We start from the raw sequence: 144179 nt of genomic DNA on the forward strand, positions 1-144179 counted from the left end.
TTGTGACTTAATTGGCTCGGTATAGCTAATGACGGCTCGCGTTCATATGACAGGTGAAATAAAATTTAAGGATAGTATTGATTGACAATACGTAAGCGTGGTGTGTACATGTTGAACCCATCGCTAGTTAAGAGCGCTATTAGCAACGTCACTCGGTATAGCGTCGCCACATCGACGAAGTCACACTTCGATGACGAGCTTTAATTGCTTTAGGATGGAATTCTTCGATGGACTAGCGAATGGAGGTACGGGCGATACAGCGGCATTAAATGGACTTTATCGTCTCTTCACTGGATTAATGTCGAATTAGCGTGCCGATCGACCAACAGACCCGTATCTCAGCGAATTAGACACGTTAATTTCGATCTGTTTACTTGGTTGACTAATCGCAACCAAGCTTCCTTCGACGGTGCACTCTGCTTGACACGTAATGCTTCCGGAGAAAAATGTAGGTTTCGTTGAAATTTAAATCATGCAATAATAATTTCTATTGTATTATTTACACGGATCTGAAAATTAATTTCGTTACTAATCTGGCATATTTTCCGAATTTTACCAAGATTCGCTAAACGTAAGAGTGTTAGAAAAGTAATTTATGTTATAGAATTTAACTGTTTTCATTTTCATTTGATTAAATTATTTTAACATTAATTTGTTAAAGTTGTTCCGTTTTCCAATCTAATCTTACAGTAGAAATAAAAGGCCATTCTCCTGCTTGGAACTTGGAATTCTATGAAATAAGACAGTCGCAGCGAATAAAAGTTTTATTACTATTTTTGTATAAAGTATCACAACTTTTTAACTTGAAATTATTTATTGTATCGCTGTATTGAAAATATTTAAAATTGTTCAATGCCACTTAAGACTGCGAGATTTGCACTGAAGTATCGTTGTTATCTTTAGAAGAGACAATGCTTCTCTTAATACAAGGGAATCTTCTATTTCGTGTCACTAGGAACGGCCCTGAAGACACGTCGATTTCGATGAAACTTTGGAAAATGGCGGTTCTTAGAAAACATTTGACACGTATTTAATTTGACGCGTCATCGTATATACCGGAAGGGTAAAAGTTCAAGTTGAAATAGAATTTTCGCGAATATCTTGGAAACTAGAAGAAGATAGAAAAATGGTTTAAATGGGAAAAAGTTTGCGCATTTTAATAACGAACACACTTGCGAAGACAGATTTCAAATGTCACCATTTTGTTTAAATAATATATGAAAAAATATCACTTTTTTGTTAATACGTAGCTAATATCCATCGATAATAATTGTTCCTAATGATGTCCTCGACAACATATTTCTAGACCATCAGAATCAAAGCTGTAATCAATTCCCTGTACGTTTTTTTTTAATTTCTGTTGAAAGTTTTGTCAATGCCGTTTTCGTAGGTCCAGAAAATATGTCCAATCGATAAGATGACTCTCTAACTGTAGCTACAGCATTTCTCCGCACAACTGTTTCTCCCTTGCTCCATAGATGGTAGAGATGTCAAGCAACAAGTGATCGCTTGGGGCTCTTCAGTGGTGCTAATCGCTAACTAAATTGCATGCAGTTTTTAAATATTTATTACTCACAAGACAATATCAATATGTTGCACGAAATTTTAAATAATCAAAAATTAACAGTATCTTTCAAATTACAGTAATTTAGTTGAATTCATAGCTCAAATAATTTCAAACTTAAAATAGTTTAATGAAGGGAACAAATATTGTCCAATTAAATATGTACAAAAATTTTCTAACAGCTAACTAAATTGCATATGGATTTTAAATATTTATTACTCACAAGGCAACATCAATATGTTGCACGAAATTTTAAATAATCAAAAATCAACTGTATCTTTAAAATTACAATAATTTAATTGAATTCATAGTTCAAATAATTTCAAACTTGAAATAGTTCGATGAAGGGAACAAGTATTGTTCAATTAAATATATAAAAAAATTTACTGACAGCCAAATAAATTGCATGCGTATTTTAAATATTTATTACTCACAAGGCAACATCAATATGTTGCACGATATTTCATATAATCAAAAATTGACAGTATCTATCGAATTACAATGATTTGGTTAAATTCATAGTTCAAATAATTTCAAACCTAGAATAGTTCAATGAAGGGAACAAATATTGTCCAATTAAATATATTACTTAAGATTTGATACAATACTTAATACAATATGTCAAAGTTTCTGTAATTATTTCATTTGTTCTAATCAGTCCATGCAAATCACCATTCCACTCGATGCTCTAAATCTGCAAGAAAAATGTACAATTTAAATAAAAGTCTGCGATTAATGAGTTACAAAATTGGATGTGTCGCTTCTCATCTCCTAGTGCAAATTTTCTGGAGGCGCGTGCTAATGCTATTAAAGTTTATCAGTGTGGGTGCAAGCGGAATTAAACGCTAAAGTATTCAGCTGAGCAAACTAAACGATCGTAGTAGATATCATTTGTAAACGAAATGTAAAAAATGAGCTTGAACATAAAGCACAATCGTTGCGGAATCTGCATATTTAAAATGTTATGCTCGGAATTCGACGGGAATCTTATTCATTCGCTCCATTACACCCTCCTCCCTTATTTATTCATAATTTTATGGGAATTATAATTGAAACGAATATTTCAGCGAAATGAGAACGCTGCTGTTTTTTAACGGGTGAATTTTCTTTTTTCTTTCTCTCAATCTCTTCACTTTTTAATTAGACTATAATAAAGTTTAATTTCTACCTACTATTTTAACATTTTCGTAAATCAATCGTCAAACATGAGAATTGTTAGTTATCTTTTGTACTGACAATGGATGATGACCAATCCGAAAATTCAAAAAATTCTGAAACTTTGAGAATACGTTAAGCATATGTAAACATGTATTATGCAATATATATTTATATATTTGTTACTCCCATGAATTCACTTTAACGGGTAATCTCTAAATATTCGAATATTTTTTATTTTATTGTTATGATTCGCAAACTGTACAAGATAGAAAAAACGTTTACAAACTAAAGTTATCGATCATGTAGTATATGATTGATTAATTGTTTAAACAATTGGAATAAGTTACAAACAAATAGTCGATATCTTTTTTTTTACTTTTTCATTAGATTTGAACGAATATTTTAACCAAAGGTGCCAAACTACACCTTTCGACATTCTTATTTAACACTATTTTTACCGAAGAAGGGGTTAAAGAACATTTTGTAATAATTCTTAATAAAAATTATTTTCTGCGTTCTCATATTTTCTGTGTACAGTAATTTCTCCCTAATTCGCGCTCAGATTGCGCACAAAAATGGACAATTTGGGAAGAGGATATACGATTATTCGAGCCATGCAGCTCGTTTTTACTAAAATTCGGTAAATAAAGCAAAATATCGGTAAAAATAGTGTTAAACTTTTTTCTTAATTTTCTTCAATATTCTCGAAGCTGTCATATTTAATAATTAACAACCCTCAATTTCCCAATTAATTAGTACACCGAAATATCGGTAAAAATAGTGTTGAACTTCTTTCTTAATTTTCTTCAATATTCTCGAAGCTGTTATATTTAATAATTAACAACCCTCTCAATTTCCCAATTAATTAGTACACCGAAATATCGGTAAAAATAGTGTTGAACTTCTTTCTTAATTTTCTTCAATATTCTCGAAGCTGTTATATTTAATAATTAACAACCCTCAATTTCCCAATTAATTAGTACACCGTCGTTTTCGATGTGGCACAATAGGCGTGGAGTGTCACCGCGATAGCTTCATTACCGAAAGTTTCATTCACGCGCATATGCTTGTGTTTTCATATTAAACGGTCCTGGTCGCTGTACTGCAAATAGTTAAATTACGAATTCATCATGCATAACGTAATCCAGAAACTGTGTGCTATTGAAATTTAAGGTAGGACTATTATTGAAACGCGAACAACGAGCGTGTCACGGTGACCGAAGGAATATTTGATTGGTCGTGACCTTTTCGAGATCACTTTGCAAAAAATTTGAGCGCGAAGTACGTTCGATCACGTCCGAGAATGAGACCAACGAATTCAATTTGATACAAAAACATTAAGCGCACAAGTTATTATTTTGGCTGAAACTGCATTTTTTAGTTAATTGGAAACGAAAGCGAAAGCGCGAATATATTCTTTCGATTTGAATCAATCTTCTCGCAAGAGTTTTGTACATTTGTTCAGCTTACAAAATGAACAAAAGCTTTCATTCACAGAATATCGTACGATTGTTTTAAACATTTGAGGACGATCGCCGTAATTTTAATATCGGATTGATTCAGGATTTAAGACGATACGATAGTTCCAGGATAATGTTTGTAATATTAAAAGAAAAAATTACATGAAATAACTATGTAGTTACGTTCGAAGAAAAAGATCGTAGTCAGCATACAAAAATTACCAAAAGATAAATGAATTAGTAATAAAAACGAGCAAAAATTTCCAGCCTCGTTGCAATCATAACAGGGACGTTTGCTTTTTGAAATCTTACCTATTTATAGACACATAAATAGGAGCCAGAAAAATACTTGTTAGTATCTGTGGTCACGAGCGAATTACCATAAACAAGCACCGTGAATAACGGCTATAATGAAACGGAGCAAATATCTCATGTTTTAGGAAAAAACCTTGTAGTATTTGTGTGAAGTTACATTATTACAAACACGTGTTTGCATACATCTGCATAGAGGGAACCGCGCGAGAAAAAGGACAGAGTGCGCTGGAAAAGTTGACGAATCGATGTTCTCGAACAAAACCGCGTGGTCAAATTATTCCATGAAGCATAATGGTCAAAAATGATCCGCGATGCCAAAAAGCAGCGAATAGCAAAACGGTGTTTCGTTGAAATTATTTATCGTTATTGAACGAAGTTTGCAGAATGAATACCGTGGACCGACAAACGCGTACGAAACGACGAGAAAGAAATTTGATTTTAACCATTCTTTTCCGAAAGCAACGCTCACTCTGTGTGCACAGCTTTTGAATTTATCGAAGGTTCGAGTGAAATCGTTGCATTAGAAACGTGGTTTTTAAAAGGAAGAAATCTGACTGGTCAAAGTTATTGGCTGTGAGCCTGGCTGTATTCGAATATAGCGTCGAAGATGTAAGGAATTGTTGAAAAACTGTTTTTGGTTATAAAAGAATGTTTTTGAATGTCTTTTGTAAGAATTATATTGATTTCCTTATTCTTGGTCTATTTATTTATGTAATTTTAGTTATTAATCACTCAATTATTATGCTTTATATTTCTATGTAAGTACGTAGAAAATTAATTTCAGTAGATTTTTGTCTACATTATAATTAATATTAATATAATAAATACTATTAATATTAATTATAATGATATTAATTAGTAGACAAAAAATATATATATATTAATATAATAATTAGTATCGCATTGTTATGTCAACATGTACTTGCATTATAAAAACATCAAGATCTGCGGTAATTCTATTTATCCATCTATTATAAATATTTCGTGATTGTGTCTATTGTAATAGGTTTCGTTAAAATTCTTGCAATTAAATTATTCTTTTTGTGTGTGTCCGGTATTTATAGTGTGAATATTATTTTTTTGATTGAAATGGAAATAATTCATTTTAATTATTTGTACGAGTTTATGTTATATAAATTTATGTATAATGATCTCATTTCTCAAAATGATATAAAAATGTAATGTAGGTCATGATCACTGATGCTGTAATATAATATGTTTGGAAAGTCAGTCAATATGAAAAGACTAAATATTTGAGGTAAATATGGGACGAGGCTGTTTTATTAAAATATTTTCCGAAGTCTGTTTTGATACTGACGTTCAAAATTATTCAGATTTTGTATTTATGTATACCACCCTTCATTGACTTTTTATATACAGTCAATACTCTCAATCGTTTATATATTATTTGTATAGTTAGGGAACGCGTTCTGAAACTAAATGAAAAACTTAATAGTGAGTATAAAACGTACCGATACTGATAAAATGCAAGCAAGTAAAATGTGCAAAGTATTTCATGACGAATTGCTTTTTATCTGTAATGTGCTATATTTACATATTTATCTCGTGGGACATTCTTTATTTAGTCTTTATCTTAGTCTTTGAAAAATTAATTGTGCAAAGCATTGTGGCAGCTATATATCCAAATTGATAAAAAAAAATTGAATTGCAGCGATCTAATTATAATTCATTATTAATGATCGTAAAATGTAAAAAAATACAAATAATTAATTAATATCTGCATTTTCGCAATAAGTTTTTAATCTGTCCCTAATACACCCTTGCACTTTGCAAATTAAAAGCGGAGACTTAAATGATTATAAGCAAGTTTGGTGGAAATAATTAAATACGTTATTAATTAATTTATACGTTACAATAGAAATCGTTCGAAAAATTTACAAAATATTCTGTTATAGATTCTACGAGTAATTACGATCTAAGCATTTGATTCATCGCACACGTTTTTCGATTTTATTTCAATTAATACAAATTCAATAACAATACGTTGAAGTATACATCTGAAAATTGCGACATTTTGACCAATATTCACTCAGTTAGAATCACGTGCACTTAGATTGTGGGTACAGTTAAGCAACCAAACCATTCTCTGATAATTATATTTCAATTAATTATAACGAAGGAATTATATATATATTCCATCTTCGATATCTGAATAATCATCGTTATAAACATTTCCATTTTAAATACACTGATATGATGCAAAATAGAACGACGGTGAAGAGAAAGCATTAATAGGGGTATTAATAAAGATTAAATGAAAATCATCGTTTCTTTATTAGTCTAAATTTTCAATAGTTTTGTGGTAAAGAATAGTCTCATTAAGCAATTTTTAGCAGTCTCTGAACGTTCGAAATCATTATTATTAAAATACGATTTGTTACAATGAAATAAACAAGTTTCCGTTTGATTTAAATATTTCATGTGATCTCAAACATTCTACCTCCCTAATTGGAAATTTTGTTCTGATAATCAACTTCCCACGAAAATGAAATCACTATTTTCATTCGTTTACCAGCTGTAGGATACCCAATTACTGTACCTCTCGTATTCACGATTTTTTTGCCCGTAAACGAACAACCGCGGTTAACCACATTCGAACAAATGAGGTTGCTAAAATTTTGTTTACAATGGACACAACTAACTTAATATACCTTGTCTTACAAATTGAAAATTATTTCCTCTGCAAACAAACCGATACGATCTGCTGCATTCAAGTGGGTGCCGCCAATAACATTTTCTTCAAGATCAATACCTTTGTCCTCTGCGTAACAAATTAAAAATATTATTTTATAAATTAATAAACAATAAGTCCAATAAATACTGTTCGTATCATTGTCTCGGAAAGTTGTTTTTTAAGAATTTATTTATGTACTTTACGATTTGAGAAGTTGTTTCTCGAAATGGACAGCTTGTACTGAAAGTAATTTTCTTTGTGATTAGTGTGGACAAAATTTTCATTCGTATAGCAAGTTTTAAGAAATTTCAAACACAATATTCTTCTCCAAAAATATTACTATCGAATAAATTTTGTTTGCAATCGGTATACTCAAATAAGCCATAACGAAGGGTTTGAGATACTCTACTTCAACTCGTTGAGTTTGTGGACTAAATAAACAGGCATAGTGAAATTATTTTTCTGTACAATCGGTTGAACGAAATTTTCATTTGTTTTTCAAGTTTAAAGAGATCTTAGGCATCCTACGATAGAGATTGAGAATAGTGTTTGCGTAAGAAGACAGGTACAATTAAATTAATTTTCTTTGTGATTAACATAAACCTTTTGTTCGTTTAAAATAGTTTCAGCTTTCCTATTCTGCGAACTGAGTATTTTCTCTAAACAAACATCTATAAACAAATCGATTATTTTTAAATCAATACAGCCAGATTATGATTCGTTAAATGATTCGAAAAAGATTATGATTCGTCGAATGATCGTTATTTTAATAAGTACGAAGACGTCGGAGTTAACCTAACTCAAAAGTCAAAGGTTAAAGTGAAAAATCGTCAAAATAAATCGACAAGCTTCGTGAATTTAGAATTTTCTTCTACAGAAAGAGTAAAATCAATTTGGTTTCGCAACGAATACAGTGAAATTAACATGTTGGAAGATATTATTTGGAAGATATATTATGGAAGATATTCAACAAATTTGAAAGGCCTTGTGTCGAGTTGATTCTCTGACTTGTGAAAAGTCGAAAATTCGAGAGAAAAAATACACTAACTCGTAAGTCAAAAAGTGGAGAAAGAAATCATCTTCAAACGATCACATCTTTAATAAAGATTTAGTTTAAAGTCACGAGCTTAAAATACTGTCATAAACAAACGGTAAAATCAATTTGAATTGTTATTAATAACATTAAATATTATCAATATCTAAAATAATAATGGTTAAATAATATAAATTAATATAAAATAATTTTGTAAGGGTGTTAACAAAAAAGCATTTGATTCAGTATTTTGTCAATAATGAGCATAAACTTCTGCGAGCATAAGATTTCGAAGCTACCAGAAAGATGTCAAAAAGTTATCGAACATTACATCGTTAAACAATATTTACATATTGATTTATAATTCATATAAAATCTAGCTCCTAGATCGAGAACCAAACAAAGAGATTGTTTAGTGAATTTTAACGAATCTAATCTTGCTCGAAGAGATTCAAATGTTGTCGTTCTAACAAAACAGTGAAGTCAATTTCACTCGAAATCAGTACAGTAAACTTGTCACTCGTTTAATAAGTTCGCAGATATCCCAGCTCGAATGTCACAAATTTAACCATTCGAGTCCCAAGCAGCGCGATCCCGCTGTTTGGATTTTGTGTCGAAAAGTCCCAGGGCATTTGTACGCTATGGACAATCGACAGTGCACTCTCGCAAACTGTCGAAGCAGCGCGCTCAACTTTACTAATGCACGTACATCGCACAGCTGCTTTTTTTTAAATGTAAATAATACAACTGACACATTTTGAATTTCATTGTTATGTTCTCAATAATTTTCATTGAACAAAACTGAAATATCTCTAAACTAATGGTACGCATATTAAGACAAACGTTATCGCGCTGTTCTGCATTTTTCGACCATGTGTTTTCAAAGAAAAGAAATTGTCAAATTATCTTATCGCGTCTTGTTTCGCGAGTTTCGAATTCAGTTCAGGAAAACAATAAGATCAATTTGACTTGTAATCGATACAGTAAGGTTACCATTCGCTTGGCAATTCGTAAGATCGTCTAAGCGAGAAGTCAAAAAGTTAGAAATCATCCTGAAATTATCTTACGTCAGATAAGATTTAGAAGAACCGAGAGATGCTTTGCATTTTACGAGTTTCAAATAATCTCGTAAGGAGAAAGTGAACTCGATTTAATCTTCAATTAACACCTAATCTATCCGGTTGTTCGAAACTGATTTCGTTTTGTAAATAGCACGGTGTCGAAAAAGACGCACGATTTGGTATCTTCACAATAAAAACAGGATTTCTACAAGCATAAGATCTTGAAGCTACCAGAAGGCTATTAGAAATTTATAGAACGACACATCTCGTCGGATATAATATTTCCTCTAAATATTAAAAGATTCTCTTTCATTCTCCCGCGAAAGAACGACATTACTTTCCGTATCACCTAATCGCTCCTAACTGGAAGACCGAAGACAGAATTTGTCGAAACAGTTGCATCGTCGGCGCGTTCGACGCGCCCTGTTGTACATCGAATTCGAATTTATTTTCGGGAAGCAGCGAAAAAACGATTCGGTCCGCAAACAATACGGTGTTAGATCACCATTCGCTTAGCATGCTGTAAGATAGGCGAGCCCAGAAGTCGGGGGTTAAACGAAGGAAATCGGCCTTTGAAGCTCCGCGAACTCTTCGGCGGTAAGCCGCGTCGAGCGGCGTCGAGGCGAGTCGGCACGGCCGGCTATAAAAGCCCTCTCGCACCGAGCCGTCGACGTCACACGTCGTTAGTACTCTGCACGGTGAGGAACTCCGGCGTGCCCACCTGTTATCCCAGGACGAGACCGCTCGATTATCATCCACCACGCAGGAGAAATCATAATCGACGAGCCCTTGAGCGAGCACCGCGACCGATTATCCCGCACCTGGAGCACCGGAAGTTGCGTTGTTACGATCGGCTCTCGGCGAGGGAAGTTCGACCCCGATCCGTCGTCAGGACTCCGCCGTTCCCCGCCACCTTCTTTGCGTTGTTTCTTTTTCCGGCGAGGAATTTTTTCTGTGAAGAAGACAGTTCGACTTCGCCCGGTGTATCAACCTCGGCCACCTCCCGATTCGAAAGGTAGGTGATCCAACGACGTTTCTTGTCCGTTTTCGATGTGGCTGGCCTCGGCAGGGGATAAATCGGCGAGATCGGGCGATAAACGGTGTTAAAGTTAATCGCTCCCGGGTCGTCATCAATTTTGTCAGGGCTCGATATTTCTGTTTCATGGCATAGCGCTCGCCTGGCTCGGCGGCTGTTAAGCAATCACTGGTTTCTAGATTCTCTTTACGGGATCACTTTCGTTTTCGGCGACGATTATCAGCAATTACGTTTCTGCGGGTGTATTTGTTTCCTCGCACGCCAGCGTTGTGATCGATTCGAGTCGTTGTGCTCGCTGCTGGTGATACAACTTTCTCGTGGCTGTTCGTTCGTTTTATTTTCACACTTCGATATTCTGTTCTGATCTCGGGACCTTCTGCTAACGAGAGACACAGTGTCCTCCGGTGACGAACGTGCTTTTGTTTTACAAGTACTTTCGAGCTTGAGAGCCCGCGTAGCATACGTTTGTGATGTATCTATGATATTCGGACGGGTACTCCGATGTGTATAACGAGTAAAATTCGTCGCGCGATTACTTGCGCGATAGAGCGTGCAACTGTGAAAGACCGATATGCGAGGAAACGTTGAGAATAGATGCGTGAATTTCAAGTGTTTTACTTTGTAATTCAATTACTATTCCGTTATATTTCGCTTGAAACTGGTTACAATTTCCGAGCACATTTGTCGATAGAAAATTAAAAAGATACTAATCGATTCGGCCAAGGGACGAACGTTTGAAAAATCCTACGACAAGAATTTTTGGAGTCCGAAAATTGCACAGTAATCGACGAAATGGGTTCGATTAACAATTAAATAGGACATCGAACTATGTTTTTCGTTCGTTTTGACGGAAATATATCGTAGGCGGAACAAATGGGTCGATCAAGAGGTCGCTGGATTTTTTTTTGGCTATTTTATTTACAATGTCAATCTGCATTGCGAACTCGTTCTAGACATTCAATTTACTTTTGCAGTTCGAATATGACGGAAAAGAGAGGAACAGTAACAATTAATATCCGATAAACATGTACGTGTATTTCAGCTAGAGAGAAATTCTTTGAAGCACGTTTCTCGTGTAAATGTCGAAAGGATCGTTAACGCTGTACAATTTTCGAATTTCTTAACAATTTGTACATTTTCTGACTCTCTGGCTTTGCTCTTGCTAAACAAAGTTAGGCATTCGTGACGATTATAATTTCATGCCTAGCCTGAAACAAAACATTAATACCATTTTTAAAAAAATCAATAATACTTTTAGCTATATTTTTATAATATTTTATGGAGAATGTAAATTGTAATATACAGTTAGAAGTTAATAATTTGTGTATATATATAATAGAAGTTAAATATTGTGTATATATATATATATATATATATATATATATATATATATATATATATATATATTTCAATTTTATAAATTGTGTATATTTATTTCAAAGTATAATAGAACCAGACAAGATAATATAAATTAACTATTGCAATAATTTTCGAGTTAGGTGAGGGATAATAGCGCTAATTGGAAGAACCTTTTAGAATGCTATTAAATTTTCTTAATTTCTCTATTACCCTTTCGTCTATTTAACGGTCGAGATACGGCAAGTTTTAACGTTTCCGGAATAGTGCCAGGGACAGCTGAAATTTTACCATTTTAAGGCGGATATTGGGGAACGAGATTAGGCGAACGGCCGGTCGTTTTATTTATCTATAGCTTTCCTTGATCGACCAAGGTGGTTTCAAGTGGAAGATGTACCTATACGCTGCACGAATGATTCGTGCCCGCGGGGCTCGTCGTTTGTCATTCGAGCGGCCAAAATCGTAGCAACATTGAGTGCATGTAATTAGTGTACTTTGAACTTCGAGCGTTTACGGTGTTAGGTCAGTGTGCACGGAAAGTTAATTTCGCGACCTCCCAACTCCGTTTATAACTGAAAATTGTGACATAAGATAGACACTTAATCGACTTCGCTAAACTAAGATAATTATATTAACTGGTTTATTCGAACCCAAAAGCGTTGTATTGTCAAATTTTGAAAGATCTGTAGAGAAAACTGTAGAAAATAGAGATAGTCGTTGGAGTGCGTATTTTTCGACGCGTTCGAAGTAATTGTTAAACATTATTGAATACAAGATACATGTACAAGATACAGTGAAGAAGCAGAAATCGGACTAGAAGATAGCGTAAAGTTGCGACTGGACTTGCGGACGTTTATGCAAATATCCATTTTCATTTAGAGCTTGACGAGAATGAAATACGGTGCAGAAATATCTGTCATCGACGAAAAAAATTCCTCCTGGTAAAAACAAAATTAACAGGATTTCTACCGTTTTGGGAATTTCCATACCTCATAAATGCATAAAGATCCGCAGTCTGGTTATGATCAATGATTCATCAGAATCAAGCAAAGACAATTCGCTCGAAGGAGTTGGAATCGTGGAATTTCACGTTGATCCGTAGATACCTCCATCTTTATCTGCAATTACAAAGTTAATCTTGTAAGTGAACTTTCCAAAGCCCTCGAGCTTTCATATAGCAAAGGAACGGTAATAAACGACACGACACTTTCGAAGACACGGAATTGAATCTGACGACATTATTACTTGCGATTTCATTTCTTATATGTGTATCTATACATATATATACATTTATTTATTTCTTATACTTTCATATAGCAATGGAACGGTAATAAACGACACGACACTTTCGAAAACACGGAATTGAATCTGACGGCATTATTACTTGCGATTTCATTTCTTATATGTGTATCTATACATATATATACATTTATTTATTTCTAATACTTTCATATAGCAATGGAACGGTAATAAACGACACGACACTTTCGAAGACACGGAATTGAATCTGACGACATTATTACTTACGATTTCATTTCTTATATGTGTATCTATACATATATATATATACATTTATTTATTTCTTATACATTCGATTAGATAAGTTTATATATATTAATTACGTAAACGCTGTCACGTTACTTTTCTATCGGCTTGTTGAAACTTATCTAATCGAATAAAACCGTTTAGCTTGAAGTACCTTCAAGTGTCGTTGAAGTACCGAGCTGCAACAGTATAAAATATAATGATGCAACAACTTCAAAATAGCGAAAGCGGGATTCTATTTAATTCCTACTTCTTAAAATTTGTTTATTCAACACGAGTAAGAAGTTCGTATTCTCATCTTTGCTTTCAAGAATGCATTTATTCAGCCCAAACTATAAAGTGACCGTTTCATTTTTTACCGTGAAAGTGTGCAATACAGAAATTTGCATGATTAAAAGCAATAGAACAATTTCGTGCAACTTCCGACAAGATAACAACCATATGATGCAGAAGTCGCTTGACTATCATTCTTTTGAAGTAATCGATAAAGAGTATAAGATTCCGGAATTTCGTACACAATGTCGTAAACGTCGAACTTTCCTGTTTATACAAGCACTTCAAGCATTTATCAATCGTGCAGAAGCTGCACGATTATGCTAGTACCAGAGCAATCGATAACAGCGCGAATTGTCTAACTTTTCCTGTTGATAAATATTTCTCAGTTCGTTAACGAATGGAATTTGTTCACCGAACCGCAATTAACACTCGAGTTTATGGATCACTATTGTAATTCCTTGTAAAATGATGAGTTATGCTCGAAATATGAAATTTTATGCGCTCGCCCGAGTGAGGAACTATGCCCTTTGAACCTATGCCCTTTCACTTTTGGTAATTTACCGCTACTTTCTGATCCCATTGACGAGTGACTCACCGAATGATTTTGCGTCTAGTGCCATAGAATAGAAACTATGGGGCCCCCGAACGACACGTCACGTGTGTATACTCGGCAAAATTATTTGATTTCCCGTTTTAGTATCTTACTTCAGCAGGCTTTACACTCCCATGCCCGCTAATTAACGCGAGAGGTTAACGATCAACCGTGCGGAGTCTTCGCGTGATATCGCGTTGCGTGCTTAAAAGAAAGAAATCTTAGTGCACCGTGAATAATAAATTAAGCCAACTTAGGCTCGTCACATTAAGTTGCTTCTACACCGGATTCTAATTTCGAGAAAGGCGGCGACAACTGTCGTTTCTCATCTCACTCTCTCTCTCTTTCTCTCTCTCTTGCGCGTGCTCTCTCTCTCTCTCTCTCTCTCTCTCTCTCTCTTTCTCCCCCTCTCTGCCCTGTTATCGCGCTTCTAGATTGCCAATTATAAGATTGGATTCTCCACTCGTGTCGGCACGATGCACGCCAATTATTTCCTCGTCTTTTTTTAAACAAATAATCGATGACACGTGGTTTCCCTGTACTTTCTAGAATAGCACTATCGTGCGAACCGGTATTGTGACGTGTGTTTTGTGAAACTTTCAAGCTCCAACACCGTTCGCGAATACTCGAATACTTTTTAGCAAGTTCCCGCAACGTTTCGTGTTCAGCTCGACTGTCTCAATTTCTCTCCAAATTCGCCAACAATTTCTGAAAAATTTTGCCCTGTTCATCGATCCTCAAAAAATTTGCCTGCTTTATGCATTTATGCTGTTGTACTCGGGTTTGTGAAACGCAAGAAAATACGCATATTAACGAGACATAATTGTGTTTTACAAAATTAATAATTAACGGAATTAAAATGAATTCCTCTTTTCTCCAGATATCTCCATGGAGCGATTAATTATTATAATTATAATTCTTCATAAAAATTCGTTCGACACGTGAATAAATTCCATTCTACTTATAAACGAGGAAGAATACGAAGTTTTTGCTTGATCTTAAAACGGTTGAGTTTGCAACCGGATGAAAGGATGAAGGTTAATTATAATGAAACTGAATCGTGTAATCTGTTCGTAAACTCTATGAGTTGCTGGCTTTATCTGATTTTGACACAACTCGGGTAAGAGTGCAGCACTAAAACAATAAAGATTTCGTATGCGCGTAAGGAATCGACTTGCGGAAATACACGGCGTGATTCATGATTTTTAATAAGATAAGCAATTATGCGGTTACGTGTGCCCGATTCGTTAAGTAAAATGAATTTGTTGAGATCCATGGGAATCGGTGGAGCTGTAAGAGAAAAGTTGCGTAAAATGTTGGCTCGAACTATTCCCGTTTCATTCGCGTGACGGTTCTAACAGTATGAATGTTTTATGCGAAACTGAAACGTCGAGCAAAGTGTGTTGCTCTCAGGCATCAACAGAAAACAGTGCTTTTACAATTTTACTCTTAATGGAAAACAAACATTTTCCCGAAGAAAACGAATCAAAAAATGATACGGTTGCAAAATGAAAATTAAACACGTTCTCGTATCGTTTCCTTTACATGTGTTTCGTTGTAAAACATTTATGCATCTTCGCGGAAGATATTATTATAATAGTAAACATAATTTTGCATTGCATCATTATTTTTCAATCGGAATTAATAAAATAATGTAAATAAAATATCTTCGCAAGATGCTGTTTGTTAAATACACAGAGATTCGAATATTTTTTGAAGTGTTCGATTAGAAAATTATTATGCTAATTAATCAGTATGAGAATGTGAATCAAATTCTTGGATGTAACTTATAATGTTCAAATGGCTTTCGATTCAGCTGAATCTTTAAAAACGACGAGTTAATTAATTTCTGCCGAGAAGTTCACAAAACGTAATAATAAGATCGTCCATATAAAAACAGCTTGAAACACTAAATAGAGAAATTCAATCGCTACTTCGTATCTGCTCCAGCAGATGATGATTTCTAAAAGGCGTTATTAAGAGATCCGCGATCTAATAATATCGAAGGAGAATCCTCGAGGCGTTAAATCACGTTTAGTGTACTATTTGCGGAAGAATTAAAAACATCATTACGCGCGGAGTTATCAACGTTCGGTTCGCGCAATATTGCGTGAAGATGTAACATCGGTTTGATAGCGTGCAATCGAAACAATGATGATTCAGTAAAGTAAACCGGCCGATCTCGCGAGTCACGTTTATCGTAAATAGATCTTTCCTTCCTCTCGGCGATTGGATAGAGGCCCAATGGGACCCGTGGACTTGCCCGCGTGCCCTTATGGACATCGAGTACAATTGGATTGTCCTGTATTGTTCCGCAAAATCGTCCGTACCGCAATCGTACATCTGATTCGAAGGCGTTGGCGGCTTTGCACCTTCGATACCGGTCTCTTTTTTATGCCCGCCATCTTGATTCTTCTCGCCGCCTTGCATGCAAATGTCGCGGGGAAATCTGCGGTAGAAAATCGAATAACGCAAGTGTTCGTCTGTCAGAAAACGTGAAAAAGGAACGCAATTTATTATTTATCAGACTGGAAAAATAATTTCGATCACGATCCATTAACAGCGAACACGATTTTAATTTTTCGCCACGAAATCGCTGGCTGGTTTGATTCGTTGTGCAGATGCGTCCTGAGAATTAGATTAAAAAGAATATAAAGAGAGAAACAAAATTTTTTTTTAATTTAAAACTTGTTTAAATTTAGTCTTTTCTGCTAAATTTTACAAAATGTTTATTACGATCGTTATTGCTATAACGAATCTTATCTTCTCTACTATTATATTATGAAACAAGTTGTTCTAATTTTGTGTGTCTTTTGTGAATCTCGCGCGGGGCAGATAACATTCTATTAATAGAATATATCGAACTTTGTTTCTTAATTACTATACTGCGCATTTTAGGCGTTCATGACAAAAAAATGTGTTGATCAAATACGAAATAGACGAAATATTTTCAAAAATATAGAAATATTAATGCATTATTTTTAACTTATTCAAATTTCTAAGAAACGAGTTAAAATAGCTTGTAATTAGTGCAGACATTTTTATATTACATAAAAATTCAAACGTTAAGATAGAAAAGTTTCGTGTGAAGAGAGAGAGAGAGAGAGAGAGAGAGAGAGAGAGAGAGAGAGAGAAAGAGTAGCATCCGATATTTGATGTGGTCTGTGCCCATCATAAACAGAAAGTTGAAGGGGAAGCATGGAAGGATTTACAAGTATCACGTTTTGTGATTCCACGAAGCGTACACGGGGTCTTATGGGGATCTTAATACGTCATAAAGAGGAAGTTATTCGCTACTGTTTCAAAAGTTCACCAAATCCCCCGTATCTTCGAGCATATAAATCGAATATTGCTCGATCGGACCCTCACGTATGACACATCTGGTTTGTCTCTCTTAATACTTTGTTGATCGCTGTCACGTATTTATACACGCGAATCTCCTTGATCAATTAGATTACTTCGTACCAAGTCTTCCTAATTGGAGGTCCACGATCGGAATTAATTATTAGTCATAATTATCTACTATCCTCTTTAGACTTCTGGATTTTATGCATTTGTAGCGTTTTTGATCCTGTTGTGTTTGAAGAAAACGTTTTCAGGAAAAATGTTCGAGGAAATATAATAACAAAGAAATCGAAGAAATATAAAATTTATAATAGAGTAAAGCAGTTTTTGTATTAAACTGTGATATTGTGTTGCATTCCAATTGTACTCAATTAACAACATGACAAACTGTATTATTTCATACTGTTTTGTTACATTGAATGAAATAGAAGAGTTATTTCTAATAAATCACTGTAACGATCTTTGCGATCATAAATAATAGAATCTCTTCTATTTCAATATTGCACGTATTAATTTCCTTTAACGAATTTGAATGCAACTAGCACCGACCAAAAATTAGTAGTATATCCCATGATCATCACAGAGAAGTGAACAAGTTTCCGAGTGATTAAAAGCGTTCCTCCGTGTTTTTAATTAATTTAACAGGATAACGTGCAAATTAACTGTGTCAGACATCCATCAAAAAAGTATTTCGCTCTCCCAATATGGAATACTGGATTTAACAGCTGCGGAGTGATTAACAGTTCACTGCTTCAAACCTAATTAGTACCTGGTTGAGGTCTACAAAGGGAACCAGACCAATTTTGTGTGAAACGAACCGTTAAAATGTTAATAAGGAAAGGAGGAACTTTAATTGCCAGCCCCTCTTGCTTTTTCACTTGTTGAATGATAATTATGAAAATTATATGAAAATTATTATTTTAGACACTCATGAAAATAATTTGATTATAACACTTAATATCAAATATTTATAGCAATCATTGTTACAATACTTTTCTTCAAGCAGAAGAAAATCTGCTGAAGCAGTTTTCTCTTATGTACCTTCGGTCCACTCTACGTATCTTAATTGACAGCGATCATCAGTAATTAATGGACTAAATGATTTGTTCAATGAATCATTTTCATTGGAAAATTAATGTAATTTTAGAGACTTGTATAAACGTTGGTAAATAACGAAGAGTAAATTGTAAAAAGTAAGTTGTAAAACTGACGGGAATCAGAAGAAGAAGAAGAGGCACGTGACGTATATAAAACTCGCAATTTAATTAATACGATCCGCGGCGGGAGTAGTTATTTCCGGCTTAACTAAATAAAAGGAGTCGTCGACGGCAGTGGCGCGTAATTCGAATACGGCACCGAATTCCAAGAGCACCCGTCAAGCAGTCGACAAGTGCTGTAACTCCAAATGTAATCGGAAGCCTGACTCTTATTTTCCATCAAGTTTACTTCCGCCTGGTCGAAATTGAAGAATTTTTCGAGCTCGCGATAAATACCTCGGGAAACTCGGGGTTTCCTTGGACAGCATGCCACCCGAGGACGATATATACGTCTCACGGAGCAGATTACTAAACTGATCTCAGTTTCGTACGGAATCTCTTCTCATGAAACTTGATTCAGTTTTCGAAGCGTTAAACTCGACACTAAATCGGGCGCCGCTCGCCGTTTTCGATTCTTCTATTTGTCCAAAATCAGATATATATGCCAATAAATTTTCTAAAATAAGAAACGAATCGATTGAAAATTTATTAACAAATAATTACTACTTATCCGTAGACAAGGAAACTTCGATCTGAAAATCTTTAACCCTCGAACTAACCCCGGCTACACCATAAAATTCTTAAATTGTCCGCAAACGTGTATATAAAAACTAAAACATCGAGGTTATATGTTATTACATAACCTATAAATATGTTTTATGGGTAAATCAACGTTTTATGTATCAAACGTCTAAATAAATACTAAAACATTGAGATGCAGACAAATTAAAAATTATATACATATAAAATACTGGTGTTCTTGGATTCTTTTAAAATTTTAATCGTTTTATATTTCACACACTCGTGTTTGTTATAAATACACAACGTTCGTAGTCTGGTCATATGTATATAATAAAACGGTGCATGATTTTTATAAATAAGGTAGCTGAATAAGTAAAGTCAAATGAGAATAAATATTTGGAACATTAATATCCACCTTATATATTGCACTATAAATATAAATATAACGTGTTAAAACATTTAGAATATAGATTTGCTCCAATTAGAAATAAAATGAATGAAAATAGAGTGGATCTCGGAATAGGAAAGTGAAGGTTAAACCGTCTAGCAATAAAAAAAACCCTTTTCGAAGTAGAGTATGACACATAGTTCTTCTGCAATACATTTCCGTTATGATCATTATAGAAAGCGAATAATTGTCGTAATAAAATATAAACATTTACGAACAGTCACACACTTGGGCTAGTGTTGAAATAATTTATAGAACCGAATTCTCGACACCTGTTTTAGCTGTTCTTGTCACGAATCCTATCTTCTAGGGGATGATATTGATTTCCATTCGCACGATAATCCCTTGTCCTCCATTTCGTACGAAAGACACCGTGTTTCATCCACAACGATAAGGTTACCGTAAAAGTTATCTCGATCGTTCCTTCGAAAATTAATATTGGGTTGGCAACCAAGTAATTGCCGATTTGTTCGATGAAATAAAAAATTCTTTTTTACTTGGAACGAAGTTTAATCTGTAATGTATTTTCCATTTTGTTCGATGACCTTTTGCCATCTCTCTGACAACTTGAAAATTCCACGCTCGTAGAAAGTCTGATCCTTTTCGGCCAAAAACTGAGGTAAGTGAGATTTTACGGCGTCATCGTCATTAAAAGTTGTATCACGAAGGGAGTTGTCCAGGGATCGAGATAAGTGGTAATCCGATGGCGCGAGATCAGGGCTATATGCTGGGTGTAACAACAATTCCCAAGCAATATCCATCAATTTTTGCCGAGTGGACAAAGACGTGTGCGGCCTAGCATTGTCCTGCTGGAAAATGACACCTTCACGATTGACCAATTCTGGTCGCTTTTACTTGACCGCTGCATTCAATTTGTCCAGTTGCTAACATTCACGGATAATAAAAAATAACATAATAATAATAATAATAATTTTGTAATATAACATTTAATATCATAAATATTATGATAGATATCATAAATTAGATATCATAAAAATGGGAGTGAGAGACATCTATAACTGAAGTCGGCAATTACTTAGTTGCCAACCCAATATTATTACATTCTTTCTAATATCAATTTTTCTCGACGCCGAAAATACACCAATAAAATTGTTTCGCACAAATTACTTTACGCCCGCCGCAGCTTTGTTTTTAGAAAAGAAAGAGAACAGAAATATTGGAATGCTCGAAATCGACGACGAAAGAGTTCTGGATTTCTTTATCTATCTTAAAAGAACCGTTTCCTTTGTGTCAGAGTGACAAATTTACAGAGATATTTCCGGCACGATGAAAAACATTCTGGACAACTGTTTCTGACAAACTACCACCACGCAACCCCACTTCTCAGAATTTTTCACAGATTACTGTTACTATACACAGCAGATACTCTCAGGTATAAATCCGCTGTCAACATGTGTACGAACGGTTTTAAAACTTTTCTGTGCTCAAGATCTTTCGCATTTTACACTTTAAAAACACAAATCAATGTAAGAGTTATAACGATGACTAGAAAAAAAAAATGAATATTCATAATAATTTATGAATTCTCCAACGTGGTGATTTGAATATAGTAAGAAAAAATATAATAAAATGCATAGTATTGGTATCTCCCCCAGTGACTGTAGCTTGACTATGCATCGACCATTTTCAATGAAGTTTTTCTATATGCATATAAATTACCGAGATCTACATGCATTTTTTAAATATTCGTTCCAGGTACAGAGAAAAAAGTTAAAAAACGAGAGCTTTTTTTGGCATGCCAAGTAATATCAGAATTAAAAATAGAAATATTTCAGTCATCGTTAGACCGCGGATTTTTATGCAAAATAAAAACGTTGTGCGTCACTCGTAAGATACAGAAGCCGAATAAATCATCCTTTCTCTCGTTAATGATTTTAATAGTTAGAAAATGACATTTTTGGTATTCCTATAGATCATTTTTATTTTTTCACCGTTTAAAATGTCACGTAGTCAATTTTGTAATAAACGCATAAAATCCGCAGTCTAATCATTGCACAATATATACAACTAGATCCTTTAACAGTTAAAAAAAAAAATCCAGTCACTTAGCGTAGTTTCAAAAGAAAAAGAACAGTTACTGCGTTTTAAAAGGTGTTCGAATCCCCTTTTGCCAGGGATTGCAGTAAACTTGTGCCAGGACAACCGATCACCTTCGAAAGAGTTGAATATCTTTGTCATTACGAAATGTAGGTGAAAGTTTGCCAGCGTCGGCGTTAATCCGATTTCTTTCGAAACGAAATCCCAACCCGGATCGCCGGTAATCGGGAACCCGTCGAAACTTTGGAAGCGCGGAACGCAGCCGATCGATTTTCCATTGGGCCGCGCGCGCGGGTAACGCTTCTCGAGATCTCGCCTCGTCCGCGTGCAGAAGTATCGGCGATTGTTCTGCCCCGACAATGGTGCCGTTGACGGCTCGCTTTAACAAAATTATCGCGAGCCGCGTAGTAGTCGCGAACGGGATTAACTTCGACTCGGTAATGTTGCGGGTCAACGAGCGGCTCGTGAAATTCCCACGGATCGGCCGCGGACCCATCGATCGGCACCCGTGAAAACTCTCGTCGGTGTCCCCCGGCGCGCGCCCATAAATAAATCATGAGTCGAATGATTAATACACCCGGCTGCTGCCATGCCGCCCGCTCCTTTTCAAGAACAAGGAACTCCACCCTCGCTGTTTTCCTTCAGCCTGTTGCTGCTCGGCATTTCACCGTAACGACGGGACTCGCTTATGTAGCAATCTACCGCGATCCACGGAGTTCCAGGGAAAGCGATCATAGTATTCTACCATCTGATTTTTCAACGAATGTCGGATTTACCAAAAATTATTGAAAATCGTTTTTAAACGTTAGAATTTTTGCTAGCCTTTTGTCGTCTGTTTTCGATACGTGAATAATTCATTTTGTTCTTCTATTCCAGGGGTGTCAAACTCAAAAGCTAACTTGGGCCAAATAAACAATGCTTAACTTTAGGTGGGATGCAAAAAAAAGTGCAGTAAATATGAAAGCTCACAGAATGAAAATATATTGACAAAAATTATTTCATTAGTACAAAGTACAGTTCCTTTCTACTCTGTCTGTATTTTACTTACTTATAATTTATTTTTCAAAAATATCTACGAAGGATTATGGAATTAGAATATATTCACAAAAATTATTCTCACAAAAACAATGGAGCATTAATTTCGTATTTCGTTAGTGCTTTATCATGTTTTGTGTTCGTCATGTTTTATACAAACTTTAGTTAGTACATAGTGTAGATGGAACTTGCTAATCAATTTCGACTAGATGAAAGAATAATGGAAAGTTTTGCAACCTCTTTTTTGACATAAATACAGATTTGTAGATTGACAATTTTTAGTGCAACAACATAGTAAAAATCCATTTTTCCGGGACAATATCTATCAAAACCCAATAGTTCAGTGAAATGAAGTATTTCAGTTGATTGGAAAAATAACTATCTATTTTTCGCTGAATCATTTTCTTGTTGCTCTATTTTTGAGCTTCGCTAAAGTTAAAACAAAAAAGTTACGCCTGACGGCTTGTAAACCACAATGTGTGTGCGCACAATGCGCTGCTACGAATCGTATAACCGACGCATGAATGATTCCATATGCAAAAAGGAATTGAAAGCACAGACATTTTGCGGGCCAGCTACAAATTCCGGGAAAATTCAATTCGAAGACAGAACCGTAAAAATATTTCGGAAACGTTATTTGCTCAATTGTTCGAATATTGAATAGATTCGCAGCCTAACAAAAGATCGCGCAGTGATTTGAACAGGAAACGTTTCATGACCAAAATTCTTAGATTGAAAAAAAGTTCGTTTCAGTATAAACTGAGAACTCTTCGAAGCTCCAAATTAAAAACTTTATTTGTTTCAGATAATTCCGTGCTGCAATACGGTGTTCTAAATATAGAATCATAAATTTAAACGCTTTACACACGGTTTTGAATTCAAAATTATATTATAATTTTAATTATTTTTTATTAATAATTATATATAAATGAGTGATTCCTGAGACCATTTGAAATAACTTTTTTCTTAGCGCAAATGCAATCCGTGGCTTCGTTTGCGAGTTATTAACGAAAAACAGTGACCAATGAGAGGCGAGCTAGGCTGGCGCGAGGTGCCGGTGCGCCGAGGCGCTGGTGTCTCGCGCCAGCCGAGCTCGCCTCTCATTGGTCATTGTTTTTCGTTAATAACTCTTAAACAAAGCCGCGGATTGCATTTGCGCTAAGGACAAAGTTACTTCAAATGATCTCAGGAACCTTTCATTTCCTGGAAGTAACATAATTTCGGGACACTCTGTATATTAGTTGGTGCACTTGAAGTATTGAATCTAGTTTCAAACATTTTTACAATCCATATACAAATAGCGTCAAATTTATAACAATTCAAACTTTGGAAAAGTTCTAACCTGTTGCTAAAAACAGAATATCAAGTTTAGACACAACTTTTGCAACCTTCGTGTGTGAAATAATTTTCGTAAATAAACGAGCATTCGAGCGGTGAACGCGCCCGTCATTACGCTCGTATCAAATTTCAACAGATCATTATTTTGCAGACATTTCCAATGATCTAGCAAAAAATGTTTTGAACAAAAGTTGGTCAATATTCACGTTTCTACGAATCAGAATATAAAAACTTGCAGAAAGAAATTTTCTCCATAGAAAATGCTGGTCAACTCGATTTTTTATAAATGGTAATATTTATTTTTGGCTTCATAATATTCTAGCTGGTGTCAACACGAATTCACGGACCTATTACACCAGGGGTGTCAAACTCAAAAGCTAACTTGTGCCAAATAAACAATGCTTAACTTTAGGTGGGCCGCAAAATATATTTTTATTTTAACTAGTACATTGTAATAAACACATATATAAAGTTAAATTATTGTTTACGTCCTGATACTTGACATCAAAAATGTTCATCTCGGGCCGCGAGTTTGACACCCCTGTATTACACTATACATATAACCATAACCGTTGAAGCAACGCTAAAATCATTTTGATCGCAGAAAGCGAATTCCCAGACCATTGTGGATCGTGACGAACTGCACATTTTAATATTTCCCCGCATTGACTAGAATTTGAATATCATGCATGGAAACGAGACGGCCGTGAAATAGTTTCGACGCAACGTGGACGAACGATTCAAAATTTCGAATAAAAATCGCGGGGCACGGCGATATTTGAAAATTCCATGCATTGTTGGTTTCAACGGCCTCTTTAAAATCGTTAAGTAGATTAAACACGAGAATTTCGGTCTATATTAATGGAACGTTTCGCGCGCCAGCCTCCTCTTCCTTGATACAGATATTTTCTGTCTTGTTCAGCGACACTCTAAAATCGACTGGTGCCGCACACAGAACCGCAGTGGTTTAATGAGAACGAATCAACAGGCGGCCGGGGCAGATAGGGTCGTAAAAACAGAATGAAGAGAATACTACGGCTGTCGCGCTCCTACAAATGTCATTTAATAACTGCGCTTTCTCGCTTTATTGGCTCGAGAGAATAACCGCCGGGAAAAATTCAGTGGGGCAAGAGACATCCAAAAGCGGTAAAACACATTTCCCAATTGAAATCGTGTATTTATGTTCAACTTTTTGATGGTGCACGATAAGGCATTATACAGGGTGTCCCAGGTTTTAATGTTCAAACTTTGTCAGTACATTCTATGGCACAAAGTAAGAAAATCAATGTATTTAATTCTTTAAAGCATAAATATTTTCATCTGCGTATTTGTGTGTTTGTGTATGTGTAATTCCATAATTGCAAATCAATTTTCAAACTAACTTTCGCATGATTATCGAAAGAAAATTAACGTCCCTTGTGGTAGGAGCTCTTGCGAATGCTTAGAAAATGAATCATAATGTCGAATCGAATGAAGTTTATGCGGTTTAGAATTGTACAGGGTGTCCTACAGGTTTTAATGTTCAAACTTTGTCAGTACATTCTATGGCACAAAGTAAGAAAAAAATGTTACGTGAACACAGATCATATAGAGCTTTATTAAGAAGTTATAACAAAAATTCAGAATAGGAATAGTAATCGACTAAAGAAGAAATAAAAAATAAAAAAAAATCTTCGATCGATGTCAATCATGTATTGTCAACAACGATTATTAATACATTTCGAAATGTATTAATAAACACAGCTAACATAAACGCACGGCATCTGCTGATCTATTCAAGCGAATGCTCGCAGTAACAGCGAGTTGATTACTATTCCTATTCTGAATTTTTCTTATAATTTCTTAATAAAGCTCTATATGGCCTATGTTTACATAACATTTTCTTCTTACTTTGTGCCATAGAATACGCTAACAAAGTTTGAACATTAAAACCTGGAACACCCTGTATATGTGTGTTTAGGAACATCGAATAAATAATAAAAGTCATCTTATTAAATAACAATCAGTTAAATATACATTCAGATGTGTGAAATCAACTTATCGTCGTTAACAACTAATTTACATGTAATGTAAATTAATCGATAACTAATTGAGAACAACTTAACATCAATTTAAAACGTTAAATTAACAACCAATCAAAAACAAATTTTTAGGCTTTATAATTAGATATTATCTTATTAACATAAGACATGTAATAAAATTATTTTTTTAATAGCTCTTATAAATAACAATATAAGTTAGATAATACAAATATTACATATAGGAGAATAAATATTCAATGTATAATGTAAATAAATTTTGATAACATGTATTTCCAATACCGTGAATCATTTTCGTAAGAAACTTCTGTAACATGCAGTGACGTCAATAATTATAGAAATCCCTGTAACTACTCCGATAGCAACTAATTTCGTTTGCATATTAAAATTAACACTTTATCCTACACAACAAGGTAATAAATCATCAAAATTAATACTGTCAAAACGAAATTTAGCAGAATTCAAATACACGCCTAGTACTTTATCTCCATCAGCAAATAGTTAATTGAAGAAAATAACGCTGTAAATGACAATTTTATATTTCAATCAATTCGCTGCGGGCATCTTGATTGCGTGTGTTTTCTTCATAATTTTAAGGACGTTTATGCGACGTTTTACCGTTTTTCCGGGAGTTCGCATTTAGGACGCAGTTTGCTAAAATTGATTTTTAAGATATAGTTATCCGAACTGTGACTTGTGACATCGAAACGTGTCAGACAGCAAGATTGTAACGCGTCCATTAGTCGGCTATTCCGAAATTAGACGTAACAAATAGAGCTGAAATAATTCGTGTTGCTCGGCAGCGGACGGACTTGGACGAGGAACGTTGTCGAACCGCCACATTATTATCCTGGATAATCGAATAGATTAGCCGTGTTACGATCGACTAACTAGTTCCCTTGATAGACCGAGGGGATTAATCTCGCGCGAACGACTGCGACGCTCCGCGTCGGTGTCGCAGAATTTATCATCGGCATAAATCATGCGAGAAATGAACTCCGCGCGTACTCGAAGAATTGAATGGAGGCACAGACGGCCTCGATAAGAACGCGTAAAATTAGAAGCAATTACGCGACCGTTGATTGAGACGCATCACATTATCACGGCGGCCGGCGCCGAGGAGCTTCAATCGCTATCGCGAGCTCATTGTGGAAGCTCGGCCACCGATACATCGGATTGTTCAATAATAGTTGCATATAATAGTTGTTATATATATATATATATTATATTATATTATATTATATTATATTATATATATATTATATTATATTATATTATATTATATATATATTATATTATATTATATTATATTATATTATATTATATATATATATATATATTATATTATATTATATTATATATATATATATATTATATTATATTATATTATATTATATATATATATATTATATTATATTATATTATATATATATATATATTATATTATATTATATTATATTATATTTTATATATATATATATATATATATATATCAATAATAGTTGTTATCGCGTCCTTGCTTGATTACCATTTTCCTGGCCACCCCGTTACGTTCTCGTCCGGTTCTTGCTGAAATTTTCCCATTCATCGTGCCAGACCATTTCTTCTCTACGCCTCAACCTTAACCTTAACCTACTCCCTGTCCGTCCGCGTTTTCCATACTGCCCTCCAACTACCTTATCACTCCTCGTTCACTAATACATCTTTCCCCGTTATCGCCGGTCTCGTACCTTTTGTCCCTCTTTCTCTATCATTCGCGCGATTTACGCTCGAGGGACAATATCGGATAAACGCTTTGTGCATCGTATTCGTGTTAAACAGCGACACGAATCGTTTAGCTGTCACCAATGTTTTCATGAATTAGACGATCGGAAGAAATTTTTGTTTGTTAACATTGTTAATGGCCGCTCGTACAACATGCGTGTGATGCTTTAATAATTATGTAGGTGATTGCTTTAATAATTATCACACAAAGGAAATTGTTAAATTTGTTGTATTAAATGTGTTGTTATTTTTGTTATTTTCGTTTTATGTGTATGATCGCACATGTTGAATTATTTCATGAATTCACATAAATATATATATAAATATATATATATAAAAATATAAATATATATTTATATAAAAATAAAATATATAAATATATATAAAAATATATATAGAGAGAGAGAGAAATAAATATATATAAAAATAAATAAATATATATATAAATATTTCCGGCACCTGGCGACGTTTGACTATATAAACGTGCGGACATTAAAGTGTTAACGAGGATGACAGAATGTCTCTTGGATTCAATTATAAAAGGCAAATTTTGTTTTTTATTAAGAAATGTGTTACTGTCTAAAGTAATAAAACTATTGCACGAAATAGCCAAAACTGAAAAGAATTTCGAGTTTCGGTGTACCAAAGTGACCATTCCGATTAGAAACATAGCGATCTCTCGGATTGTCCAGCATAATCTCAAGAAAATTAACATCAAGCATACGACAATTAATGTTACGATTCCTCCATTCACACGATTCCTCTTGGAGCTAACAATTCTTATCGCTTTCTGTTTTTCGGGTGCCTAGGCTACGTCAGCCACTGCAATCTCCCTATTTTATCTGCAGAGCTGGGTAATATTTATAGAGGAAATATTTGAAATACTATTTTATGTGTAATAGACTCTTCACAATTCAAATAAAATATTGTTTCGAATTTGGCAGAAAATTATTTCAATAAATACAATACTGCGAAGTGTGAAATCGATATTTTATTTTGATAATGTAGAACGTAAAATAGAGTTAACTTAAAGTTGAAGCATGATAATAAATATTTTACTTTCTTAATTTGAAACATAAACTCGAGTATCTTTTATTTTAATAACATGAAACATAAGATAGAGTACTTCTCACAGTTCTTAACCTGAAAATAAATTGTAAAAATGATCAACGTAACGTAAAACGAGATAACGTAAAATATTGTAGTATTTGTAAATGAAATTTGTTGGCTTTTTTAAATACAGTCATTCGCATGCAACAAAATGCATCTTTTATGTACGTTTATAATGCAGAGGAAAAGTAATGTACTTCGTTCGTTTTAGAACAAATTAATTATATTTTAAACTATGAATTAGTAAAATAAAAATGTTTGTGTGTTTTTCAAATAAAATACTATTTGAAATATTATCCTATATATATCAAACATATATAGATAGATAGATAAACAGACCTGCGTAAAATAATATTTCAAATGGCAAATAGTAAAGAGATATTTTATTTTAAAATATGCATGTATTTTTAAGAATATAATATTTTGTTCGTTGGTAGATAATATTATATATAATATATTTATATATATATATATTATAATATAATATATATAATATTATAATATTAATATTATATATAAATAATATATATATATTAATAATATTATAATAATATTATAATAATATATATATATATATATATATATATATATATATATATATATATAATATTATAATATTATATTATATATATTATTTTTAAATATGCATGTATTTTTATAAGAATATAATATCTTGTTCGTTGGTAGATAATATTATATATATATAATATTATCTATCAACGAACAAAATATTATATTCTTAAAAATACATGCATATTTAAAAATAAAATATCTCTTTACTATTTGCCATTTGAAATACTATTTTACCCAGGTCTGTTTATCTGTTGAGACTTGAGACCCTAATCCCAGCTGCCCTCTTCTGTATCTGTTTGTACCTCTCCTCTCTCTTCGTAACACCTCGTTCTCGTCAGACGATTTCTTCCTACGTTTTAGTTTCTCCTCGAACCGAGTAGCCCTTCTGCCAACCATTGTCATCACCTTGTTCCTCCTCATTCCTTCCACCCTCGTCGCATACCCTAGCGTCCTTCAATCTAAAGCCATTGTCCATCTGAAAAATTGCACTTACATGCTTGTCAACTCCTACCACCGCTTCACTTCGTCGCCCACGCTGCGAACACCGCGCATTCTCTGATCTTCTTCGCATTGTCTCGCTTCCGAAGATACACGACATTTCGGTCGACACCTCCGCGCCACTTGTTTGCCACGAATTACCAAAGCTTGCTAGAAGTGGATCCTATCACATATTCTATATCCTTGTCGTATTATCTTTCCATTCGATAGTTATCGGCATCTAGAACGACACAGAGGTGTTTTTTACGATCTATCGGTTATAAAATATAAAAAGTCGATTCTTCCATTATTGCATTATTGCATATTGGCTTAGTTAGCGAGGATATTATTTCTGAAGAAAGCTTGAGAAATAAATATTTTCCAGTTTATGTTGTTCCAAATGAAAATTGATTTCGTGGAAAACAATATGCATATATATATATATATATTGCATTGTTATTGCTAACATGAAAAGGGTAAATCAAAGTCAATTGTTTTGACTGTGCACATCAATAATGAAGAGGTATTCGTTCGATTGAATAGAAGTAAGTATATTAAAAACGTTCTTCTTTTTTTAAATTTTTCGTACAATTATGTTATCTCCACTTTTGGACGTTCTTATTACGTATGACTTTCTTTAGGAAATCGATCACGTGTGTCCAGATTCAGAGAAACATAAGATACGATATTTTTCATGTCAATATTATATAAAACGGAAAACAGTGTATTCTTGCGAAAAATGTGACTGTCCAATCTGCTTAGAGTATGTACAGTCCTCGCGCGATAAAGAGGCACTTCTACGTTTACATTCCCCCTCTTACTAGCTGCCCCACTGCCGCAGCTATCGACCGCTATTGGTCGAAAACGGTGACGAAGATCGACGGCGATTAATATCGACCGATAGCTGCGACAGTGGGACAGCTAGTAAGAGGGGGAATGTAAACACAAAAGTGCCTTCTTGTCGCGCGAGGACTATATATAGATTGTGCTATGATAGCGTATAAAACGCTGTAACGTTATAAAACACAACGGTGCTATGACAGATTTAATTCTTTTAATTCTAATTTTTAATTTTTGCTCCTAAGTCAGTTATATTCATTTTCATGGATTTCTATTTTTATTATGTATTGCACGTTTGCTTGCTTATGTTTATACTCCAGCCTATCATTGATGAAATTAGTAAAAGAAGATAACTCGACCACTGTTAGCGGCTTCGCAAGCTGCTAACGAGAATAAATCGATCTCACTGATAGCCAATATTCGCACTGATTGAATACTATACTATTATCGCAAAGGACTCGGAGCGGCAAACTCGTAAGTTGTGCAGGAAGGCAATACAAATGACTAAGTAATTGCTAACGGTAACATCTCGAATTTCAGCACAACAAATCGTACGGTATCTCGAGCAGAAAATGATTGAATTTTCACACGAGGCCTTTTCTACGTATGTGTGCGTTCAATTTTACAGCGTATAACATTCCGAGAATTGTGCTCGATCTTCTTAGAATTAGCTCCGAAACAGGACAGTTCTGTATTTGCAAATGAAGATAACAGTAGAGATTGTCGTCACCGTTCGTTGATCTCGAAAAATACCCCTCACGAATGCCGGTGGGCGGCAAGGAATTGTGGCAGCCATTTTACTGCATACCGCATACCGCGATCCTATTCGTTTATGTCCGTGGAGGACACCGAGCAAGCTGTGCTTTACGAGACGGCTCACCGACAGAAAGAAAAAAAAACCCGAAAAAAGAACATTAACGCTTCGCGCACGCGACAAGGTTACACACCGTCGAGGTTCAAGGTTCGCCGAGATTCATTCCAACAGTGTTGGAAAAGCGGTAATTAATTTCCTTGTCAAGGGGTGAAAAAAAAGATGGTCCTCTCTTTCGCTATAAATTTCACTTCCGTGGCAATCGCGGTGGGGATTGCGAGAAGTGCTGCATCACCGAGATAATGATTCACGCGCAATCTTATCGAGGGCTAAGAGAGGCATCTAATGATTCCAGTTGACAATTAAAGCGCGGTCGATTGCCATGCAAGGCTCCGATTGGAACGCCTCCGAGCCGCTGGAATTTCCTTACATGCAGGAAACGGTCTGAAAATTCCGGGTTTTTTTTAAGAGTTTGCAACGATTTAGAGAATTATTGCAAAATCATGCGACCTTTATTGCGCAATCAGAAACGGCAACGTTTGCCATTTCGTTGCTTCGACCGGTCGCTATCTTATCGCTTTCTTTGAAAAATGCCGTCGAATGCTTCCACAGTCGCCTCGCGCATTCCTGATGCATCGCGATGAGGGTCCGCATAGTTCGAATAAGTGATTCTATGCAGTCGCAGCTTTCTGCACAGTGATGAGATGACGGTAAACTCTTTCCAGTTGCGTGAAAATCTTTCGGACAATTTCTCGAAAATAAAGACTTGACTAGTACAGGAAACTTCCTAGGTGAGTTTGTGAAGAATAATAATTGGATGTTATAGTGTTCCGTCTTTTAACAATTGAAATGATTCGTTCGGAAAGATATCTGCTGAAACATGGTGTCGAAGCCTGTTTTTTTTTTAACAGACTGCGGATTTTTGTGTAAAATAAAAATTGTCTACAGTGTCTGCAAGATACAGGAACTATACATGGGTATTTATTTATTTTTTTAAATAATTTTAATTAATTGGTAATAGTATAGCAACGTTTTTAGATCGTTTAAATGTTTTCTTGTAAATACATAAAATCTATAGTCTAGTTTTGTACAGAAATAAACCTGGACTCGTCTCAAAACTGCAAGATTTTACTTTTGTTTTCCATCGTTCATTTTCTTGCAAAATGTTTTTACATAATATACGTGGGAAGAAACCGAAGGCACGTCTTTTACTAAAAGAAAACTTTTACTAAATCTTTTACTAAATAAAAAACTACTGGAGCTATCGTAAAATAGAAATTTCAATCTTCAAATCTTCGATAGATTCAAATACGAAGAAATGTTTCTAATCACTAGACTGCGAATTTTTATGCGATACAAAAATTGTCTGCGTCGGTTGCAAGAAATAGAAACTAAATAAAAAGTTCGTCCTCTTTTTAATAATTGCATTAGATCGAAAATAATATAATGTCATTTTAAAAATTCATTTAATCTCTCTACTATTTTAATTCGAAACTACTCATTTTTACTATAAGTGCATAAAATCCGCCATGTACTTGCAGCATTCTCGAGAAGAAATTCGAGAAGAAAATCTAGCTTGCGAAGATTCTTGCTTGCGAAGTTATGACAGTTTAAGTATCGACTACTTTTTGGAATGTCTATAGTTTCTCGTCTGGGACATTTCTGTTGCAAAGGATCTGCAACTTGCCATTTATGGTTATCTCCGTGTTCCACGTGGCCAGACGCTTCTGGCGGCTTACAAAATGCCAGAACATTGTTTAGTACACACGACCCTCTTCCGGGGTGGCGGCGTAAAATCTGCTTTCTCCTCGCGGTGTTTGCAGTGTCAAATGAGTCCGGACAGCATTAAACATGAAGATAAAGGCTTATTGGTTGTTCCAGTGTAACTGGGAAAATCTAGCTGGCACCGCGTTCGGGTGTTCAACTTCCTCCAGGTAGCACGGTTACAATTGCCAAGCATCGTGAATCTGTTTTCTAAGAAACTTCTGCCATTTAAGTTCGCAGACGCGCAGCCCTGTCCGTTTGATGGATTCGGAACCATTCGCCATGTCAGAACTTCGCAGATAGGGTCTAATTGGCGCTGAATCTTTGGTTAATCCGCATCGCCAAGTTCTGGGCATTGTGAGCCGAAGCTTTTCACCGATCCCTCGATGAGAGTTCAATTTTTTGCGAAATCCTGGCGAATGCTAACTCGTCTCGGGCCGTGACAATGTTGGCAGAACAGAGTGCCATATAAAATTCTCTCTCTGTCTCTCTCTCTCTCTCTCTCTCTCTCTCTGATCGCGTATCATTTGCTTTTTACTTGCATTTTTTATTGACTCTCAAGTGCACAACCTATTTAATTGATATTCCTGCATGACTTAAAGGTAAAGGGCCTAGCTGATTAAGATGGTCAAAATTGCTCTTAGAGATTTTTATTAACTGTTTCACCGTTGGATAGCTGACCAAGAGAAACTCATCCGTGCAAAATTTCAACCCTGTAACTTGTCCTTGAGGGTAGTTACAGGTAACTGCTTCGGTGACTATTTAAAATTTTGAAAAAAAATGTGGCCTTTCTTGAATATTAATTCGCATATTATAGAATTTTTTCAGATTTTTTGATTGTAAGTTGTGATTATCAAAAATGGCTAACCAAAAAAGAATCGGAAAATTAAAGATTTCTCGAAAACAAAAATATGTGCTCTTTTTACACAGAGCTGTACAACTGACTTCCATTTACTGATCTAGTAAAAGAGAACTTCAAATGCGAAAGTTCACATCTAATCCTTTGCCGTACTTCGACGAATCCGACTCGCGATGTAAACTTCTAATAAGAACCTGTAATGCATGGATGTTATTCCGTTCTTTTACGTCGGAATAAATTTCAATTGTCTTGTCACCAATACATAAGTATTCAACTGGAATGTAGGCTCAGAATAAATATAAATTTTTCTTTTTCACCAATACATAAGTATTCAACTGTGTGAATGTAGACTCAGAATAAATATAAATTTTTCTTTTTTATCTAAGAAATTATTACAATTCGAAAAAGCTCTGTCTTGTGCGAGAAGAATGGTATGTCAAGGGGCCTTGGATTTCATTTGAATGAATTGCAAGGAAATGGATAACGATTTAGTAAACTCGTACAAGATTAAACATTTTATAAACTATGATTCGATCTTAAATTCTTTGTAGACTTCCTGGAAACTGTTTCAACCATGTTTGTTACACGTTCTCTGATCTATTCCCGGTACACCACCTCAAGATTTCCTCCACGATTATTAAAGCAATAAACCGACTCGTAACACTGAAAAAGTTTAATAGACTTCCGTGCCCTTTTTTACATGCCGCGCTTATCTTCGGAGTTACATGCTGATAAAACATCCAGCGCGTAAAGCTAGCAACTGCCATCCTGACATGCAAACTTTTCGCGGCCACGAAAAGCAACTGGAAAATCGTGACAGGTCATTTTTTCTCGTCCCCCTAGCTCGATTTCAGTGGGTAAAGAAAGTGTTCGGATACCATTTAAAACGGTGTAACTTTTTTAAAACTGAACCGAACGGCATCGATTTTTGGCGAAGTTAGCGGGACTCGTTTACCTTGCAATGACCTAAATGCTTTTTTTTTAAATTTTGCTATTATTCGAAACGACAAAAAGTAAAAAACTCGCAACTTCCAAGTTTTTTATCCGACTCTGTGTAGAGACTCGTAGATCTACTCTGAGATTTTGTAGATCTCAGTTACTTATGTATATGCATACTGAAAATTTGATCAGAATCAATTAAAGGTGGCGAAAATCGCAATTTTCCACGATCGTCGACCAAAACCCGAGGCAAATGTCCCGATTTTGACATCTTTCAACGCCTGCAGCTTGTCTCTGCGTCAACCGATTTCGATCAAATTTTCAGCACGCATCGGCTAAGAAGTTGGTAAAACGAGAGGTTTTCATTTTGTTTCGTCATCTCAGGTAATACCAAAGTTAAGAAGAGAAAGTATTTCAATCATTGTATACTAAACTAATGCCTCTAACATTTCCAAAGAATTCAAATCGTTTTAGTCGAGTTCTAAAAAACACGCATTACTCAAATTTTTATTCAAATGCTATAGGGTCAGATAAGAAACTTGGAAAATTGTGAGTTTCTCATTTTTTATGTCATTCCAAGCAATAGTAGAAGTTTTAAAAACAAGCATTTGGATCATTGTACAGTTAACTAAGTTCTTCTAACATCTCCAAAAAATCCAAATCGCTTTAGTCCAGTTCTAAAAAAGACAGTTCCACCGTCGCAAAAGGTGACCGAACACTTTTCTCGCCCGCTGTGCGTTATCCGCGGATCAGACCGAAGAACGGAGCTCCGTACATTGTGCGCGCCTATGAATCTGCGAGCTGTGAGCTGCCAATTCGCATTAGAAATTGCATCTTCGAAAAGGGCATCTCCTGGCTCTGTCGCGATGATAGTCCGAGGAAGATGAACTCGGTTACGGCAACGCGTGGTTACGTCGCCCCGACGTTATTCTTAAGGTTTCGTCATCATTGTATACTAAACTAATGCCTCTAACATTTCCAAAAAATTCAAATCGTTTTAGTCGAATTCTAAAAAACACGCATCACTCAAATTTTTATTCAAATGCTATAGGGTCAGATAAGAAACATGGAAAATTGTGAGGTTCTCATTTTTTATGTCATTCCAAGTAATAGCAGAAGTTTTAAAAAAAAGCATTTGGATCTTCAAAAAATCCAAATCGCTTTAGTCCAGTTCTAAAAAACAGTTCCACCGTCGCAAAAGGTGACCGAACACTTTTCTCGCCCGCTGTGCGTTATCCGCGGATCAGACCGAAGAACGGAGCTCCGTATCTCGCGAGGAAATCGCGCGTACATTGTGCGCGCCTATGAATCTGCGAGCTGCGAGCTGCCAATTCGCATTAGAAATTGCATCTTCGAAAAGTGGCCTTGCCTGGCTTTGTCGCGATGATAGTCCGAGGGAGATGTACTCGGTTACGGCGACGCGTGGTTACGTCGCCCCGACGTTATTCTTAAGGTTTCGTCGCCGGAAATATAACGGAGGACGAAGTGGTGGTAGACAGGTGGCAGAGCGGATATCGATTCGCGGGCTGTTCCTTGATGCACGGAAAACTTGTTTCCACGCCCGTGAAAATTTCGAAACCGGCGCAACGGTGCACGCACGAGCGATATGAGCGTATAAGCACGTGACGCGAAAGCATGCGGGTCATGTAAGAGCAACAATTTCGAGGGACGACGGGGGGTCACGCCGCGGAAGCATTTCTTCGATGCGCGTGTGCAACCGGCGACAGGGGAAAAGCTGATGAGCACGTTCTCTGTTTGTCAATTATAGTGGCGAGACCACGTTATTCCACGGAATCAGATAACACTAATGGAAACTGTAGTCCTGCCGTATACGTCCGCGGAACCAGCGCTGTGTTTTTCTCCCCTTTATTTTTTCGACCGGCGTGCTTCTACACGTGGAAACGGGAAACAAGCGGATCGATGTAATTGAATGATGAAATATTAGATCCGCGCCCCCGCCGGAGTTTCGTCGTTTCACTAGAGACCCGTTGGAACGACTTTATCTGTAATGCGATGGACGGGGATACTGTTTTAACCCCTTAACGACCATGACCGTGTAATGCCACTACGCTTTATTGAATTCGATATTATGTTGCATTGTCTGTGCACGTACAGTTGCTCCCGTTAATATTCGAACGCGATACTATTTCCTTATCGTTCGCGGGGTGCGTGATTCAGGTATTACAACACTTATTGTGGAAAACAATTCGTCGTTACTTACCGATTTAAAATACACAAATCATTTTGTTTTAGCAATAACATTTAATTAGTACGATACGTTTACGATCGAAAGTTGTCACATTTTTCATGTCCCACTAATATTTGGACCTTTTGTACGAAAGTAAATATTTCGTTGTTGTCTTCGGTTGTGTTTCTGGGCACAATTATCCTTGTACTCGTCGATTGATACATATTAAATATTTTTATTCTTTCGTTATGTTTATTGTTTAATAAAAAATGATGAAAATATTGGACGAACCTTTTTGTACACCTGTTGAGTTCCACTGATCAGGTAGTTCATATATTTGCGCGAGTACTGATTAAGATAAGTGTGCGTTTAACATTTGGACTCCCGGAGGAGTAAAAATCGTCTATTTCAAAAATTTTTGTCATACTACGATTGCAATTATAAAGACGTTTTTATTGAAAATTATTCGATCGCTCGATTCCTTTATTTTCATATTATAATAAAATTTTACTGATATTAAAATTTTCGAATTTTGCAAGTTTTGTAGAACGTTTTCACAACTTCACTAGGCCCGATAATTAAATGTTGCAGTGTTCAATTGTTCCAGTGTAAGATATGTATTTTCTGTACATTGCAAGTGGATTGTAGGACATTGTGTAACACATTCATAAATCATTTTTTGAAGATTAGAGTTGAAGGAATGTTAAAGATGAAGAGATTTGCTACTACAAAAAACTTCATTAGTGTTTATCGATCTTGCAATTTCATTGTGCCTTACAAAATCGGTATTCTAATTATATAATTTTACATAAGGTAGTATATCGAACTATCTGAGAGAGGTTAATCAGACTAACATTATCAGGGATTTGCCTTTATCTTCAAAAGGGCACAGATAATTGAGTTGGCTTGTGCAACAATACGATCTCAAAGCGCATCTTGCTCACGGCATTAGCTATTGTCAATCGCTAACACAGTTTATAGATAATTCAAAATGTACGTAGTTTGTCTAACATCTAAGCTGACGCATACTCGGCTTTAAAATATTCGGCAGCAGCTTCGCGCAGCATTCCCACCATAAACATTCCTAAATTCTTGCGGGTGGCCTTGATGTGTACCCTTAAGAAATCCCAGAATGCCCCTCGTTCTTAAACTTCAAAGGACCCGCCTGCTAAAAGCGTATTTGGTTTTTGTTCACTTTGTTAATACACTTCAAAAATCTGTTGCGCGCAGGAATCACTCGAAATATGTACTCTGCAATCTTCGGTTTCATCAGTCATGTTTAGTAAAACTGTTTTCAGATTACACAAGAACAATGAAAAATCTTTTTCATACTGAAAAAAGGCCCGAAAAATTCTGCATTTTTTCAATATTGTAAATCGTATTCATTAAACGTGTGATCATTGATCTACGCGTACTATTCTGATCGCAGAAAAGCAAAATGAAAATCTTGCACGTGCTAAAAAGAAGCTCCCAAACATTTCTCATTCTTCAGTTTTATTTTTATAAATTACCCTGAATGAAATTCTCGTCATTTTCTGTTCCGTATTTAATTTGAACTTCGACTGCACGGAAACAATTGAAAATCTTTTATGTTCTGATAAACATTCCTCGTTCTTCAGCCGTACAAATTGTTCTGAATAAAATACTAGCCATTTTCTGTTCCAGTTTTTATTTTAGTTTCAATCGCGCAGAAGCAAAGGAAAATCTTTTATATCCCAAAGATTCTACGTTCTCCAATTTTATAAATCATTTTCTCTGTGTTCATCGTTTCTTTGATTATTCTAACGGCTTCCAGAAGTTTTCGTCTTCCGATGTATTCGAGGATTCAAATAGGATAAAGCTTGTATTAGGTCTACCGGAAAGTTCTGTCCGATAGTGTTACTTCAAGTTTCAATCCATATGCACATGTTGATTCGAGACATATACGACTCTCTCTTTATCATTGCATTTACACACATGTACTCTCCCAAATAAACTGAAACAAATATGTCTCGTGTCATTATTAAGCGAGACGCGATCGTGAAAACATGGCTACCGATGATAATGCCAGACCACATGCTGCTTTGGCGACTCGTCGGAAAATCGCAGAGCTAGGCTGGCAAATTCTGTTGCATCCACCATACTCCCCAGACCTAGCACCCTCCGATTATCACTTGTTTCTCTCTTTGCAAAACCTTTTACAGGAAAAAAAATTCAAAACCGAAACTGATGTCAACCAAGCACTGGTCGAGTTCTTCGCCTCTAAAAATAAATCATTTTTTAAAAATGGCATTTACAAGTTGCCATCGCGCTGGCAAGAAGTCAATAAGTAACGATGGAAAGTATATTCTACAGTAAATATTATTAAATGTATGAAAATCGTGTTATATTTCAAGTCAAAAACGGACAGAACTTTCCGGTAGACTTAATATAATCTATTCCTTGATTAAAATGCAATTAAGCTCGTCTTCGATGTGCAAAGAATTCTCCTATGGACACGTAATCTTTGAAATAGGATTAAACATTTTCGGCCGGCGTGAAATGAGGGTGCGTTGAATGAATTTTCATAAGTCTGGCAATTTGCATCGGATACAAGGCCAGGCAAGATGGAAGAAGTGGTTGTATAAACTTTCTCAGGAGAATCGCTTCGCCACTGTTTTGAGTACTTTTGTTCCAACATTGCCATGACTCAGTGTACCGTTACAAATGTTGTCTAAATATTTAATCGTTATTTTATTATATTCTTCGCGAGAAATTCTTTTTAAATGCAGATAGTTAGAATACCAGCTGTGAATTTGCTGTGCTGGTTCATTAACTTAAAGTAGCACAATAATATAATAACAATTCTATTTCAATTTATGCTTTTACGTTAAATATTTTACTGACACGCAGCCTCTACTATTACATTTCGAGTTCACAATCATAAAAACTAAACCAGTATGCAGTTAAGCTATATGATTAAAAGAAGAGAATTAAAAAAAGAAATCAAATAAAGTTTTTTATTTCTCTATATTGTTTTAACTTGTACTTATTTTTCTTTTATTTCTGAATAAATAGTCATGTATTTGTTGCTACTCCATTCTTCTAACTTGCGCTATATTCACAAAAAAATGAAAATATAAATATATAAAACGAAACAAAAGGAGCACAGTATTAACTAAATTTTTAATAATGTTAATGGCACGTGTCTGTAGCACTCGCAACGTTTAGGAAGCTAGATGAAAGTTGCAGGATGCACTTACAGGTGCGCGAAAGTTTCACAGTTTTTCGTCACGCACTTTTTATGGCCCAGGAACGGGAGTAAATAATTGAATTGCACCGCAGTCGTATAGTTACGACCGGGACAGATGCACCAGTAATTCTTTAACCACTTGGCTGCGTCCATCTATTTTTGAGATCGATTTCGTATGCGTTTTTTTATCGATCGCACTGCACGCAGTTTCTTTTAGCAAGTTGTTTTAGAACTGTTCTAAAATGTGCGAAATTTATAAATGAGCCGTTTATTTCGAAAGTGGCATAAGTCACTTTGTTTTCAAGTCGACATATTTAAGGGTTTGCGTTTTAACACGTTTCAAAATATGGATGCTAACTTTCGAGAAGATTTACTTGTATTTGTTATCTCAGGATACTGATATTTTTCTCGGTATAAATAATTTCGTATAAACATTAAAAAATCACCACTTTTCATTACGGTAAAGTGACTTATGCCACTTTCATAATAAACGGCTCAAATATGTTTCGCAAACATTTTAATCTAAATCATTGGAGAAGTATTTTTGTTGTAAGATGTGAAATTGACATTTCCTTATATGAGACGTCAGACTCGGAAGTCGACGCTTTGACTTATTTTCGTCAGGAAATTCCTCCCACAAATCGTGAGTTCTTTTGTCGAACTGGTTTCTTTTGTCGATACGTCCTAACTGCATTCGAGACAAGTTTATGCAACGATATTTCTGCCTCCGATAGGATCAGAAAAGGAAATGTTTTCAAGGTATCATATTTTGATATTTGCCATTTTATTGTTTCAAAAAATTCGTCCGTTCTCGTGGAATATCTCGTTATAATAGCTTTTCCACAATTGATTTTAGTATTTACAAGAGTTACTTTTAGAAGTAACATTAGATCCTTCTTCAGGAAAATAAATCACGGAAAGGTTTTCAACTCCGTTGTCGAGTATTTATAGTAGAAATATATCATCTATCTGAGTACGCGGTACACACTTGTAACAATGAACACAATTTTTATCGATACGATCGAGCCTATCATTTTCATAATTTCAAAAGTATAACGTTTCTAATTGTAAAAATAAGTATTCCCATTAGAACAGATGCGACGAATTCAATAATTGATGATACAGGAACAAATCATTTTTCATTTCTCGTATATTTAAAAATCGTCCACATAAATATTGTTAAAATGCGTTCGTTTTTTTTCATAAAAAATAAAATATTGATTTTTTGCAAATTTCTCTCGATTTCAGCCAAATTCGTATAAGTCCAATATGAATAGTAGCTGGTAGCCAACGTCCAGAATGGTTCGGAGTACTAAAGGGTTAATAATATGTAACAATAGACTTACCGGAAAAAACGTTCCCGGCACTTCTTCGCATTACTGTAATCAGCCCGATGGAACTAAATAATATATTCGGTGTCCCAGTTCTGTTTCGTCTGATCAAACAACTTCTGATAGGGGCGTTATTAGCCGGTTCAGCGACGATACACTGGACACAAAGTGAAACTGTTGGAAGCAGCCTAGCGCGTGGGCAATAACTAATCCGCCCCCATTCGAAAATCTAGCAAGGTCACCGGGTCGGTTGCGCATGCAGCGCGGAAGACGAAAAAATGCCGGGAAACGAGGTAGATTATGCCCCGAAGCTGCAACGTAGTCGGAACGGGCGCGTTTCGAACGAACGAACAACATTTACAGGCGTGACTAAACCGAGTTTGCAGGGCGACGCGATAAATCAAGCTTCCAAATTGTGTTTTACATGCAGTATCGTAATTTCGCCGTTCTTTTTACTCCGGGGATCCTCGCGCGCGAGCTCGGCGCGCGCTCTCTATTCATTTGAATTTCAATGAGAAAGTAAATAACGAAGACGAGCTAGCGAAACGATCGAGCGGGAGACGAGAAAAATGTATATATATATATATATATAAAAAAATGTATATATATATATATATATATATATATATATATATATATAGAGAGAGAGAGAGAGAGAGAGAGAAAGAGGGAGAGTGGAGAAGAGAGAAAAATAAAGGAAAAAATGTAGGTGGAAGATGCGAAAACTGTTTAATGTCCCGTAGTGTCGGGAACAGTAGCCGGCCGTTTCTCTCGGTAAATTAAATTCAGTCACGTGCGAGGGCGAGCCCACTGTCGGCTACTACTCCGAAATTAAATCGCGAGATTGCGTGTCGCAGCTTCGAAATTATGAATGGGGGATCTTTTCGGCGCGACGCGACGTGCTCTCCGTTGTCACGCGTCAATGAGCCCCTCCGTGTAAACGAGCGTGAGATTGGATCGTCGATACTAATTACCGACTGCGGATTTTCTGTGTTCGTTCGTTCGTACGTGGCAGAATCAGCTGGACAAATACGAAACACGGTACGGGGGTTAGGAGAATTTAAGGGTACCGCCACCCTCCGGCAACAATTTTTCGGCCACGCAGAATGATACGAAGACGCGATACATCAAATCTTCTTCGACATAATGGAGCAAGAATGGAAAATTTCATTTTCTTTTATAAGATTAGCATTATTGAGATAACGTTATATAATAACGTATGTACATATATAAAAGTAACATGTGTAGATTCAAAATGATCACAAAATTCGGGAATTAAGAATTGAAAGCAACGTAATATTATTAACTGTTGTCATTTTTTAACCGTGCTGAATCGAATGAAATCTGTGTAAAAAGGAAATTGAATTTATTTCCCCTAGACCGTGTTAAACGAAAACCGTGTAAAAACGGAATTGGGTCTGCACTGAAAAATAATGGACAGACAAAATAATCCGTGGAAATAAGTGTTTGGTCGATGAGAAACTATGTGTATGGGAAAAATATATTCGATCGTATTGCAATTAATACGATGAAGAAATAAACGATAATTTATATAAAATTCACATTTCTCAATATTTAGTCTTGGTATGATTTCTATCAGATTTCCGTACTTTGTTGCAGCAATTTCATGCCACGATCTCTTAATTGCTTTCATTTCTGTTTCCAGGTTTTCTTTTGGCGTAGTAATTTCTTCCACGCTGCCCATTTTTCTAACGAACTTAAATCACGGCTGTTCGCTCACCACTTCCATTATCTTGATCTTTCAAATAATTTAAAATCTAACACGTTCGTGTGAAAAATGATGAATTGAATGACAAACGATGGAGTATCAAATGCCTCTTATTTCTGTATCTTCTTACCTAAAAACTCTCTTACACAAGTCAAGCAAAAATAAACGCAATACTGAAACAGTAGTTCCAATTTAATACGATGCTCGTGTCAGAAAATGATGAGATTATTACGACTTCTTTTGTGGGAATAAACTTTCTTGGAATGCCTTTAACCCTTCGAGGACGAATGTCGACCTATTTGACGACATCAAAACTGTACATCTTATACCAGAAGTTGTGCAAACGTATAATTTGATTATGTACATAAAAAAAACATTACAGGATGTATCGTTGATTTTTCGCAATTTTTAAGTTTCATGCATGCTAGTTCTGCGAGGAAAATATACAAATTCTCGTCCACAAAGGGTTAAACTATGAGAAAACACTTTTCGAAGTTGCATTTGTTTATTTGTTTAATAGACAGCGTACAATCATGACATACATTCGAAACTTATCTCAATCATGCGAATAATGAATCACATACTTAAATAATAACCTTATTGGTGAACCTTAAAATAACCTTCTTTCATGAGAAAGATTGTATATTATTAATAAAAAATGTCGTAAATAGTCTATTGACTAAAAGAATCATTATGCTAAAAATGGAATCAATTGTTCACTATCGTAAGAGTACACACGTTTCTTTTTCATTTTAAAATTGTGCACATGCATAAATGCAAAAACATCTGCAGTCCGGTCGTGAATGAAATGACTGCAGTATTTTTGAAAGCATAATTTTAAAGTATCGTACTTTTAATTTATGCAGGCGAAGAAAAATCGTTTTTGTGAGCTTGTTACATGAGGTAACTTGTCGCTTTAATTTCTCGAAATTAACGCGGACGATTTTTATATTGCACACAGACTACGCAGTAAAATTAATTAAAAACTAAGCACGAATTACAAAAATTAGTAGATATTTAAATACAATTTTATTTCAACTCCATTTAAATCCTTAATCAAGGAAATAAAGCTGCAGTTTCTTGAAGTCTGTCCATTCAATTTAAAATTTGCATACAAATTTTCAACCTAGCAATGGCGGTCTGTAATGATGGAACAGAAAATTTAAATGGCACACGCCAAGGAATTTTTGTAAGGTACAGAGGAGTTAATGCTGATAGGAGTGTCGGAAGAACAAGAAAAAAAAAGAAAGTTACTAAGAGTAGGTGCAGACGGTAGGTAGCAAAGTGAAATAAGAAAGAAGAAAAGAAGTGGAAAGGAACAAAAGAAGTAAAGAAGGGAGCAGAAGTAATAGAGAAAGGTAGAAGAATGAGCAGGTTGAGCCTGTTTCTGTTCGTCGTGGATAAAAGTGCGAACAAAATGACAGAGCAGTATAATATATATATATAGTATATATAATATATATATATATATATATATATATATATATATATATATATATATATATATATATATAGTAGTATATATAATAGTAGTATATATAATAGTATATATATAATATATATAGTAGTATATATAATAGTATATATATAATATATATAGTAGTATATATAATATATATATAGTATAATAAATATAATATAATATAATAATATAGTATAATAAATAATAATGGAAAGGCTATACAAAATCAATAAAATGGAATTTTTAAAGTTGTTTCAAAAAGGCTTCGGAATTCTTTAGTGAAAACGCAATAAATTGAACAGAAAATAATTTATCAAATACATTACAAGTTCGCAATTTGTGAAGGAAATCTTTGACAAAGTCTCAACGTCGTTGCAGTTTCGCGGACAGCGAACGTTGCCAAAGTAAAAGAATGTTACAGAGCAAAAAAAAAAGGCGATAATGAGCATGCGTACAACATTGGGTACCAAACGGTACAATATTGTGCCATTATTTGCCAACGCGAACGTCTACGTCTCGTTCGCTTGTTAACGAGGCAACATTTGAATAAGTTGACCGTTTTTCTGAACAGTGCACTAGATTGAGCAATCTCCTTCATCTTTTTCTGATTTGCATTTCTAGACGTTCAAAGCTTTTCGTTCGGCACGTTATTTCGCGACACTTCGTTTTCTACATCGCTATTATTATCGAATCACGGAGTTCTCTGTGAATTCCCATTTGAAACAACGTTTATTGACACTATTTCTGCCGAAGGTATCGAAACATATATTTTTTTAATAATTCCTACTTAACTCTACTTTTACCATAAGGGTTGTGTAGGACATCTTTTAATCATTTTTAATAGAAGTTATTTCCCTTGTTCTATATTTTCCATGCAATCACTTCTCGACGTTTTTTTATTAATTAATCAAATTGATTCGGTAAATTATATATCATAAAATATCGATAAAAATAATATTAATCCGCGGACCAATTTTCACAACTATACAATCGACGATACTTACGACTACTTTATCAGCTCCTCGAAACATATTTTTGAAAATACTTCTATTAGAACTATTAGTCTTTATGCTGTACAATTTATTTTATCTAATCGCTAAAAGTGATTTATAATCGTCATTATAAACGACGATCTAAACGGTCTGTTAATACGAAAGTATTCCTATAATTAAAAACGGTACGTCATGAATACCATGAACGTATATAGGCCGCTTGAAAAGGATAATTTACGTATGAAAATGGCAAGTTTTAATGATAGACTTTTTATCGAATCTTGTAATATCTTGTAATATTTTTTTACACATCGAATTAATTCCACGTGAATTCCATCAAATGATTCCATCAAATTCGTTACAGCAAGCCGAAGTGTTGATACAAATCTAAAAAGAAATCCAATTTTACTTGAAACATTTGTAAACGAAAAATTCATTCAGCAATCTCCATCAATCAAAACTTTCTATGAAACTGTTCTGAATGCAATTTCAATGAACGATACTTTAAATCGCCGGAGGAGATGCGAACACGAATAATTTCAATAATTACATCTCGACTAGTACGACCATAATATCGTTAGGGCGATGTCAATATATTAATTTTGATACTTGCCAATGTTCTCCGGTTCGTCCTGCTTATTATTTCGAAAATTACAATCGGCAAACGCATGCGAACGCATTTCATTAGCGCAACCAAAGCAAATTGGGGCTGTTAGCGACACGTCGAATGCATTTGAATTTTATTTGATTACGTAGATGCGTTTGATGGCAATTAATCGCCTGATCCTTGCGCTACGACGACTACTACTCGCACAACGGCCGATATCTTCTTATTACAAATGCATCGATCACGGTACAATTGGTAAACAGTGATTGGAATTTCTAATTTCGTCAATACGTGATCGAATCGTGTTGTGCGTTTAAATAAGCCATTAACAATTCCGTTCACCGTGCACCACGCGATTTGTCAAGGACTCGAAATCATCGTTAGAAGCTTTATTTCTACGAACAATTAATTGTTTCGTACGCAAACTTCTTAGCTGATGTTCAAAAGCATTCTTTTCATGATTCCTGCCATTATTTAATCTGTTACATTTTGGTATTTCTGTAAAAAACGAAATTCGCTCCTTTCTTTTTTATTTTATTTGATTCTTAATTTTAATTTTGCCGCTTAATCTGTGCCACGTTTCACAATATTTATGTGAAATGTTAAAATCGCGTTTTTCATTTGATTCGATTTTTTTATTTCAATTTTATTTGCTTCTCGATGTTATTCTTACTTCGATGTTAGCATTGAATTTATGTTGCATATTAGTATTTCTGTAAGAAGTTAAATTCACGATTCCAGTATTATTATCGTATAACTAGTGTTCCTTGTTGGCACAGTTCTGTCGACCGAAATTAGAAAATGCGCGATAGATTCAGTTCTAGAAAAGCAAGGTAGCATGTTCGTGGAACGACGTAATTGTTTCTTTAAGGCGAAGACGTTCAATTAGAAGTTACTTCTTGGGACCCGAATGGCATTGTTACCGTCCGGAACGAAGCGCGCGTTGACAAGGATTTAAATAAAAGAATCGCGACTTTAATCTATATCGGATTAAGTAAGAAGAACCGTTTCGGCGGACGGTGTTCTCTTCGTTCTCGTAGAAGCTAATAAGAGCATGCGAAAGCCCGTATTTTCCCGCACGGAGTTCCGACGATTAAACGTTATATCGCGCCGTTGCGTTGGCGGGACGGGAAAAAGAGCGAAAAGGGCGGTCGGGAAACGGACTAAATTAATTTTCATTTAGCAACCGAGACAGCGTTTTGCGTACGGAAATTAAATATTTGTCGGAAACTGTACGGGAACCGGTCTTCATTTCGTGAGATATACGGAAACGGTGCGCGATCCCATAGCGGTTACCAAATTCCATTCCAATAGTACCAAAGTAAATTGAGAGTTATTAATATTTGTTATGCAATCAACGGTTTTCGAACGATTTAAAATGATCCCTTTCATGCTACGCTTTTATTTGGAAAATTATTCCTTTCACTGCTACTTCTTTTTTTATTCGCCATTGTTATTCAAGCTTTTACAGTCCGCTTTTATTTCATATCTTGTTACAACATCGTGTAATTCGAATATGTGCCCATTCGACCGAAAAATACTACGATTATTTTTCATGCACCATAAAATTGCAACGTTTGCGGATGCAACGTAACTCTATAAAATAAATAAATATTGCTTTGCTATTGAGTCTCGATCCAATGCAAACAGAATGTCGCGCGTAGCTCGTCACAGAAAAGGCTTTAGCGACTCCATTTTAGGTGTACAAATTAATTCATGGTTCATCATCCTTTTGCATACTTATTGTTAGTAAAATATGATTTAATCTCGAAAATAATTTCAATCACACTTCGCGTGTATATATTCTACTTTATAGGTACTATAAAATAAGATAGAGGTGTTCATCGAGTCTAGCGAATCTGATGATACCCCGTTTTAGGTGCGGACGGCTTACAATTTTCGAGATACAGTGACTCGCATTAATGTTCGGACACGATATCATTCGAAAAATTATTGCTCCTTTTTATTGTTTATGATAGTATTATTGAATCAATTGTTTTCTCATATATTAATTTTTTAATTATGAGTTCGATCGTGTTCAGTGATCGCTTTGATCGCATTTTCAAAAATGATATATCTTACATTAATAACAAAATAAATATTGGCTGCTATTGGAGAAATAATATGTCAAGATAACACGTGCATTCAAGGAATATTCATTAATATGCTTAGGTATATAATGAACGTTTTAATAATTATGCATGTAGTCATTATAATTCAATTCATAATGATGTAAAAGAAAATATTATATATTGTATAATCTATTGTATAATACATTATATAATATATTGTACAAAACATTGTATAATGTATTTTATAATATATATATAATATATTATTTTAATATAATAATATATAATATATTACATTATAATATAATATTTTAATATAATAATATATAATATATTACATTATAATATAATATTTTCATATAATATAATATATAATATATTATATTATAATCTTATTATGTATTATATAATATTGAATAGAATATTGATAAAAATGATTATCGGTGAAATCAGAACGTCAACAAAATCTGGTGTTACTGACAACGGATGTCTCGGTACAGTAGTAACATCGATGAAAACAGAATTCCAATAAAAGCATATTACAAGTGAAAAATCAGGTGAAACGGATTCAATTAATTGTATGGATCATGAATTACGCCTAATAGTTTCGAAATCCTACACTGCTCTCATCGAGAAATTTAAAAATAATGGAAAACGTCAACGAAAAAGATTTACTACGAAAACGTGCGAAACGAGGATAATAACTTGAAAGGCTCTAATGCGAAACCTGTGTAATACAGCGTTTACGATGAGACGCGGGTGTAAGTAAAGACACCGGAACAAATTTGTTTGATGGCGGAGGATAGCGACCGAAATGCGGCCATAAATTCGCCGGCCGGCCGGCCGGCCATTTCGCCTCGGTTTGTATTTTAATTTATCCGGCAACCGGTCTTATTACTCCGTTCTCCCTTATCTGTACCGCCGTTTTTTCGTCGCCGGCTCGGTCTAGGGACCCGTAACGACTCCAAATGAACGTTTACGCTTCCCTTTCCGGTCACTCGAAACGAGCACCCCGTGTTCGCTCCCTCGGCGCGGATAGATCCGAGACGACTGGTATTAGGAATCGGTGCCGAGAAATCATTTCGCGTCGCTGGCTCTGTTTGTCGCAATCATTGAATATTAGCGGAGAATACGAAGCCCCGGGATCAAGGTGATGAAGCCGGGAAGTCCCGCTTCTTCTTATATCCGGCGCTCTTGCGTCACTTTATCACTTTTTTGCACCGTTCCTTACGCTCTCATTACGTGCAATCCTGTTGAAATATCTCGAGCATGCGAATCTTTTGCGAATCACATTGCCGGGTTAGTCGCGTACCTCTTTACTCGGATCACGCAAATTCTTGATTTTGCATTTAGATTGTTTGTTTGCTAAGAAAAAATTCTATTACGTTGCTGTATCTATGCTATTTTGTACAGCAAAAAAGCCACTGAATTTATCGTGAACGATTTTTCTGATGTTTGTATTATTTATTGATAAATAAAAATGAATAATATAAATGTGAGTAATAATATAATATATATAATATAATATATATAATATAAATATAATAATATATATAATATAAATATAATAATATATATAATATAAATATAATAATATATATAATATAAATATAATATATATATATATATATAAAAAGAACTCGACTGTAGAAGAAAATTTTCAGTCGAGAAATTCGATCAAGAACTTGAATTCAAGGTCAGTCATTTTAAAACATGTAAATCGGGCGAACCTTTCCTTGCAGAGGAACGTTTATTTTTAGTAAATCAGAAAAATTAGTTACCTTTTCATCAATAATTATCTCTATAATTCTCTAGTAGGTTTCAATTCCTCGTATTTTTTTTTCGATAAACGCGTTAGAGAAATTTAATTCATTAAAAAAATTTTATTCGACGGTCGTACAAAAAGCCATTGAACTTTTCACGACCAATTTTAATTTAAGGGATCAGCATTTTTTATTAACATACGCAGTTACTTTGAAGCATTCGAAAAAAACCTGCGGAGTTCACTAATTTTAGCCGTTGTTTGACTAACCAATGATTATTACTTCTCATTTTTTCTGCAGTCATACTGCTGCGTGTCTCCTCGTTACACGAGATCTCGTTGAATCTGTAGCGAAAAAGCACATATAGCATTGTTTGGTGAAACAAGCCTCGTTATCAATTATATCACAGAGGTACGAAGTAATTAATTTTTGCGAATCGCTCGTATACATGTATATTTCCTTCATTCATTTATTAAATTTGAATACGACCAGGGTATTGATTAATTCGTACGCAGAAATTAGTTCGACCTCCTTTCGAACGTATTCATTCCATGAAATGTTCCCGATGATAATTAATTGAAGAGATTTTCGTATCGATCGTACCGCACAAAGCTGAAAGTGATCGAGCAAGGAATAAGAAAAAAAGAATGACAGACTATTCTATTGGGTTTGCAACCAAGTAATTGCCGATTTGTTCGATGAAATAAAAAATTTTTTTTACTTGGAACGAAGTTTAATCTGTAATGTATTTTCCATTTTGTTCGATGACCTTTTGCCACCTCTCCGACAACTTGAAAATTCCATGCTCGTAGAAAGTCTGATCCTTTTCGGCCAAAAACTGAGTTAAGCGAGATTTTACAGCGTCATCGTCGTTAAAAGTTTTACCACGAAGGGAGTTGTCCAGGGATCGAAATAACTGGTAATCCGATGGCGCGAGATCAGGGCTATATGGTGGGAGTAACATCAATTCCCAAGCAATATCCATCAATTTTTGCCGAGTGGACAAATACGTGTGCGGCCTAGCATTGTCCTGCTGGAAAATGACACCTTTACGATCGACCAATTCTGGTCGCTTTTCCTTGACCGCTGCATTCAATTTGTCCAGTTGCTAACATTCACGGATAATAAAAAATAACATAATAATAATAATAATAATTTTATAATATAACATTTACGGATATCATAAAAATGGAAGTGAGAGACATCTATTACTTAGTTGCCAAGCCAATATGAACGAAGGATGACACTCCCGGTAAATTCAAGAACTCCTGTTTCTTTGAAGACGGTGCCAGGCCACGTGTTGCGATTGTCTCGACGAAGAATTGTTCTCTGCATGCTCAAACGTCTGAGAATATATGTAGTCGTACTACTCGCAGCGATCGTATTTCAACGACTCGCGTTATTTATGTCACTGTGAATAAGTATACCTTAATGTGTAGCGGATATAATAAATTGTATTGGGGGCTCGCAGACAATGCAACAAATATTTATCGCAGAGAAAGTATATCCGAATGTCCACGCACAGATGATCGATGAAAATTGCGCCGTCATGACTTTATCAAACATTTGAGATCTAAAGTCAAGAGTTACGACCTTACCTGTGATGTTATTTATTCGCGACTTTTCTCATTCGCGAACAATCTATTTTAAACAAAAAGTGTGTCGAATATTAAAATTTAGAATAGACCTAACACGAACGTACATGATTTTCAATGTTCCTGTTCCTAGTTTTCAATCTTTTAAATGTAAAATAAACGTATATATAAGGTGTTTCGCAAATGTTATAATACGCAAAAAAAAACTGTGTTGGACAATTTTTTCCCTAAATTCTAGTAATAGTAATAGTGATTATGCGTATTATAATTAATTAATTATATAATATTATATTATTATATTATATTATATATTAATATAATATTATTATAATTAATTAATTAATTATGCGTGATTATGCGTATTATAATGTATGCAATTATGTACAAATGTAATAAACAGATTCCGATTTGATGCGTTTATCACAAAAATGAGATGGTAAAAATATCAGAAAGAGATTAAGTGAATTCGAGAACATGAGTGTATTATTGAAACCATTAGAAATAGAACCAATGTTCCGTTTAATTCCAGCAATTAATGTAGAAACTTTTTATTTTGCACAAGGATCTGCCGTTCGGTAAGAACCAGATCGATTGTCGATTATTCGCGATAAACTTGCCAGTAAATGCCGTCGTTGCCTAAAAAGAAGAGGGAATGGTGGTGGCGTATCATTAGGCAATGAAAACTGAACGTAATAAGTGGCCTTTTAACAGGAAATATCGTAACAGGCTGCATTTAACCAGATTTAGCGTGAATTAAATTTCTGCGGGTCGTTTGATCTTCGCACCATATTCCGTAGACGATCGATCAGTGAACATAACGACATTACTCACGTTAATAATTATCATTTTTATACCTTCTTCGAGGATGTCACGGAGATTGCGTTCATTAACGATGTTACTTAAATCACTGTAGCCCGGCTTTCTCTTCGCGCAATTTACGAAGATTTTCAGTTTTTAATACTCGATTCTGTATTGGATGAACGCGCATTGGTTGGAATAATCACGATATGTGATCATTGGACTGCTTGTTTTATACTTTCACGGCAAATACGAATATGCGAACACACTAAAAAAACAAATGATTATTAATGAAATCCCTTGGTAGATGGCACGAATGTCCCTTCATTGCTACTTCTTTTTGAAACGAAATATGAATGCGAAGCGTTTGCATAAACGCCCTCTGAATACTAATTAGTGGACCGCGAGTTTCATGGCGTTTTTCAATTATACGAGACGCGATGACATTTACAATTTTACTGAGAATTAAGATAACTTCTGTACATTGTCATATACCGGTTTAAATCAAGTCATCGGGAATTGGTCCACGAAGGTCAGAACTTGCATAAAAGTCCACGGTGCGATAATAAATATCACTTGTCAAGCCACTCGAGGGTAATAATAGTAACAAGACAATATGGCGGCAGTTAAGAACAAAACTCTAATAAACTCTGATATTACTGGTAGAGCTAAAATGGAACCGAACGAAACGGACGAAGGGACTATAAACCCAGGTGAACTTTGTTCGCCGCGCACTGAATCAACTGTAATCAAAACTGAGAGAAATTTTACTGAAATTGTACGCTTACTAGAGAGACGCCGTATTCTCGGCAAACAATGGTACAATCAGTGCAATACGGAAGGAAAAAGTGACACGGAAGTCTGAAATTTGGTCGCAAAGAAGAGAACGAAATGGGCGGATTGAAACTCGAGGCGTGCCCTCGACGACCGATCAATCAACCTCGCGGAATTATTCATATCAACAATTACCATTTTGATGCGTTCGTCGGTTTTTATCGGGCCGACTTTATAGATTATTAATGCGCGATGATGCTTCAATCACAGCGGCGCGTCCTCTCTTCGTCGATCTAACGCCCGACGCGACGTGAACCGACTGCGAAATGGGATTTTCCTCGGGAACTAGATTGCGGTAAAAACAGCAGTACAAATTAACAGAGGCAAGGATACATCGTCGTGAAAGCAACCGACGCCGACATTTTAATTTCATCTTGCAAATTCTGCGCTCGATGTTTTTTCAAACGCCCTCGCACGAACGATCTATTGATTAAGGAATGTTTGATTAGCGCAAGTTTCTCGGATACCCTTTTCGCTCTTGTGATTTTAGCATCTGCTGGCGCCACATTTCTTGCTCTTTTTTTATAAAAGTGAGGATCATTTTGTTGGGTAATATTTTTACACTGTAGACGTTGCAAAATGAAATATCTGAGCTGTGTTTATCGATGAGAATGAAAGTTGAGAAGTTCTATAGCAATGAACGCAACATTTTTAATCAGGGGGAAGCCTGATCAATGTTTTATCCAGAGACAGATATAATTAACGTTACTTGTTTAAGTCGATGATCGAGTCGATTTCTAACATCTAATTGTTATTATAAAACGGGGAGTCGACTGGAGCAACATGCTGTAGGAATAATTACATAAAGGAAAATTATTAAGCATTTTCTATTGTAGTACACGCATGCAGAATTTCTTGGATGGACTTCCTGTAGGTAAAATGATGAAATAGTTGCAAAGCAAAGTATTGATTTGCGCGCGAAACATGATCCAATAAAAACTTCAATTATGTGTCTTTCATTCAAAGGATTGAAACATCTTGAATGAACGATATAGCATTCTTTTGCAGTTTGATATGCAGTCTTTATCATACAAACTTTGATGAATTTACATTTAGTTTTCTATCGTTCTCGAACATAATTGAACCAGTATCATCGTAATGTACCATTTTAATCATCCTTTTCGCAGTGGCATAGATTACGATCGCAGAGTTTGAGTTGTAAAAACATATTAATTCTCCTGGAAATTGTATACTTCTGAACTAAAAAGTTTCATTCTTCATGGGAAACTTAATTAACATTTCACAAAAACTATAAATATTTCATTGTATTACCTAAGAATTAAAATTGTATCGTTCGAAATTAATCAGATCATTCAAAGATCTGTTTCCAGGGAAACAAGCTTTAAGGTTTGAATTTATACAGACTGTTAGTTATATTTTATTTAGTAATTACCTTAGTAATTATAGATTCGAAAGTTATATCACAGAAATAATAGAAAATAGAAATATACAAATATGATATTTTGTTAAGTTTTTTCGTTCAGACATCGATAACAATATAAAAGTTACTTCGCATCTGTAATTGTGCACGCCGCTGTATCTTATCGGTACGGTGTTTACGAATGAATGTTTCTGGGATCACTAAACATCTCAATGCGCCGCTCTCGCAATACGAGAAATCTATACGAAGTATTTTGCAAAGAAATCGCAAGAATTTGCGCGATAATCGCGAGAAAGTAAATTAAGTTCGCCGCTCAGGAAGCGTCAAGTGTCGCGGACCCGATCGCGAATAAGACTCCGTAACGCTTTATTAAAGTCTGTATTTCACCGGCTGTTAGGTCTGCGAACGGGATACTCTTCGGTCTATTGATTGCGGCCGGAACTGCGAAAAGAGATTCCGCAGCGACGGCGAGATCCTCGGCGAAATGTCCCGGTAACGCGTGGCAAGGAAAAGTCAATGTTTGAAGGATCGTAGAACGTTTAATAAAGCGGGGAGAGAGAAGGACTCTCGCGAAGTTTGCTTTAAAGTTAAGCGAAACGTACGATTCAGGTCAGTCCCGGGGTTGTGTTACTTATCGTAGCGATCGGGCAAGCAATCAACGGTGAAGCAACTTCTGTGTGTACGTTCACCGCGAAATATTGTCGCAATATTGCGCGAGATATCGCACGGAGAACGTAAAAACATCGTGTAAGCACCTTTTTCAGAGGAGACAGCCATTTTCTTTTTTTTATCTGTGCTACGGTAAAACAGAAATAAAACGAGCGGGAACCGTTCTCTCTGGCCGCGATAACTTAAGTTCGAGGGGTGGAACTACCACTTGAAGTTGCGCTATTAAACACTTTGACCGTCGACAACTACCTCGAAAAATTCTGTAGAATCGGACAATTTATTCAGCGATGTGAAAATTAAGAAGAGTTGATTTGCACCAGTACTTCTGAAACGAAAGCCGGAAGGTTAATATGTACGAGTACTCGATAAAGTAAAAATGAAAAAGTTGATACGTATAATGCCCGACGCTCGTGCATTTTACAGATCCTGACCTTTGCTAAACTGGACACATAAACGTGGCACTCGAAGTATTAATGCGAACATCGTCGAAACCGTGAAAACATTGCCTGAACTTTCTTTTATTTTTATCGTACGTTTTATCGTACTATATTTTCTTTTATCGTACTTCGTGTATAATATTAAGTATAAAAATATATCTTTGCAACTGATCGACTGTGTTTTCATAGATTATCGCTTAATTAATATCGTGTGTAAGAGATAACTGAGTATTTTCACAAAATTTCTATTCGTATCTTTCAAATTTGTATCTTTATTCGTCTGGTTACACTTTTTGACGTTCGGTAGACCGAATTTTACTGCAGAATACAATTCAATATCAGAAACATATCCGAACAATCGGAGATAAGCAGTTACCACGATTAGAAATTTTTCGATTGCAATAATTTCTTAGAAGGGAAAGAAAATTCATGCTTATCGCGTGCTTGAATTGTGTAACTTGAATGCTTAAATATTGATGACAAGAGATTAGAATTCAATTAGAATCCAATTTTAAAAGTCAGAATAACACATCTATACTCAATAAGTTATTAATTTTCATGACGAATCGGACTCGTCAAAGTATAGCAAGGGGTTAAATATAAAAGAACGTCTGACACGATAGACCGAGAATTTGAATGCGATACAGAAGAAAACAATATGATTTGAACATTTAATTTCAAGATAAAATGTATCTAGACGTGTCACATACTGATATAAAAATAGAAAACCCATTGTAATTTGCAACGAACTCGTACCACGTGAAGCAGACACTTTAGACAGTTGTCCCGCGAATACTGTGCTGCGTGAATAAGAGTTACTTCAGCAGCTTTTTTTCTTTGACTATTACGCAAGCCCTGAGACGCCGCAGAATGCAAATTTCGAATGAAAATTTAATGAATGGAGAGTTATAACCCACTTTCGCGAACAGAGATCTCGTTAATATTTGCTGGAATTTAATTACGTTTACGAAAACGAATGCGACGCCCGGAGGAATTATACATTTAAAACAGAAAGTTGCGTAATGTCTGGAGGGTGAAATTTGCGCGGCAAGGTTTCTATGGCCGGGTCCTCTCCGTACAGAGTCATTCATCGTTCGCGGCAAGGGTTAAGCGTTGCGTCGCGAGTACTTTTTCTTCTTCGAACTTTGATGCGACGTTCTCGTTTCAAGTTTTGCACCTTAAACTCGTCTGCGGGGCTAAGACCTTAATTACGTGGTCGGTGACGGCACCGAGGGTGCCGGCGAAGGGTGCGGAATAGGAGAAAATATTCCGCGAGAGGCAACAGGCGTGAAATTATTCGCGGACGGTCACGACCGGGCGGGGAGAAAAGTAGGCGACACTCGCGTTGAGAAATTCTGTTTTTCTGGAAAGCTCCTATCGGTTGGTGATCGACTCTGTCAAAGGAACGTAAAGAGGTATTCTTCAGAGCTTTGCGGGCTCGTGCAAATGGATGTAACTAGTTTGCACCGGCCTGTAATGAACCTGCACCCTCTGTAATCTCGAGGGGGCGCCGGACCGATGTGTTCCCGTCCAAAGAACGAAAGAAACAGAGGTGCTCTTTGTGACTAGAGGCGGGATCTTCGCGCATTCGACCCGGAATAAAAGGTTCGTTAGAATTTAACACGGTTTACAGATTTCTCGATAAATTTAGTGAAATAGTCGAATCGTTATATTGCGAACATACATCGCTGATAAAAATATGTTCCATATGGAACGAGAGTTCTTTGCAAATGTGTATAAAGATTCGTTCGATTTTAAGTTTGTTGTCTCAGAATAAACTGACATTTGACTTTCTAAATAAAACGGATTTTTTTCATTTGAAAATTGCTGATAGAAATCGAATAAAAATCCAAAAAAGTTTATGTTTAATTTTTAAATAGAATTTTCGTGGAATTTGCTTGGTTATAATTATGTACGTTCTTCCAGTTTAGGTAATTTTTAAGTTTACAATGATTGACTTTTATTTCAATTATCAAGAATACGTCACCTTTTGTCTGCTTCGCTTGAGTTCACGCAAATCCAGGGAAAGTTTATATAGCTGCACATGGTTTGTTTAATTGCCAAACGTATCTTGGACAATTAATTTACTTAATCTGAACAGTAAATAGTATCGTATATAGACTGTTTTCGATTTAGCTATTTAGGTGCAAAACGCGTTTCAAATATCAGAGATTCGGATAATCGTCAATATAATATAATATAATATAATATAATATAATATAATATAATATAATATAATATAATATAATATAATATAATATAATATAATATAATATAATATAATATAATATAATATAATATAATATAATATAATATAATATAATATAATATAATATAATATAATATAATATAATATAATATAATACATAGTAATAATAATATATAATATAATATAATATAATTTAATATAATACATAATAATATAATAAAACTATTATATTCGTTTAAAGTTAAAAATGAACGTGAAGCGGTGTCGGTTGTGTGACAAAATGGCCTGATAAGTAACAAAATATGGGACGACCGAGATCGACCATTTACTGGAGTGCGCGCTACTAAGCATACAGTATAACTGAACTATAACGTTAAACCAACATTTCTTCCAAAAAGGAAACGCATGACGCCAGCCAATTTTCACGAGCGAAAACGCGCGATCTAAAGCGCGTGTCAGACTTTGTAGACATTCTTCAAAACTTTGTTTGTATTCAACCATTTTCGTCTCGCTCAGTTATTTTATTACTACACAACGAAAAATTATTCCAAGCACCCCTTACGATGATAATTTTGCGAACGAAAATAGGAAATTTAGTTTTAATTGATCATAAATATTTTGATTACCGTCGAGGACTTATCTCCTTCGAAGGACAGCTTATTGTTTAGAACCAAGTGCGTTATCGATAAATCGATATGCGCCGATTAATCCTTTCCGCCCTTCGACAACGTACTTCCGGTGGTTTAAGGTACATTCCATGGGTGGTGACCACCATAATAATGGGTTTGCTGTTACAGAAACGTGTGCTATACACCGAAACCTAGTAAAGTTTCAATGTGTGCACACAAAAGGGTAAGATTTTGTTTATTCGCATAAGTTTCCTCCACCGATTTCGGTATTCTTTTGTTTCTTATATTCAATCTTGATTCCTCTTGATTCTCGCATTCCCCTATTTTCTATTACGGGACTAACATTTTCTTGGCAACACTTCTTAGCAATTTTGAATTTATATGTAAAGCAATGTGTGTGTGGTGATCATAAAAATGAGATTATTTCTACTCTATATTGTAAACATATTTTGCAAATAATATTTACAAATATAAATAATATTTACAAATAACATCTAGTCACATACGATTACTAGACCGAGGATTTTATGCATTCATGACAAAAATGTACAGATCGAATAGAAAACATTCGATGAATTCAAGGATATTCTTAGATTGTTTGTCAATCGATCAGAATTATTAAAACAGGAAAGACATTTTTTCATCTGAATTATATCATTTTAAATTAACTTCGGCATTTTTATTTCGCGTAAAGATCCGCAGTCTGATGATATCGTCGCTCTTTAAGTAATTTTTGGTAAATGTAGAATTGAATAGAATTTTTACTCAATTTGTCCATAGAATTTACTCGTATAAATACAAACCTGGCAGCAATACTGTAAAATCCAGCCGTAACATAAATAATGATTTTGGCGTCAATTAGCGTAATTCCGTTCTAGGGAATTTGTGTGTCTTGAAGGAACTTGTAGAAAATGTCTAGGTGATGAATATCGAAAGATGTTTTAAAATTAAGTTAATCATCCAAAGGTGGTTCGCATCATTTTGCAATCGGCAAAGTGGAAGAGGTGTGGATAAATGGCTATCCCAATTATCTTTTATCTTCAAGAACAACTAGTATCGCGATTGTTGTTATTTTTAGAGAGCAGAAATGTGACGTTTAACATGCATCAATCTAATACTAGGAAAATGAAAGCAATAATATGATTCGGTGGGTCGCAGTGGGCGTTCAATTAAAATGCAAAGCGGAAGTACTTGCAGAACCGTCGGATGATCCCCGGAAAAATTTAGATGCTCGATAATCTGTCGAACTTAGGTCTCTAATGCCGAGAAATATCGCAGATTCGCCGCGCCCGCGGTTTCGGCCGGCGTGAAAAATTTCCGGACGCGCGCGTACCGATGCAATTTGCATGCAAAGCGAATATTTCATAGCTACTGTATATTTTTTCCGTTGCAGTCTTACACTGCGAACGGCAACAAATGGAAATTCGCCGCTAGTTTCCGTTGTCCTCGTTAATAAATACGCGCCTGCGATATAGAAACGTAAATTGTAGTGTGCGAATGAATTTTGTCCCCCGCTGGTCAGTAGACGCAACATTCGATCACTTTGTGCAAATGCCGGCAGTTCTCTAATGGCTCCTTTTGCAGTCGAACGTCAACCTTCGATTAAGTTGAAGAAACGCTGAGAACAGGTAACAATTTTATTTTCAGAACTTGACGAATTGTGCGTCAACTTCTTCTGAAATTGTTATCTAAAAGAAAGCTTCCGGCGAATAAAATGCTAAAATTCTGAGAAAATGAATTATTCTACAAAATAATCGATCTCGCTACTGATCTTCGGATATTTATGCCAATATTGGTGTTTATAAGAGTTAGAAAATTTGAAGAGTGAAAACTGTTCACTTCAGCGAGATCGACTTTCGTTAAACGTCTCGCCATTTCTGCGAAAAATGCTACGGTTGAGAAGCAAAGTTGCTAAAGTTGAGAAGCAAAGAACACAAGATTCTTCGACAATACTTCTCACGGTTGGTAATTATAAATTGCACGAAGTTATTCCGTATGGACTGTTGAGACACGAAATTGCAGTCTTATTAACATTTTCCAATGTTTCGTTGCTTTCGCGATATTGTCCGTGACTGACACGCAATTTACGCTTGAGAAATTCTCACCGTGGATAAATCGAAGCTCACTAATGGTCCAATTAATATTCCGGTAACCTAAATACTCTGTACTTTCCCATTTATCTAGTAATCCTATTCTCGACTCGATCTAGCATTTTATGAAGCAAGACTTCCGCCGTGTTAATTTTCATGTTCTTGAATATTATAAATTGTCAGGCTCGCATCTGCATGCCTCGACACTGAATCTCGTTCGCTGATTGAAAACTATCGATCAGAATCCCTTCGGCTTCGCACCTACGAGTCGGTGTATCGACGCCTATCGATTCCTAATTAATACGAACGTTAGTCGAATCTTCACTTGCAACCGACGGCGGTTTTATCTCGCGGGAATAACGGTCGTAAAACGCGAAACGGTATTAGCGTTATCTAACACGAATTTGCATTTAAGGGATTACAGGATTCGTTGGAAGTACAAATTCTCACGGTTCTACGTATTTCTATGCTTCGATATCTATACCTTTCTTATTCGTCGTATCCACTAACGAGGCACAATAAATGCTTCACGCGAAAAGAAAAGAATGTAAACTCTCGGAAAGGATTACGGTATGATCGTTAATCGAACACTTAAGCGCCGTTTAAAGGTCGATTTAGCGGAAAAATTGGAACTTCTAATTATCGAGTTTATCAACGCGTGATCGATCATCCTCTCGGTATCATGGTAACATGATTTAAGTCTAATATCTTTGTAATATACAGAATCCCTTTTTATTAAGATGGTATTCGAGTGCGAAACCTGTGTTTTTTTAGTGTTTCTTCGGAACTTTTTCCACTGAAAAACTGTAGCGCACTGCGCAGCAAACAGTTCAGAGTATATTTATACATACTTCAGCAGCGTTTCTAATGTTTTTTATCAAGAAAATATCAAGACTTTACAACGCTTCATATTCTCGTTTGCATTCCTTTCTAAGAAGGTCCGTTTATCTTAAATAAAAGAACCACGAAGACTCTTGATCTGAAAAGTCGATCATTAAAAAGGTAAACGGCCTCATGTATTGTCTTAAAGACAATATTTCGAAGAAAGATTTTCAAATAATAATTGGTCCAAGCAGATTTTCAAATATCATGGACTCCGTTTTAAAAAGACACAGTACTGAGAGGAACGTGTTTCAAGTTTTAACTTCGTTGATTTTAGAAATTCACGCAAAAAGTTTTGCACAAATGTGTGTATTGCATTTCTTTTTTTATTCTTGAAGAGAATTAACCAACTTTGTAAATTTAACAATTTAAATAACGGTATGTTTATACTGTATACGGTGATATTTCTCTCATGTTAATCTATCGGTATGTTGACCGAGCAACATTTTAAATCACTTTCTATAAATATCTTCTTTGTAAGGTCTCCGAAACTCACATTTTGGGACTTGTTCTGTATTTACAGAGCATTAATCGAGCCGTTTATTTTGAAAGTGGCCTAAGTCCATTTATTTGAAAATCCAGATATTTAAGGTTTTTACGTTGTAATAAATTTAAAAATATTGCTAATTGATCACATGGTGGCATAATGTTTTTGTGTTCCTAAGGGTCACTGCGTTCTTTCAGCTTTGCTGGCATGAAATTATATGTATAACGTAGAAATGTGAATATTAAAATAGCTGGCTCGGTGTGTTCTTGAAAAATGAACTTAGGCCACTTTCAAAATAAACGGCTCAATTATGGGACACAATTCTTCTCTTTGCTAGACAATCCTAGTTCAAAAGTGAAATTCTCAAATAGGCACGCAACGTAAACCTATCCACGGCTTCGTTGCGCTGGAATCATCTGCTGTGCTGTAGCTCAATGTTATTCTTGGAACAGTAAGAGTATCGACATTATCAATAGAGTTATGATCCTTTAACAGTACAATGAAAACGATAGTGTTGTTGGCTTCAGTCAGAAGACAATAACAAAGCGCGATTCAATGACAGGGCTAATGCACAGGCTAGAGTGAAATGGTAAGCTCGCGGCGAAGTCCACTCCAACGTCATCGTTTTCATGCACGCGAGTGATTCCTGAATGAAATGAAATTAACGGAGATTAGAACGTTCCAAGTACCTCTAGGTTAATTTAAATTCAACCGAATTGAATTCAGTAAATGCATAAAGTTTCGTTAAGGGGGATTTTAGGGTAAATTTTGCAGTCACATTTGCAAGGTTTATTTATGCATGTTTCTCAGTAACCTTTTAAAATTCTTTGAGTTAAAAGAAAGTTAAAAGTGATGGTCGAATTTGAAAAAGATCGCGACCACGATTGCAACCACTTATGTTTATCTGAAATGAAAAACGTGTAGGACTCGTTAATTAATATGACTTTGACTATAGCAGGTACTGAACAAAGAAAAAAATCGACGATTAAAAAAATGACGTCATTTTGAAATTAGATCACCGATTTTTCCTATCGATTTTTCAATATTGGGAGTCTAAAAACAATTATTATAGTTAAATAGATTTGAAGATATCATGATCACCGTTCCGAAAAACATACTTTCGAGAAGAACACATTTCAAGTTTTGTGTATGAATATTGATCATTCGTATTATGATGGATTAACCACTTTCTCCATTTTAAAAACTCAGTTTTCTAAGAATTCTACAAATCACAGATTCGTATACGTATTTTTGAACCTATATTCTTCAATAAAATGTAAAAGAAAATCAATTTTTTTCAAGATTCTCACTAGAATATATAAATTAATATTATATAATATATTATATTATATATTAATATATATTATATATTATTATACATATATAGATATTATTATTATTATATATTAGTATTATATTATTATATATATTATTATTATTATTATTATATATTAGTATCATATTATTATATTAATATATATTATTAATATTATATAATATTATATGAATTAACAGTCTCATGCCAATAATACAAAATTCTGTACAATTTTCGTTGCAGATTATTTTATCGGTATAGCAAACTGTTTGATATCACCAACAAAATTTTTCACATGATTCAACGCGAAACTTCTCCAGTGACGACACGACTTTTGGTCCAAAATTGATCTATGCTCCGCGGCAACATGATATTGAACACCGTGGTAAAACGTTAGAGTTCGGTCTGACCAACAGGTTGGCGCAGCGCGGCGAGATGAACTGACGTAATTGGAACGAGAACCCTAATTTGCTGAATGCAAATTAAGCTCTCGGTGGTAATGAACTCGACAGCGATGACGTCGTTGACGGCATCAACAATGATCGTTGACGTCTATATCAGCGCGTTGAACCAGATTCATTCACTATCGAACTTGACCCCGTTTCGCTAGCACGTGCTCGACGTTCTTCTTCGCCTAAATATAGCCGTATCAATCGAAACGGAGCAATTGACCTGGTCGCCTAATCTGTCTGCCATCATTCGCAGGCTCGTCGCGAGCCAAAATTATTTCTTATCGTTCGAAGTAAGATAGTAATGCTTAAATTATGCATGAAAATATTAATACAAGATAACAGTGGAGATAATCACTTTCTGGACTAAAAAATTGATTATATATAGAACCCTCTTGTTATATGTATAACAAATGATACTAAATATTATAATATATAATTAATATTTAATTAAATATATAATATAATATATTATATTATTATATATAATATATTATATATATAAATACTGTTATTTATGTATCATCCTCGTTAAAGAAAATATAAATGTTACAAGTTATTTTTGTACCATACAAAATGAAATGTATTAATACCTGTACACAAAATTCGGTATAAATTTCTCTTAAAATAACCTTTACCATTTCGAATGTATTAAAAAAAGGAAAATTGATCCCTTTAGAATTTATAAACGAGCCGCTTTCAAGATCATTGAAATTAGCGTTGAGCACCCTATTTCGAATAATATTCTATCCCTATTCGAATAATTACCAATTTATATATTTTCTATCAATACGGGAAAGTAAATTTATATAATAATATTATAAATAATATATTATGCTATAATATATTATAATATATTATAAATTATATTATACTATAAATAATATTATTATATATAAATTTGTGGTTGTAAGAATGCTTTTACTACAATCAAATTATGGTGATTGCGCACAACGTGACTCTATTTGTCAGAAGTTGATCGAATCAGGTTCTCCAAGATAAAAAAAAGAACTATGAAGACGCTGAAAGCGAAAGGGAGAATAATGCTACAAAAGTATCGTATAACTGGAAGAGGTTAATGGCACTTCCATCAAAGGGGAGTACTGAAAGAACAGCCACCCCCTTGGAGCGGATGTTAACAGTGCAAACAAACATGGTTCGAGATGGCGTCCCGAACTACAGTCTAGCTACATACTGCAAAATCAGTAAAATCAGCGTGAAACAGAAAGGAAAGTTCTCTGTTACTTATTTCCCAGATAATCGTTGAAGAATTTTCCAAGCGAGAAGAATGTTTCTTCGAAGGTGTTACAAAAGATCATCGACACGCTTATGTGCAATCACACTTGCGTACCTTAAAAGTTCAGACGATATCCAGTTTAAACAATTCTTTATCTCATCTTGCATTTCCTATTTTTAAGGAGGAATTTAAAAGGCTAATTAATCGTGTTTCTGCTACAGTGATCTTGATCATTGTATCAATTCTTGCGTTCAATCGCCAAAGAACACACTGTATTTACAATGAAATAGAAATTTAGTTACACCTTTAAATTTATATTTAAAAGCTACATAGCATTTATAACATAAATTATATTCTTTCATATTTCAGGGACAATAATTTAAAATTAATACCGTATGCAATTACGTAAAATATGACGTATGTGTATTCTTTGTTTCAGATAACTTTACTCAAGAAAATGGTTTTCATCAAGATTCTGATGTCCTTCTTTCTAATTACTATAACGAGAAGTCAACCACTGTCGTACAACACTTACGACGAAAGAGAATTGTCCCGGGAACGAGCGCCATTTTTGCTCCTAATCAATCATCGGATTCCGGACTTGGAGGTACGTCAAGGCAACAAGCAAAATTCAAATTCTTCATTCTTCATTCTCTTACCGTTCCTTCATTTCCCACAGATAATCCAATTGTTAAAAACCGACTCTATCAACGGCAAGAATAAAGACATACCTCGAAGATACAAATACAATTCTGATAACAGGTTTCATTCCCTCCCATTGTTTCGCATACTACTGAAATGTGCGAAAATGCTGCATGTCATAATCTCGAATATTGAAATTTATGCACTCCATCGTAAATGATGAAGACCAATTCGATAGACCGGAAAAAAATAATACAATATAAAGGGTTACGAAAATACGCGGAAGTTTAAACATCAGAACTTTAAGCAACAGTGTCTCGAAAGTGCGAACATGTGTAACATGCCGCGTGTTCTTCCTTGCAACCGCAGATGTAACAGTCGCACGTTCTGAATCGGTAACGAACGACTGACTAAAATCCTCGCGTGTGGCCTCTAAGAATAATGCATACGCGACGAATAATACTGTTACATCGTGTCCTCGCGTAGGTCGGAACACCGTGTGTCCATTACCTAACTATTGACTTGTCGTGAAACGACACCGCAGATACTACTTCGTGGATGGAATTGAATTCAGAATGCGAATCGAGAACGAGAGTCGATGTATCTCGCCGAGGTGATATAAACGATCAAATGCTCCCGCGTAATCTGCCTTCCGGTTTATTTACCGGTCGCGTATACAGACGTTACACCATCGTACAATACGATACGTATTTACACATACCGGCCGGTGCCGATTATTAATTTGGAAAAATATTTTCACTTATCCCTTTAACGATCATGCTCGTGTATGCGACGGTCACACTAAATTAACACGTTCCGTGCCGAGCTTTTTTTACTCGAATCTTCACACTTTGATATTTTACTAAAACTTGATGTATTACGTGCAATTATTAATTCTCATACACATAACAACGTAACAAAAACTTATCAACGCCCATTCTTGCGGTGGAAATTGATTCTTCGGTTCTAAATTTCTTGTAAACAATTTGTTCAGTTCACTAAGTAAACATGCAAGCGTGTACCATCGATGGTACACGTGGCACGGAACGTGTTAATTTGGAAAAATATTTTCACTTATCCCTTTAACGATCATGCTCGTGTATGCGACGGTCACACTAAATTAACAAAGAATATACAGGGTGTCCCAGGTTTTAATGTTCGAACTTTGTTAGCGTATTCTATGGCACAAAGTAAGAAAAAAATGTTACGTGAACACAGGTCATATAGAGCTTTATTAAGAAGTTATAAGAAAAATTCAGAATAGGAATAGTAATCAACTTGCTGTTAGTGCGAGCATTCGCTTGAATAGATCAGCAGATGCCGTGTGTTTATGTAAGCTGTGTTTATTAATACATTTCGAAATGTATTAATAATCGTTGTTGACAATACATGATTGACATCGATCGAAGATTTTTTTTTATTTTTTATTTCTTCTTTAGTCGATTACTATTCCTATTCTGAATTTTTGTTATAACTTCTTAATAAAGCTCTATATGACCTGTGTTCACGTAACATTTTTTTCTTACTGTGTGCCATAGAATGTACTGACAAAGTTTGAACATTAAAACCTGTAGGACACCCTGTATAATTCTAAACCGCATAAACTTCATTCGATTCGACATTATGTTTCATTTTCTAAGCGTTCGCAAGAGCTTCTACCACAAGGGACGTTAATTTTCTTTCGATAATCATGTGAAAGTTAGTTTAAAAATTGATTTGCAATTATGGAATTACACATACACAAACACAAAAATACACAGATGAAAATATTTATGCTTTAAAGAATGAAATACATCGATGTGGCACGATGAATATTAACATAAACGTTTGACAATTACATGGTTGCTCCAGTAAGAAACGGTAAGACAATATGGCAATCTTGGTGGTCGTAAACATTATTTGTTTTACAAACTTAGATTTCTTAGCTTAAAAAGTTACCAATTTTGCAGAATATAAGCTTGCAATGCAAGTTACTTGGTCGTTGAGCAGCCATCAAAAGCGCAATTTTGACGAAACTGTTCAATCTCGAATGTTTGTATAAATAATTCTACGCTGAATTATTTAAGGAAATGTCTTTTTAATTCGCGATCAATCTGTGCAAATATTGTACATCGTGAATTGCATTACTTTGGTGTTTAAATTCTGTTCTCTTTGAGCACAGGTCCAGACTCGTGTTATGTTACTTAGTTTTACACTCACGTCCATCTTTACCGTTCACTCTGCTGAATCCTATTCTGGAAACAGTTCGTTAACTTCATGCTGTTACATACGATTATTACCTCTTCGCGCCAACCTCAGAATCTGCTTCGACTTGTTTAAAAGCGCAAATGACTTTTGTCGAGAGACCATAGAAGCTTTAGATCCTGTTTATTACTGTCAATCTATGGAAATTGTGTAAAGTTCTATATACACGTACAGCCTCGAAAACCAATTTGAACCTTTGAATTACAGGTTGATTTCCTCTTTTCACTATCGCTATCTACGTCTTGCATTCAAAATGCGTTATTATTCTCATGAATAAATGAATAAAAATCTAAAACAAATGATCACTTCGAGTTCAGGCTTTTCTTTCAGTTTCTTCTAAAAGCATTAACAGACGATTCGATAAATGTCAACATAAAAATTCAATAAAAATCATTTCCGAATGCTATAATAATAGATGTAAATGCAAAAAATATAACAATTACTCGTTTTACCGTATGGTACCTCGCGAATATGAGTCAGAAATTGTCCGAGATATGGCCATAGTTTTGACATAACGAAGAGATCTTTCGCATCCAGAGAAATGAATATGAAACGGTGCCGGTGAACAATACCCCCAAATGAGAAATGATAATAGGTGCCTGGTCTAACATAGATTTCTGACAAGCTAATCACGATGGACCAATGTCTGTGCTCGGTAAGGAAATAATATATGAAAATTGACTGCGGCAAACGGACGATTTAAGGCGCGCATATAAATGCCGCGTTATCGTCCCACGAGGTGCCATTCTTCCGGTTCTCTCCTTCGCGCGTTAATTAAAACGAGCTCAAGTGCAGCCGCCATTACCTACTAGATAGGAACCTACTTCCAGGAGAAGCTTCGTTATCATTTATACGTGATAAGATTTTTGCTTCCAGCGACTTCAACAAGAAAAAAGGCACGTGCAATCGTTAAAAAATTTGTCCACCTGCGTCACCTAATGTCATAAAGATTTTCAACGTTGTTGCAAAGGACTAAGAATAATTTATAATTTCATTAATCAATGTTCAGTAAGAATTTAGAGACTAATAATAAGTAATATCGAATACATGTACGTACAACAATCCTGTATTTGCTAAATAAACCATCTCTGGTTTGAAGCATTAATAAATAAATAAATAAACTTGATCTCGAGGTGTCAAACTGTTGGTTCATCTCTTCAGTCAGTTAATAAAAAATCGTTTAAAACATATTTACATAATTTCCATACTTTTGGTTAATTTTATTCGTCCAAATATTTTGTGTAAAAATTGTTAGATCTTCTCTGTTCTCGTCATTAAATAGACATTTGAACACAATTTAATTTTTTCGATAAATGTAAACGCTATTTTTGTTTTCTGTTATAACGTATATAAAATTTCCCCACTTAGTAACCGAAAGCAACAAAGATGTATTGCAAAATAAAATGAAGTCAGCTTCTTTCAATGAGGAAATTAATCTTGTCACACTCATTGTTTTAATTGCCAATAAATAAACAGCACGAAGAAAGGGTTGCGCATTGATTCATATACTGAATAAATTGAACGACTGTAAAAAACAAGAAAAGAATTCCGAAGTCGAGATAAAAAGGAACAACTACTTCTAATGGCGTACTGACTTTTCCGCAGTCTCTATTTCAATTGTCTCTAAATAATTAATATATTTACACACACACGTGCGCAATCAATTTCAAATAATTACATTTCATTGTTCCAAACACAAACGATCACAACTGGAGGTTTCTAGCTGAACGAACGCATTCACCGAGCCCCCGAAATATTTAAATTTGTCTCCCCACCGATCGCAAGCGTGGATTAAGGGCGAGGGACGCGTGTGAACATTAAAGGCACGGCTGAACGCAAAGAATTCCGACCTCGGGTGCGTGGACCTTTTTCGAAATGAGAGCCGCCGAGCTTTTTGTTCATATTCTTGAGCTTGTGTGCTGCGGAAGTGGCAATAAAATGAGGGAAATATCGTGCAAGGATGGTAGCGCGTTGCACATATGAGGATCGTTACATCCAGTTCCTTTTATTTTTCTGCTCCGTTCGCCGCGAAGGTGCATTTGCTCCATAGTAACGGTAATCTATAAGTCGTTGCACACACTGCCTCCCATTTTCCTTTTCTTTTATTAACGACATAATCATCGCGCGCGCGCGCCGCGCTGCTAATAATTGACGCGTTAATTTTTCGTTTGCCAGCTCGTCCGAGCGAATTAACACGGTCCGCTTAATCGTTTTAGTTTCCGCGAGAGGGAAAAAAGCCGCGTTGTGCACGGAGAATCTCTCGCGCTGTACATTATCAATATTCACGCGATCCCTTTTGGAAATTATTCCCCTAATCGTTTTCGTCGCGAGCCTCATTTTTCATAGTCCGCAACATTATTTCTCTCCGTTATTGCCGGACACGTGGAGAATAGGTTCGGAGAATAATATCGTCCGCGTATACGAAACAGAAATTATACCTCTCGTTTCGCGAATAAGCCCTAAATATTGAGGACGGAAATTAAGATGAACGTGTACCGGAACGACCTTTGTTTTTACATCGCCGGTTTCTCACTCCGGGCGTCGAAAAAATTAACTGCCACATAAAAAGGGGTAAGAATGCTTTCGCTTTCGGACCGATCCATTACCCGAATGAACGAGTTCCAACGAACGACACTCTTGGACGCGGCTGAATAAATAAATTGAAATTTAATCTCGAGAAATAACGATCGGAATAAAGATGTAACGGCACGATTGTTTCGTTGTTATGTCCCCCTGAACGTCGTAGACGAAACGACCTTTTCCGTGCCCTTGCAAGCCCTCTCGATCCAATCATCGTTTTTTGCGTTTTATAATGTTTCTACTCTAAAGATAGTTTTATATTTGCAACAAGCATGAGATAATGTACATGCTTCCTCTCTCTCTCTCTCTCAACAATATGTCGTTATTTTTCAAAGGCCGCCGCAGTATTAGCGAGCGTTACCAGTATATTAGCAAGCAATATTAAAATTACTAATTTATGGATATAAAAGAAGGTTTATCCACCAGTTGCGATGATACGACAAATATTTTATATGCAATTTGTCGTTGTCAACAGCTTTGAGCATCATAATGTCACTAACAATGGCTGTCTACACTCTTGTTAAAGGTATATTTGCAATTTAAAAACATGAACACTTCACTAAAAAAAATGATAAATTTACAGTGCCGTTACGTTTTTATTTAAAAACCTGTACTAGGTCCAATAAGAAGATCACGTTTGATATCAAAGAAGTAATAACTTTATTATACACTGTAATATGAAAATGAGTGATCTTTAGAACTCTGAAGAAATGATCTTAGCATAATTTTTGGAGATATTTTGTATAGTCTCTCTCTCTCTCTCTCTTTCTCTCTCTCTCTCTCTCTCTCTCTCTCTCTCTCTCTCTTTCATCACATCTGAGGAAATACCTCTAGGTCATTCACCTAGTATAGATTCATAAGATAAGCCTGGTCATTTGAAAATAATCGAATGCCTGCAATTTATAGAACGAGATGTTCGACTCGAGTAACGATCCTGGATCAACGCTGGTCAGGACAAAGAGAATTGGATCCTTGTCAATTGTGAACAATTTGGACGTGCTGCGGCAGAGAGTGCTTTTAGAGCTGGCTCGGCGCAAGGCGATGCAAGATCAACAGCAAGTCAACGCCAACCGTCGTCTGTTGGACGTGATCGGCAAGAGATCATTGCCCCTGTTCACCGAAGGCATGAACAAGCCCATTTCGAGAACGAGGAACGGGATCGAGTTCACGATTGATCAGGAAGAAAAAAACCAAGATCGAAGTACCGCGCCGGAAAAACTTCCGGGAAGACTGGATGACTGGCTTCAGGTGAACGACGGCACTTTTCGAGAAAGACACGACGATCAGACACGAAGGGTAATTATGCAAAACAATGCAACCGTCTTCTGAAGATCTCTTTTCTTAACGCTTTCATCTGCAGCATCACTGTTAGCTCACTAATTGATCCCTTCTAAAAAGAAGCTAAATGATTTTCTTGTAAATACGAAGTCCCACAAATTTAGGACCATGTTGCTAAGATGATCTGTTGGTTTATAAATGGAACTAATTAACCCATTAATTGTTGTCAAAATTCGCCAAGTCATCAGATCAATAAAATGTTAACTTCTACCAATGTGATAAAAAAGAAGAAGCTAAAAGAAGCTAAATGATTTTCTTCTAAATACGAAGTCCCACAAATTTAGGACCATGTTGCTAAGATGATTTGTTGGTTTATAAATGGAACTAATTAACCGATTAATTGTTGTTAAAATTTGCCAAGTCATCAGATCAATAAAATGTTAACTTCTACCAATGTGATAAAAAAGAAGAAGCTAAATGATTTTCTTCTAAATACGAAGTCCCACAGTTCTACCAATGTGATAAAGATAGTAGGTAGCAGATTCTGCATGAAAAGACACAAGTCGACAGCGCAGAATACAATTAATAATTTTTAGAAAGATCTATTTATGTCTATAGAGCTAGATATAAGAGTAGATTGAATTGTATAGTATAATAGTATGTGGACACTGAATGAACCTGTATCGTTGTTTTCAGGTGCAGTCGAACGAATTGCGTTTACTGTAATCAACCCGAAGAAAACTATGGATTCACAATCAACACTCGCTATTACGGTTTTTTAACTAACAACACGATTAACATATAGTTTGTGTATTTATTCGTCACATTCCTCATGTTTTACCATAGACCCATATACTTTGTGGCATGCAAGAATCATGATTTAAATACAGTTTCATCCCCTGCTCCAGCTATCCTGCAAATTACTCGCGTACCGAGCACGAGGCGACCTGTGCCAATAGTTCTCAATAGCTCAGGATATTTAAGAAAACTGTAAAAATATTCCAGTATTTCTCTTCCTCAGTTCGCCACTTAGCTAGATTAATTTTACGACGCCCGGAAAAGGAAAATAATAGAAACGACGCACACGAATCTCTTTAGCCACGTATGAGAAAGCTCGTGACAAGAGTTTACGATCCGACGTTCAAGCCTGTACTTCATTAATTTTCTATGTTTTCCTTTTCGATTACGTGGAATCCTGTAACAGAACAGTATTATGTGTTGTGATCTTTTCCAAGTCTGTCTAATCAATGAAAACAACCCTCACATAAAAGGCATCCGACGTACAACTTTTTCATGTAACTTATTGTAGATGTTACTTCATGTTAATGTTAAGTTTTGAGAGCATAACGACGGCGATACTACGATGTATTTTATTGTAATTATTTAACGGTGACAGACATTCCAAAAATCAATTGCCAAGGCATGAAATAGTAATAGGGAAATGTACCTACTTGCTGTACAATAACTGTTTTTTAGATACTTATATGTTTACTTGTTTATTTGTAAGAAGGTTTAAATGTTGTATGTAAAAGGATGAATTGTACACCTAATGCAATGTGATTGTTACTTTAGCATTGATATTTGATTTTCACTTTTACTTTCGAAGAGATTTCTTTCACTCGTACGAACCATATGTGTATTTAAAAATAAATGTTTCAAACAAATATATTTACCTAAGCATCTTGTGTATGTAAAAGGTTTCTTGCTTGAATATTATTTTCAATTTATGTTAATGCTATTACGAATACAATCCTTCACATGTACAGTATCCTTAAAAAGACTGTATTTCAGTCAGGTAATGCACCAAAGAAATACTGTATTATGTGCAAATCAATGATTCCTTTTCTACGTGTTACAAATGAGTATGTATACTATGTTTAAAAAACGCTTGCCCCTACAAATTACACGTATACACATATTATATCCGCGTAATTCATCGAAGCGTAAATTGTTTTCAAATTGTACGAATTTTAGTCTTAAGTATTTTTATGCAGTGTTAAAAATATGGAAAAAAAATAAATATCATCAAGTAAATATAATTTGTAATAGACTTTTAATAGAACACTGTTTTCTCTTCATTCAATATTTTCGTTTATCTGTCGATTTACAAACTGAGTACTCATTGACAAATGATTCTACGTCAACGATTGTGTTAGAAATATAAAGATCTAATAAATGAAACACAGTTAACGCTTCCGATGTTTACGGTGATGTTAGAAAATAGATATAACTATGTATTATCATTATTTACACGTTATATGACATAACTTGTTAAAAACTGTATATGCATCCTAAAAGTACTATGCATAAAGTAGATATAAGTTATTTATTTAAAGAAATTATACAATATTGTTATTTATTTTCGATTTTTTTTTATTCTGATGATATAAATTGCACAAAAAGTAGACAAAATGAAATAAACTTCATTTAAGATAGATGTGTTAAGCATTCTTTCACCTCTCTCACTAACGAAGTATAATAAAAGTACATCGCATTGCTTACTGTTCTTTAAACAATTTTATTCTTTTTTTATCCATTATCGAAGTTCATATAATACTTAATATTATTATCATTACAATTACAACATATACCTCATCCACTCCTAGTAAATGATGGTCGTATTTTATTCTTTTCTGGAAATATAATCCGTATGTATATATATATTATACTATACATGTATATACATATACTATATATACATATACATATACATACATGTATAGTATAATATATATATATATAATCCATATGTATATATATATATAGTCCGTCAAACTGTTTCACTGTACAGAGTGTCACAATTGAAAATACTAATGTACAATACCTTTCCCCTGAACACTTCTAACAAAACATCGGGAAAAGAATTAGAAAAGATTACAAGTTCTTTTTTCCATTTTAACTGAAATTTTTGTTTTAAAAACGTAAGTTATCATTAACTCATCTCAGTCCTGCATATAAATAATTAATACTCTTTCGAAGTATATTCAATAAGCACAAACAGCTCAGCCAACTGAATAACGTGGCTAGTATTTTAAAAAGTAGAAAGTGGAACTGTAACGAAATAAAATATATGGAAGGTAACTTAGAACCGTAAAAAATCCATGAAATGAAATATAGTCTTTTAGATGGTTGCAATCACAGTTTACGAAGGTCAAGAACAAACACACTGCCATCAGATGCAGAAGCACCAACTTTATCGCCTCGACTGTTCCAACAGACTTCAAATATTCCGCCTGTACCTCTATAACTGTGCACCAATTGACCACTCTGCGCAATTTAATAAAATATGTATATAATACTCATGATATATTCAGTGCTCGAAATGCTTCGGAACGCAACATTAGGCCCCGCCTCCTGACTACCACAGCGTCTCGCTCCCCACGTTGCGTAGTCAGAAGGTGGAGCCTAATGTTGCGTTCCGAAGCACTTCAAGCACTAAATATATTAACAAATCTAGAAACAAGAATAAATATAATCGTATTACCTGAGTAGACCAAATATGAACACATTTGTCGAAACTTCCACTAGCAAGAAATTTACCATCTGGACTAAATGCTACGCTGTAAACTGGCTCTGTGTGTTTTGTAAGTGTGTGTATACATGCGCCTCTCTCTACATCCCATAACCTTACTGTCGAATCAAAAGATGCGCTAGCTAATGTTAGATTCATATTTGGATTATGTGTTCCAGGTCCAGTTGGTGACCACTTAATTGTATATATTTCTTTGCTATGTGCCTGGAGATCATGTACCCATGTGTCCTGTTTCATAGACCAAATTTTGAGACTCATATCATCTGAACAACTAGCTAACAAATTTCCTTGAGGATCCCATTTAATAGCATTAACTTCATTCTGTAATTAATACAGTATATGATAATATTCAGCTGAAAAATTAAATACCGCTATCAATTATTTCTAAATACTTACTGTATGACCTTGGAAGCTCTTGATTGGTTTGTCTACATTAAGTTTACATACATGTATACATTGATCTGTAGAACAACTAGCGAATGACGTATTTGTTTGCCAATCAACATCTAAAGCAGGTGCACAATGAAAACTAAACTGTTGGGTACACTGTCCACTTTCTGCATCCCATATAATTGTTGTTTTATCTACACCAGCACTCAGTATATAATTTCCACGTTTGTTCCACTTTAACGCAAAAATTGGACCTTTGTGTTGACCTAAAGTTGAAGCTAATCTACCATCTGTTTTCCAAATTCTTGCATAACCATCATAACTTCCAGTTGCTAATAAGGTACCATCACACTGAACAAAAAGGACAGTAAATGTTTTCCAAGCCTTGCAAATATTATATATATAAATATTATTAAGCATATGAAGCATACCTTCCAATCTAAAGAAGTAACATCTTTATTACTTGGTACTTCTGTACCACCTTTCTGTATGCAGTGACGAAGAACAAGTTGATTTGGTGCTTGAGAATTATCAGACATATCCCAAATACGAGCTGTACTATCTCCAGAACCAGATGCCAAGAGATCGGTTGTTGGATTCCATGCACATATAAACACTTCTGATTCATGACCACGTAATTTTGTAGCTTTACTTTCTGGAATTTCAACTGCACTAGGATTACTTCCTCCACCTGAGCCTTGTTGTTGTTCGTCTACTTCCATTTCTGTCCTATCTCCACCCCTCTCATTTGTACCTACACCTTCATTAGAAGTAACAACTGTAAATTAATTAATAAATATTAAATTAGATACACTTCTTTCTTCTTAAAACATTTTCTTTTCATAACAATTTTATTACAACTATAATATGCAGCGTGTGTGAGTTATAACCAAATATGAAAATATTTCAAAAAAATATTAATAATACAGAAAAATGTTTCAGACAAAAGTTGCATCGTATTAATAGTAATATGTATATGGTGTAGATGTTCTTTTGACCTTGTGAGGTCCTTGAACTAGCCTACGAAGGTCAAGGTCATATTTTTTAATGGAACTGTACATTTGTCATCACATATCTTTATAGCAAATATCTTGACCTTTTCAAAACTCTACTTAAATGTGTATTTTGCTTACTTCGTTCCAGGCATATGACCTCTTAAAGCATTAGAGTTAACAGACATACACCACGGTGCCATTTATATTGGGCACTACATTGACGGATCCAGTAGACCGATGTTATTTGTAAACACAAAGCGACCTTTTCGTTGACACAATGTTGTTCTTTCTAATATTCACACGCGTAAGCCGTCAGAAAGTCAATGACTTTCAGTGAAAAAATGTGTCTTCAAATAAGTTTGTCTCCATTTCGCAATAAATCATTATAAAAATGCATTTAATAGCAGGGTAGAAAATTGAAATAGTTCTTTTACACAATGATAGGTAAACATACAAGGCAGTGGGTGAAGAATTTGGTAAACATCATCCAAATAGACCAAAACCATCTGAATCAGTGGTGAAAGACATTGTGGATGATTTTATAAAAATCAGAAATGTGAAAAGCGAAAAGCACCAAGCTGAAACTTGGTCAGAAGCAGACGAAATAAATGTATTAGCAGCATTTCATAACTGTTACTTGTAACATTTTAAAGAAAAGTAAATTAAAAACACATAAGCTGACAAATGTGCACAAAATTTTTTATGATGATTTAGGATCTCGCATAGAATTTGCACTATGGGTATTTTCTAAACTTGCAACTTTTGTCTGAAACATTTTCCCGTATTAGCAATATTTTTTGAAATATTTTCATATTTGATTATAACTCATACACACTGTATGCATAAGCGATATATTATAATGATAATTTTGATGATGATAGTAAGTACTTAAGCAGGAAAATATCATAAATATTAAAAATCTTGATAATTCGATCGTAATATGATTGTTTGCTCCCAATTTACGGATATGTTGTACCTTTTATATTGAACTCTATTTTGCTATACCGTTGCTTTCTCAAATTATTATACTTTCAAACTAATTGGGAAATGTATTATAAAGATATATTAACACAACTGGTATAATAAGATATAATTCAGAAACAAATCCGAAAATTAAAGCTGTCCTTTGATTTACCTGGTCTAGGAAGGAGGTCTATAAAATGAAAATACTTTTATAGACCAGGGTGTACCAGGCGCTATAATAATTGGTAACAGAAACTATAATTACCTTCTTCTCCATTTGTATCTTGCACCTCTGTTTTCACCTGTTGTTTCTGTTGATTAATTTGGTTCTGCCTTGATGCAACAACATCTGGCATAACAGCATCGATAAGGGATAATGATTCAACCATCCTTTGCACAGTTCCATCTTCACCTATTGATATTTCAGCCTCTGTATATTGTAATCCTTTCTGAAGTATGGACAAAAGTGCTGCTGGTGGTACTAATGCTCCGTTTATATTACTTTGTGATATATGTGATTCTATTCCAAATGTATACGCAGAATGTTGAAACCCTATTAAAAAGATACAATAACTTTAATTTTCACGATCTGTATTACATCTCATATATTACAAGTTAATCGTAATTTATATTCGATCTGTCTTAATTATAGCAATAATTTGTATGAAATCATAAGTTACTAATTTCTCCGTGAATTCTGATAATTATTTCAACAGAAATCTATGTATAATGTACGTAAGAGACACTCATAAACAAAAAAAAATTCAAACGTTATTGGTATACAAATTTGCTGGGAGAGGTTAGGAAATATTTCACACAACAAACCGGACTCTTGTAGATATCGATAAACCAAAAAATTGACTTCATCACTAGAGAAGCTCATCGTTCTTATCCTTTAAAACACTAGCACAACATATTTATACGAAGTTGCGCCAAAAATCGTGTTGATCCCAGTCTGACGCTGAGATTCCCGAATCCCGAGATTTGCCGCGTCAAGGCCGCTATAGCAAAAGAACACAGACCCATTTCATATAAACCATAGAGTAATACAGTGCAATAGTAGCTCAGGTTTTGCACGATTTTTCTACCTCTCTTGGCTTTTGCAAACATCCCCACTATATTACTGCGCATCCAATCCGCAGTGAATCCTGTCTTAGCATTGAATCGTCAACTAATTAGAACAATGCAATTTCTACTCCTATTCTCGTTAACGGAGCGCGCTGCGACCAGAGAGTCTTGCAGAAACTTAGATAGCAGAGTTAGCCATGAAATACAAACAACGGTATGTTCAGAAATGATATACCTTCTAATATCAACGTAATTTTCTCTTATTTTAAATTCAGTAAAAGAAAAAGGATGCATTGACGATACTAATTCATGTAATGTTTTCAGACGTATTTATTATGTAAACAATATTACACTTGTGCAACAATATAATAATGACCTATCATTAACAGCACGAAATTATACACAATACTTCGCCGAATAGAACGTGAGCAATCTCACAATGTTCATTATCAGATTATTTCTAGAAGTACTTATAACGTGTATAATTTACAATTTGCAGGAATATGTCAATAAGTCTACGACCTTTAACTCTGCTCACAAGAAATTTATTGCTTCAAAGAGGTTTGTATTGCAACTGCGAGCAAATTTCGGTTTTACAGTTAGCTTTTACTGTTAGATTAAACGCTTTGTTAAAGTCAATAGAATGGGGTTAGTTTTTATTTTAAAAAACAAAATAATGTTCATATCTTCATTTATACCTTAAAGTGTGTGCATAGACACTTAGAACATGATCACATTCATTCAGGCGTTTCTTACTATTTATACTTTCTAAACTTATTTATTTATCTTATCATTATTCATCACATATGTTAATAATTTCAAACGTTGTAATAACGGTTCAAATGTTTACAATTTTTTAAAAAGTTATATACTAATTTATAGATCATCGACTGACACGCTCCGTATATTATTTAAGTATACCAATACCAAGTTTAATGTAATTTGAAACAATTCCTTTTAATTTTCGGTAAATATATGATAATCAAAATTACAAATATTCGAATACGTAGAAATTTTTTATTAACATTTTCGTATACATAGATATACGAGTTTAAATATATAATATGTACATATATTGATACAAGTGTTTTAATTCATATTGCTATTATTTTACTTTCGCAACTACATGTTTTATTGTCCGCATAATATTTTTAAATGAACATTAAATTATATAAATGTGTATTCGTAAGTATTTATTTATTAATACAAATATTAAAAGATCATGGTAGAAAGTAGAACAGAACAATATTTCAAATATAAATTTCTCACATTCTTCTACTGCTAATTAAAATTTTAGTAATACACATTTCGCTATAAACTTCTCCATATTTTTATACTGTTTCGGATGTTTATTCTGCTGATAGAATTTCATAACTTTCTCATATCACATTCACCGATTACATGCAAATGACTGATATAAACTACCGTTAGTATTACCTTACTTTTGAATTAATAATTAACTAACAAAAATTAACATTTTAAATATTAGTACTACATTAAATTTTATATTTTAAACAAGATTGTTCGTAAAACGTAGTCATATGCTATGTATGTACCTATAGTTTTGCTGTATAGAGCAGAAGCCACGTGTCATCATAATATGTAGTGTAATTGTCAAATCTGATCGCCGGAGGACCTGATTGGTTAAGCCAAGGTCACGAAATCTGATCGTCCATGCTCAAAGGAACAGGCCGTGTGCCGCTTCTGTTCTCTTCGCTGTATGTACAAGTTGCATAGTTGCGAGGAAAGCGCGGCAAGACGGATCGTGTTATTTTTTGTTATAGGAATCGCTATTTGATTCCACATTCCTTTTCACTTGTTTTAAGGGACAATTAGAAGAATGACTTCGGAAATTGATAAAGAGGAGTTAAAAAAGCGTTTGACACCGCTGCAATGGCATGTAACGCAGGAAAAGGGGACAGAGAGGTACGTACGTACGTAAGACGTGAATTGAATTTTCTTATTATGGAATAAGACGTGTGTCAGATTATATTATCGTATAGCTACTTTATAAGTCGCACGGGTGACGTAAGCTTTCTTTTCGTGAAACAATACTTCGAGTAACGAAATTTCCATGCACGCATTGCGTACGTTTCTATACGTATACCGCTTTACGATTGTTTATAGAAATTTTCGACGATAAATGGAATAATACTCAACTGTCCATTTCTTTTTAATGCATAATTAACATATAGATAGTAGTTTAATTTTGTAATTTGTAGTCGTGCATAAATGAGTCAAGTATTAATTATGATCAGCTGATTGAATATATCTATTTGTATTAATTTTTCTAACAGTTCTTAAACAATACTAGAGTACTATTGTAATCCTAGTGGAATAGTTTGATATAAATTGTAATACCTATGATCCAATTTTTCAAAAATATTATCAATATGGTGGAAACTGGTTTACTTTTAGGTGACATGTGACTAAAATAGCTTTTTCAAGAGCATGTGTTGGCTTGACTTTGCGTCATGACCGAGTGGTTTAAAAATAAAACATAGGTGTTCATAATTAACTTCCTGCTAAGCATGCCTGTCCATGGTGCTAACCATTTTTCTTTTCTTTTGTAGACCATTCAGTGGTTGTTACAACAAATTCTACGAAAGAGGCACATACACCTGTATAATTTGTGATCAAGAATTATTTTCTTCTGATACAAAATATGACAGTGGCTGTGGTTGGCCTGCATTCAACGAAGTATTGGAACAGGGACGAGTCAAGTTAACCAAAGATACTACGCATGGTAAGCAGATTTATGAATTATACTTTTATTGATAAATATTTTTAGTATTATGCTCGGTTTCTTAGTACAATAACAATATTTATTACATATATAATATACACTCATTAAAAGTATCTGCTTAAATGGTAGATAAATAAACTCTATAAGGCAAAGTTCTATTTATATGTAATAACATCCAATAGCGTTCATGAATGTTAGAGTTTTATTTATGTACCATACTTAAACATTCTTCATTATTTTTCTTACATTCATACTTTCACAAAACCTATCCTAACTCTTAGTTCTGCATTCCTAAGCCTTCCATTACTCACATTTCACTATTTGATTTATTCTTTATTATATTTTACAAATAGCACAAACATGTATGATTAAATTAATATAGTTCTTTTATTATTAAAATATTTCATTATAGTGTCCTTTAAAGGTGCACGAAAATTTGATCCCTGTTATCAAATTATGATGATAGATTGTTTATCTTTTTTTAATCTATTTACAAAGAATTAAAAATCTTTGTTACTACTTTACGGAAATTGTATTAGTATATAAGGAAGGTAATATTCCTCCTTTCCTGTACCTTGCATGCTAATGCTTAGAGTGTGATTGTGTTAGACTTACATCATCTATTGTGTGAAACTAAGATCATAGGTGTAGTAAAAAAATAATTTTTTTATTGATTTATGTATGAAAGAAAGGAAAATTAACATATCTTGCTGGTTCATCCTATTATAGTTAACATGTAGCTTTTGCTTTTATATAATAATTTTAGTAGATAACTACTATAACTATAGTAGACTACTACTATAACTTCAAGCTTAAAAATAGAATTAATTTATTATATTTAACATAGTATTTCAATTTGTTTTTTAAATATATATATATATGATTTATATTATTTTGATAATTCTGTCAATATTATTTGCATCTTTTTAATTTATTCATGGTGTTGTTGTAAATGAATGTAAACAGAGAAAAAATATTTTATGGTTATATCAAATGTGGTATCATATAGATAGTGATGAAGTTATTTTTAAATATTCTAGTAATTTCATTATAAAAACATTTAACTGTGTATAGATAAATATTTTTCAGTATCTTGATAATTCTTTTAATTCAGTTGTACAGTATCAATATATTTAAATATGGAATGGAAATTCAGAGAGATCTCCGATGGATGAATAAAGCAAGAAACAAGATTATGGGTATTGATTATGTGTAGATTGTGTAGTTACTTCTTATTTTGCTGATTATTTAAAAAATACAATACAATACAAGTTTTCCGTTATGTTTCAACTTATTATTCTTACAATTATATCATTTAGAACAGAAATTTTAATATTTGTTGCTTATTATTTGTTATTCTACCTACTGCTTTTAATAATATCAATACACTTTGTTTGATGCTGCTATTACTGGAAAGCATTTAAAGTGCACAAAAGAAAGGTGTTGGTCTGTGTTTAATCACACTCTATTATTCTATTTCCTTTGTCTTCCTATTGCTCCGCTACCACCACTTCACTCTCACCATTGACACACAAAACTGCGTCGACAATTGACGCACAGTTGGTGGAAATCTACTACTGCTGATCGCAAACCCAGATATGGTGCGGACTGAAGTAACCTGTTCGAAGTGCGGTTCACATTTGGGGCACGTGTTTAACGATGGTCCAAAGCCCACAAGGAAGCGATTTTGCATCAACTCTGCATCCATAAACTTCCATTCGGCAGGAGAAGAAAAGAAGACACCATCATAAGACTAGTGGAGAAAGAACTTTAAATAAGATTTTAGGAAAAGAATGATGAAGTCAAACTTGTACTGATAAAAAGTTTATATTTCTTAACAAATACTGTGACTGCATATGATACTTTCAATTAGATTTTGCTACTACCATTTAAAAATTTAGTTACTTTTTGAAAAGAAAATATGTAAACATCGTACATAACAAAAAAATATTTTTACGTTAAATATTATGAGCAATATTTTCATGTATATTGCATATTTATTATGAACAGCTTCACTGTCTATACTTTATAAATGCTAAATTTGTTTCTAATTATTAGAAGCATAGATTCCACAAGAGGATATAAATATATGTATTTATGCATAATACAGTGATAACTTATGTCATATTAATTTTTTGCAATGTTAATATAATCTTAAGATGACCTCGAATTTGTAAATACACCCTAAATGAATAAGATACTCCATTTAGAGTGTGTAAAATATAAAATCTAATAAACTAATGTAAAATGTATAAAAAAATAATTCACGAAAGCATTCAGTTATTTTTTTATATTACATGTAATGGGCATAATATGTAAATAACAATAACTATTTATTTGTTTGAACAAATCAAGAAAGTGCATTGTAAACTTTGTTATCATTTGTGTTAGCTATTCGTTATTTAAATGGAGAATATCTTCTTTTTGTATTGAGTGCATATAGGAAGGAAGGGGAGGATTTCATTGGAAGAACAATTCTTTTGTTATAAAATGTTTCCTTATATTGTAACGTTTCAAAACAAACTAAAAGGTGTTACAGTACAATATATATGCAAATTCTAGGCATTATTTTTACAATAATTCATTATCCATTTCCTGCTTTCCTTCATTTTTAAATTCGACACTGTTTAAATATTAGCTTTTCCTGAGAAACCAGATTCTCTACCAAATTCTCTTGCAATAATAAATACCAATTTCATAGAAAGAGAGGTACACATTGTTAAAATGACATTTTCAGTAAAATTCGAAAGCTGAAAACTTTAATAATAAAATATGTAAATAATATAACGGCTCCGTCACTAGGCCTGATTTCTTGTTTCATATTGAGATCTCAAAGCATTTTCAAAAACATCATAAAAAAAGTTACAAAAACATGATTACACGTGCTCATAACTCGATTTGTATAGGAACCTATTTATATAGTTCTAAACCGACCAGAATAAGTTTCTTACGGAAATACATAAATGCACTTGGAACGATAACCGAGACGTAAGGACCGAGAACATTTATCCTTGTCCACATTTTTATCCAAGTCTTGTTTGTAGCAATATATTATTGCGATTTGTGTGTACTAACAATAAAATAATAACAATGATTCTAAATAGGTGAATGGCTCTCAGTTTTATTATGATAAGGCATACTGATACAACTTTTGTACTTGGGTTCATTCAACAAACAACGGATCTCACTCAGAATGTTCACATGCCTAATCGTAAACCTGTTATAATATTCTTATGTGGTATTTAAAAATATGGACAAGTAAACTTTGCACCCCGGTTCGGCTCGATTTACAAATAAAAATAAATCTTATATAGATAGCTGCTTCAGCTGAAATATGCTTAATCACCGCCGCAGTAATACAATTACATAAAATGGACGTTTTTTTCCTTCTACAGATATTTGTGAAAATGCAGGACCTCGTTCAGTAATGTCTGTTCGAGTTAACGTCAATTTTGACCCTGGATCGCACGCACTTTTTTTCCTTTTGTATCGTTTACACAAAACGCATTTCTTTAATACTAGACGTGCACAGTTACTTTGTTCTCTATACCGCGCCTAACATTACTTACAGTTCCCAAATAGTTTAGAATGCATGCTGAAATGGCGGGAGCTCATCCTCGACATCGAGGCAAGATTATAGATTATAATCCTTGGTTCGTTATAGGTAAATATAATTACCCTTCAGCATGCTATTCTAAGTTCGGGCGTAAGCGCGTTGCAAACTGAGCTTCTTCGTCTGTCAAGTATAATTAGACATTATTAATTAATATAAAAAAACTAATCAGGCTTTTTAATAATAGTATTACGAAAACAATAAACTCAGTAAATAATGAATACATTATTGCATATACGATTTTTTATTACGAAATAATGTATGCTTTCCTTGCACTTGTTTCTTTTTTTCATCGTTTCATATGCAATATATCATTAACTTCCTTGATATCTATTATATTCTCACATTGCGTCCATTAGCGGTACTTTACAGTAATGTTCTACAAGTAATGATGATGAAAAGAATAAAAATGACAAGTCTGAAAGTCTGTGTTCCTTAAACTAAAACGTCCAAGGCTTCCGCTTCAGCAATTAATATATGTTTATGGTATAATACAATTAGGAAAGACATTAATTATTAGGTTTAGTGTAGTACAACCATATAGAAATCTCGTCTCGTACAATTGTTAACGTAAAGTTTTGTATATCTTTTTTCCTTCTCAGTTGACTTGTGTGTACGTCTGTGTCTGTTGGTATTTTTTAAACAAAATATTAAATTATCCTGTTGATGATTCAAGATTACAAGGAATCTAGCGCAAGTTTTTCACGTCTCTAAACATGACAAGACAGGCACTTTATAATGTCACAAAATGCTCCTATATCTGAATCTTGTTTTAAAATTTCGTCACTTATCCGTTCGTTTCTTACAAGACACGTTGAAGACATTTTTACGTTTTGCTTCTTACGACCTGTATTGTAGAACACACGTTAACAGGACACTTGTCCACGGATAGAAAGATGTTTTAATAACTAATATATTTTAGTAACAAGGTCAATGTCTCAACATGTCTCATGAGCGATGCAAATGAGAAAAAGTACTTATGTTTTATCTTACAATTACACAAAATGAAGTAACATTAAATAAGACTCGTGTATGCTGAATTCGTTATGAACTTCCCCCACGCGGTAAAATCAATATTCTTGAAATTATATACATGTAATGTAATGCATGGATTGCAATGTCCAAATTGTAAGAACATCTATTAAGACTTTTAACTTAATGTAACATAATCAAGTTTGCTAACATTCATCCGACAAGAACGTGATCTCTCGAGAACGTTTAAAACAAGTTAGGCTATCGCTTATTATACCTACGTCATACTGACAGACCAAAGACTGAAAACATATTGCTCTGTTCTCCGTAACTTCGTTCAAAAAATATAAGTCTGACACGAAGACCAATTTTTTCTTTTTTTCTTTCTTCCTACGATTTCTTGTTAAACCATAATAATGTATTAGAATAGGTCCTATGTACTTGTTCACATTTGTTTATGGTATTATCTAATAAGGTTTTCGCTATAAATAATGTATGTATGTTTGTAGCTAACTCTGATCTTCAATTTTTTAGAGTCAGTAATACTAGTTTTTTTATATCTTTAGAAAATAACTGACAGTCGCTTGGAAGTCCTCGACCGCAGTTCGATATTGGTACAAGAGCTCCTCAGGCAACAACCCATTCATACTATTCTTACTTTTCCCTTTGAAGAATATTTAAATAAGACATGGCGAGCTCTTTGTGACCAATAAAAACTCGTCGAGGAGTGCAAGATTTCTGCCGTCAGATCGTTTACAGTTCTGATTTAACTTTGTTTCCTCGCAACATGCGAGAATCGAGCAATTTAAAAACTTTGAAACCATTTCTCGATACTTCTCAAGGTATCGGATAAGTTCTATCTATCTATGACCTATATATATAAATATGTATATATCTTATATGCATGTATATCTATATATATACATATTTATATATTTATATATATGTTTATATATTTATATATGTTTATTCAATATTTATAATATATTATTGAATTATTGTGCCGTTCCGTTTTGGGAGGATGATTCTTTTTTTACTCGCAAACTTAATCTTTCTGATCACACTGCATAGCCAGAAATGCCAACAAGAATTTTGCCGCTAATGGCCTTTCGCAGCTTCCTTTGCTGCCATTATTAAGGGTGTTAAGGAAGCAAGCGGCCTTGCTAGTTTCAGAAAAGGATGCTGCAATTTACCACAAAAATATATATTAAAATATATATTAAGAAAGAATTTTAGTCTAGAAATTTAAAAAAAGAACGATTATTTTAAATTTTCTTAAAGAATGTGTTTCTCAAATTGGTTTTATAAATTTCCAAAATTCACGAAGTTATAAGAATTTGAATACTATACTTTGCAAGCATAGTATTGGAAATCTGAATTACATTTTATGATTGTCAGCCATAAGCATAGAAAATCAAAACAATTTATTTTTTTAGTTAATAATTCTATTCTTTCATTTATTTTCCATTTATTTCAATTTTGTGATAAAAAAAAGTTTCGAAGCTAGCCTGATTGTCTTAGATCAGAATATCTCTTTAATCGTGACACGTAATATCCATGCGAAAGGTATAATTATATTAACATATCATGTATATGCATTGTGCTTAAGTTACCTTGAGTAATTCTGAAGCTGCCGATCGTTTTTCCACTTCAACCTCTAAACATTGATCTAAGAAATCTTGAAAAATTGCCGATAATTTATCCTTCTCCTTAATTTCGGGTTTACCATTGGTTGCAATTAAATACAGTGCTCTCAAAGGATTCTCATTTAAATATGGTGGTTCTCCTTCTATCATTTCAATAGCCATAATACCCAACGACCAAATATCCACCTAGGAGTTCATAGTTAATAATAAATAATAAAAAAATCTTTTACTTTTTTTGTTTGTGAAATATATCTACCTTTGGACCATACTGTTTTCTTGTAACTACTTCTGGTGCCATCCAATATGGTGTACCAACCATAGTAGTTCGTTTACTTTGTTCCGGTGAAATTTGTGCACAAAACCCAAAATCTGTTAGTTTCACTCCACCATCTAACCCAAGCAGGATATTATCAGATTTAATATCTCTGTGTATAACTTGATTACAATGCAGGAACTCCAAAGCCTGTAGGACTTCTCTACATACAGCTGCTATTTGACCCTCATCCATACAAGTTTCAGTCACAACATCAGTCAAACTACCACCAGGTAAATATTCCATAACTACCCACAATTCTTCTCCTACAAGGTAACTATCCAAGTAATTTACAACATTCGGATGTTTGTTCTCCCGCATAACTAATATTTCGTTTATGATCAGCTCTTTCTTTGGTTGCTGTGAAAGATTCATTTGTTTTATTGCAACTTCCATCCCAGTCGATGTTTCAATTGCCGTATACACTGTTCCCGAAGCACTAAAAAACAAATAAAAAGTGTTAATGCGTTTGTAAAAAATTTGTATGTCAGTGATGCCTCAATTCATACAAGATTTTTCTTCTTCCCCAAGGAAGCGCTTGTATCCAAACATTTTACTGCACATCCAATCCGCAGTGAATCCTGTCTTAGCATTGAATCTTCAATCAATCAGAGCAAAGCAATTTCTACTCCTATTTTCACTAACAGAGCGAGCTATGGCCGGAGAGTCTTGTAGGATCTGAGGTTACACTGTACAACTTTGCATATTACAACTTACCCTTGACCTATTTTTTCCATTTTTGTATACTTTCTATTAGGATCACCTACGCTTACAATTGTTCTCAGTTTCTCTAATATTTCGTCATCCGACATTTTTTTCTTTCTAGCTTTATCGCTTTGAGTCGGTCTCGTTTGATCAGTCGTTGTCGATGTAGGAGTTGCTTGATTCTTGTTTCTGTCCAATTGCGATTGATGCGGTTGTTGTGGTGTACCATTTCGTTGAGGTGAACCTAGCGTTGTATTTATTGGCGGTGGCGGTTCTTCTTCTATGGGCTTTGTATACTGTCGCAAAAAATTATATTTTTGTACACATCCACGAAAGCTGAAGAAACAATTCGAACATTTTGTATAGAAGAAATGTTACATACAATTGATTTTGTACGTTCCGGTCTAGCAGAAATTGGGGGTGGTGGAGGCTCATCTTCTTGCTCAGAACTGGTTGCACAAGCATCTGTTGGTGTACTACTAGGACTACTGCTACTTACTCTGTAAGTTTATTGTTTCTCAGCGAATATTTAATCATATGACGTAAAAATTGTAACAAAGACTCACCTGCTGAGTGAATGTTGAGAATGAGAACTTCCAGAAGCCTGTGACATCGCTTGACCACGAATACTCCCTACTCCAGTTCCAACCCCTATACCCATGCTTCTGGGACTACTTGCTCTTTCAATAGGAGCTTAAAATGGAATTAAATATTTTTAGCATACATTCGATGGATCAATTAATAATATGAATTCGTCCTTAAAGAAACAGTAGCTTACCAACTACTCCAACCATTTTTGTTGTTGTCATGTATTTAGAACCTTTCGTTTCTTTACTGCTACTATCATACCAGTTCAAAACATCTAATACAGCTTGTGGATTCTTCTTCTGTTCTTGTTTACTGATGTTACTAGACATAAGCAGCCTTGCCCATGCTTCTGGCATTCCCTAGGATAGAAAATGATGTTTTAGCACGATCATTTTTAATATTGTATATATACATATATACAACATATATATATATATACATATATACAATATATATATACAAGGATAGAAACAAGTGATACAGGATGTATTTATTCACAATGATTAATTCTCAAAGTTTTGAAAACCAAGAGAACATCGTGCAAATATAAAATACTTGAGAATTCAATTGATATATGGGAAGTAAGATTTTAAGCATTCAAACCAATTTGAAATTTTGTGTTGCCAGAAAGCAATAATATCAAATGCAACGTTGACTAAAGCGTTTGTTAATCTACTGAAGCAGCTATGCCTGTAATCTATTATAAACTTCAAATTTTGAATTAAAAAAAAAAAGAATAATAAGGTAGTTTGATCAATCGCAACAGAAACAAACAGTCAAATTATGTGTAGATATAATAAAAGATGCAGGCAAACTATTTTCTGTCGTTATTTGAAGTTACTTACTTTCAATGGCAGCTTGAAAGAAATACGTGTCTAGTTAGTTTTTCATGTGAAAAAATAATAGGTATAAGAAGCATCAGACAAATTACCAAATTACTTTTCCACAGTGTCCATACACATGTGACCAGGTGATGAAAATTTAATTTATTTTAGGTACGGAAAATCCATCACTATCTTTTTTTTTCTAAGAAGAAAGTTTATTATATTAATCCTTACCAATACATTATAGGTCATTTATATAATTTTATGCAATGAATACATGACAAAAATGAATATATGATTTTGATGTATATGAAATTATAGTATCAAAATAACACCAAATTTAATATGAAGTACATAGAAAATTTCATTAACTTCCAACTATTGCAACATATCTTATCTTTGTGTTAAGTGCAAGTAAATACCATCTTTCCTTGTAAAAGCATATCATCTGAATACTAATTGCTAATTTAATAGTATTTAGCTTGCAAAGAATTATTTACCATACTAACTACAATTATCATTAATAATAGTGGAGTAATTTACCTAACCAGTAATGTATTGAAATGAAATAAAGTTATTTTTACAAAATGTTAATTTGGATACTCCGTACCATTATATAGTAGCAAAGCAGGAAGCGAGTGCACTTTGAACAGTAGTAACAAATTGCAAACAACAAAAAACTTACCGTAAATTCACCGGTAACTGCATCAAATCCAACATGTACTGTATGTTCAAAGTTGGTGGGATAACTGATGTTGGGCTTGTCCTTGTTTTCTTTTACCTTCATTTTGCTTTTTAATGTCTTTTTCTTACGTTCATCAGAATCAGGTTCTTTTGGCAATGGACGCATGTCCACTGGTAAATTAGGTGCAGATTCACTCCTGAAACATTTAATACATTGCTAAGTATTGATCTCATATTCTAAAATATTTTTATTTTATAATATCTATATGTACATAATAATAATTATATTCTATATAATTTAAGATGATAATTAGTTTTACCTAATACAAAGATACAGTTATGAATAATTTTTTATTCTTAGTAAATATTGTCTCATACGCAATTAAATAACATACGGCTTATATTAAATTAGAAAAACATTATTTAATACAAGTTATTTATATGCAACACTATCACACATCTTATATTTTGCTTGTAAGGTGAAAGATTATAGCTGTATAGAAAGACTTAAAAGGATGGTCTCCCACAACAGAATGTCATTGCATCTGAACTGTAGGATTTTATTTTTAGCAACTACTAAATTAGTGCCTGTTCCTCTATTTTAAGGGGACGCAGATCTGTGCATATTGCAAAGAAAATAATAAGAGCTCACAGTATGATAAAATGATATTGGCTATCAACATATGTGAAACATGAATGTGGATATTAGTCAGATTGTATTTATACTGCAAAATGTATGTAACATAGAAGTGAATCTAGTACAAGTTACAAATAGTAAATAATAAACTCTTATTCTTGAAAAGTTCTTCTTACAAGGCAAATATAGCGAATATACATAAGGGAGAAAATTTATAAATGAAAATTACCTGTTTGATGTAAGTCGCACAGGAGGTGCAGGGGGTTTATCCTCTTCATCTGACATTTTGCCTGTGCTCCTATCCCTTTGTTGCCAGTCTATCCTACGTTGCTGCGTTTCTGTCCTTTTACTTCAGAATCTTTGTTGCTCTACCGTCTCCTGCCACGGCTGTTTTGGTTGTTTTGACGTTTCACAAATTCCAAAAAGACTAAGGTTTCAAATCACAGTATGTACAGAATCTTCTCTGTTGACAAGACCACCAAGTTGTCTGCAGCAGGTGCAAGATTCTAAGAGCCATTCACTCCTTCTGCCAAGTAGTAAGGTGACCTTATTTCTTTTTTTCCTCAATTTAGTGGATGCTGCTTGACCAACGTTTCTGATACCGGCTCTGTATCACGAGCACGGATAGAAAAGCTTCGGACGACCGGTAGAAGACATGAAACGAGAGCAAGGGAAAAGCCCCTCCTCTGTGAGTGACAGTTTTGTAAAGCTAATCGACGGTGCTCGTTTATGGTTTTGTATAATTGCGAATACTCGCAGCGTCCTCGATTGGGTCAATGTCGTGAGTATAGGGTGTACTCGAAAACGGGGGTCAGACGAACGCCTCCAAAGCGTGATTCACGCACGGGTGCAGACACCCCGCCGCATCTACGGATCCCTACCTCTTTTCCTCGCTCCCGACCTTCCGTGTCGACCTCCCTTAGTGTCGCGATTTCTCTTTCGTTCTCTCGCGGCTCTCGTTTCACTCCTCCCTTTTTCTGTCCTCTCGCACTCTCGAAAGAAAAAATACGATTATATATCGTATATATATACATATATATGTGTATGTATATATACACGTATATATATATGTATATCTATATATGTATATGGCGCCGCTTTATCCACACGTCCGTGATGTGCCGCGTTCGGGCACGGCGGAGGCGGAACCACGCGGCGCTCCAAGTTTTATCAATGGCACCTCATTTCGCATAGAGAATCGACGCCCGATGTCGACAGATCACTCCCTGTACTTCTCCACGACTTCTCGAGGTTGATAAGGAGTCTGAATCACAACCGCCACCGCAGTTCTCTATCACTGCACAGTGCTTCCACTGAAACACCGTTCACTCCCCCTTCCTCTTCGCCTTTACGTTTCTCTTTTGCACTTTTTCACTGGACTTACAACACTCTTTTCTTTCTTCCTTCGTACGCTATCTTTCGCCTCGCATACTTGCAAGGTCTAATCATTAATGCGTACACATGCATTTAGCTTCACCCACACCAATTGTTACCGACTGAACACGGCCAACAGTGTGCGTGTGTAGATACATGTTTAAAAAAAATTTAGAATAATATAGGTTGAAGCGATGGTAATACTGCATCCGAATCAATTACAGGTTAGCCAACATATCGAAAACGAAAATTTCGCGCACTTCGTTATGATTCCGATGTTTTTTGAAGAAACGAACAGAAAGTTACATACATCTACGTACGCATTTATCATGCTTGATAAAAGAGGATAAAAATTCTACATACACATCATAATTTGTAGTAAATGATAATATTAGATTTACAGAGATGTTTTGCATACTACGGTACTAGTATGCACCGAAGATGAGAAGAGAAGATTGCTACTAACGCTCGAGTTTTGCAGCTTCGCCGTGGCTTGATGAAACTCGTCAAACAACATATGCGCGCTGAGTTTTAGGAGGAAGTTGAGAACCTTTTACAGTATTTGGGGTAGATTCAACCTACAAAAGAAAATAATGCTAGCTGCAAAGTAAGATTTTGCTTAGAATTTTCTTTCTCAACACAGCTTTAGTCGTACTAATTGCTTGAAAATACTTTTCATGACAGGGTCGCTCTTTTTTATTTACTCGCAAATTAAAAAATGAAACTATCAATTACAAATAAATGGCACATATAAATGCTGTATTATGAAGTAGCTTATTGAATAATGAAAATCAAAGCTTGAATCGTAAAGATCGAATAATTAGAAGATTAATAGGATATATATTATTCAATTTTAAATATTCGTTTTCTGAAGTATCTCAATTGGCGGTATCTGTCTTGTTGAATTTTTATAACCGACATACTAAAAATATCCTATAATTTTCAATCATTAAACTTATCAATTTATTACTTATTATTTATATTTGTGATTGTAATCTTCAAACATTGAAAATGCCTTTGATGTTTACATTGTATGCTAAACAAATTGATATATTTGTGGGTAAGTTGAAAAAAGTGACTGCTATTGAAAGCATTATAAAAATTAAGTGTGCAGGTTAATGTTGCTTTGTAGTATTCGTTTTCTGTTTAATTTTCCCTCTGACGCTGAAAAAGGTTCTCATCTTCTTTTTAAAATTCGGTGCGCATCATATGTTTGACGAGTTCCGAACGTTAACAATCCCTCTAGTCATCTCTATATGTATATACTAATATATGGTTATCATTGAAATTTAAATACATAAATGTAGTCCGATAGAATTGTTGTCATTTAAAATAATATATCGAAAATAAAATAATGCCAACAGCTCGATTTATCTTTACATTGTTTCTATCTCCTCTACACTATTTTTCTTCTCTATTATCAAGCTAAAGTAAAAAGTGAAATAAGTCACACGTCATCTTTGCACTTGCGCACCGCAGTTTTATCTGCGTGTAAAATAGATTAGAGGAGAAACTTCCTTCGGATTTATGGATTATCTCTCGAACTTTTTAAATTTGTAATAATTTAATAAATTTACACAGTAAGTTCCGAAAAGCTGTCTTTATTTGTCTGCAATTTTACTAAAAATTATATTTTATAATTTCACGTGTACAATTAACAGATCAAATGGCGGCGCTATATGTGACGTAGTTTTCAATATCATGTAATACCGACTTCAAATGAATCGAGCTTATTGATGTGTACTATCAAAAGAAGCAGTCGAAAATGAAGATAGAGATCTGTATTTTTTTGGAAGCACAGAAAAATGGAGGGGATGTGCACTTTAGCTTAGGTAGTTAGAAAAGTGTGTAGAAGTAGGTCTCATTACTGTACATATGTATTCGTATTTATAATACAATTAAAAATCTTAGAGCATCAAAGTTAAAAATATCGTACCTAATAGAAACTTTAAATATGTAATATACACGAAAAGTTGTTGAAATTTTTCAATTATTATTATAGTTGTATTATCATATTGACTTCTTATTATAATGTAAACAATAATATATAATAATTACATAATGGCTGTCTGTAGTATGAAATATGCTTAAAAACGATTATTATATATGAAATATTGTTTCTTTCACCAAACTTCAAATTTGTATAACTGAGACATTGTACATGAATCTATGATGAATTGCTGTATATATAATTTTTAGTTCTTTAAATAAAGTACATATAAGGAATACTAAGGTGCTATAAAAATATGTATTATTGGAAATTGAATGTTACAAAGCGTCATGTAGTGGCAACCATGTATTGTAAACAAACAAAATGAATTTTTTTTATTATTAATTCTTCTGATCTCTGTCTTATCTCTTTTTGAAATATTCTATGTATTATATAATTTTTTCTCCCTATTACATTCCATTAGATTATGTTGGAACATTCATACATTTAATGTAGATAATCCAAAATGTACATGGCAAATGTTGTTTTTAAAGAAAATTCTGTACACCTGTGTTAGACAGTAAGACCAACACCAAAGAATATTACTCCACCAATGAGAGGAATACATAGTCACAACACAAATTCTTGTCGCATTGGGGAAATAAACCCTCTACTTTAACATTGTTTTTCTTTATCTTATCTTTTCCTGGTGCTGCAGTAGTAATACGCTTGAAGTTAGTTATTAGCAGTGTACATTTACATTGTAAAGAATAGAGGGTAAATCGTAATTTTAATATTGTATATCTGTTTACTGTCAATGTAATCAACATCCACGCTCGAATCGATCAATGTTTTTGTACGATTAACAATTTTTTAATCGCATTTTGTGTCCTAATTAGGAAACGAAAAGACTGTCGCGTTTCAGTTGCGTTACATGGTTACATGTCATAAAGTTACACCTACATTGGTGATTCATGGAAGAGTTTAGAATAACCTGGATATGAAATTGCAAAAAAGCTGAGAATTATTTAATTATATGACGATCTTATACTATTCAATGATTTGTTACAGGCAAATCAGAATTGTTCAAACGATTGTAGCAAAACAACGACCGCGTATAAAGTTTTAGATTAACATTATCAAGTTCAACATTATCGAGTCAAGATGAAGAAGAAGGTATTTATATGCATAGATCTTTAAATTTTTTATTATAGTGGTTGAAGTGTTATGTTTTTATCATAACAAATATTTATATTTTTTTTTTAGGTCCTTTTAATGGGTAAAAGTGGCTCTGGGAAGACCAGTATGCGTAGCATTATTTTTGCAAATTATATTGCTCGTGATACTCGTCGTCTTGGAGCAACAAGTGAGTAAGAATGAACTTTCATTCCTTTGTAAACTATTTCTTCAATTTTATATGTACTCATTGTTATCTATGTTTCTTGCAGTTGACGTGGAACATAGTCATGTAAGATTTCTTGGTAATTTGGTGCTAAATCTTTGGGACTGTGGTGGCCAGGAAGCATTTATGGAAAATTATTTTGCATCTCAACGGGATAATATATTTAGGAACGTTGAGGTTTTAATCTATGTTTTCGATGTTGAGTCAAGAGAATTGGATAAAGATATGCATTATTATCAAAGTTGTTTAGAAGCAATACTGCAAAACAGTCCAGAAGCAAAAATATTCTGCCTAGTACATAAGATGGATTTGCTTCAAGAAGATCAGCGCGATGTGATATTTAGGGAGAGAGAAGAGGACTTAAGAAGGCTTAGTTTACCCCTTGAATGTACTTGTTTTAGAACTAGTATATGGGATGAAACTTTGTATAGGTATATCTTTATTATTCTGCATTAGTTCTAGTTAGTATAAATTCAGATTTTCATCTAACTAATTATATTATCCAGGGCATGGTCTTCTATTGTGTATATGTTGATTCCCAACGTGAAAGAACTTGAACAAAGTTTGAAACAATTTACAAATATTATTGACGCCGATGAAGTCCTACTGTTCGAAAGAGCAACATTTTTGGTAATAAGTTATTGTCAGAGGCAACATCATAGAGACGTTCATAGATTTGAAAAGGTTTCAAATATAATAAAACAATTCAAGTTAAGTTGTAGGTAAGTTTATCAAGATACATTGCAAGTTCATTAATGTGTTAATATATTTACAAAATAATACATTTAGCAAATTAGCGGCACAGTTTCAAAGTATGGAAGTTAGAAATACCAATTTTGCGGCATTTATCGATGTATTTACGTCGAATACATACGTAATGGTTATTATGTCGGATCCTGCAATTCGTAAGTATCTATAATTTAAACATTTTGTTTGGTAAATCATTGAAACAATTATTTGTTATTATAGCATCGGCGGCAACGCTAATTAATATCCGTAATGCTCGAAAGCATTTCGAAAAATTAGAGCGTGCTAGCCAAAGCTCGGCATTGAGTAGATAGAAATCAATTCGACCCAGGCGCGTTGTCACCCGGGTCCAAGCTATTATGCATTATTGAATCTAAGAGTGACTTTGGATTCAAGTCACCAAGATGAGAGTATGATTGTACAAGATTTTCTTATTTGTCTATCACGAATTATCAATAAGTTTCTTAATGATTTATTAACATCAGCATGCAACTACTAACATAGATATAGGCAAAAATACAAAATTTTAATAAACTTTCTATTACAAGTACCTATACTTTTGACGATACAAAATCGATAGCAATAGTTACGTGAAGGTACCAAGAACTGCGTGAATTAACAATAAACGTAAAACATAAGTCATCTGAGAATTCAAAAGTTTGCGTTAATCATAACGTAATGTATAATTCTTTTCTATTCTGTGTTGTAGAAGAATGCTCTCTATCTTGATTCTTAGATCATTCATGGTTCCCTGGGTGAGCTATTTTCCTGGTTCCATGTTGTATGTTTCATTTTTGTACAGCAATTTTTCTGGCCTGTCTCAAAGATGTATATTTTCTTACGTTATTCACTTAACATAATAATATACTAATTGTAAGGATCATATTCAATTTCAATGAAGATTAATTCATTGCCATTTTTGTCTGGATTTATGTAAATGTAAAAGATATTGAAAATTATTATTGTTATTATTATTATTATCATTATTATAATTATAAAAGAACAAATGTTGAATTTTTATGAATTTATTTACGGCTGTATTTAGTATGATATTTGAAAAGATAAAAAGTGTTGTAATATGAATTTGTGCTTAAACATGTATACTTAAGCTGTATTTTATATATGTACAAATAAAAAATGTAAAAAAGCATTCATTACTGAAGGAATAAATTAAATCACAAAAGAAAATGTAGCGCGTTCTTATTTGGCGGGTGATACACTTAAAGATACTATGTAATTAACTGTAATAGTTTCACTATTCCTTAAGAGCATTTGAATTTTCCGCCATTTGATTGGTAATGGCGGATATATGTGTTGTCATCAGTTTTGTGTTGATAGAGTTTAGTTAGTGAAGTGCCTTTAAACGTAATAATGGATAGAATAATCAAAGGAATCATGAATTACAGAAAATGGCATAGAGATGGAATGGTGAAGCAATTTCAACAAGTTCGAGATCATCCTGAGGTGTGTCAAAATTGATTTATTCAAATTTCTTATAATCGTGCATGGGACACGTTAATATTTTTGTACGTTCGTTTTTAATAATATGTACAAAGGATAATTTTTAATGATTATTTTTTAAAAGACCAAAACATAATCTGTATTATATGTTGAAAGTTATTAAAAATTACATACTTTTGATAATGTTCATAATATTTTGGGCGCAGGAGCATGTATCTCTTGATTATGAACTTATATTACGCCCTTGACCACAGACTTACTGATAAGAGGAACAAAACGTTCGTACACGTGCGATTCAAATTACGTACTAGGAATAACATTATCTTACATTAATAAATTAACGAAACCAAAATTTATGCATTAAAAGTGACTTTATCAATAAAACAAACAGAAAACTTAATATTTAAGTTGGCGTAATTGTTTTTACTTTTTTTTACGAATGTTTATCATATTTTCAAGATTTGAAACATTTTATCGTGTATGTATGATGTAGAGGGTTAGTTGAATTTGATATGTTGACTTTAAAAATAAAATTTGTAGATTTATATCATTTTGTTATATTCTTTATTTATATACATTATGTATGGAATTTACTTGTCTTAATGAAATGGTGTTTGAAATAAAATTCCAAATCTGCATAATGCATCAACACACTACAAAGAAAAAACTAATTTGAATCCATGATATAACTCGTGCGATGTTAATAATTATTGCCGTAATTGACTTCTGTCGTTACTCTTATCACAGCCAAAAGCAGTATTCTTTACCTGCATGGACTCCCGGATGATCCCAACTAGATTTACGGAAACGAACGTTGGGGACATGTTTGTCGGTACGACACTTCACTGAAATATCATTTGTTCGAATGTGAAGACTACTTTACCATTTTCGTACCGCGATACATTTTAATCTCACCTATCGTTGTAACGAGCATCGATACTACAGACTTTCTTCAAAAAATAACATTTTCAATTAAGCTGTAATAATTTTCGAAATCGAACTTTGCGATAGCGCAATTTGAAATTCTTTTTTTTCAAAACTATGTGTATTCAATTAATTTCTCAATAACTTTTGCAATTTGTTTATCAAATAACTATTGAAAATGATTAAATAACTCTTCTTTCAAATTTAAATGTTGTCTACATATTTACAATTACATTGATAAGAAATTGATGGACTTGTAATAAATACTATGTAACTTCAATGACATTCAAAACATGAATGGGAAAAAATTTCTTGTCGTTTATTCGCTTTTAAAAAAAAACGGTTTGTAAAATTCAAACGAGACATCCTGTAGAACCGAGTCGGTAGTCGCGGGTTCCCTAAAACGTGGTATCTGAAGAAATAGTATGTAATGTATTTTTCTTTTTCAGTTCGAAATGCCGGTAATGTCGTACCTCATTCTCAGCATTTTCCGGACGAGCTGACGATGTGCGAGCCCGCGGCTTTAGAACTTGGCTGTGTGGTAAACAGCATAAGGCATGTTATAGTTTGTGGACACAGCGATTGTAAAGCTATGAATTTGTTGTATGCTTTGCGGGATGAAGAATTTGCCTCTAAGGTGAGTCCTATTTATGAATTAAATTAAAAACTAGAATAAGGTTTCCAGTTTTGATATCACTGAATTTGGTCCCCAGGGACCAATTAGGTATTTATTAGAACATAAGTCAAGATTTCACTTACTATAATTATATTTTATTTTTACAGTGTTATTCTAAAAGAGATTTGGAATCACATTGTCCTTTCCAGGAATAAAAGGATCACACAAGGTCACACAAAGTCATTGTCCCCTCCATACTTCTTCAAAGTATTATCCTCGAGTAATCTTATCACATTATTCCTCTGCACAACTCCTTAAGAATAAAATTGATCTTGAGTATTTTAGAATATTGTTTTTTTGGCAAATAAAATCCTTTATATGGTAGTCATTACAAACACAGAACTCTTCTTTTTTTATCAAATGAAGTAACTATGCCTGAGGAAATTTAGCTTAAAGAATTTATAGTAACACTAAGAAATATTAGTAAAATGTTTAGACAAAATTCTGCAAGCTGAGAATTAATTGTATAAATAATAATAGTGTCAACTGCATGACTGTAAACATTTCTATATTTTTCTCTTAGGCGAACAGGAGGATATCACCGCTAAGAGCGTGGCTGTGTGCACATGCTAGCAGCAGTTTAGCAAAATTTCAGCAGCTTGAAGTAACTGGCTACCACCAGCCTATAATTTTTCAAGCTGAAACACCGTTGCGAAAGTTCGTAGCTTACATCGATCCAGAAAATAAATTTACTATAGAAGACAAATTATCTCAAGTTAGTTGTAAGATGTATATAATTTATTTTTAATTTTCTAACAATGCAATGCTTTTAAAATACGTTCTTTTATAATTTAATATATGTTCTTTGATGTTCTCTAATTTATAAGAAAGTAAATCTATACATTATATATATATTATAATTTATTTTAAATGCGGAAATGTATCTCGTTTCAGGTGAATACCCTCCAACAATTACAAAACGTAGCTTCCTACGGGTTTTTAAAGAAGCGACTCGAAAGACATGATCTGCATATTCATGCTTTGTGGTTTGATATTTACACTGGCGACATTTACTACTTCAGCAGAGGGAGCAAACGATTCGTGGAGATCAATGAATTGACAGAAACGCCATTGCTCGCTGAAATTAAAAAATATTATTCTTAGAATATTTTGTATTTAGTGATGCATCTTATCTTAATCAAATAATCTCGAAACATTGTTATCTGAGACTGAACTAGTTACACATTCGTTGAGATCTTTAACAATGTTTAAACATATAATTACCGCGGGTTAGATGCTCGTTAGATCGAAGACCACAATATGTACCTGAGAGTGAAAGTAATGGATTTTCTTTCTCTTAGTCTTGTTTTATTAAGACTAATATTACAAACTTGTTTGCACAAAATAGACCGCTACAGTAGCCTTAGATATATTTACAACCAAAACACTTGGTGCATATTTATTTCGAACAGTAATATTATAAGATAATATTCCATTTCATATTGTTACTTACATCAAAATGCTTACCTACAGTGTTCATGTTAAGGGAAGGAAATTAGTTTTCCTTCGAGACATAGAAGGATAATTATTTTGGAATTATACAAAGTCTATTATAAAAAGATATTGTAAAAATATAAATTCTACTATATTTTATGTATTGTTGTGTACAAAGTATATTCGCATGTATATTTTTAATAATTTATATAATCTCTTGTATACGCAGGAAGTAACTGTACAATACATATTTATTGTTGTTGGGATCGCCATTGCGTTTTATTATCACCTTAATTTCCCGCTGAGCATTAAATGTACAATATTTACTTGTGAGAAAAGCTTTCCAATTATAATTTTTTAAATTAAAAATTGTATTTAATATTAAATTTGTATTAGTACCTTCACCGTTCTATTATATTCTTCAATGTTACTAAAAGGAAATTTGTATCATTTAGAAACTTTTATTCAGTATTTAAGAAATTTTTTCCCTTCATTATAGTAATTCATGACAAGTAGAAGAGTATTTTACACATTTTATTTATGCGTTTTAGTATATTTTAATACTGCAAATCTATATAATAATTTATTATATTATATAATAACTAATATAGTACTATAAAGCTCTATACGATTAAAATTAACATAATTAATAAAAAACAATAAATTTTACCATAATTTATACTTTGCTTTTATAAATATATTTAATATTAATGGACAAACTTTTATTTAATTTTTGTTTTAATTGAACTTTAAAATGGTTACACACACACATTGAGGGAGATACTTCCTTCCTTATCTTATCCATCTTCCTCAATAAAAAAAATTCTGAGAATTATAGCTGTTTAATTTTGATTGAAAAGACTAATTCAGAAGTTAGTCCTTTAGTCCTTTCTTATTATTTTTTTACCTACATAAAATTTATATAACAAAATTAAATAATTTTAGGCGAACAAAATAATAACAGCAGCAATATCTACTGCCCAAATAAACATTCCTTAAAGATAATTACAAGAGTATTTTACAAACTGCAAAATTCGTTTCAAGTAATTTAATTCTCGCGAAAATTTCTTGTCTCCTTAGTAAAAAAATTCTAAATTCAATGTTTCAGAATTTTTAACTGTGACAAATAAACCTATTTTTTTCAAAATGGACATGAAAAACTAAGAAACGGATGACGAACTATACTGACGGATGGACGGTTTCGTGGCCAGGCTAACTAGAGCATGCCACTCCCGAAAGAGAAAGCAAAACAACGAACCAAGGTGTAGAATTAGGATGATAAGTATGGTATCGGACGTTTCAGACAATCTATTGACGCAACATGCAACAGGTATTTGCACCTGCTGCAATTTTCTTAATATAAATCCAACCCTTTTTTGTGAATTAAAATATCTGTTATATTTTTCATCCCCTTTTCTCTTTATTTATTTAAGAAAATCCTTTGACGATTTAATAAAATAATTCATATAATTAGTTATATAAAATAGTTAAGAAAATATTTGTACAGGAGTTTCAAAAATACATTTTCTTATATATATATATATATATGTATTTAATCTTTTTTGAATCATTATATAAGATATGTTTTTTTAATAAATAACTATTCTGTACACAATTTTTTTTTCAATTTTCATTCTTCAAATAATTCTTTCGCTTTATGTGTTTCGACATTTCTTTACATAGATTAATTAAATTTTTAACATAGTTAACAAAACGTTTGCATAGTGGTCTCAAAAATATATTTTCTTGTAGAATGTTTTCAGTATATATATATATACATATAATACATAAAATAACAAATAGCAATAATTTTCATCGCTTGTTATATAAATGAAGAAACTTACTCCTTCTGTCGAAGGACTGTTTTACAATTCGAAAACAAAGGCTAGGCGTCCATGGAACACCGAACAATATTAAACGCTAATTGTTATCCGATTTCTCGGTGTTCTAAAGAAGCACGCAAGAATGATTTATAATTGGGAGCGAACGACGGTGGTTTGTTTGCAAATCCAGAGAATTTCGATGTTAATTCACAATTTCTCCTTTCGGATCCATAATTCAATGGCTGGGTAGCATGCGTCTTCCAACGTCTACAAGCGCAGCCCGTCGTCGTTGTGTTATGAGCTCACGCATACGATTCCCGGGCCTCGTAGATGCACACGGAAAACGGTTCAAGCAGCTCGCGCTTTTCTGTGTGTTTCGCGGTAAAAGTGAAGAGGATTCGCTTCTCTGTCTAGGCGAATCGTAGAGTTGAGCCGGTTAAGCCGGTCTAGGAACTGTGACGAACACTGGCATGGTTGCCACTACTAAGTGCGAGATCGAACGATTCGCAGCGAACGACTGAATGATAACGTATCCCGCATCCCTCAAGGTTTTCCTCTAACAGCAAGAAACGCACCTTGGCTTTTTTCTGGCTTGCGAGAAGATAACTTTGTGCTCGCTAATCAAATTTTTTTTCTTCAAAAAACTGTCTTTATTAATCGCAACGGTCTCTGTAAACCTTCTACCGTTGTTAGGCGACATTGGGTATGCATATATGAACAACGAAATCATCTCGTTGTCACTCTTTTATGACCGTTTAAGATTTTATTTATAATCAAGGAATCATTCTTTTTACTTAAATAAACTATTCTGTAATATCTGTGAAATGTATTTTTCAAGCAATCAAACATTTAAATGGTGTTTCAATATATGTACATTTACTTATATACTTATATATATATTACTTATTAATTATTAATTATTATTATATTATTATATTATTATATTATATATTATTATATATTATATTATATTATATTATATTATATTATATTATATTATATTATATTATGTTATATTATATTATATTATATTATATTATATTATTATATTATATATTATTATATATTATATTATATCATATTTTATATTATTAATATATATATATTACTTACTTTTACTATTTATAAAATGATTATTTTATAAATAGTAAAAGCAATCAGAATGTACCGATATGTAATTCTACTGATTCGCGCACCCTCTTTCATGCGAAATAATAATTAGACTGTGAAACGCATAAATGTATTTCTTCTTTCGATAGTTTTAATAAATTGAGAATAGCGTGACAATATTCTTAAAGCCTTCCAATGCCTTTCCTGCGATGTATTTTACAGTCAAATAATAAGGAACGTCTGAAATTGCGACGCTTTCAAATATCAACTCTAGTAAAATGTCAGAACGGTGTGAAAAAGTTCGAGAATAAATTGCGGAGTGAACGTAACGTGAGAAATAGACAGAAGAAGAATAAAAATAATACAGCGTTACCGGTAGATTTCGGTGACGCTTCAGCTACCACCGTACATGCATTGAATTCCAAAGACGAAATTGCGGCAAGCGTTTCCACCTTTTTAAATTGGATTCGGTTGCGAAATTCCGGTGCACCGGTAGTCCTCCAGCCCGTTTACCTGGTCAGTGAACAATATTGTTTACTCCACGGTATTGACAGACAATCGGCGGAGTTTTGTGGCCGGCGGTTGGATCCGTGGATTCTACCTAAGCCACGGGGGGGCACTCGCTCAGGTGAACCAGGAAGTCGAAAAAGAAGGGCGAGCGCTCTTTCAACCCTCTTCTTCACCGCAATTCTTCAGCGTGTCGCTTCCGCGTCCGCGTTGCCTTTTGTTCCGCAAATGGCGGAACGAGGTTCACTGAAATATTGTCCGACTGTCGGGCCCGGGAATATTCGCAAAAATTGGGAAAGGGATGTTTCCGTGATCTCATCTCTCCGGTCCTTCGGGGCCGGCAGACCTTTACTCTACGCACTTCTAATGCGAGTATTCCAACTTAATTTGTTACACAGGTATTAAAAATCTGAGTTTAACACTGACCGGAATTTTTTAATTCAAAACTTGTACGCTGACATTGAAAAAGATTCTTCTAGAGTTCCAGAAGAACCCTACACTATAATCAAAATGGCGAAGAATCTACATGAACTCAATAAATACAAGTTTGTTGGCAATTATCTTTAAGGAAATTTATAGTTTTTGTGTTTCAATTTGTCCTCAATCACGACTAGTTTGCAAGAGCGTACAATTCTATTGAATAATTTTCACGCGAAATAAACATTTTCCAAGACGTAAGAAACAGAAACTAAATGCAAATAAATTGTTTCTTTTAACAGTTTCGTTAAGTTGAAAATAACGTAACAATATTATTAAATTCTTCTTATATCTTCAAAATATTATATTTCGGCTACTCGTCTATCTCATAAATGCGTCGAATCCGCAGTCTAGTCATAAGTAAAACATTAAAATTTATTTTATAACTTTGAGAAAAGTGAGATATTGCAAGGCCCTTAAATAACGTTACTTGTTTCATCTGAGACCGGGCGGTATTGTTAGCACTAGATACTATTCATTGTACGTCTTAATAAAAATTTCATGCAACACTGTAATTGAAGCCTTTTTGTCCAAGTAGAAAATGTTAGGCCACCAGCAGATTTTCGATGGGAATATCGCGAAACCATTGTTAGCGAATCCAGGCTTCTGTGCGGCAGCGTAAGCCTCCGAAAAAGGTTGGAAGTGAACGTGTTAATTCAATCTTGGCGTGGAAGTGGCCGGCAGTTGTTTTACAGGAAAACGTTCCGCCAGTTGTTTTGCCGTTTCTCGTTTTACCGCGCATTCGTTCTAGAATTTTTCTAGCCGGGATTGGATAACATTCGTTGTATGAATTTATTCGGTACGTTAATTAATTACGCGGATAAGCCGTCGTTAATTTTTCTACGGTTGACGGGCCTTCCTCGCCGCGATACGGACGCTCGTCTACAAGAATAAGGTTTCGGAAAAATAACCGAGCGTGACGAAGTTGTAATGCCACCGAGGGCTGTAGCGTGTTATGCTTCGACGCACACCACTGGCCGCGAGCACTCTTTTTCGTCGGCCGGGTCTAAAACGAAAGAAAAAAAAAAGGAGATCGTGCGAAATCGTGACATCGTTACTATCTCCCGTGCATCGATCGCTGAATCTGTCAAAACCGTTCCGTTTAGAATCCTGCAGCTTGCACGTAATCGTTTTCCGCGTGGCCGATTATTACCCGGGGAAAAAGCTCCATCCCGACAGCGCGCCCTTCCTTTCTCAATTATTATTAAACGTAAATTGCTTCTTGTTGTGCACAAATTGTCCGTGGTACGAACGAAAATCCGCGGTTCGCAGCGAGGTACGATACAATATCATAATAAGTGGACCGTGAACTCGCAACTACGAGCGAAGGGAACAATAAAATCTATGTTTTCAATGGGCAAGATATAATTTTAGAGTGTAATTTAGTATAATTTTAAATATAAAATCTATATCGCGTCATTCGATTACGTTCGCAGTCTCGTTCGAGACGTGCAATTAATTTTTGAATATTACTAACATTACACGAATCTTGCCGGCAACAAATGCCATACAAGTACCGAACTGTCATTAAACAGGAACTTGTTAATGCTCGAGACAGAAATGCTCGTGATATTAATTATACCTGTTCGAATAGCGAGCGTTCCAACATTTTCGATACGAATGTTAAGTAAGAACGTAATCGCGTATGAAATGCACGATAAAAGAATGACTTACCCGGTGGATAATAATCGTTCCCGAGTATGATTGGCGCACTCCATTGTCCTAATCTCACCGTTAAGGAGAACGACGGCCATTAGGCTTGCCACTCGGGCAATCCTGCGCGCATGAATTCACGGAACGCCGGAGAAAGGGCGACGCGAGAGGGCAAGGGAAAGAGAGAGAGGTTTTTCGTACAGGTTGCGCCATGATTATACAGTTAAACGCTAGCCTAACGGTCGTGCTTAGAATTTCGGGCATTTGAAGGCGCCGCATAGGCACGCACACGGTGTACGACCCCGATGACGGGACCTACACCTTGACATTCGACGGACGGATGGAGGAAATTGTGTCAAACTCGCACCACTCGTGACTTCCTCGACCTAAATCCGCTGTTCGCGCATTAATGGAGGTTCGATTAAGGAAACGGGCAAAAGAAACGACGATAGCTCAATATATTCCCGTACGAGGTGTGCTTCTTACCAGGCAAAGCAATCTCCCGAATCTATTATCGAACAGAAATTATTTCGAAGGCTATACTATTTGGGTTGGCAACTAAGTAATTGCCGATTTGTTCAATGAAATCAAAAATCTTTTTTTACTTGGAACGAAGTTTAATCTGTAATGTATTTTCCATTTTGTTCGATGACCTTTTGCCGTCTCTCCGACAACTTGAAAATTCCATGCTCGTAGAAAGTCTGATCCTTTTCGGCCAAAAACTGAGTTAAGTGAGATTTTACAGCGTCATCGTCGTTAAAAGTTTTACCACGAAGGGAGTTGTCCAGGGATCGAAACAAGTGGTAATCCGATGGCGCGAGATCGGGGCTATATGGTGGGTGTAACATCAATTCCCAAGCAATATCCATCAATTTTTGCCGAGTGGACAAAGACGTGTGCGGCCTAGCATTGTCCTGCTGGAAAATGACACCTTTACGATCGATCAATTCTGCTCGCTTTTCCTTGACCGCTGCATTCAATTTGTCCAGTTGCTAACGTTCACAGATAATAAAAAATAACATAATAATAATAATAATAATTTTTTAATATAACATTCACGGATATCATAAAAATGGGAGCGAGAGACATCTATAACTGAAATCGGCAATTACTTAGTTGCCAACCCAATAGAAGAGAATGAAAATCATTGCAATCTTGCTGTTTCTCTTTCGCGTATTGACTTAGCAGATGATCCCAATTTGTAGGTGCGACAGTATTATACAGGATATTCGTACAGGACACTCCTCCCTTCCATAATCGAAGGACTACATTTCCTATACGCAATTGCATCCACCGGTCAGCATTGAAACTTTGTTATTTAAACCTAATATTTCCACGTTTCCATATATTTGTCTTTCTTTTTTACAAAAATGTAATCTTAGTGTTTAGTTACTTACAATAACATAATAATAATAATAATAATAATAATAATAATAATAATAATAATAATAATAATAATAATAATAATAATAATAATAATAATAATAATAATAATAATAATAATAATAATAATAATAATAATAATAATAATAATAATAATAATAATAATTTTGTAATGTAACATTTACGGATATCATAAAAATGGGAGTGAGAGACATCTATAACTGAAATCGGCAATTACTTAGTTGCCAACCCAATATTATCGCATTAGGGGATGGTATTTAACCGTTTGCACCCGAAGCTATTTTAATAACTCGAAATCCTAAATATTTGTTCTGACCTACAATATGTGCATTTTATATAATATATTGCATCTTATATGCACACGAAATTGAGCCTACAAACAATACAATTCTAAATGTAAACAATGATACTGTCAACATTATTTTGGTGCATCAGAATCGCCACTCGAGTAGAAAAGATATTACCCCTTGTACTTAATTTGTATAGTCTGAAGAACATATGGTTTTGTCCAGGTTTACTGGGCGGACCCAGTGTCAAATATTTGCGGGAAATAAGTCCAAAGAATAGATTCGATTATTACAATTTATTATTTCAACCATGTTTTAATATTTTGCAATATAATTTTAATATACAGGGTATATTATTTCCGGATTGCGAGACATTTTTTGGAGACCCTGTATAGAAATATAATTTGAATATAAGTAACTTTGTATTTGTTTAGAATAAAAGGAAACAGCTTTCCGTCAACTTTTAGTTTCGGCACCCCTTGCACTAGCATTTCTTTTTCAACTACGTTGATCAGCATTTCTTTGTCGTTAATCATGTCTCCAGTGAAACGAGCAAATTTTTGATTCTTATATGTCTTAATTTACTGTCGCTCCGAGATTTTGATAACGAAAGAATCGAATTTTATTTTCATTTAGAAGAAACGAGTAACATTCATATTTGGTAGACTATGCGTGAAATCTTGATCACATGTCTGTTAATATTTACGAGTACGTTTAAGAATATGACAAACTTTTAGTTGAAGTAATGGTTTAATAAGGAAAGAAATTTTCGTAGAAGAATTCGTAGGTTCATTTTTGCTCAGAGGCAAACACAATTTACGTACAAGGGTTAAAACTAGACCTCTAAAAATAACCTTCGGTGAAATAGCGAAATTTCAAATTCTACATTTTATAAATACCTGACGCACGATACGCGTCGAATTAATTTGGCCTACATCCTCTGAATCATAGAAATCTGCCACGAGACCTGCAAATGACAAAGGTTAATCCGTTAAGTGGCCGATCGTCTGACCGTGAACACCCACACGCGCGCATTTATAGCGAGCACGAACGACCCGGAGGAATTCGAAATAAATGTTACACTGCAAAACAAATCAGAAAAGTTATCAGATTATCTTTTACTACACGGGATATCGTTTAACTCGCGTTTCCGGGTTAGCAGGTTAACGTTGTATTAACCGTTCAATCGGAGTCATTAGTGCCATGTTTAATAATTATAGTTGCTTCATAATATTGATCACTTCGAAGCGGTTAATAGTTCCACCGAGCAGTGTTCGTTTACTCGCAGATTCTTGAACTCAATAGTACGTGTGTGTCGGTTCACGCTACAATTTATTGGCGTTTCTTGCGCTGCAGAATGAGTCAAACCGTTTTTATTTCCCCCCGTATTTATGCTCATGCGAGCATCGAGGTTTGCAAAATTGTTGAGTTAATAGGTTAACGATTCGGGCTTGAGTAGTCCGACGTTAAGTAATAATGTTAGTAATAACGACGTACCGATGCCAAAAACTGTGCCGACGTGCAATAGCGGGCAAAAGATCGAGAGAGACAATCCATCGAAAGAAATATAATCAATTCTCTTTGATTCTCAGATTGTGCACGAAAATGGACAATTTGGGAAGAGGATATAGGATTGTTCGTGTCTTGTGGCTCGTTTCTATAGTTGTTGGCAATCAATGACCATAAAAACGAGCCGCAAGGCTTCAATAAACGTATCTTCTCTACCCAAATTGTCCATTTTTCTGCACAATCTGAGCATCAATTAGAGAGAATTTACTGTACGATCGAGCGTTGATTCCTGCGAGAATAATATTTTAGCAGATGAAAGTCTTATTTTTCGATTTTTGGTACTTAAAAAAAAATTTCGTACAAAATAAACTATCTTATTCTGCGTTTTACATTAGCAAAATGGAATATTTATTTCATGCTTTAGCTGACATATTATCGAAATAAAATATATTATTATTATTTATGTCATACTTAACCCGAGAAAGATAACCTACGTCGCAGAGGCGCCTGCGAAGACTGTTGATTTTTGTTAATTTTTCATAGAGGTCTAGTGATTTAAGTTTAAAATTACTTAAAATATAAAAAAATATAATATAAATGCATTTTATTTTTACAATAATGCCAAACCTTTAAAATGACTAGATTAACTTAAATAAATATCCATTGTTAGTATAAAATTGACGCCTTAGAAAAGCATGCGCCTCTGAAGCGTATGGTTATCTTTTACGTACGTTGTCATATGGTTATCTTTCTAGGGTTAAAGTACTATTTTATTTGAATTGTGAAGAATACGTTATTTAACCTCTTAGCTGTGTGGACGCGTCACAAGGAAATGGCAATTTTATATCTTGCAACAAAAATAGTTCCGCTACGATTCAGGTTAAAATGCTTGTAAAATACGTTCGTAAATTTCGCACATTTTAGAATAATTCTAGAACAACTTGCCGAGAGAAACCGCACTCAATGTGATCGATAAAAAACGCATACAAAATTGATCTTAAAAATAGATCGACGCGGCTAAGTGGTTAAAATAGTATTTCAAATATTTTCTGTATAAATATTAACCAGCTCTGAATATAACGTATTAGGTCTACCGGAAAGTTCTGTCCGATAGTGTCACTTCAAGTTTCAATCCACATGCACATGTTGATTTGAAACATATACGACTATCTCTCTTTATCATTGCATTTACACGCACGCACTCTCCCAAATAAACTGAAACAAAGATGTCTCGTGTCATTATTAAGCGAGACGCGATCGTGAAAACATGGCTACCGATGATAATGCCAGACCACATGCTGCTTCGGCGACTCGTCGGAAAATCGCAGAGCTAGGCTGGCAAATTCTGTCGCATCCACCACACTCCCCAGACCTAGCACCCTCCGATTATCGCTTGTTTCTCTCTTTGCAAAACTTTTTACAGGAAAAAAATTCAAAACCGAAGCTGACGTCAACCAAGCACTGGTCGAGTTCTTCGCCTCTAAAAATAAATCATTTTTTAAAAATGGCATTTACAAGTTGCCATCGCGCTGGCAAGAAGTCAATAAGTAACGATGGAAAGTATATTCTACAATAAATATTATTAAATGTTTGAAAATTGTGTTGTATTTCAATTCAAAAACGGACAGAACTTTCCGGTAGACCTGATATAAACGAATTTTTGCTCGGCATCTACATATATAGTGGAATATAGGAACGTCCTTGATGAGTCCTTGCGGCCGCGGGACGTTACAAACGCGGCGCGGCGAAGGACTGAGCTCGTCGTTTCGCTTCGATTCGTGCCGAGAAAAATGATCGTATTTGTGTAGGCCAGCAATTGGCCAATTCTCGCCACCGCGGTGTGTCGAATGTCCCCCAATGATATCGTCTATTTTTGCGCAGGACTCGCGGAACGTAACGGTGGTGCGGCCACGGCGTAATTATAAAATGTTGCAACGAACGGCCGGTGCAACGAACTCGCCGAATGTGCCGCACGCCGTGATTCGGACGGTGAACAGTCCAATTATTATGAAACATCTTTTCGTACGTTTTGTGAACGATCGTTTGTCACGAGGAGTCGCTCTTTCTCCAGCATTCTTGAGAAATTTCGAACAGCGGTCGGGCCTACATATATACATCACTTCGAAAACCTCTTAGAAATGTCTCGTTCTGTTCTTTATTTTTCTTCTTTTTTTTTTTATTATTACACTAGCAAATTAGCCGATTATTAGCAGCATGCACATTGCTGCGCATACTAACAGTACGTGAAATAAATGGGCATAGTCTTGTGTTAAGGATTACATGCAATAATACACAATATGGTAACATGTTTTTGTATTTATAACTATAGCTCCGTTCTGTTCTCGATGCAATGGATAATTCTTTCACTTATTCGTGATACGGTATCTATGTTGACGTGGACTGTATTTACGATGATTGCGGCATTGTTTTTGTTCATTTTATTTCTCTTAAGTTACGTCTTTGTAAGCGCTATTTTCTATATAATTCGTCTGTGAAAATTCTTTTAGAGCTGTTGCAAAAGTTTCCGACGACTGTTATTTGAGTCTAGTCATTTCTCGGAGTAATCTTACGGAGTTATGTCAATTCCCGGATAAAAACATTTATTAAATAGTAATTATAAACTATATATAGATTGTCGATATTAATATTGAGATATTGATTGAACGCTTTTACCTTTCTAACAGATCTAACAGTCGTCTCGTTTATGAATCGGATTAATTATGCTTACATTGTGATCATCCTACTTAGGATATTATCATTTTAAATAATTAGAATTTTTACCATTTGTTCCAATTTGGTTTAGGTGACCAAGATGTCGAACTGGAAGAGGCGTTAAAGATGGCTTCCAGGAACATTTTCTTCAGTATCATAATCGTTGAAAGAAATGCATATTAGACACCACATAATAGTCGTACTCGTATTACAATCGTAAAATGTTCCGAAAATATTGATAATAAATTTATTAACCTTTCATGTCCTAAAAGCACTTTTAGATATATCACTTTCACTAAAGTGTTTTTACAAACTGGATGCATTTAGACCAGGCATCGAACAAGTTGTGTAAATTTTTAATGTTGTTCAATTTAAAATGTAGAAACTTGTAAAACAACGTTCTTGCATTATAAATATGTTAGGATGAGAATAGATGAAGAAAAGTTTTAATGGAAAAAAGAACCGTATCGTTATCATTTTTAGTTTACAATCAGAATTATCATTTAAAATATAATATAAATATAATCGATCCCTGGACAGCTCCGTTCGTGGTAAAACTTTCAACGACGATCACGCTGTAAAATCTCGCTTAACTCAGTTTTCGGCCGCAAAAGGATCAGACTTCCTACTAGCGTGGAATTTTCAAGTTGTCAGAGATTAAGTTGTCAGATTAAACTTCGTTCCAAGTAAAAAAAAAGTTTGTATTTTATCGAACAAATCGGCAATTACTTAGTTGCCGATCCAATAATAGCAGAGAATTGGGTTAGGATGAGAATAGATGAAGAAATGTTTTAATGGAAAAAAGAACCGCATCGTTATCATTTTTAGTTCGCAATCAGAATTATCATTTAAAATATAATATAAATATAATCGATCCCAGGACAGCTCCGTTCGTGGTAAAACTTTCAAAAGGATCAGACTTCCTACTAGCGTGGAATTTTCAAGTTGTCAGAGATTAAGTAGTCAGATTAAACTTCGTTCCAAGTAAAAAAAAAATTTTTATTTCATCGAACAAATCGGCAATTACTTAGTTGCCGATCCAATAACAGCAGAGAACGGGGTTAGGATGCGTAGAGGTCGGACAATTTGGGGGAAACGCTTTAATTGTTCCGCCGTGGTTAATGCCATCCTGCGCGGCTCTCGTGGCGTGCTTTCACTCGTGCACGCGTCCGACACGCGAAACCAACATAAGAAGATAGCGATCGGGCAGATTAACAACAGCCTTCCACGGGATTTGCGGAGATTTTTTTGCGCCCGGCTGTAAATGCGGAGCGCAGGTAACGTCGATACACCGCGCGAGCATATTTTACTTTGCGCGACGGTTGTGGCGCAACGTGTGGCAGGCCGCTCGGCGAGCAACGTTATGTAAAATCGCGAGCAAAAATCGCGGCCGCCGGTGGAAAAACCGCCGTGTTCAACAGTCGCCGGGAACCCCGAGGATTACCTACTTGCCTACGGTACCGAGGAATTGGGCACCGACCCGGCCGATTTGTCACGATCGTTCATTCGTGCCTTCTCGAATCACCGATTCTTTTTTCGGTTCGCGGTGTGAATTCGTTGCCGCAACCGCTGCCGTGACTACTCACGCAACGCGGTCTCACATCTACCGAGGAACAGAAATAGCGGAATTACCCGGAGTATCACGACCGTCCATTATACTGGCAAACTTGATTCATAAAGCTGACGTTGGTCGTGCAACTGAATTGTCTCTTAAGAATCGGTATAACGCGTGCGTTATCTTAATTTATAAAACCGTGATGAGATCAGTTGGGACATATGGAATTCCGATATGGGAATATTTATTAACACTCTAATTACCGAGAGCCTGTTCACAGGATTTTCACAATGATTCAGTTGTACTACACTTTGACACTTTTTAAAACTCGATAACTTTTATTGTATATCTTTTGTACATCCTTTAAAACGCAACAACTTATTCAAGAATGGGTTAAGTGACTTGATTTTTCTTTTTTAAATGATAGAGGGACTACTCTACTAGACGATGATTAAAATGTTTTATTTTTTTTTAATTTTGCTATTACTTGGAATGACAGAAAATAGAAGACTCTCGTTTTTTAGCTTTTTATAGGAGGCTATAACGAAAATGTAATAAATGCTTTTCGTAGATCTCGGTAACTTATATGCGCGCTGATTTGATCGAAGATTTGATCGAAATCGGTTAACCGAGAGTTAAAGTATTTATAGTTGAAATATATTTAAAAGACTGCAGACTTCTTACAGTTTTTTGGTCCATCGATCTGCGTTAATCGATTTCGATAAAATTTTCAGCACGCGTACAAGCTACCGAGATCTACGAAAGACATTTTTTAAATTTTCGTTACAGGCTCAGATAAAAAAGTTAAAGAAAGAGAGGTGATGATAAAGCTGTAAAATCTCACTTAACTCAGTTCTTGGCCGAAAAGGATCAGACTTTCTGCGAGCGTAGAATTTTCAAGTTGTCAGAGAGATGGCAAAAGGTCATCGAACAAAATGGAAAATACATTACAGATTAAACTTCGTCCCAAGTAAAAAAAAATTTTTTATTTCATCGAACAAATCGGCAATTACTTAGTTACCAACCCAATAAATATCCGCTTAATTCAACATTTCAAATATTTCCAAGTTGCAAAATGAAAAGTTGCAAATCAGTACGTATAACATTTTAGCTAAAGACGGCTCTATTCCACTACATATAACACATTAGCTTTTCATTAGATCGCGTCGAGTGTCCAAATACTCGTGACCGGTAGCGTATATCATTCGTACAATATGGCGATCGATCAAAGGCGATGAGGAGGAAGAGAGAATGTGGGAAAGAGAAGGAAAGAGAGCGAGAGAGCAAGAGAAAGAGAGAGAGAGAGAGAGAGAGAGAGCAAGAGAAAGAGAGAGAGAGAGAGAGAGAGAGAGAGAGAGAGAGAGAGAGAGAGAGAAGTCCACGGCGACTTCCAGCAGCCCCAATTTCTCCTTATCAAAGATCGCCGCGGTTTTCTCCGTTGCGGACGTGTAAAAGATATGAACCGGTAGGACACGTGCGGTGCGTAGGTCTTCGGTGCGTGAGCGTGCAAGTTCAAGAACAATGGCGCTTCACGATCTGTATAATGTAGGTACGATTTTGCCAGGCGATGGTGCCGGCTTATTGTGGCGGCGGCGGCGGGCGGTAGGGGCGGTGGCGGCGGGCAGCTCTCGTGCCACTGACCCACAAACACACTTACCTATGTTATACTATGCTGCTATATACGCCGGTTCTCTGCCGTTGTCGCTATGCCTTAATGCCCGTACACACCGCTCGCTCGCGACCGCCGCCGAGAGACACGTTTGTGTAGACGTCGTCCTTGGAAGATTTACTTGCGGGCGTGATCGTGTTCCCGATCTGCCGCCTCGTGAATTTTTCATTCGGTACCTGTGCGCCACCATGAAGCCGAAAGTAACTTCTACTCGAAGGGAGCCCCGGTAATCGTATGCTAAATATGCTCGGGAACGAGCCTCGATCGCTCCACGTTTCGAACAAATCGATGCTGCCGGCTAGAGCTAGACGGATCGTCGAACGATCTTCGAATCACTTTTAGGAACGAGCCTGTTGGTCTAATAACCTAAGAGAAACGATCTTTTCATTTCGTAGCTTTTGTTTCTGGCTGCGATTCGCCGCGTTAGTTGGGAAACGAACGGAGTTCCCCTTCCATTTTGGACTAAAGAGAGACACGAGATTTTCTAGGCTCGTCGCCGGAATTTTAACGAAACTGTGAATTCGCAAACGAATCGCCGTTTTAAAGGAAACATCGACCTATGGTTGGACAGTGCATCTTAGCGAACATTCGTATGCACGATTAGAGGTTGCGGCTTATGCAAGCATCGAAATCACCGTGGCGGAGATCAACGTACGGTTCCCTTTCTATGTTATGCCTATTTTCCCCGGGCAATTTTCTTTTCGGTTATGCGAAACGGTGTTCTTTCGATCCGGAGTGTGTAGTTCACGGACCGAGATTTGGGATAAATGAAAATTTCATTTGTGTGAAGTAATTTCAGTTACCGACGCGCGGCGCGAAGTCGTGTCTTGCGCGGCCGTTGAAGTCTCCGTGCACGTGTCCGCGCGCATTCCGTTTCCTCGCGCTTTATTTCATCACGATTTTCACATTTCGGTTTATAACGCTGTGCGGCTTCGTCTGCACGATTTATCAACAATGAATTGCAACGAAGAAAATTAATTTCGCTAATGTTACTTTTGAATTTCAAATGTTATCCATTATTTACCACTCTACTTCCCGAGTTCTTTCGAATAACGTATAACACTGGATCCGAATAAATGTACAAATGAAAAAGTTCGACCAACGTGCCGAATTAAATCTTATCCGAGCAACGTTTCGAATATATTCTTCCAATACAATCTTATCGGAATAACATTTCGAGTAATTTCTTCGGATAAAGTATGTCCGACTCGGATGTAGAACATGCAGAACGTCGCCCGTAAACTCGTTTCGATTAATCATCTAAAATATTCGCAAATGTTAAAAACGTAACTCGACGTTCCTCGCGTTGCGACCCGTTACGAATCCCACGCCGCGTTATTTCGCGTGACTTTCATCGCAGCTGGAATAAAACGAACGTATACAACAAATTGCCAGAAAAGTGGCCGCGCTTACGGGGATCTTGATCGTGGAACGAAGAAATGAAGAATGAGTCATTTTGACCCATCTGGTACCTCTAGTGTTAAGGCGCGGATCTAGAAGATATTAAATTGAGATCACGCGAAACTAGCGTGAAAAACAAGAGTCCATGAAAATTGCTGGTATCCGCGTAACTGTGCCCGGGAGAGACGCGGACGCGTGTAATCCGCGTCTATGTACTCCCGCGTTTTACTCTCCATCTCGATTGGCCCACTTGGTAAACAGGACAAAACTGGAAGAGCAAGGCTGATCCTGTGCGCGGAGTCGTGCCTCGGCTCGGAACGGTTCGGCACGGCGAGGGAAGAGGAAAGAGGAGCTCTCGATCCGCTCGACTTTTTGCCATCGTCACGGGCCCGAGACGAGGACTCGCCGCGATGGAAGGAGTCAGGAAGCAACGGGACGGAAGAGGAAATCCACGTTAAAATCGTGAGCAGTTTGTCATCACCGCGCCGCCGCCACCGCCGCCGCTGCCTCGAACCAGGCGACCCACTCTTGGTTTTTGATGGCAGGCCAACTGGAAACAATCTCTCTTCTCGTCTTCGCTTCGTGTTCTACAACTGATCTTCCTGAAAATTAATGCCTAACTTAATCATTGGGATACGCTTCTTTTTTTTTACATCTGACTTTTACAACGCTCCGTAAAAGTTCCACGAAAGAGTCGCGGCTGGTATTCCTACACTTTCGTTTTGTAGTTTAATGCTGTCGAAAGCGGTTCACTCGTGAACTTGGATTTTAAACGAGTACTTATATCGAATTGTGCACAGTGATGAAACGCAAAAGTTTTGCAAGATATAGAACATAGAATAAGTGAATTTGCGTAGGTTAATATTAATGTAATTCTGAAGTTTGCTCACTTACTTTTACCATAGGTACATAAGATCCGCAGTCTGTTCATTACATTTTTGTTCATGGTGGGTGAGCAAATTATTGTGAACACGTTAAAGTCATCACACACTTTAAATTTAATTAAGAAAGAAATTAAACAGTTAACGCTCACAATAATAGCTTATTAAACACAAAACATAAGTCCATGTCTTTAATAATATATGATAACGTTTTTAAATTTACAAAATCAAGCATTAAAACATAAAATATATTACTTTCCCACCTGTTCGTGATAATTTAATATAACAATATTGTACAATATATATATATATATATATATATATATATATATATACATTCGAACTTTGTACATTATAAATAGTATTTATATTTAGCATATATTTGTAGTTTGTACATTAGAAATAACATTTATATTTAGCATATATTTGTACTTTGTACATTAGACATAATATTTATATTTATCACACATTTGTACTTTGATAAAAATGATAGTTTATTTATCATTTAATTAAATGATAATTATAAACAGCATATATTTGTACTTTTTACGCTATAAATTATTATTTATAAATAATATATATTATTATATTATTATATTATATATATATTATATTATTATATTATATTATTTGTTATATATTAATAATATTATAAGTATAAATATTTTTATACTTAACCCACATACATAACCAATATATTTAACCAATTCTTACGAAAATCTGAGAACAACGCTTCGCAACTAGATAGATTAAGCATCCCCGATCGGACATCAGTGAAACGGCAACAGATCCCCCGAAAAGCGAGTATAGCAGTTTTACTTTCTCGCAGACCTCGAAATTCGCTTTGCAACACGCCGTATGCATAAAGTTATTTCGGTGTATTCGATGTCCGCCGGTTACTTCCGTTTCGTAACGCCGTTCGTTCCACTTCGACTTAAGATTGTAATTAATAACCACGCTCGGCCAATCGTCTCCTTCTTTTATCATGGAATTTAGGACGCTTTTTGTCGACGGTTCTTGATAAAAAGATTTTACGAGAACGAACGGCCGGGGTTATTTTTACGATCCGAGCACTGAACACCGCATACCAGGATCAAGCGCGCAAGCATAATCCACGCTGGGTCCCTTCTTTTTTTCTCTCTCTCTCTCTCTCCCTCTCTCGCTCTTGTTTCTCGTTCACCCAATGGTGAACCCAACTGGGTCACATTTTCGTCGGCGGTGACGACGGTAGGACACAGTGGACAGGCGAGACCTTTACCTAGTTACACTTTCGAGAATCGGGATGCTAGTATAGTACTCCGGTTCCGAGCGGCACTCTCAGCGTGTCTTGCCCAAATTTCTCCCTCCTTCCCCCGGGCCCGGCGATTCTCTATATACCCAAATCCGGAACCTCGTTTTGGTGTACAGCGTGGCCCCCACGCTCCTCGGAATGTCCTCATTTTTTTCGGGGCCTTGGGGTCTCAAAGGCGTGACTTCCTCAACGTAATAACCGAGAACCGCGATGTAGCCTCGCGCGAGCTTCGGGCTACGTCTCGTCGAATTCCGTCGACGTATCCCAACACAACTGTTCTTCCACCTTCTCCCTTCGGCCCTTCGTGGCGACAAGGCGGCGCACTATCGTACAGTGGGCTAGTCTGAAAGGAATCTTACGCAGGTTCAAGCTGACGGTTCGCCGGCAATGTGTGTCAGCGTGTCCAAGCTCGTAAACGATGTATATCTTCGGACCTGTTCTTTTCAATACTGAGTTTAATTTGGGGACTTTATTAGACCGATTGAAACGACGCGTCTTATCTGTATTAACCCTTTGCACTCGAGTGGTGACCCTGAGGCACCACTGAAATTTGTTATATCACCTTTTAAGATAATTTTAATATTGACACATTAAAGGCGGGAGTCGTAGTACCACGATTTATCTCGACTTCTCATAAATATGTACTTTAAAACATTTTTTGTAATTAGTGTTTAGTTCTTTTAGTTTTAAGAGTTTAAATAAACTTTTTTAAGTCTAAATTTTTTTATGATTACACAAAATAACGCCCGCTCTAGGACGAAAAACGAGGCGGGGCGATCGCCGCGTTACCTAGCATACTTTCGTCAAGATCCCCCGCCTTTAATGTGTTAACAAAGTTTAGATTTAAAATATTGTTAAGAGTGTAACTGTTGGACGGAGTCCCAAGAGTCAATTTCATATGCATAAAATGCATTTTGTCATAAAAAGTAGAAGTACTGTAAGTTAGAAAAATGATTTTATATTTTCAGTTAAAATAGCTTCGAGTGCAAAGGGTTAAATCACACGAGTCTCGCATTTGACAGATCGGTTAGCAGGAAGAACAGGGTATCAATGAAATTTAATCTAATTTGCCTCGTTGTTATAAGTCCAACTTTTAGTTAATCTGTATCCTTATAATATATAGATCATTTAGTGGAAAATTCAATCTGATAATTACATTTCTAATTATATTTATAATTTACAGTTTAATCAGTTATTTGCCGAGGTATGAGTAAAATATACAGTAAAATTAATACTTTGAATTGCACTGTTTCCTTTGGATTACGATTTTTAACCGGCTAGGTGCGCTGGTTATTAGACTTTTTAATGTAATCATTTTCGTTATTTTCAAGTTCCGAAATACTTGATTCAAATAAATAATTTCGTTATTGCGCGCGAGATGACACACTTGATTATTATTGTGCCGATCAAGCATGTACTGCGAGTATGTCTTGTCATTCGTGTTTACATTTTTTGAGATCAGTGGCCTACAAAAGTGTTCGTACACCTTTTAAAACGCGATAACTGGACTAAATGACTTGCATTTCTTGACCGAAATCGATTAACCCAGAGTCAAGCTACAGGCGTCGAAAGATTTAAAAAACTGCGGATTTCTTAGAGTTTTTTGGTCAACGGTGTGAGAAATCGTGACAGAACTTCGATACAATTTTCAGCATGCATATAAGTTACCGAGATGTACGAAAGGTCATTTTTTTTAATTTTCGTTACAGGCTTCTATAAAAATGTTAAAAAAATGAAAGATTTTTATTTCTTTTTGTCATTCCAAGTAATAGTAAAATTAAAGAAAAAGCATTTCAATCATCGCTTAGTAAATTAGTTCTCCCATCATCTAAAAAAGAATTAAATCATTTAGTCCAGTTTTAGAGAAGCCAGAAAAGCAAACGGATGTCAAATGTTTCAGTCAAATTCATTAATTAAGAGAAATATACGGATATGGCCAAAGTCACGTGACCATTAAATCGACGAACGTTGGTCATCTCTCTTTCTTTTACCAATGAAAAGCAAGGAAAATGTGTCCTTGTTTTTAACTAGAAAAACAAGGAAACACGATCGATGTCCCTTACTTTTCGACGTTCGTCTAACTTTGGCCTAAACTTATACTTCGAAACAATATGCGTTTGCACTTTTTCTATAGGTTTATTTTGTCTGATAAATACTAATCATAAGAAATAGAATTTCAATTATAATTAATTAGACGGATGAAATACTATTTTACATTTTAAGAAAATACAATTATTAATTTTGTTTATCCTAACATAAATAACTATTTCCAATACATGTTGGCATTTATCTCTGACACGTTCAATAAATCTCGAAATATTATTTGCTACAAACAACAGTATTTCATTAACTATTTCTAATACCTTTTCCAATGTTCTCACCCAAATCTGAAGGGTGCTAAATGGATCAGACTTTCTACGAGCGTGGAATTTTCAAGTTGTCGGAGAGATGGCAAAAGGTCATCGAACAAAATGGAAAATACATTACAGATTAAACTTCGTTCCAAGTACAAAAGAATTTTTTATTTCATTGAACAAATCGGCAATTACTTAGTTGCCACCTCAATATATGTTCTCTTGTATTTTGGAAATTTGCAAATGTCTTAAATGTATCAGCAACCGCAGTGTGATTACAATTGTGAATTTGACGCACATACAAAGGCTTAAGAAATTGTTCGAAGACCTTTTAAAAGGCGATAACTTTTTCCAAACTGCACTAAATGACTTGATCTTTTTTAGACGGTAGAGGGATTAGTCCACTAGAGAATGACTGACATGCTTTCTCTTAATTTTGATCTTACTACAAAAAATCTAAAAAATTTCGTTTTTTAACTTTTTTATCTGAACTTACAACAAATCCAAGTAAAAAGAAATTTGTTATTTCATTGAACGAATCGGCAATTACTTAGTTGCCACCTCAATATATGTTCTCTTGTATTTTGGAAATTTGCAAATGTCTTAAATGTATCAGCAACCGCAGTGTGATTACAATTGTGAATTTGACGCACATACAAAGGCTTAAGAAATTGTTCGAAGACCTTTTAAAAGGCGATAACTTTTTCCAAACTGCACTAAATGACTTGATCTTTTTTAGACGGTAGAGGGATTAGTCCACTAGAGAATGACTGACATGCTTTCTCTTAATTTTGATCTTACTACAAAAAATCTAAAAAATTTCGTTTTTTAACTTTTTCATCTGAACCTACAACAAATCCAAGTAAAAAGAAATTTGTTATTTCATTGAACGAATCGGCAATTACTTAGTTGCCAACCCAATATATGGTCTCTTGTATTTTGGAAATTTGCAAATGTCTTAAATGTATCAGCATCCGCAGTGTGATTACAATTGTGAATTTGACGCACATACAAAGGCTTAAGAAATTGTTCAAAGACCTTTTAAAAGGCGATAACTTTTTCCAAACTGCACTAAATGACTTGATCTTTTTTAGATGGTAGAGGGATTAGTCCACTAGAGAATGACTGACATGCTTTCTCTTAATTTTGATCTTACTACAAAAAATCTAAAAATTTTCGTTTTTTAACTTTTTCATCTGAACCTACAAGAAATCCAAGTAAACAGAAATTGCCAACCCAATATTATCCTGGACTTTTCGACACGCTAGAATCGGAATCGCTACCATCGTGCTCTACGCGGTGCGCCTGTCGCGTAGCGTCGGCTCTCGAGCGCCGCTCTCGTCGTGATAAACAATTACGAAACGGATTGTTAAAAAAGGAAGCAATACGCCCGGCGCATATTTATGTAACGAGCAAGCAGCAGCAACAGCGACAGGGCAGCCCCGGTAGCCACGGGCGTGTAACGGCGTCGCGAGTAAGTTTCCTCGTAGGTTCGTGTAACATCCGTGTCCGTGACTGTGTGTACGCGTGTACGCCACCCGGAGCAAGCGCCCATCTACCTGTTCCCCCCTGTTACCAGGACACCTGTACACGATCACGTACGCCGCCGGCTACGTGTGTGTCCCACGTGTGCGTCACACTTAACATCTATCTCTAGCCCCGGACGCGTGTGGTAGGATACGTCACCGGTGCCCGTTCGTGTGCCCACGAAGAAGTTTCACTCGGCGCTCGCTTCGGCTCCGACGTCGATTCCGATGCCGATTCCGATGACGATTCCGATTTCAATTCCGATTCCAATTCCGATTCCGCGGTGTCCACGCGTGCTACTCCTTACACGGACAAGGAGTCAAGACTGGGTCTTCCGTACCCAGCCTAATGAACGATGAGCGAAGGCGGCAATTTACCCACGTTCGGACCCCTCGTAGGTGTTCCGTCGGGGGGTAGGTACTAAATTTCTTGTGTATGCCAACAATGGCGAGGAAACATATCTGCGCCACCTCCGCGGTGGTCAGATTCGCAATAAATGTCCACGCGTGCTCCCCCTCCCCTCTTCATCCCTTCCTTTTCTTTCCCTCCCTCCTACCCTTCCTCAAAACCCATCTGTGACGACGCGGGTTGCAGTAACCCCTTGGGTAACTGTAATTGTCCAGGTGAGTGGTGACTTATGTCGCCAAACTCTCGTTTCTACGAGCCCGCAAGGGACCGAGCTTTTGCTGGCGACCTCGCCTCCACGTGGCCCCCGCTGTAATCGCGGCGTGCGGGATTCTACCTCACCTGAGGGGGATCGCGGACGCCGCGGCTAAGTGGGTTGCTTCCCTCACGGGACGGTCCTCCCTCTGAATGATCCTTCACGGGTGACAGGGGGGTTTTTCCAAGTCCTCTCTCCCCTCGCAGCTGTTTCTGCACCGACCATCGGTACCTGACATGGGCGTAAGCCTCGTTCAGGAGAGCCTGCCTTTAATTAGGCCTTGGGCTGTAGAATACTCGTTGTCCACGCGTGCGTTGCCCCCTAGCCCGACACGCTGTACAATTGCTGTCGTGTGGCACTTTGGGGGCAAAGCAAACCACAAAACTCCTTACACGGACGCGGAGTTAAAACTGGGTCTTCCGTACCCAGCCTAATGAACGATGAGCGAAGGCGGCGATTTACCCACGTTCGGACCCCTCGTAGGTGTTCCATCGGGGGGTAGGTACTAAATTTCTTGTGTATGCCAGATCTGGCGAGGAAACATATCTGCGCCACCTTCGCGGTGGCCAGATTTGCAATAAATGTCCACGCGTGCGAACAGACACAGACGCATCAACAGCGTCTGTGCACGCTCGATCGGAGAACGGCCTGGCAAGTCCTTGGCAAGGCCGACCAAGAAATTATCCGACCACCTTTTCCCAATTAGCGGATTTCTGGTAATTAGCTGCCATATTTATCGCATTAGCTGCCCATTCCGTGACAGGCACGGAGAAATGACAGGCACATCTACCCTATTTGCCACCTCGCATAAACGCAGGCTTTTGCTCGTAACAATTGTACACGCGCCTCTTACTTTCGTCGTTAGGTCGTTTATTGTTAGCTTCGATCGGGAAACGCTGGTTTCTTGTGTGCAGATCGATATTTCGGTCGTGTATTGGAGATCTGGTATACAGTAGAGGTACTCTATACAGTTGTGTGATATATACACTCAAAGTAACTGTTGGGATTATGGAATGAAAATGAATATGATTCTAATTCTTTTCTTAACCCGAGAAAGATAACCTACGTCGCAGAGGCGCCTGCGAAATAAACAACTGACTGCACCGTTTTTCATAGAGGTCTAGTGATTTAAGTTTAAAATTACTTACAATATAAAAAAATATAATATAAATGCATTTTATTTTTACAATAATGCCAAACCTTTAAAATGACTAGATTAACTTAAATAAATATCCATTGTTAGTATAAAATTGACGCCTTAGAAAAGCATGCGCCTCTGAAGCGTATGGTTATCTCTTTCTAGGGTTAAAAAGACTTTATTTTATTCCTTTATTGAGAGAAGGTATATGGGCGAAAACGATCGAGCGACCAAACTCTACTGAGAGTCCGGTAAGAAAAAACGCTTCTTTTATACCCTTCTTGGATTCGTCTTATCCACCAATCAGAGATGTTTATTTGTCGCGTTTCACATTGTATACGTGACGCTGGGATCCCCAAACAGTCAGGGCACGATGTGTATCTAATGGTACCGGTGATGATGTATCGCGGTATCTATTATATACAGTTTACATCACCGTCGTTGCCCGCTGACGGAACCGACGAAAATGTAAACCGATATCTTAGTATATACTAGTACTAAGATATATATATATATATATATATATATATCTTAGTACTAAGTAAACTATAGAGATTAATTTTTGTTCGAGGCTAAAATTTCACACACAACAGTAACTTTTACACTTTTAGCGATATTTAAACGGAAACTTAACAAAATATCACATTTGTATATTTTTACATTAGACATAATAGCAAACATAAACTGTAAAACTTTGAGTTTATAATAATTCACGGTACTATAGGCAGTCTCTCTCAGACGGGACAACCTGTATATTTAAAAAAAGGCATAACAAAACATTGTATTCGTATATTTCTGTTTCTAATAAATAATAGAAATATACCCCCAGCTATAAAGGAAGCCACCAATATTAACACTTTATCGTCCGGTCGTGGTTGAGGCTGCCACTCAGTAAGGACTGGCTTAGTCGCGCGCGCATTTGCTCCCAGTACCGGCTAAATTTTCGCTATTCATTGTGTTGTGCTTATTCCTTTAAAAATAATAATAAATAATAATATAATTATTATAATTATAATTCATAAGGATATGGGGAGGTCAGCATACAGGAGGTCAGCTACTAACAAAACAGTAAAGAAGCGAAAACCGTCGATAGCTAAAAGTCGATTAATAGGCTATCGGTCGATAAGCATTGGCAATCGAAAAGCCGATAAATAGGCTAGCGGTCGATAAAGTGTTATATTTAATAATAGAAATAATAGAAAGTAGTTGGCGGCCGAGAGCCAACGAGCCGACGAAGCCCAGTTTCGCTAATAAGCGGCCCGCCTCGCGCCACTCATTGGCCAGTGTTTTTCGTTGATAACTCGTAAACAAAATCGCGGACAGCATTTTCGCCAAGGAAAAAGTTGCTTCGAATGACTTCAGTACACCCCCTTCGTACACCCTCGCTTCCCGATTTTGAACCTGTACATTTTTTCCCAGCATTCAATCAGCTTTTTTCGGAATAATGGACAAAGAGTTTGAGAAAACCAAGAAGACGGTACCTCGCGGGTGCCGCAAATAGTAGCCGCGTTGTAAAACTTCGCCGTAGTAAATCGACCGAAAACGGTCTGTGGGCCGAGATGTGGCCACTGGAACTTCCGTTCGTTGCAGCTTACAACATCCAGGAAGCTGTGCACTTAGCCAATTCGATGTTGGGCAGTGCCTGCTAAGCAAAGAAACCCCGTGGTCGACGTCATAAATTTCGCCAACTCGTGACCCCGTCTCAGCTGACAGCCCCGAGCACCCGACAAATTTTATTGCTCGCCACAATAATTGTTCAAGGTTATGTCAAGGTTGTACAACATCTCGTCTCTCTCAAACTCCATTTACGGACACGAATTTCTGACACGGATAAGTCGGGAAATGAATATCATGGCTGAAATGAAAAGTGGCTGAGACAGTGGAAGAATATTGTTACACTGTATTCAATTGATTACGTTATTCGTTATTACATTTGTTTCTGTATTCGTTGCCGTTGCTTCAACGTAAGTAAGCGGCAGACGACGTCAAGTGTCAAACGGTCAAGGCAGGCCTCGAGATCTGGGTCCGAAAAAACCTGGGCGCGTGGTAAGGCGAGGGTTAAAATTGGGAAAAATACATTTCTGCTTAATTTTCGTACGAATCAATTTATATAATCTAATTAATATTTGAGCCGTTTATTTTGTAAGTGGTATAAGTCACTTCGTTTTTAAGTCGAGATATTTAAGGGTTTGCGTATTTGTTATCTATTATTTTCTCAGTATAAATAATTTCGTATAAACATTAAAAAACCACCACTTTTCATTACGGTAAAGTGACTTATGCCACTTTCAAAATAAACGGCTCATTTGGTAGTCATGTTCACATTGAAGCCTGCCGCGAAAAAAGTAGCGAAATCCGCATGATATTATTTGTATCGTATAAATACTTGTTAATATTATGTAAATAGCAGGTGCCACTAAATAAAGAATAACAAAAAGAGCAAAATGTTTACATACATACGTTTTTATATCTATTTTACACACACTTACACTTCAGTTCTAAATAGTTCCTTTACTCAATGGAACTGTCTTCCAATTTGTTGAAGAAACACTTTGGTTTTTATATATTTATGACAAAAGTAAGTAAGTAAGGAGGTGAAGAATTTTTAATAACCTTGATGCAATTATTGAAACTATTAAAAGAAATCACAGAAAATGTTGTTTTTCACACAGAGATCTGCAACCTGGCGGCGATTCGTAAAGCTGTCGATACGAATGTAATATAAACATTTCTCAGCATCGGACAGTTAATTAAATAATTGATAATATTTCAACTTGTACATATCGCAAAATGGAAGAAAAGAACTACGTCTTAAAAATGTGTGACGCGTTGTTACGAATGTATTTCTGCTACTTCATTCACGATTGTAACATCAGTGTCAAACAATTCTCGCCTCAACGGAGTGCATTTTTTATGGTTTCTCGGGACGTTCGCCGAAAGTGTGATATTATCCCCTGGTCAAGGTTCCGTGATTGTTCCGGTTTGGTGAGGTCAGGATGCTGTAATGGTAAAACGAAATGGTGACCAGTGGCCACATCGAGGGCCGCAAACCGTTCTTTCTGGCTGAAACCACCGTAAATTTTCAGCTGCTTTCGCGGATGGAAAATCGCTGTTCCCGGACGCCGGAGAGCTCCGTTGCCGTAACCTGTCACGATGCCGGATTTAAGTGTCATCGAGACCTGTCGAATTATTTACGGCTTTCCGTTTAAAGTAAACATTACCGCCGCCCCCGCAGCGGAACCAAACAGCTTTCCCCAAAACTGACAAACGGTGGCACCAACTTATTTATGTGATACGGTTTCGGGCATAGACCCCGCTCGAACTCCATCGATCATTTACAGTGGGAGCACCGAGCAACGACAATGACTCAATTTGGAGGCAATTTTTCAAATCGATTCGCAGAATTTTTAGGTCGAGATTGAATTTATTTGCAAATTTAATATAAGTATTAATTGTTAATGTATTTCATACACGTATGAGCCGTTTATTTTGAAAGTGGCATAAGTCACTTTACCGTAATGAAAAGTGGTGATTTTTTTAATGTTTATACGAAATTATTTATACCGAGAAAAATATCAGTATCCTGAGATAACGAAAACAAGTAAATCTCCTCGAAAGTTAGCATCCATATTTTTAAACGTGTTAAAAATATGGATGCTAACTTCGACTTAAAAACGAAGTGACCGACTTAAAAACGAAGTGACTTATGCCACTTTCAAAATAAACGGCTCATATACTGATAATAACAACAAGTTTGACTGAAAACATGCAAATGGTATGTGATTAAAATATTTTAGCAAACAAAGATAATGGCGGATTTCGGCGAATTCGAAATACTACGTCAAACGTAGTATCTTTTTGAACCCTAGCATGCTTAAGGGAGGACTGGAAAATGTCCACAGAACGTTAAACATGTATTTTTGTTCTAACAATGTTCTTTTATAGATTTATAAAAGTTTTATTTCTCCAGATATCTAAATGTATAATTTAACGATATTGTATACATAAATATACCTCGAACGGAAAAAATAATATTTATAGCACTTCTTCCTACATGGATGCAAAATGACCTACTCTTAAACAGACCTTAAAACTTCTAATACCTTAAACGTTGGTATGGTTAATTGAAAATAAGATCTATTGTATTTTGGCAGTTTAAGCAGTAACTGGATTTAAAATTATATGTAATGAGCCATATAGACGATAAGATTTATTAGTCATTATTTTTATAACAAATTAATAAAATACTTACAGAGGTGCGTTAATGGAAGCTTTTCATGGTTTGTATTGCAACGCGTGTACGAATGAGTAAGTTATTTAACAATTTTCTTATAAAGTGTATAATTTGGATTATAAATTATAAATTATTTGAATTATAAATTATAAAAGGTAAAAGGTGAAACATTTTCAATATTAAACTGAAACGCCAAATTTCATATAATTTCCACTTCGTGCTGTTAACATAAATGATAATCACCAATACCTATAGTAATTATTAGACTGCGGATATTTATTTAAAATAAAAATTGCCTAAGCTTTTGATTGTAAGAAACCTAAGTCGTATGAAAATGTCTTTACCATTTTGTTTTTGTTTTAGAAATTTGCTTGCAAAGATGCATAAAATCCGCGACCTACCGATCAATATGCTAAACCAATTAATAACTAACGAGTACAAATGATTATTTCAATAAATTCACAGAGTGAAAGTTAAAAACAGTTAATATTTTATTTTCAAAATAGCCACGAGCGTAGAAAGGGGCCGCATATTGTCAACACGATGACATAGGCTTTCGATTTCTATAAAGATAAATATTCGCAAATAAATATTTCATGCAAACAACAAGCAGTGAATTAATTATTGATGCATACAATCAATTCTTAAAGCTCGCGAAGAAAGGTTATTGTGATTTCTGGAACGGTTTCCACTGCATCGTAAGTACCATGCATATTTTATTCTAGGCCGCGCGCTCGTTGAATACAATTATTTTAAACGCGATTCACACTTGACGTTTTTTTTCTCACACAGTCCGCTTTATATGTATGCGAACCTACTTTCTTGGCGTCGTAAATTTTTGATATCTCCCCGAGACGATAGATGGTCCGTCCGACGCCGTTGACTTTCTTCGAGGCGTGAATACCGTAATTACGTGACGGCGCATATTTCTCAAGAAAAATTCGTCGGCTAAACGGACACTAGGCGAACATCGTGCAGTCGCGTGCTTAAGAAGATTGATTGTATTTAGAACGGACAACTTCCTACGAACCCGTCGAAACCCATATAATTAACGGCTGTGCCATTAAAGGAATGTCAAAAGTTAGTCGAACATGGACACATTCGACGTAATAAATGATTACTTTTTACGAATTCGAAGTCAATATTATAAGGATATTGGGCACTCGTATTATATATTTTTTTTTCAATTTTTTTTCAAAAACGACATTGCGTACATTTTGTATTAACAATCGGATTTCATTGTTTGTGAGTCGATTAATCGAACCCGAGAGTATAAATATTGTTATTCGATTATCTAGTTTCTTAAAAGCTAACAAGACTTAAAAAATATATTGCGAGAAATTTTAGTCATTGAATCTGACATTAAAATTTATATTTCATTGCACGATTGAAAATGTATTTTTTAAATGAATAACTCTCTTCAGAGTTTAACATTTTATTGAATTACGACCCTAATTTGTGTTAGATAGACTCAAATGAAATAGTATTTCAAATAGGATATCACAAATTTCAGTAAATAAAATATTTTATTTTGATAATCCATAGCTAAAGCATGAAATAAATATTTTATGTTGATAATTTAGAACATAAAAGAGAATATTTTTTATTTTAATAACATAAAGCATAAAACAGAATACTTTCAATGGTTCCTAACCTGAAAATAAATTATAAAAATGATTAACGCAACGCGAAACGAGATAATATAAGAAATCATATTCGTAAATGAAATTTATTGTTTTTTTTTAAATATAACTCGCATATAACAAAGTGCATCTTCTACGTACGTTTATACTTCGTTCGTTTTAGATTACCTAAATAATTCTATTTTATATGTACTGTGATTTAGTAAAGTAAAAATATTTTATTCGATGATAATTCATTAAACAAATTAAATATTCCGAACTATGAAACAAATCTTTTCAGTGTTTTTCAAATAAAATACGATATGAAATATTATCTTAAGAATCTCTTGTGCAACGAATAAAATATTTTATTTTTGAAAGTATTCATTATTTAGAACAAATAAAATATTTCGTTTTAACCTCTTGCCGTACCATTTTCTTCCCAGTTACGATGGTTAGATTTTTCGTTGCAATAATTCCTTAGAAGAACAAGAAAATTCGTATTTATTGTGTACTTATATTTCCTTGAACATTTAAATATTGCGGAGGAAAGGACAGAATTTTATTCGAACCCTTGAAACAACAGAATAATATTCATACTTAGCTGGTTATTTACTAGAAATCGACAAGGGGTTAAAAAAGCACCCGCACGAACTAAAATATAATATCTATAATATCTATAATATCTATAATAATATATATCTAATATATAATATATATATAATAATATATATATAAATAATATCTATAATATCTATATATAATATCTATTCACTATTTGTCATTTAAAGTGCTATTTCATTCAGCACCGAATATACTCGATTTACGCGCGGGGGTTAAAAATAATTAATTAAAATGGAGCAAGAACTTCGACAACGATCCAGTAATTTTTTCGTCAAGTTTCAGGAAGAGAAAAACGACGGACCCGAAGGCTCCTACGTTGACCGCTGTATTTGTCGCAATTTCAAGCATGGTGTCAGCGACAGAAGAACTCAACAATCTTCTGGACCCTGCCGCGCCGGCGCGACGAATCGCGCGTGGCAAAATATTTTCGGCCGAGAAGCGTGGAAACTACGCAGGCGGTGCCCAACCGTAAGAAATCGCGCCTCGCAATATTTAGACTCGTACTACTTACCGCGTACGGGCGACCGGTCGTCGGCGACGGCCGATTGTCCACGGCCTTTTTCCCCCCGTCGTATTTCGGGAGAACACCCGGAAGAACGGTTCCTTTAGGTTCGAGCATCGACAATAAGGAAGTTACGGCGCGTTTCGCAGGTATCGCGTCTATCGCCGTTCGGACCTGACCGCGCAAAACTCTTCCGGGTGGTCCACTGCCCCAAACTATTCAGCTTTCCAAAGAATTTCTGGAAACTAGTTCAGAGATTGGGGTCCGAAGTATCGATTGGACTTCGATGTATCGGGTTGGCAATTAAGTAATTGCCGATTTGTTCAATGAAATGAAAAATTTCTTTTTACTTGGATTTGTTGTAGGCTCAGATAAAAAAGTTAAAAAACGAAATTTTTTAGATTTTTTGTAGCAAGATCAAAATTAAGAGAAAGCATGTCAGTCATTCTCTAGTGGATTAATCCCTCTACCATCTAAAAAAGATCAAGTCATTTAGTGCAGTTTGGAAAAAGTTATCGCCTTTTAAAAGGTCTTCGAACAATTTCTTAAGCCTTTGTATGTGCGTCAAATTCACAATTGTAATCACACTGCGGTTGCTGATACATTTAAGACATTTGCAAATTTCCAAAATACAAGAGACCATATATTGAGGTGGCAACTAAGTAATTGCCGATTCGTTCAATGAAATAACAAATTTCTTTTTACTTGGATTTGTTGTAGGCTCAGATAAAAAAGTTAAAAAACGAAATTTTTTAGATTTTTTGTAGCAAGATCAAAATTGAGAGAAAGCATGCCAGTCATTCTCTAGTGGACCAATCCCTCTACCGTCTAGAAAAAATCAAGTCATTTAGTACAGTTTGGAAAAAGTTATCGCCTTTTAAAAGTCTTCGAACAATTTCTTAAGCCTTTGTATGTTAACATTGCATTTACATTTTTTGTCCATTGATGTTACTACTTTTATTACTTGTGCAGTTTAGAATCGTTTAGTTGTTGCAATGCGATATCTGAAGAGTATATATATATATATTACAGAATTTGTATAAACACTCGTTGAACTCACTTCAAATCAAACCTTCAATATGATCAAGAGATCATATTGAAGAGAAGATTAGTTTTTCTATCTTACTATCCTTATATATTTATCAAAATACTCTAATACAAATTAATCAATTATTAAGATGAAATGTATAATTTAATGTAATAATATCGATTGTTATTAAGATTTGCGATGAACATTCCTTAAGAATATTTACTAACAACAAAGGGAACTATATAATTGTTTAATGCACTCCTACTTTATACATTCTATCTATACTATTCTATACTATCTATATACTATCTATATATACTATATTCTATATACTATTCTATACTATCTATATACTATCTATATATACTATATTCTATATACTATCTATCTATCTTTATATACATTCTATCAGCTGTTGAATCACATAATAAAAATTCTCTGGTATTTATAACGATTGTTCACAGTGATATACACTAAGTACAAAATTTGCAAATGTTAAAAATAGAATTACCATAATGTAGTAACAAATAAGAAATACATCATTGTATTTCAAGATAGGTTGTTAGCTTGTAGATAGTCGCATTAATTCTTCAACGATTCTCGTTCGCTTATCGATTAGTATTATATATACACAGTAATTGCAAAATTTGCAATTTGTTGTGCAAATGTAAACTGTTTCTAGCTAATGATTAGAACGAAAAGGGCGATGCTAAAGGAAGCCGTAATTTTTCAAACGATGGAAACCGTTGGACGAGTGGGCGCTGATTCGTTTGTCCTCAACAAGTTTTATTGTCTCCACCTTGAGGCGCCTGCGAATCGACGTTTAATCGCTCGGACGATTATTCGAGTCGCCTCGATTTGCTTAATTGTTTCCTTATGAGGTCCTTGTTGCGTCGTACGAGCAATGACACGAGACCAGCTTATCCTTCGCCGGCTTTTTTTGTGATTTATACGCTTATTCTTGCGTTAACAGTCTCTTCTGGAACGTCGGTTTTCATTGTTCGTACGTTTTAACTATTTTCATGGATTCCGAGGCCTGCGAGGAATTTCCTGTGTGTGTTCAACCAGTTAGTTGTGTTTGACGAGTATACTCGTCATGGATAAGTGGCAGTATTTTGTGTAGTGGCAGAGTATACTCGTCGTGTGTAAAAAGTAGTGACCATTGGCTATTTATTTAAATAGCCTTAATTACAATTTTGTAATTTTAGTGAAAAGAAAAACATATTCTCAAGATTCAAGATGTTTAGAATATTTTGAGACCAATCCTACACGAAAATGTTTACATAGCTATAGAAATAAGATTAGAAAAAAGTCACGAGATATTGGTGTTCGACGTGCAAAGTGCCATTATGTATTGTTCATTGCTTTGCTGATTACCACTCTACAGCAGCAATGTGAATTTTTAACTTTTATAAGTATTTGATTTTTACTACGTTTTTCGTTTATCATGTATGCAGTATGTGTTAATGTTAAGTGAATAAGTAAATACTAGTAATAAAATTGTTAATGTTATAAAATAAAACCGTCTTTTTGATCCAATATTTTAACAGCGACACTTACTCTGTGTTTGACGAGTACACTCGTCATCGCTTGATTCTCGCGACATGTACAAAGTGCGCGTTCTTAACCTTTTAGGTACGGTTGAATTCTGCGCGAGGCTATTTCTCTGGACGACAGAGTCTGATGTGTACTGTACAGAGTCTGATACTGTATATACAGGATGTCCCAAAAATGTCTCGCAATCCGAAAGTGGCGGCTTGCTCAGGCCATTTGAAGCAACTTTTTCCTTTACAAAAATTTTCTCCGAGGCACCGTTAACGAGTAATTAACGAAAAACGGTGACCAATGAGAGGCGAGCTCAGCTGGCACGAGGCGATCGAGCCAATGAGCGGAACCGAGCTCCGTGCGCTCGTTGGCTCGGCCGCCGCGCGCCAGTCAAGCTCGCTTCTCATTGGTCACTGTTCTTTGTTAATTGCCCCCTAGCCTGACACGCTGTACAATTGCTGTCGTGTGGCACTTTGGGGGCAAAGCAAACCACAAAACTCCTTACACGGACGCGGAGTTAAGACTGGGTCTTCCGTACCCAGCCTAATGAACGATGAGCGAAGGCGGCGATTTACCCACGTTCGGACCCCTCGTAGGTGTTCCGTCGGGGGGTAGGTACTAAATTTCTTGTGTATGCCAGATCTGGCGAGGAAACATATCTGCGCCACCTTCGCGGTGGCCAGATTTGCAATAAATGTTCTTTGTTAATAACTCGTAAACGAAGCCGCGGATTGCAATTCCGCTAAGGAAAAAGTTACTTGAAATGATCTCAGAAACCCCTTATTTCCCGGAAGAACCATAATTTTGGGCCACCCTGTATATATAGGTGCAGGCTCTGAAAAAGAGGCGTCACAGCTAAATAGTTAAACAAAACCAAAGTTAACTAATATACATACATTTCTTCAGACATCCTATAGGCCATGTTGTTTATGACTAGACATTAGAAAAATTTAAGAATCACCCTATATTCTTCTCAATTTATTAGAATTATTAACAAAAAGATACGTATGTATATGTATGACATTTATTTTGGAAAATGAAAGATTGGCAATAAAGGCTAATGTTGCTTCCTGAAGCGACTTTATGAGGTGATGAAAAATTACTTAATTATGCTATTCCTCTTTATATATTTATGAAATAGGTAAATTATCTTTGATGGCTGAAATAACGGAGGATTTTAGGAGAAAAGGATGGAAGAGGGTTTCGTCCGGGTCCCGCTAGAAGACTCATTAGCAAGGCTATCCTAGCAGGCCCTGCCTTAGACGTGAGGAAGTCGGAAAGACGGACGTAAATTACTAACATTTAGGAAAGGCATGTTTTTATTATTTGTTGTAGGCTCAGATGAAAAACTTAAAAAATGAAATTTTTTAGATTTTTTGTCATTTCAAGTAAGATTAAAATTGAGAGAAAGCATGTCAGTCATTCTCTAGTGTGTGGACTAATCCCTCTACAATCTAAAAAAAATCAAGTCATTTAGTACAGTTTGGAAAAAGTTATCGCCTTTTAAAAGGTCTTCGAACAATTTCTTAAGCCTTTGTATATGCGTCAAATTCACAATTATAATGCTGATGCTAATACATTTAAGACATTTGCAAATTTCCAAAATACAAGAGACCATATATTGGGTTGGCAACTAAGTAATTGCCGATTTGTTCAATGAAATAAAAAATTTTTTTTTACTTGGAACGAAGTTTAATCTTTAATGTATTTTCCATTCTGTTCGCGATGACCTTTTGCCATCTCTCCGACAACTTGAAAATTCCACGCTCGTAAAAAGTCTGATCCTTTTTGGCCAAAAACTGAGTTAAGTGAGATTTTACAGCGTCATCATCATTAAAAGTTTTCCCACGAAGGGAGTTGTCCAGGGATCGAAATAAGTGGTAATGATGATGGCGCGACGGGTATATATATATGGTGGGTGTAACATCAATTCCCAACCAATATCCATTAATTTTTACCGAGTGGACAAAGACGTGTGCGGTCTAGCAATGTCCTGGTGGATAATGACACCTTTACCATTGACCAATTCTGGTGGTTTTTCCTTCCTTGACCGCTAACATTCACGGATAATAAAAAATAACATAATAATAATAATAATAATAATAATAATAATAATAATAATAATTTTAGAATATAATATTTACGGATATCACAAAAATGGGAGTGAAAGACATCTATAACTGAAATCGGCAATTACTTAGTTGCCAACCCAATATATCAATAAAAATAAACGATATTTTGCAGCTCCCTCTTGAATTTTCGACTTCTTTCAGCGGAGGGTATACAGGGTGTTCCAAAATTGTGGTATTTCCGGGAAATAGAGGGGTTTCTCAGATCATTTGAAGCAACTTTTTCCTTAGCGAAAATATTCTACGAGGCTTTGTTTACGAGTTATTAGCGAAAAACACTGACCAATCAAAGACGAGCTCGATTAATAACTCGCAAACGAATTGCCTTGCGCCAATCGAGCTCGTCTTTGATTGGTCAGTGTTTTTCGCTAATAGCTCGTAAACAAAGCCTCGTAGAACATTTTCGCTAAGGAAAAAGTTGCTACAAATGACCCCAGGAACCCCTCATTTCCCGGAAATACCATAATTTTGGAACACCCTGTATATTTATATACCCTTAATTATAACAATTATATTTTTATGTAAAGGCCTACCCGTCATTATTTTAAGGTAATTTAGTTTCCAAATATGTTAAACAAAAATCATGTTATCCGCTGTTGTAGAAGTACAATGTCGTAGAAAGGTTTTCGCAATTTTATTATCGTATTAGAAGGATAATAAAACGATAGTTCCTGCAACTAATCCTATAATAACGAACCTGATTGTTAAAAAACCATATTGTTATACACGGACAACATCTTAATTGCATTTTCGTCATAAACATCTATTGTTCGATAGAAAATTAAGTATGCCGCTTTAACATGTCGCAGACGATTGTAAAATCAGGTAGTTCCCGACTACCGTGATTACCTACTGTATTTCGATGACACATCTACCTATTGGATGCGTTTGTCACACTCGACGAGGATGTAGGAAACTCGTAAAGTACCGTTTTATGTCAAACAATTGATGGGAAAAAATACGAGATCCCTCGCTCGGGGTGCTCAAATTATGTACGTGTCGTAAAACAAGGAGATCCATCGTTTTAGGGGATCGTCGGGATGCTTACTACCTGAAATATTTGGGTGTCATTAGGTGGCACGCGCAACACGATGGCATGGCCAACGAACGCGCAACGATGGCACGACCTCCGAACGCGCAAGGATGGCATAACCTCCGAACGCGCGACCATTGTAAATTTCCGAAGGATTCCCAATAAGTACCGTTCGCGTCTGTTGCACACGTGTTCTTTCTTCGGCCTGATGGCCACCCTCCGACCCTTAGACCCCGAATAGGCGGGCCACGTGTCAAGAGTCGACGCTTTAGGACCCACATATCTCCCAGGACAAAACGTGCAATTCGTTGTCTCATCGATACCGACGGCGCGGGTAAACGTTGCGTGACGGTTTCAGTAACTTAATTATTCTTCTCTGTACGATTCTCTGTACAAAAGATGTCACATAAGTATACAGGGTGAAGCAAATAACCTTCGTCACCTTGAATATCTCAGTTATTTTTTTCAGATACAGAGAAGTTTTATTGACAGAAGTTGTACGATTTGAAGGGCGCCGCAATGCGACAACGATAATGTTTCTACAGGTGGTGGAATTTCGAAGAATTTCGAAGATCATTCCTAACGAAGTAACGGGTATTTAGACCCACATATCTCCCAGGACAAAACGTGCAATTCTTTGTCTCATCGATACCGACGACGCGGGTGCAACTATAGAAGAAACGTTGCGTGACGGTTTCAGTAACTTAATTATTCTTCTCTGTGCAAATTCTCTGTACAAAAGATGTCACATAAGTATACAGGGTGAAGCAAATAACCTTCGCCACCTTGAATATCTCAGTTATTTTTTCAGATACAGAGAAGTTTTATTGGCAGAAGTTGTACGATTTGAAGGGCGCCGCAATGCGACAACGATAATGTTTCTACAGGTGGAGGAATTTCGAAGAATTTCGAAGATCATTCCTAACGAAGTAACGGGTATTTAGACGATTACAATGACCTGTAGCGCAAGGTCATTCGATAACAGGTAATAGGCTTAAGCAGTAAGACCTACGTTGTAAAAGATATTCGAAGCGATGCCCGTTTGCAAGCTTGGTAATTGTTCTTCCGAACAAACGCCCTCCTCATCAATTTGTTTGCACCTTTGCTATATTATATTGTTTCGAAACGATAAATCGTCGCTCTCTTCTCGTCTTCGAGATATACGGTTATTCACGAAATTGAGCGCACCCCTTTCAAAACGCGATAACTTTCTTAAAACTGGCCTAAGTGACCTGCATTTTCGTTAGATGATAGAGGGTCGGATCTCTGTATTAGGCAATAACTCATAAACAAAGCCGCTGATTGCATTTTCGCTAAGGAAAGAGTTACTTCAAATGTCCTCAGAAATCCCTCATTTTCCGGAAGTACCATAATTTTTGGACACCCTACATATAGAGGGCGAGTTTCGTAACGTGATAACCTCAAATAACTCGTAAAATATTTGTTGTATAAAAAATGTTTCACACACACAGATAGAAGTCGCATGGCTTCCAGGGGGGAGGGGTGTATAGTATTGTAATCAGTTTTATGTTATTTTGCTTTTTTATATCAAGATATGAAGGTCACCTTCAATTTTTTAAATAGAATAGTTAATATTTCTTCGCGAATTCGGATAAAGCGTTGAATTCTACATAAGAAGGAATAATATTTTTTGAATTTTGCTAAACAGCATTCATTTGTACCTTGTAACATAAACGTTGACGTATGATTTTTTTCTTTCATTTTTTAGAAATAACTTTTTCCTTAGAAAAAATTCAATCAAAATGGCCGATCATTCGAGTGCAACGCGCCCTCCGACCTTGGAGCTTGACAAAAGAAGGGATGCTCCATGCAAAGAGCATTCGAATCAATGAAGAAAGTCATGGAGCACGATTTAGATTTTTTTTTTACCACCTAACAGTGATAATTTTAATATCTAATATTCATACCGATAAAGAACGGTTTAATGTCAATTTTTACCTGTTCCCTATTTACCAATTTAATTTCCCGGTTAGGTAACAAAAATAATATGCACATGATTGATCATTGAAATGATCATAAAATAAAAATATCTATATAAAAAAAAAATGTTTATATTTACTGGTAAAATAAAAATTGTATACAAACGTATATGTACAATAAAAAATGAAATTTTATATATAAACATGATAATACAAATGAAACTGTTACAAATAACGTTAATATTACACAAATTATATAAGTCATTATATTAATAATACTGATATACGTATCGTGGATAAAAATTAAAGCATATTTCCACTGCTTGTACAATGCGTAAACATGATAATAAATGAAAATCCTGCATCATTAAATATTTCAGTTAACCTAAATACAAGTAAAGGACTGAGCTATGTACGAAATGTTCCGTTCAATTCGTGAAAAATTGTAGGTTAACTGAAATGCTTAATGACGCAGGATTTTCATTTATTATCATGTTTACGCATTGTACAAGCAGCGGAAATATGCTCGGGGCATACCTAAAGCGTAAAGGCAGCGGCACCCAAATATTATGACAATACAGACTCAGGTTAGCTTAATAGTGTGAAATTTACGACACCCATCAAGTTTCACGGTTATGGTTGCTCCAGGTCTACCGAGGGTCTAACCCGGACTACGCCAGAAACCGTTAGAATGTACCGATCGCAGAAGTTTATTGGTGTCACTAAAAGCAACATCCTCATGTTATTTCTAATTGCTATGAAGAAAAAAAACTTTGCATCCAGGTAACCGGGCGCTGTTCCGAGTCAGAAATCTAGATACGGTAACTCGCATTAATATTCGAACACCATATTGTTAGAAGAATTATTGCTCCTTTTTATCGTTTAAGATAGTATTATTGAATCAATTGTTTTCTCATGTAATAAAGCACTTCTTAAAGTAAGTAGAAACATAAATTTTGTTTATTTATTCCACATGGTTTTTTGTATAATAAGCGATAAACAAGATCGTGACAAAATTCTACGTCGCAAAAATATTCGGACAGTGAATGAATTACATTAATTTTATATAAAATGAAAATCTTTTTAATCGTGTTATCATAATATTAATATTTTGTCGGTTGACCGTTTTGTTTTATTACTTCATGTAATCGCTTGGGCATGTTACAGATGACTTTATTTAAATAATCCGGCGAAATCCGTTTCCATTCGTCTAACAAACGTTGTTTTATCTTTGTTGTTGTCTTTGTAGGTGTTGTACAAATTTTGCGGTCCAATCGATCCCATAAATTTTCAATTGGATTTAAATCAGGCGATCGAGGAGGAGGATGCAGTACTTTTGGACAATTGTTTAATAAATATTCCTGTAGAATTCTGGCCTTGTGTTTAGGATCACTGCCCTGATAAAATTTATTATTATTTACTCGCCGAGTTGATACCTCGATTTAAATCACTGCATTATTACTTTGATTTATTTTATATTATTATACTACTATTATTATTTTATATCAATACGTTTTCATTTTTATTATTATTTACTCGCCGAGTTGATACCTCGATTTAAATCATTGTATTATTATTTTGGTTTATTTTATATTATTACATCGTTTTCAGTCAATGTATCATTATTTTGTCTTATTTTATATTATTATATAATTATTATTTTATATTATTACGTTTTTATTACTTGTATCGTAACATAAAAATTCTCTGTTTTACAAAGTCACTGTAAGTTACTCAATCAAGTTGACCCAAATATTCTTCCACTTTTGCATTACGGTTCAAATAACTTTCTTTATTCATTGTCCGACATTTTGTATGGGTTTAAAATAATTTATGTAATTTAAGATCAATTTATAAAATAGTTTCTCCTTGTTTGCCAAGTAATAGTAAAATTAAAAAAGCTTCTTTGCACAGTATAAACTAGTCCCCCTAACATTTAAATAAAATTCAAACCGTCTGGTACAGTTTGAAAAAAAGTTACACCGTTTTAAAAGGCACCGACTCAGTTTTGCTGCTCACTGCAATCAAGCACGATGATTTGAAAATTTCACACAGCATTCGACGTTGCGAAACGTATGTTGCAACTTTGAAAATTGCATTTTGACCATCTTCTTGGGAAAAGGTACCACTACGGTGGTTGCCTGTGGACCTGACGAAGATACTCTCGCACGGTTCGCATACTTTAAAATAAACTTGGAAACAATTAGGTCGATCTGGTTAGCGATCCTCGTGGACGAGGAACGCGGTCGAGTGGTACCACTAGTCGCAGCAACGAAAGTGTAACCGATTCGTGGTGAAGTGGGGCCCCGTTCCTACGAATCGGCGGAAAGAGTAGAAGGAAGGGGGTGCGGAGGGGGCCCAGCGACGATCGCTGCTCGTTACATTGCGTCAAGGAACAAAAATATATATACATATATATATATGTATATATATATAACAGCTTCCCTGAATATCGGTGGGGGAGGGCGACGAGGCCCGATGCCTAATTAATCGAAAGTTATACAACAATTATTATGACGCAAATGGCCGCGATCCGTGGCGAGTGCGACGTTATGCCGCGTGGCTCACCTATACCGCAATCGCAGATAGTAATTAACGTTTTGATTCCCGCTGGCTCGCTGGAATAAATTCGGTTCGGTATATTTGCCTTGCTAATCTTAACAACTCTTGTGGAAAACGAATCCCAGACGAAGGAAGTGGCTGTTAACATTTGCGCGTTTCTTAAATATACATATGTTGTGTTCGGTCAATAGCTTATTTTCATCAATGCATAAAATTGCGTTTTAAATAAATACATTTATGCTGAACATTCGCGCTTTGTCTTTTTTTTTTCTTATTGTGAAACGTTTGATTTCTTTCACTCTTGTTGTAATGTAACAAGAAAAAGAGGGGCGAATATCGTGTATATTAGACTCTATAAATAAAATATACATCGAATATAGTATAATATAAATATAATATATGTAATATACATATATAAATTTATATATGATATAATATAAATAATATAATATTATAATAATAAAATAAATATAATATTGTATTGTACGATATAAATCAAAGAAATTATAAATGGTTTTTCGATGATTAGAAAAAGAAGTATGGAATATTTGCTTTTTGAAGGATAACACTAGATTTGACAGAAGGGTTGATTCTTTCTTAATTCAATTCAAATGATAGATTGAGTGAATATTTGATTGTATTAAGGATATGTTATATTAAATTGAAAAGAAAATATTAATTACTTTAACGCTTTTCATGCCTTTACTTTGTAGTTTAGTTCCTGTTATAAATGTTGGTGCATATTAAACAATTCTCTCTCTCTCTCTCTCTCTCTCTCTCTCTCCCTCTCTCTCTCTCTATTCAAAAATTTAGTTAGTAAAGTATATTATTTCTGTAGAATATTAAAGTAGGATATATAAATATCAAAATACAATAAACTTTCGATTTAGTGTAAAACATTAGCTACATAATTAAAAAAATATTAAGGAACATCGAATTTTCACGCGATATAAGTATTCGAACACCTTATAAAATTCAGTCGAAAAGTTGTGCGA

The 144179-nt window shown here is 35.1% G+C and overlaps 6 protein-coding genes and 1 long non-coding RNA gene across 16 annotated transcripts; 5 read left to right on the forward strand and 2 right to left on the reverse strand.

The window, feature by feature from the left end:
• Positions 1-9970: 9970 nt before the first annotated feature.
• Positions 9971-74815, forward strand: Dh44 (corticotropin-releasing diuretic hormone 44). Of its 2 annotated transcripts, none has more exons than XM_033469897.2 (4): positions 9971-10301; positions 66076-66243; positions 72009-72398; positions 73077-74815. In XM_033469897.2, the coding sequence occupies exons 2-4, from the start codon at positions 66094-66096 to the stop codon at positions 73104-73106; spliced, it is 570 nt and encodes a 189-aa protein (XP_033325788.1). In that variant the 5' UTR covers positions 9971-10301; positions 66076-66093; the 3' UTR covers positions 73107-74815. The 2 variants fall into 2 exon arrangements, with proteins under 2 accessions (XP_033325788.1, XP_076380810.1); XM_076524695.1 differs by lacking the exon at positions 9971-10301 and adding an exon at positions 32364-32498.
• LOC143260157 (uncharacterized) lies at positions 43359-43907 on the forward strand. The gene is made up of 2 exons (XR_013034272.1): positions 43359-43583; positions 43666-43907. It is a non-coding gene; the product is annotated as an uncharacterized LOC143260157 (long non-coding RNA).
• Positions 74816-74878: 63 nt separating the features above from the next.
• On the reverse strand, positions 74879-79284 carry LOC117220089 (F-box-like/WD repeat-containing protein TBL1XR1). The gene is made up of 6 exons (XM_033469772.2): positions 79086-79284; positions 78526-78813; positions 76734-77080; positions 76309-76653; positions 75865-76233; positions 74879-75647 (listed from the first exon to the last, which is right to left on the reverse strand). Exons 1-6 carry the CDS (start codon positions 79141-79143, stop codon positions 75516-75518), a joined length of 1539 nt encoding a protein of 512 aa, XP_033325663.2. The 5' UTR covers positions 79144-79284; the 3' UTR covers positions 74879-75515.
• Positions 79285-79614: 330 nt separating this feature from the next.
• SelR (methionine sulfoxide reductase SelR) lies at positions 79615-84639 on the forward strand. Of its 5 annotated transcripts, none has more exons than XM_033469774.2 (5): positions 79615-79752; positions 79828-79889; positions 81155-81254; positions 81902-82074; positions 83635-84639. In XM_033469774.2, the coding sequence occupies exons 2-5, from the start codon at positions 79832-79834 to the stop codon at positions 83823-83825; spliced, it is 522 nt and encodes a 173-aa protein (XP_033325665.1). In that variant the 5' UTR covers positions 79615-79752; positions 79828-79831; the 3' UTR covers positions 83826-84639. The 5 variants fall into 5 exon arrangements, with proteins under 5 accessions (XP_033325665.1, XP_033325664.1, XP_033325666.1 ...); XM_033469776.2 differs by lacking the exon at positions 79615-79752 and adding an exon at positions 80891-81046 and having other exon boundaries at positions 79792-79889; XM_033469773.2 differs by lacking the exon at positions 79615-79752 and having other exon boundaries at positions 79753-79889.
• Positions 84640-85168: 529 nt separating this feature from the next.
• On the reverse strand, positions 85169-93751 carry Pak (serine/threonine-protein kinase PAK 3-like protein). 4 transcript variants are annotated; one of them, XM_076524892.1, is made up of 11 exons: positions 92938-93729; positions 92286-92582; positions 91421-91616; positions 90757-90768; positions 90102-90270; positions 89890-90016; positions 89706-89823; positions 89336-89619; positions 88562-89057; positions 88273-88491; positions 85169-87841 (listed from the first exon to the last, which is right to left on the reverse strand). In XM_076524892.1, the coding sequence occupies exons 2-11, from the start codon at positions 92339-92341 to the stop codon at positions 87758-87760; spliced, it is 1761 nt and encodes a 586-aa protein (XP_076381007.1). In that variant the 5' UTR covers positions 92342-92582; positions 92938-93729; the 3' UTR covers positions 85169-87757. The 4 variants fall into 4 exon arrangements, with proteins under 4 accessions (XP_076381007.1, XP_033325588.1, XP_033325586.1 ...); XM_033469697.2 differs by having other exon boundaries at positions 89706-89811; positions 92286-93751; XM_033469695.2 differs by having other exon boundaries at positions 89706-89814; positions 92286-93751.
• Positions 93752-95896: 2145 nt separating this feature from the next.
• Positions 95897-98697, forward strand: RagA-B (Ras-related GTP binding A/B). Its single transcript, XM_033469554.2, has 7 exons — positions 95897-96137; positions 96432-96536; positions 96627-96726; positions 96809-97193; positions 97269-97484; positions 97552-97667; positions 97732-98697. Exons 2-7 carry the CDS (start codon positions 96525-96527, stop codon positions 97821-97823), a joined length of 921 nt encoding a protein of 306 aa, XP_033325445.1. The 5' UTR covers positions 95897-96137; positions 96432-96524; the 3' UTR covers positions 97824-98697.
• Positions 98698-98728: 31 nt separating this feature from the next.
• Positions 98729-102272, forward strand: CAHbeta (carbonic anhydrase beta). Of its 2 annotated transcripts, XM_033469584.2 has the most exons (5): positions 98793-98973; positions 99718-99802; positions 100344-100531; positions 101094-101285; positions 101465-102272. In XM_033469584.2, exons 1-5 carry the CDS (start codon positions 98881-98883, stop codon positions 101672-101674), a joined length of 768 nt encoding a protein of 255 aa, XP_033325475.1. In that variant the 5' UTR covers positions 98793-98880; the 3' UTR covers positions 101675-102272. The 2 variants fall into 2 exon arrangements, with proteins under 2 accessions (XP_033325476.1, XP_033325475.1); XM_033469585.2 differs by lacking the exons at positions 101094-101285; positions 101465-102272 and adding an exon at positions 100678-100857 and having other exon boundaries at positions 98729-98973.
• Positions 102273-144179: the final 41907 nt, after the last annotated feature.

The sequence above is a fragment of the Megalopta genalis genome, chromosome 10 (genome assembly GCF_051020955.1).
Source record: "Megalopta genalis isolate 19385.01 chromosome 10, iyMegGena1_principal, whole genome shotgun sequence".
Taxonomy (NCBI): Eukaryota; Metazoa; Arthropoda; class Insecta; order Hymenoptera; family Halictidae; genus Megalopta; species Megalopta genalis.

What these genes read in the sequence shown, in the direction of transcription:
- RagA-B (XM_033469554.2), top strand. An exon ending in CAATTCAAGTTAAGTTGTAG is followed by an intron (nt 97,485 to 97,551) that starts GTAAGTTTATCA and finishes TAATACATTTAG; the next exon opens with CAAATTAGCGGCACAGTTTC. An exon ending in TATGTCGGATCCTGCAATTC is followed by an intron (nt 97,668 to 97,731) that starts GTAAGTATCTAT and finishes TTGTTATTATAG; the next exon opens with CATCGGCGGCAACGCTAATT.
- Dh44 (XM_033469897.2), top strand. Translation starts at nt 66,094, where the DNA reads ATGGTTTTCATCAAGATTCTGATGTCCTTCTTTCTAATTACTATAACG. An exon ending in ATCGGATTCCGGACTTGGAG is followed by an intron (nt 66,244 to 72,008) that starts GTACGTCAAGGC and finishes TGCAATTTATAG; the next exon opens with AACGAGATGTTCGACTCGAG. An exon ending in ACGACGATCAGACACGAAGG is followed by an intron (nt 72,399 to 73,076) that starts GTAATTATGCAA and finishes CGTTGTTTTCAG; the next exon opens with GTGCAGTCGAACGAATTGCG.
- SelR (XM_033469774.2), top strand. Translation starts at nt 79,832, where the DNA reads ATGTCAATAAGTCTACGACCTTTAACTCTGCTCACAAGAAATTTATTG. An exon ending in AAATTTATTGCTTCAAAGAG is followed by an intron (nt 79,890 to 81,154) that starts GTTTGTATTGCA and finishes ACTTGTTTTAAG; the next exon opens with GGACAATTAGAAGAATGACT. An exon ending in AACCAAAGATACTACGCATG is followed by an intron (nt 82,075 to 83,634) that starts GTAAGCAGATTT and finishes ATTGACGCACAG; the next exon opens with TTGGTGGAAATCTACTACTG.
- Pak (XM_076524892.1), bottom strand. Translation starts at nt 92,341, where the DNA reads ATGTCAGATGAAGAGGATAAACCCCCTGCACCTCCTGTGCGACTTACA. An exon ending in TCTCAACATTCACTCAGCAG is followed by an intron (nt 89,824 to 89,889) that starts GTGAGTCTTTGT and finishes ATAAACTTACAG; the next exon opens with AGTAAGTAGCAGTAGTCCTA. An exon ending in CGGAACGTACAAAATCAATT is followed by an intron (nt 89,620 to 89,705) that starts GTATGTAACATT and finishes TTTTTGCGACAG; the next exon opens with TATACAAAGCCCATAGAAGA.
- CAHbeta (XM_033469584.2), top strand. Translation starts at nt 98,881, where the DNA reads ATGGATAGAATAATCAAAGGAATCATGAATTACAGAAAATGGCATAGA. An exon ending in CGTTGGGGACATGTTTGTCG is followed by an intron (nt 99,803 to 100,343) that starts GTACGACACTTC and finishes TTTCTTTTTCAG; the next exon opens with TTCGAAATGCCGGTAATGTC. An exon ending in ATGAAGAATTTGCCTCTAAG is followed by an intron (nt 100,532 to 101,093) that starts GTGAGTCCTATT and finishes TTTTTCTCTTAG; the next exon opens with GCGAACAGGAGGATATCACC.
- LOC117220089 (XM_033469772.2), bottom strand. Translation starts at nt 79,143, where the DNA reads ATGAGCTTCTCTAGTGATGAAGTCAATTTTTTGGTTTATCGATATCTA. An exon ending in AGATACAAATGGAGAAGAAG is followed by an intron (nt 77,081 to 78,525) that starts GTAATTATAGTT and finishes ATTAATTTACAG; the next exon opens with TTGTTACTTCTAATGAAGGT. An exon ending in TTACTTCTTTAGATTGGAAG is followed by an intron (nt 76,654 to 76,733) that starts GTATGCTTCATA and finishes CTTTTTGTTCAG; the next exon opens with TGTGATGGTACCTTATTAGC.